The sequence below is a fragment of the Stenella coeruleoalba genome (genome assembly GCF_951394435.1).
Source record: "Stenella coeruleoalba genome assembly, chromosome: 7".
Taxonomy (NCBI): Eukaryota; Metazoa; Chordata; class Mammalia; order Artiodactyla; family Delphinidae; genus Stenella; species Stenella coeruleoalba.
In genome coordinates, this window is record NC_137153.1 from 84,058,231 (window position 1) to 84,159,721 (window position 101,491).

The 101,491-nt window shown below is 44.0% G+C and overlaps 1 protein-coding gene across 7 annotated transcripts; it reads right to left on the reverse strand.

Annotated features, from left to right (window-relative positions):
- Positions 1-11,004: 11,004 nt before the first annotated feature.
- On the reverse strand, positions 11,005-100,721 carry TLE1 (TLE family member 1, transcriptional corepressor). Of its 7 annotated transcripts, XM_079926855.1 has the most exons (22): positions 100,154-100,721; positions 99,272-99,372; positions 97,766-97,829; positions 97,607-97,651; positions 71,283-71,345; positions 69,316-69,420; positions 56,693-56,897; positions 55,938-55,954; positions 50,808-50,913; positions 50,332-50,414; positions 43,829-43,945; positions 40,006-40,059; positions 39,370-39,522; positions 37,833-37,977; positions 36,612-36,802; positions 35,070-35,146; positions 20,461-20,710; positions 18,258-18,505; positions 14,953-15,100; positions 13,441-13,591; positions 12,393-12,469; positions 11,005-12,247 (listed from the first exon to the last, which is right to left on the reverse strand). In XM_079926855.1, the coding sequence occupies exons 1-22, from the start codon at positions 100,175-100,177 to the stop codon at positions 12,140-12,142; spliced, it is 2,532 nt and encodes an 843-aa protein (XP_079782981.1). In that variant the 5' UTR covers positions 100,178-100,721; the 3' UTR covers positions 11,005-12,139. The 7 variants fall into 7 exon arrangements, with proteins under 7 accessions (XP_079782981.1, XP_079782976.1, XP_079782975.1 ...); XM_079926850.1 differs by lacking the exons at positions 50,332-50,414; positions 50,808-50,913 and having other exon boundaries at positions 69,346-69,420; XM_079926849.1 differs by lacking the exons at positions 50,332-50,414; positions 50,808-50,913.
- Between the last annotated feature and the right edge of the window lie 770 nt (positions 100,722-101,491).

Here is a 101,491-nt window from a genome sequence, read left to right on the forward strand (position 1 = left end):
TGTTTTCTTTTCTTTCTTTTTTTTTTTTTGCAGTACGCAGGCCTCTCACTGTTGTGGCCTCTCCCGTTGTGGAGCACAGGCTCTGCAGCCATGGCTCACGGGCCCAGCCACTCCGCGGCATGTGGGATCTTCCCGGACCAGGGCACGAACCCGTGTCCCCTGCATCGGCAGGCGGACTCTCAACCACTGCGCCACCAGGGAAGCCCCGGTTGTTTTCTATTTAAAGTTCAAAAAATAAAGTATAATTCAGACCTGACTTTAGGGTTTGCCCTAATGTTTTATCAAGTCTAGTTTTACTTGATCGGCATTCATTTCTTCTACGATTTTCCTCACATGCTAGAATCATTGAAATGTGGATCCGAATGACTGAGGATTTCAATCACCGGCAAATTATAGAACTGCAATTCCTAAAACAGAAGTAGCCGTAAACTGGAGTCATTCAAAATATAGACAGTTATGAGAAGAGAATCTTGTGAAACAGCCTATGGAAACGCCGGGAGAAAAGTTTCCCATTCCAACAGGACAGTCACTGCTATTTCTGTGACTGTGCCTGGAAGCTACTCCAGAAGTTCTGGCACTTACGCAAGGCAAAGCATTTAATAACCTGCTTCTGAGCAGCTGTCAATTAACAACGTAAGGAACAACACACTACATACAATGAAATTTCTGTTTAACTCAGATCAAAGGCTTATTTATACCCATTTCTGTATTTCCCAGCCTACTTCAAAGAAATCATACGTGCATCAAGGGCTTTAGACAAGCCAGGTGGGATGTCGGCCTTGCCCGCCGCACAGTCAATTTGAGGAAAGCAAGAAGGGAAGGAGGAGCAGAGAAAATGGTAAGTTTAACGGTTTTCAGCTTGTGAAAATATTGGCTAACTGGTGATTTATCTTCGTGTTTCTCTCTCCAGGAGGGGGAGAAAGGCCAGCACCAAAATCCATTTCAGCACTTTTCTCGTGTGAGTCATTCAACCAACCAACCCTTCAGCACTTCGCCCTCAGAAAACGTGTTGAGTTGTGGCTTATGGGAAGGAAAGCTTCCCTCGGCGGGGATGCCGAGAGGAAGAGGAACGTGGCTGACTAGGGCAGTGTGGTCTCCGGCAGAGCTAGTTGTAGAGGGGGTATTGCTCTGAAGATGTGTTTTATCAGTCAGGCAGGTTTGTGCCACAGAAATTTAAGTTTATATATGTCATACCACCATTAATAGGTAGCAATTTATATTTACCAAGTGCAAATAATCCATTGAGGTTTAAAACTTAAACAGTGAACATCTAGTCCATTTAATCTAAATAATCTAAGTCTAATGTTAGTAGAGGAGCCCAGAATAGATGGGATACTGAAGTGTATTTTTATTTTAACAAAAGCCAACTGGAAAGGCAAAAATTCATACTGTGAGTAATCCAGCATCTCTACATGGCAACGGTGAGAGCTGAAATGACTTTGAAGCACTCTGTTCCTTTTAAAGCGTCCCTTCTGCTACTAACTGTCCCACATTACTAAAAAATAACCAACCCCTGTTGAAATGTTCAACTGAACTGCAGCCGTGACAGAGCATTTTTTTAACGGCATTTCCCTTACCTGTGCGGGATTCAGCTCCACAGATGCTAGAGACGACTTAGAACTTCTCAGTTATTTAGATGTGTACGTTAAGATTTCCAACTACTTCATCCTGAGAGTCCACATCTTCTAGAAGGGAAAACATCTAAAATGGATATAAATTAGTAAACAATATGACTAAATGTTTAGGCAGAGATTAAAAACAACACTAAGCTTTACATTCCATGTACTGAAGGTATGAAAAGCCCACCTCGGAATACCTTCCATGTACTGAAGGTATTCCGAGTGTCAAAATATCTGATAAAATCAATTACAGCCACTAGCAGATAGTCATCATGCTGCTAAGCATTAGTTCAGAAATTAGAAAGACAAACATGGTAGACAAGGTTTGCACATTGACAAAGTGGCGACGATGGAAAGCAGTAATAATCACCTGGACCATATTCCTGAATTCTTATTTGTTTGATAAAAGGTTAGAAGAGCAGACATCTTGCCTGGGTGAATTCTATTTTATTCACTCTTCAAATAAAAGTCTTTCGAGCCCAACAATATGTCATGGGATTGTACAAATTGGCATTTGAAGATATCAAAAGGATGCCTGACACCTAGAGAGACACGGAGACACGTGACTTCACTGTCAGTTGCTGGCTTTTCTGTTCCTGTTTCCATGACATTACATAGGCGGGGGGGGGGGGGGGGGGGGGGGAAGGGGGAGTTATGGGTTGTGTTAGTTCATTACTTCAAATAAGATGCTTGAACCCTTTACCTTCTTTGCACCCATCTGATACTGGTTTCCCTGGTAACGGAATCAGGGATGCCACCCACCCCCCACCCCAAGAGCTGAGAGCAGGAACTCTTACTTTACTGATCTCGGAAGATAACACTGAAGGGGAGAGTCATGAAGGCTACGGTTCCTGGGTTCAGCCAAAGGGGTGAAAGAAGAAAAGGAATTAAAGTGACCTGAAACTTCATAAGGCTTTAAAAAAAAAATAAAACAAGGGTTTCTTTAATTCAAAATCTAGTCATTCAAGTAAAACAAATATACAGATGATGGTCTGCCAGGGACCTTAAGAAGTGCCATGCCACAGGTCTCAACAGCTCCTCTCCCCACGGCTCATACTCATGCATTTTCTTACGCATCATGCTCACTTTGCTTAGAGGGGAAGAAAAGAAAAAGGAAAATTCCAGACTAGGGCTCATTGGGTCATTTTCTTCCTGTAGATCAGTGTTTTCTTATACTGAGTGATTTGCTTTCCAAGGGACTATAGTTGTTTTTAAAAGGATTTTCACTGCAGACGGTACGTTAAATGGAGAATGTGGTAGCATTAAAATGACTGTCTGCTTAAAAAAATAATATACAAGAAACCATAGGGGAAAGAAAAGAGTGGCCATTAAACTAAACTATTAAGAATGGTTGCACTTTACATTCCAAATGTGAAGTTATGTATTGGGGCTATTACAATTGCAGAGTGCTGTGTAGTGGATTCAGTAGAATGGCCATGTAAATTGAAAAGCAAACTAATGTCTCTTCAAGCTCTGGAAACCACAGAAGGAATTTGCTCCCAAGTGGAAAACTCTAGGCAATCAACCAATGAATCACTCACCCAAAGAACAAGAGCTTTGTCTTTCTCATCAACTGTCTTTTACACAGAAGTGAGATACGGGTCACTTCATACAATAAGAAAACCAGAAGGGCATAGGTTTTGTCACAGAGACCTCACTTGAGTGCTGATGGTTTGTATTATGGAAAGGGAAACAGTGTGTTCCTTTCTTTCATTTTGCCATATAAAACATTCTCATGAAATATTACAACTGAAATGCTTGATAAAAATAAAACTCTTGATTGAGACGCTTGTGTTGGGTGGAGGGAACAGATTTTACTTTTATGCAAACAAGAAAGCCAACTACAAACATGAAAACTAGGCTTATAATATATTCACACCCTATGATCTAAAAATCCCATGCTTGAGGTTATACCAAAGAAGTAGTTCAAAAGAAGAAAAAAGTTCTATACATGGAGATACTTGATGCAGTAGTGGTTATTAGAGTTAAAATGTGGTAAAAAAATAATAGTAACCATGCAACACTGCAGAAGTAGCCTAATAAATGGTGGTGTATCATTTGATGGAACTAATAAAAATAACTGAGGACTATGCAGATATATGGGGGGAAAGAACTTGTGATAGTTTAATGTGAAGAACAGAATACCACAGAATGAAATGAGTGCTGTGCTTACATGTGAATGCACATAGAAAGAGACTTAAGGGAAATACCGCAAAAATAGAAATATTAGGATGGAGGCGTTTGCAGTTTTTTTTAAGCTTTATAGTTCCTTCCTTAGTGACATAGATCTGTATAGATTCTACATATATAAAAGACAGTAATCTGATTTTTGGACCCTCCTGCCTTACTTGTGTAAGTGGCTTTGCATGTTGGCTATTGCTTGCTCAGTCGGTTTCAGAGCATACAATAAAACTGGGTTGTTACACTGGTTAGCTCTCTAACTAGATACAGAGGGAGGAAAATAAAGAAATAGTATCAGGCTCTGCTTACAGCAAGGGCGATGGCCACATGCATCCAAAAAATGCTGACGCTGACAATTAACCAACAGGTAGAAATTGTGCAAGCCTTAGAGCACACTCCTTTTGGGTGAAATGCACAGTATAGCCTTTAAAACTGCAAGAGGTATATGCCATCCAAACTCTAAGGAATACTGATGCATACATTTTCTTCCTAGAGAGAACAGTCTGAATGATCAGTGTTCTAAGAGATGAACGGTACCCTCCCAACATACTTACTGACACTGTCAGCATCTTTTTCAGAGCTGAGATAAGCTATGAAGAGTAGACCTACACCAGTTGCCAGCAGACGGTGTCAGGACCGAAACAAGTCTGCAGCACCTCTATAAGTGCTGCAAAGCAACTCCAAGTTTCTTTAGAAATTGCCTTTTCAAATGTTGACACCTGAGTTTGGTTATTTCTAGGGAAAGATGCCAGCTCAGGTGGTCTTGGACACAGAGGCCTGACTTTACAAGACCCACAGATGTGCTTCAACAGACTAAACTGGAGTTGCTGACAGTGCCAGTTACTGATGTGCGAGCTTGAGTTCATTCTGAGACCATCTCCTCATTGCCCAAGGCATTCACAAATAACAAGAAGCAGGTAAGTTCAGTGGTCAGCCAGACAGGGACTCAAGTGGCAGCTTCTCAAACAAGAGTGACCAGCCAGCATCATGTTAAATTCTCAACATGGTTAAAGTCTCAAAAAATGATAAAAATTTGTAAATTTTGTTTTAAAAATCTCAAATTTCTTAAAATTGTTGAATTCTCAAAAAAATGGCATCTCATTTAATGCCTGCAACAATGCTGTGAGGTAGGCATTTTTATTACAATTTGACAGTTGAAGAAAGATCCTGAGGGACTAAGGAACTTGCCCAAGGCCATGTACATATGAATGTAGGTATATGTATACATATGAATCACCTCTAGTATCCTTACCTGATGGGAGTTGATTCCAAATGCAGTGTTCTCCTAACAGTGCCCAGTTTGTGTCCTCATTACAAGTAGGATATTACTCACACAACTACAGAAGAACCTTTTATTTTAAACAACAAAAATGCTATAGAAGTAGGTTATAGTTCCCTGCTTTTAACTCATTACTAACATTTACCGTCATTGTGGTTTCTAAATTACCTCCTTGAGGCCAGCAAAGAGTAACGATGGAAAATAATTAACACATGTAATTATTATAAACTATTGATTCTTAATATTGAAAATAAAACCCACAAGTTTATACAACAGAAAGCTATCTTGAAAAAATTGGACATCCACTTTAAGCGGCTGAAAGAAACTCGCAAGGGTCTATGAAAGGTTTTCTAGGAATTGTTAACAGGACAGACATATTAAGTATGAGGACAGGATGATCAAACAGCTGAGATCTTTAGGATCCTTTCAAAGAATGAATATAAGTTAGAACAAAACTAAATGGGGAAATGAGATATCATATATGGCCCATCATTAGCAAATATTCTTTAGAGTAAGAACAATGTGGTCAACCTGAAACAAACTAGCATTGCCATGCTTTGCTGAGGGTAGTATAAATGGGCCCAATATTTCTGGAAGGCAATTTGGCAGTGAATAATATCAATGATCTGAAATATCACTCTATCTCTTGATGCAGTAATTCCATTTCTTGGGATTAACTCTAAGGAAAGGAACAGGAGTAAGGCGAGAATATGATATACAAACATTTTCTCTATAAGAATTGTATCTCGGTGTTCGAAATAGCCTATATGCCTAATAAAAGAGAAAGGGCAAGTTAGAGTAAACCCAGCATAGTAAGTTGTTTGTGAATAACTTTTAATAATAAAGTCAACTGAATAGCAAAAACCCTCAAATAACCTAATTTTTTAAAATGAGCAAAGGACCTAAATAGACATTTTTCCAAAGAACACATACAAATGGCCAACAAATACATGAAAAGGTTTTTAACATCACTGATCATCAGAAAATGCAAATCAAAACCACAAGGACATATCACCTCACATCTGTTAGGATATCTATAACCAAAAAAACAAGAGCTGACAAACACTGGCGAGAACATGGAGAAAAGGGAACTCTTGGTGGGAATGTACATTGGTTGAGCCACTACGGAGAACACTACAGAGGTTTCTCAAAATGTTAAAAATAAAACTACCATATGATCTAGCAACCCCACTTCTTTGTAGACATTCGAAGGAAATGAGATCATCTTGAAGAAATATGTGCACCCCCATGTTCATTGCAGCATTATTCACAATAGCCAATGTACAAAAACAATATACCTTGTGTCCATTAACAGATAAATGGATAAAGGAAATGTGACATATGTAAGTATATGTATGCATATATATATATATATATATATATATATATATATATATAATGGAATTATTATTCAGCCTTTGAAAAGGAAAGCCTGCCATTTGTGACAAGATGAAATAACCTACAGAGCATTAAGCTAAGTGAAATAAGCCAGACAGAGAAAGACAAATACTGCATGCTGCATTATATGTGGAATCTAAAAAAAAAAATTCAAACTCATAGAAACAGTAGAGGATGGTTGACAGGGGTTGAGAGAAATAGGGAGAGGTTGGTAAAGGTACAAAATTACAGTTATAAGATAAATAAGGTAGAGGATGATAATAATAATGTATTGTATAACTGAAATTTGCCAGGAAAGTAGAACTTGTGTTCTCACCCAAAAAAAAAAGGTAAATATGTGAAGCGATGCATGTGTTAATTAACTGGATGTGGGGAATCCTTTCACAATGTATATGTATATTAAATCATCATGTTGGACACTTTAAATATTTTACTATTTTATTTGTCAATCATATGTCAAGCTGAAAACAAAAGAAAAAGTGAGAAGCAGGTTCCAAAACCACATGGACAAGTAGGTAGAACAGTAGAATTAAGACAATGGGCTTTGCAATCTGACCACCTGGGTTAAATCTCACTCTATAAACAATTAGTTGTGTGATCTCAAGCTGGTTACTGAATCTTAGTTTCTTCAGCGGTTAAATGAGTATGAAACCAGTAACTACCTCATTGGGCTTTTGTGAAAATTCAATGAGATAACACAAAGTGTTCAACTGTCCTTGGCACATAGTAAAACACTCAACAAATTGTTCACTTGTTCGCTATTATTAATCATCTGTACTATAGTTGATATAATTGGCATAAAAATAATATATTATTTCTAAGTGGTACAATTATAGGTTTTTATTTTCTTCTTTGTACCTTGCCATATTTTCCAAATTGAAAATCAGAGATATATGATACTTTTATGAATAAAAAAATAATCATGAGAAAACAGCTGGAAGCCCTTGGACCAGTACCTGGAACACAGCAGTTCTTCCAAATACTTGCTGGAGCGTCAGCCACCGGCGGCCCTAGCCAGCTAATGTCAAATGAGTAATTCACATCCAAGACTGCTGAGAGCTGCCTGCCCGTCTCTTACCGTTGGTCTCCTTTGGGCAGTGACTCACCCACATGCCCCTCCATTACTGCCAGTAGATTCTTCCCCAGTGCCCCCCGCTGGAATAATTTCACCTTAGCCCAGTGACCGCCCCCATGTTGAGGTCACCCACTCAGTAAGCACTGGCTGACTGACTGAATCTAATATGATAATTTGAAGAAGAAAAACATTCTATAAAGTCAGCAGCTTATTGTTCTACATACAGTAAGTATTCCGGTTTTTGAAGAACAATTTCTAACTTTTAATTATGCATCACCACTCCAACATTGTGTACATTCTCGAGGCTTCCACTACATGAGGTGATTATGGTAGGTTTTCCAAGCCTTATAATAAGACTCACATAATTCACACTGAGTAATGGCTAAGTAAAAAAAAAAAAAAAAAAAAAAAAGCAACTTTTTTAAGAGCTCAATTTTGGTTTAGACCTATTATAATATTTAGCTGCTAAAGTTAGTTTTGGGAACAGAGACTAATGTAAGAACAGCAACATCCAAACAGTATGCCTTGCATTTTATTTTGGTTTAGACCTATTATAATATTTAGCTGCAAAAGTTAGTTTTGGGAGCAGAGACTAATGTAAGAACAGCAACATCAAAACACTATGCCTTGCATTTTATTGTCATTTTACTTTTAATCCTCAGCCCGAAGCCAAAAGTATACGGTTATTCCAGTCTTAAGAGAATATGAATATACTCTAATAGTTGATAATTCTACTGTAAAGATTATTGCTCTAGATTAGCAGTTCTCAAAGTGTAGTCTCCAGACCAGCAGCCTCAAGAACAGCTAGGAACTTGTCTGAGAAATGCAAATTCTCAGGTCCCACCCTGACCTACTGAATCAAAAACTCTGAGTCTGGGACCCAGAAATCTGAATTTTAATTAGTCCTCCTGGTGATTCTGATGCAGACTATAAAGTCTGAACACCAAACCACTTCACTGTTGAAGTGCTAGGACAAAATATGAAGCCAGAGAAGTTTTGGCTGTCTGGAGAGAAAGTTCACTGGGGCAGAAAATGCGCCTCACACAAGCTTCATCTTGCTCAGGGGAGCCTGAACCTGTGGTGATCTGCCGATTTCACTGCCGAAGGAAGAGTGAAGAGAAGATATTCTTGAGAAACAAATAAGCCACGATCTACAGCAGGGCGGAGGGTCTGAAATGTCCTCCCTCACGCTCAAGCTGATGGCAGAGGAAGCAATCTCTTGATGGAATTAAACAGCATGCTGAAATTGAGAATTTGATCCCTTTCTCTGATTTGCTGGAAAACTTTTGGGAAAGTCACCACCTCGTTGTGCCGTTAGCGAAAGTGCAATTTTAAAAATCCCTGTATCAATGCTTTGGAGCCCGTTGCTACTTGCCAGTCATGAAACAGTCAAAGAAGTAACCCATCAAAAATCCCATCTCTCAGCCACTGTGAGGATGATTATAATTTATGTCAGAAACTTCCCTATCATCTGCCAAATAACAAAAACTTTAAAAATGTTAATTATCATATTGATGAAATATGTTGTTCTTCTTATGAAGTACCAGAAACATCTAGTTATGAAAAAAGGCATTACAAAACCAGTCTCACTAGGCCTTCAATTTTTACCCAGCAAACTTCAATCCCACGGAAGAGCCACGTGGCAGAAACCTACGTTCAAGGTTAAGACTGTGAGTGACTTAAAACAAAACAGAACAGAAACAAGAGTAAATATATATAAAATAAAACCTATTAAAAAGAATGGGGAAAACAATCATTTGCATAAATTCAGTCCTAAATGAGTAAACACAAACCTATCTACACACCTATATACATCAGGGAAATGTGCAAGTTGTAAATATTTCAGATAAAATGAAGAGGAAACCTGGAGAGCTGGGAACGATCACAGGCCACTCTGCAAGGCTAGAAAGAACAAACCTGAATTTGGTTCTATCTCCCATGAGGCCAGGAGGACACAGCTTCCCTGAGCCTTGGTTACTTAAATAGGGATAATGACATTCATCTCCTGATATTCTTATATGTGAACCTGCCTTGCACGCTCTCTAGGAGGATCTGAATTTGTTGAACACTAGTTTATAATCCATATTCAAGGCAAGAGGTACATAAACATTTGGCTTACCCAGGTGTCAACGATCACATGATTCCAATCTCCCGGGGGAGAGAAGTGGGGCCTCCTAACTTCACAGTTGAGGAAGAAATCTCCCATTCATGTCCTCCATCTGTGAGACAGTTGGTGGTCCCAGTCGTGCTTCACATCCCTGAGTCTGACCTTCAAGACCCTGAGAAGGAGGTATGACTATTTTATCGTTCCCGTTTAACAAGTGAGGAAACAACTGTCTCGGTAATTCCCCAAGATTCCAAACCCCGAGCAGAGGGACGAGCTCTGTAGAACGCCTCTTCCAGGACCAGACTAGAGTCTCATCCAAAAGCAATGGACTGGTTTCATCAGATTCAAGATAATCGATGTCTTGATAAGATCTAGACCCTCAGAAAATCCCATGAGAGAAAGAATATTGGAAGCTTGGGAAACCATAAAGCATGAAGGGAGAAAATGCACCAACAGAAAATAGGACTATTTCTTTAACCCAGAATCCCTTCAAATATATTCCCCCTTCTCCAGGAGCACCCGCTGCACAGTAGGAGAAATCTCGTCTCCCACGTGACTAAGTCCCCACCAAGGGACCAGTAGTGGAAGTGATGGACAAATTCCTAGGCACCTGCCTGGAAGCATACCCCTTCCCCTGGACTCCCACTCTTTCCCCACTGCTGACTAGGAGTGGAGGCCCACGGGAATAACGGTGCAAGTGCAGAGCTGCATCACTGCCCTGAGGCTCTGGGTCATAGGTGGGTAAGACACAAACCCTTTTGTGGTCTCAAAGCCACTGTACTGTTGGGTGCTGTTACAGCAACTTAACCTCTACTCTACAGAAAACAGGGATGGTGAGGCAGGGAAGGAGAGAGAACAAAAGAGGTAAACAGCTCATTAACAAGCCATCGGAGTCTGTAGTACAGAAACTTACTTCATTATACAAGGAAGGGATGAGAGAGAAATCAGCTTTAGTAATTAGGCCTTTGCCATCCACTTACTGAGAAGAGAAAATATTTAACGAACTATGTACATAAACATTATTTTGGCAAAAAGCAAACAAAATAATGTTAAGTGTATAAAAACAAGAAGGTCTGGATAACAAACGAAAAATGTTAAACTGCCAACAAATTGCTGGATCATAAGAAAATAAGAACATTAAAAGATTCCTTAGGTGCTATTTTTAAACAGCCAGAAAACCTGGTTTAAAATTATTAACCATTATTTTTGAAAATATAGCAGTAAATAATAGGTATATAAAGAATGAGTCATGCAGCCTTTCCAGGAGGAACCATGCACGGCAACTTATTAAAAGCCCAGGGTTACAGGTTTCATCTAATCAAATTAGTGAAAGCTTGTCCACAAAGATAAGGACCAGACTAATGACAGGGAGCCAGGGCTGTAGCTGCAGGGAAAAGCCTTAACGAGAAGGATGGAGCGAAGGGCTGAGTGTGGTTGGCTCACGTCAATTAATATAATAGATCAAATAAGTATTAATGAGATAAAACCAGCAGGCATCCCACCTTTCTTTTACAGGTTAATGAACTCCACAGCTTTGTGGATATCATCAGTCTTAACACTAAACCCAAGTCACCTCCCTTTCTTGAAATGTGCAGCTTGTGAAGGGAGAGACTAGAGATTTGAAAATGCTAGGCTTTCCTAGAGAAAAGAATATTCTATCTCCCAGTGAATCACCAAGAAAAGGCAAAGCTTTAATTTGTGACCTCGAATCACAACAGTATCCAAACAAAAGAATGAATCTTGGCAAAGTTATTTTTGCTTCCCAAATAAAATCGTCGTTAATAAACCTCTGGTTACTCATTATTCCTAGTCTTGACTTCCTGGTTAACTCAGAAGTGTTAATTAGGTTCTAGTGCGGTGGGAGTCCGTGACAAAATATATTTATAAAATAAGAAGTGCACTTTAAAACTTCCTCTACAAATGTTTGAACTTTGCTTATAGAACCCGCACCAACGATCCCAAAGCGTTGATAAAAACAATGAAGAAGAAGGAAAACCACTTATTGGTACTAAAGCCTTTACTGTAATAAACCAAATATATTTACAATTTATACAAATGTTTAACCTTCAACAAAAATACAAAAAAACATTTCACAAGATGCAAAACGAGGAAACAAGTTCATTGGAGACACCACTGCTCTACCACGGACAGACAGGAGGGGAACGGCAAGGAACAGAAAGGTAATCTCGGCAGATCTCACAGAAAGAAAAGGATGGACTCTGCCCAGGTCAGCGGGCTCCATTCCTCAAGCCCACAACCCTCACCCCTCTGTCCACTTTGCCTCGGTGCTCCATTTGGTCTAGGTAGGTAGGTGACCTTCTGTTGATGTGCTCACTGCCTCCTCTTTGTAGACGCAAAGTAGTTTTGTGTCAAGGTTTGGAAACAGGTTTTTGTGTTTTTAAAGTTATAACTTTTCTATTTCTACAAATTCAAAACATTTTGGCCCAATTCAACTATAAACGTTAAACCACATAATATTTTCAGTAGATGACTTCATAGACTGTAGCTTTCTTGTCCCCTGAGCCAGTGACTATGTACTTATCATCCACAGAGATGTCACAGCTGAGCACGGATGAGGACTCTTTGGACTGGAAGAGAAAACAATGGACATGTGTTTAATGTGGAACAGAGATGCTCAGGGCCCTGCTCCCAACAAGGCACCTTCACTGCTGGCGTCATCAGCAATGCTGTGGTCCAACTGTCTGTCATTCTATGTAAGGAGCACGGACTTACCTGGAATATGCTAGCTCCATAGGGTGTCCGCCAAGCATTGAGGAGGTTATCTTTTCCAGTACTCACAAACCATTTACCTAGAATTAGCAAAGGAACATGTGGTTGTGGCTTAACTAGATTAGAATTCCTGCTATACTATTAGCTACTTGGGCTTAATCAAACTCAGAGCATTTTTAATCATGAACTATCATGTCCAAGGGGTTGGGCCATGACATGAATAGACACAGCAGGTTTTAAATCTGGGCTCCACTGTGAACCATCTGTGATCTTGGGTTTAATCAAAGCGGTGGCAGGAACCATGTCAGTCCCGTTAGCCACCGGATACATGACAGGTAGCTTCACATGGAGCATGCGGTGGGTCCTCGAATAGTCAGTCAATGACGTTGTCTTCTGTTAGCTTCTTTATGATAAAATGGGACTAGGAAGGATTAAATGACGAATCTAAGTTAAATGGCAGACAGCACATATGGCACATAGGATGGTCAATATGTGATAGCTAGTCATCCATCCATCTGTCCATCCGTCCGTCCGTCCATCCATCCATCCGTCCATCCATCTGTCCATCCATCCATCCATCCATCTTGTGAATAAATATTTGACCCCCCATGAACTTCTTCCCTCATTATCCTCACTGCAGAGTGTAACGGTCTGGGTGCAGCTAAGTGTTCCCTTCTCTGCCCATGGGCTGCTCATCCCGGTCAGTTCATAGCAACCTCCTCTGCTCCTGCCTCATTTTTCTATAAACTCCCACCAACCCCTCTCAGAGGGGTTGCCTCCACCCACACCCCTGACACTCCCCGCTGAAAACAAACATGTGTCAGAACTTCGTATTAGGCAATTCTATCACCTGCTGACTTTTCCCAACTCAGGGAAACAGACAAAAACAGACGTCCCTATGCTCTGAGGGACATTTTAAGACAACAGAATTACTGCATCCAGATGCTCAGAGAACAACATTTTTTTCCAGATATCATCTCCACTATATTTTTTAGAAGTATTTTCCATTTAGGCCATCAACATTTCCCGGTTTCCTTTCAGTTGAACTCACCACAATAAGCAAATTTCAGGGAGAGTACACAGCTCTCGTGGAGATGCAGCTGGTACTTGTCAGGTTTGTTCACGTGGAGAACTTCCACGTTGCTGCTCTCCATGCCCACGGCCAGCCACTCCCCAGTTGGGCAATAACCAAGGGAGAATATCTACAAGAAGCAGAAGAGGCTCACTGAGTAGACTTAGGAAGTGAACAGACAACAAGAAAAGGGGAAAAACTAGCAAGAACAGGAGGAGGTAATAAGCAAAGGCAAAGTCTACAGGACAACCATGCCAACCCAGATAAGTCAAGTGTTAAAGGCCTTTATGAAACAATTGGAAAAAAATAAAAACAACTGCAACACTTATGTCATGGGTGATAAAATCAAGAAATTGTTCTTAATAATAACGGTATTCTGTGTGTTGTTTGAAAGGGTTCCTTATCTTTTACAGATACTAACTGAAATACTTATGGATGGAATGATATAACGTCTGGGATTTACTTAAAAATAATCCAGTGTTTGGGGGCAGGGATGACAGATGAGACAAGACTGGTCATGTGTTAGTAACTGTTGAGGCTGGGTGATGGGCATATGTGTTCATCATATAATTCTCTGTACTTTCATATATGCTTGAACATTCTCTGTTCTCATTAATTGAATATATTTGAAATTTTCCATAAGAAGTTTTAAAAAAGGGCAGACCAAAAGTAGGATCCTACCCATAATGGGAACAGGACTGGAAGGGAACAGGGAAGCCTGTAAGAAACTCAACAAAATTTTGACAGGGACATGAAATTTAGTTGCACGTATAGTTGTTTTCCATTTCTGTCCTATTTTTCTGACAGGAATTATTAAAGAAAAAAAAGTAAGTAAATAAGTCACAATAAAAAGGACAATTCCACCATCAACAGAAAACACTTAAATGGCATGCACTATCTTTCCCCAAACAGGCCTAGATTCAGACACTTGACATCTAAATAAGCTCCACAGTCCACAAAGTTGCCATTTTTATATCATTTCAAAACTCCATAAATCGAGTCAGCCATGAGTCCAGTGTCTGAGGGATGAGTAACAAAATGGGCATCCACTGAGATACTGCTGGATTTTTTAAGCTCCCTGATTTAAGCAAAATGAATCAACTTGCAGAGCTGTTATGATTTTTCTCTACTCCTTGTGATATCCCTGCATATTTCTCAAGGTCTATTTATATGTGAATAAAATCATTTCTCATCCCCACATTAGATGGACAACAGATCAGACCCTGTATGTTCTTCATGGCACAAATTCCTGAAACAACTCATATACAAGTAAAACAACTAACACATCTTAACCTACAGCATTTTAAAAACCAGTCTAAGTGTTTCAGGGTAATTTGTGTGTGTGTGTGTGTGTGTTTGTATCTCAAATTAAAGCCAGGTCTGTTTGTCTAGCTACTACTCTTGGGGGTGGGAGGGAGCGGGGGAGGTATGGGGAGGGCGTGCACCACACACAGAGCACCGCGTGGGTTCCAGGGAGGGACAAGCCTGCACCTGGGAGGTGAAGTCGTGCTGCTGCAGCTGCCGCCCTTCACGCAGGTCCCAGGACCGGACCGTGTTGTCCAAGCCGCCCGTCCAGAGCTTGGTGCCGTCGTTAGAAATGTCAATACAGCTGGCCCCGTCTGTGTGGCCCTGGAATTGCCTGATAAAACAAACCAGATTGAATAATGATTTCCTGCCAGAGCTCAAGGTAAACACTGTTGTGTTGTTAGTTTTGGACTCGCTGTGCGTGTGTCACCGCCTCGGTGTCTGCTGATGTGCAAGATCAAACCAACCTTCCCCCCGAGGAGGAGAGGAAACGGCACCTGCAGACTTTCTTTTCCTTTTTTCATGATCCAAGTGCTGAAGAAATGGAATGCCGTTTTAGGTCACCACACAGGAGAAGTTAAATACGCTCCTATAGCTATTCTCACAAATCTGTCTGGAAGGTAAAATTCCTCCTAGGTCTGGAAAAGTGTTTTAAGTGTGAAAGTGGGGAAAAAAAGACAAACACACAAAATCCCAAGTGTATTCCTTAAAGAAAGAAGCAGGCTTGGCCTATAACTGTGCAGGCCTGAATCACCACATCACCAGCCCAGGGCCGAGGAGCACTCCCATTTTCATGAGTGAGTAACACCGCAATGCCCTTCGTGCCAACAAAGCATGAGCTCATGTATTTACTCAACCTCGCGTTTTCTATTCGAAAGAGCCCCACGTTAGGAAATCTGGACTCCTGGAGACAAAGGGGCATGCCGGCCTCCTGACTCAGAGGTGTGGGGCAGAGACAGAGCTGATTGCTGACTGACCCCTGGGCACGGTCCTGCCCTCAAATCTGAGCACAAGGCTGTTGTTCTCTTAAAGGGGAACCTCGTGCCTCAGTCAAAAACCACCACCAAAGAACAGACTTGTGGTTGCCAAGGGTGGGGGGCTGGGAGGGATGGACTGGGAGTTTGGGGTTAGCAGATGCAAACTATTACATTTAGAATGGATAAACAACAAGGTCCTACTGTCTAGCACAGGGAACTCTATCCAAACTCCTGGGATAAACCATAATGGAAAAGAATATTAAAAAAAAAGAATGTGCCACTTGGCTGTACGGCAGAAACTAGCACAACACTGTAAATCAACTATACTTCAAAAAACAAACAAACAAAACAACAAAGAACCACTACCAAGGACAATGAGCCGACAGGGATTTGCTGAGTGCGATGCTCTGCCAGGCCCCAGGCAGGGCTTGCCGAGGGGAGGTTGACGTAAGCCACCACGGGGCTGGTGGCATGGGGGTCGTGGACCTGCTTTTGCAGGCCAAGAGGGAGCTGGCAGAAGAGTGACTGGAACAGGTGAGAAGTGTTCCGAGGTTCGATCAGGATGGTGAACCAGGCAGAATCCATGAGAGAACTGCTTGGAAATTTCAATGCCCGGAGAAAAGTTTCCACCGCCTCTCCTTCCTATTACCTTAGTATTCCTGCAGAGCTCCCAACTTTAAAGCTGACCTTGGAATTTAAAGGGCATGGAGGAAAAGACAAGAGCACCACTGTTGCCCTGAATTCTGAAACAAGATGTGAACCATCACTCCAAAAATCTCTTCCCTGAAAACTACTCAGAGCTTCCATCCTGGTCCTCTCCCCCATGCACCCCAACTCTCTGCCTCAAACGTCCCAGCCTGCACCCAAGGCTTTCCCGCTGGTCTGGAGCAGTCCTGCCCCACATTTCCAAAGTGCTGCTTTTCTGTCCTCAAACAGCTCGTGAAACCCAGGGACCTCCTCTTCATTTCATCCTCGGAATTTTTTTTTTACCTCTAAAACTCATGAAATACTTTGACTTCTTGAAAACAACTGTGTTTCTCTGCTGACCTAAGCTCTTCGTGGGTGTCCCTCGATCCCTCCGTCCACTTATCTCAGCGCTACCCTCAGGTCAGGCTCCTAGAACGCAGATCCTAGGGCTGTTCAGAACGTGCTGGGTCACAGCAGATACAAAGATATTCAGGAGACTCTGTACTGCCCTGTCACACAGAATGGCCGCTAGCCACGTGTGGCCTGTCCAAACTGAGAGGGGGAGAGATGTGTGAAGCAGGCCAACGTATCCAACAGGTACTTACTCCCTGGGGGCCGGCACAGAGCAGGGGCCCAGAACATACAAGAGGGCAGAGTGCCTGGGCCCCATTACAGCTCCTCCACGATAACATCAGGATAACAGCAGTGCAGAAGCGACAAGGATTAAAGAGATGAATATTTGAAAAGCACTTCGAATGAATATTTTCGGAGAGCTATTTATTAAGTTTAAAAAAGAAAAAAGCAGAAAGAAAAGAAAAAACAGCCGACACTTGCTAGGCTGAAAGTTTGAAGGGGCTGTTGGCTTGGCTCCGTTTGTTCACTTTGCTCATTCTGAGCTGCCCGGAGAGTGACAAGAAAAATAACCACACTGTCACCGACACACAGGGACAGAGCCTGGTTCGGTGACACTTAGTGGATTTCTACAGAAACGGTTGAAGAAAGAGTGAGCTGCTATAATCAACTCCACAGCCCGTCCCTTCCCTCCAGCTCTGGGCCCAGAAGCACGGGAGGAGCCCTGCTAAATAACATCCAAGTCTAAAAAGGCACCATGAACAGTGTTCCTGAGCGAAGATGAACTGTGACACGAAAGGGCGAAACACAGGCCCGTTCTGCCGTAGATGTTTAACTAGCTCTTCCTTTTCTAAAGACTTTTCTCTAACATCCCTGACGTGAGCACCGACTCAGCCAGAGGGAGTGAGCTGGCCAGAGCCGAGGAGGGACACAAAGCTGGCAGATTCCAAGCAGCTGGGCTCCTTCCTGGGTGGAATGACCCCTGGACAGAGCTTATTTAGTTATTGAGAAACACAGCTACTTTAAAACCATTCTGTGGGTGAAATTCGTGGAATCTCTTCTAATGTCCTTTTGTTGATTTTCTGTCATCCTTTATCAGCTGGCTCCTGTGCGCACATACGAGGTTCTAGGCAAAGCCAAAAACATCTAGTATTGAGGACCTTTTGTACCTCCGTCTAATCCATGGTATGCTGCCCCTTGGCAAAAGCCAGGAGTGTTTTTTAAACAAATCTGGCATGTGTACGTGGCTGAAGAACGGGAACATTAGGGAGGTAAATATAAAGCCTGGGTGACACCCAAGTGTGGCCACAAGACCGTAAGCCCTCTGAGGGCGGTGATACGGTACTGACACCCAGATCCAAGCCTGGCACGTGTGGGCTGAGCCTGGGGGCCGGCAGAGAAGCAGGGGTAATAGGGGGCCTTTTGACCCAGGTACTCAAGCAGGGAAGCCCCACTCAGGAAACCACCCCTGCTCACCTCACCAGCGTCTGGTTGTGCAGGTCCCACACGGCGATGTTGCCGTCGCTGCAGCATGAGAAGCAGACCTTGGAGTCGGGGCTGATGGCCAAGGCGTAGCAGGCGGGGGCCGAGGACGTCAGCTCTGCCTTGATGCGCGGGGTGGGAGCCGCCAGGTCCCAAATGGACAGGGTACTGGCTTCCCCTCCCACTATGAGAGTGCAGCCATCAGGGAGCAATTTGCAGGAACGGATGTAGTTATCCCTGTTCTGTGAAATAAACATAATTCAATTGTTATAATGCATGACCAAGCAGTAACAATGCCATGTTCTCTAACTGCTGTCTCCGTTGTTGACTTAAAAAGTGGTATTTCGGGGACACTACCAAAGCAAGCGTTCTGTAGTAAAGATCAGCATCTGATGGCCCCTGGCTCCTTTGAAGTCGTAAACAAAGCAAACTCACAGGATTGCTCGGCATGTGTGAAGGCTTAGCTATAACTGCCGCCGAAGCCCAATTTCCTGCTGAGTAGACGCAACTGAGATGATCAGTGGATGTAAGGTAAGGGTACATGTACTTCTTTACAAAGAAACCACTTTTCACAGCTAGTTTATAAATCTTTGACCTCATCAGCCTCCGTTACTTACTATTTGGAAACTGCAGACATACTACCTATGCTTTGGTTTTCATTACTCTTAAGTTTCTGCCTAAGGCTTGTACTGCGTCTTTATTAGCCAAATGGATCCTTGTCTGAGACTTGACCACAGCTGCTTTCTCAAGTTGTAACATGGCTGCTGTGATATTTAAGCCTCTCAACCCAAAGGCCAAAAAAATGAATAAAAGAAGGCATCTGGGCTTCCCTGGTGGCGCAGTGGTTGAGAGTCCGCCTGCCGATGCAGGGCACGGGTTCGTGCCCCGGTCCGGGAAGATCCCACATGCCACAGAGCGGCTGGGCCCGTGAGCTATGGCCGCTGAGCCTGCGCGTCCGGAGCCTGTGCTCCGCAACGGGAGAGGCCACAACAGTGAGAGGCCTGCGTATGGCAAAAAAAAAAAAAAGACGGCATCTCTCCATCAAAACCAACACATTAGAAAAGGGAGGTGGGACCTAAAATGACCCCCACCCTCTCCAACAAAGAAATAACTGCTATCCTTTGACCCAAACAGATACAGTCAGAGTCTTTAGTATGCTTTAACCATGGCCTATTGTTCAAAGATTAGAGAAACTTTAAGCAATGTAATTTCAAAAAAGATGATGAGTGTTACAAAACTCTCCTACCATTGGGCTGCCAAAAAACTTGCTTGGGTTTTTCCGTAAGATGTTCAAGTATGTTTCCCTATGTTTAACTTTCATTAATGGATTTAAGTTATTTGATTGCAAAAAAAAAAAAAAAAAACCCAAGAACTAGCCCAAAGAGGCTTTTTGTCTCAAAAACACAGTCAGTCTTCGTTTTGGAAACACCCTCTCAGGAATCCTTGCCACTTGCCAGGGGGGCAGCAGGTAAAGGGTACCATATGCCGAAGCAAAGTGCAGGCAGACACCCTACAGGGGCAGGGCGGCCTATAGTCCACTTCAGGCCAATGGTACGTGGTGTGTAAATCCTGTGGCTACTGTGTAGAGAACATGTCCTGATGTATTCTATGATCCTGAAAAATGCAACCCGGTATTGGCTGGGGGGAGGCGGGGAAGCATTCCCACCACCCCCGTTCTGCTGAAGGCTGCCCTGATTTCTTGCAGTGCGATCTAGTAACTCGTTCGTAAAGTTAAGGTCATAAAACTCAGCCAGGTCTCCCTGAAAACACAGACCCTGTTCAGAATGGTTTTATGCCACGTTATCAAATGTTTACTCTTCAATATTTATCCAAAGGCCGTAGGGAAATTAAAAGTCGAGGGGAGTGCAGGGCTCAGAGTCCAGGCCTAGCTGCACTCCATCCATTAAACGGGAAACCCCCTTCTGAATACACATTCAAACAAGAACCGCTTCTGTAAACTACTGTTAAAATATGTTTTAAGAGAAATCCATCAACTCTGGGATTTAACCACTGAAACAGCAACAAATGAAACCTTCACGCTGAGGGGAGAGAGTGGGGAGAGCTAAATAGCTAACACAGGAAACAGAATGGGCTTCCATTTCCTCATAATGGGAATAAAACCCAGGCCCCGACAGCGATTTCCTTACTGAGTCTCCAGGAGGAAATTACCCTTGTGCACCAGCTCCTTCTCACTCACCAGACAGTCGAGCTGAGAGACGGGGCTCTTGTTGCCAGGGTGGCTGATGTCCCAGACCTTGACGCAGCCCTTGCCGCCCGTGTACACGTGTCGCGTGGGGTTGCTGATGGTCACCGCACACACCACCTCCCCGTGGTTCAGGGTGTTGATCTGGCGAGCGTGGCGGGGGATGCCGGGGCCAATGAGGGCGTCCGGGGGGAAGGGGACAGGCTGCATCTGACCGTCCGCAGTAACGTGGAAGGAGTATGCGCTTTTGGGGAGGGGATGGTTAGGGAGAAGAGAGAAGAACGGGAGAGGAGACAGAAAAAACATTTATCATAAAGCAATTAGTCCTTACCACAGCACGCTTCTATGAGAAAGACAGAGCAAAGATTCTTGCCACGACTTCCTTTTGAAATCAGTATAAGTTGAAGTGTTTACTGATGAAACAAACGAAATAAATAACAGCCAAAGTCCAGGGTGTTAAAAAAGATATATATTAAATGCTTTTTTAAAAACTTTTTTAAGATTTTTAAACTGTGCTCTTCATTCCGTAAGGCATTCCTTCAAATCCTGTTAAAAAACATTACATGTGCTTCCAAATTAACATAAAATACTTCCTTCTTGTACCCTGTATAATTGTATGATTCCTTAGTATAATTTAAAATGATTATTTTTGATGCTTAAGATGAAGCCCTTGAGAGCTCATAATGATTACACACGGTAAACCACGTACTTCAACATCAACAAACAAAAACAGCTTTCTAAACGTACCAGTTTAAGGCTTGGACTTAAACTCTCTTTTGCATAATTAACAGAAAATAATAAAGAGATTCTCTTACATCAAATGGCTTTCTGACAAGACTTCAAGTTTCCATCTCAACGACCTCCCTGTCTACTTTGGCCACAAAGCCCAGTTTTATCGAAGGCAGCAAAGCTTTCAACTAAAAGACTACTCTTCCCAGCCTTGCTCTAGCCAGGTATGCCCATGTGCTGACCGATGAGATGTAGGCAGAAGGTGCTGGGCGGCACTTAGTTCATAACTTGAAAGAAAGGGGACCCTGAGGGACATGGAAACTACCTGTACTTTCCATTCAATTTTGCTGTGAACCTAAAATTATTCTAAAAAATGAGTTTATTAATTTAAAAAAAGGGGCTTCCCTGGTGGCGCAGTGGTTGAAAGTCCGCCTGCCGATGCAGGGGACACGGGTTTGTGCCCCGGTCTGGGAAGATCCCACATGCCGCGGAGCGGCTGCGCGTCCGGAGCCTGTGCTCTGCAACGGGAGAGGCCACAACAGTGAGAGGTCCGCATACCGGAAAAAAAAAAAAAAAAAAAATTAAAAAAAAGAAAAGAAAAAGAATTTAAAAAGCGGGAGGAGAGAGTGCCTTCCTTCTTCTCTTCCTCCTTCTTGCTACCTGAACTATGAGCAAGATGACTGGCGCTCCAGCAGCGTTTCTGGGCCACAGGGTGACTCTGAAGATGGAACTCAATTGCTGAGGGGGACAGAACAGAAAGATAGAATGCAGAGGTCCTGGTGACACTGTGAGACCTGGGGCTGTATCACTGGGGCTGTGATACCTGCCCTGGGCTACTGACAGCCAGTATCTTTTATGGGAGAGAGAAATAAACTTCTATTTTACTTAAGCTATTATTTTCTTCCCTGTTAAATACAAACAAACCTAATCCTAGTGCACACTTCTGTTTCTACACTAAAATCTTACAGCATATTTTTTCTCTAACAATCTAATTATTTAAACTCCAAGCACTCATATACTACAGATACTAGAAAGCACGCACAAAGAAAAGACCCTGCAGAGGATGGAAGATATAGGAGTGCTAACGTTTTATTTCCCACCCACATCTGAACTAGGCACTTTGAAGACCACTGCTTTCACTTTCTTCTTATCCAAAGCATCACTCGGTGATCTAGAAGTTCAACATTAAAGCTTTTCTATAGGTCTGCATACATAAACAATAAATGAAGTACGTAGGGCTTCCTCCCTCCCATAACCTTCTGGAATAAGTCTGGGCCCTTTCTGGAATTTATCATTGGCACCTTGCAGTCCCTTTACAGATCCTAAAGACCTTGGGCATTAATACAGAACTTAAATTTTCATTTTAATGCTAACTCAAATTTTGAAAAATAACTAAGCATGCACAAAACTTAAAATTGATAGAAGACATCAGGTTTCTACCTGCCTGCACATAAAACCACATACTTCCTTAGCTTGAAAATAAAATACATGCTGTTATTTTCCTTCTATAAAAACAAGATGTCGGGCTTCCCTGGTGGCACAGTGGTTGAGAGTCTGCCTGCCAATGCAGGGGACACAGGTCCGAGCCCTGGTCTGGGAAGATCCCGCATGCCGCAGAGCAACTAGGCCCGTGAGCCACAACTACTGAGCCTGCACATCTGGAGCTTGTGCTCCGCAACAGGAGAGGCCGCGACAGTGAGAGGCCTGTGCACCGCGATGAAGAGTGGCCCCCGCCCGCCACAACTAGAGAAAGCCCACGCACAGAAACGAAGACCCAACACAGCCAAAAATAAATAAATAAATAAAATTTAAAAAACAAAATATCAAATATATGAAAAGATTTTTAAAAGAACTTCCCCTTCTCCCTGACCAAAGGACACAATTTTAGATACGTTATCTCCTGGCAAACTGGTTCCAGTAACTAATCTTATACAGCTATTTGGCCCAAATCCTTAACATTACTCTTAATTTGAATGACTGAGTACACATAATGGGAACCACAAAGAATGTCCTAGAAAATAAGTATGCATATAAAACAACTACAGCTCAAAGCCCTTATGTCAAGGGTTTGGTTTAGTACCAAACCACTAAATCTATTTTTTCATACTGAAGTATATTTGATGTACAACATTATATAAGTAAGAGGCGTATAATACAGTGATTCACAACTTTTAAAGGTTGTGAGTTTATAGTTACTATAAAATAATACTCGTTATTACTTTATAATAAAATATATTTTATAATTATAAAATATAATATACTCATAAAATAATACCATTTATAGTTATTATAAAATATTGGCTATATTCCTTGTGTTGTACAATATATCCTTGCAGATCATTTTATACATAATCGTTTGTAACTCTTAATCCCCTACCCCTACTTATCCCTCTCCCTCTTCCCTCTCCCCACTGGTAACCACTAGTTCTCTACGTCTGTGAGTCTGTTTCTTTTTCGTTATTATATCTCCTATTTTTAGCTCACAGTATCCTTTAGTGTCCTTAGTAATGTATCAAGCCCACATGATATTTCAATACATGCACATTACACTTAATTGAACCTATGCCATTTATTATAGGATATTTGGAGTTGGAATCAAATAGCATTGGATTATTGCCCTTGAAGATGAGACCACGAGAACTGGGGTTTAAGTCTATTCACATTCTAAATTATGTGACCCAGATACCAGGCACCACGACCTGGGTCTGAAAATAACAAATGAACGATGGTAAACGTGGGGAGAGAACTTGCCTCTTAAAGCTTTCTGTGCTGTGAGGAAAATGGCAGATGTGAAGGTTAGTTTTTCTGTTCGCCATAAATCAAGGTGGGTACCTCTAGGTGGGCAGTTTCCATCAGGTACCCTTTTAGCAATTCCTGATTTTTAGGGGAAGGAAATTTTATCTCCCTTCAACTGGAACTCTGTTTATTATAGAGTTAAATGTTCCAGATTAAAATAGATGCACAAAGTACAGACAGCTGTATGCTTGTCTCTGGAAGATACCCACCTCTCCCCTAGGTGTCCTCTTCTTTAAACCGCACAGGAGGTCTGTGATCATCACACTTAGGCAGTTTAAAATTGATTCACAGTGCAGCGAACTGCTGCCAGAAGCTGTGAACATGCGTCTGTCCCAGGGGAAACCCATATGGCTGTTAATACATCAGTCAGAGGGGGCCTCGGAGGAAGCTGGCGCTGTCTGCTGTGCTGGAGGGCCTAATCGAATGAACAAACCCCAGTGAGGCACAGGGCGGGTGTGGCTCACAGAGGGACCCACAGGAAGGAAAAACCAGGGGAGCAAACAAGACAGCTTGGAATCTGTTATTCACTTCCGGGAAGCACACACACGTCTTTGAGAAAGTCCACATTGACAGCGCATCGTGACAACGTTCAAGAGATCCCAGAAGGAAACTTACCCTCTTTACTGACTGAGGAACTAGGGAAAGTAAGATCAACCAGGAGGGCGAGTTTATAAACGGATAGTGTACATTTATAACTATCTCTCAAGCCTGAATTCAGAAAGAGACCAGCCACAAAAGGATGCATATGGTACAACTGCATTTACAGAAGTTCAGACCCAGGCAGGATTCACCTCTGGTATAAGAAGTTGGGGTGGTGGTTCCCCTAGAGACTGGAAGGGGCATGGGAAGGGGTTTTTCAGGTGCTCTTGGTGCAAAGTCACTGGGCTATACACACATGATGTGTACATTTTTTTTCTATATGTATACCTCAATTTTAAAAACTTGAATTTATTTGTTTATTCAAGAAAAAGGTGAGAGGAGGCTCCCGACCGATGAACACAGTAGGCTGGGTCCACAGCCAGGATAAGAGCCCAGACTCTGGATTCAAAGGGACCTGAGATGCGGGGGTCCCCGGCTCGAGGTCTCACTGACCGTGGTTTTCCGAACAGGCCTAACTACCTGAGCCCTGTAATGTGTCCATTTTCTGATCAACAAGATAGAAATAATAATACAATGTTGGGGTCGCAGGGGTTGTTGTAAGGAAAAAAAAGAGAGAAAACAGCTGCAAAAGTGCAAAACCCTTAACCGTGCTCGACACCTGCAGGGGCCTTCGGGAAATGACAGCATCGATATTAAACACCCATGACTTAAAAAGAGGAAAGTGAGGCTATGTTGAATCCAGGGCTCTTATCTCAAACAGGGGACAAGTGTGAGGGCCAGGAATGCGGAAAGGGAGGAAGGCGTGGGGTGGGAGCCAGGAAAGCACAGGGCGATGGTGAGGCCAGGAAAACCGGGAAATTCATAAATCCTAAAAGGCGAGGTGGGGAGACAGCACCGGGCAGAGAGGAGCGGAGGACGTTTCGAGAGAGGATGGTGGCAAACTGTGGGGCAGAAAGAAGGAGCCCCTGGGGCCCTGCGTAGGGGCCACCCACCCACATCCCAGAGCCTCAGAGAATTGAGTCCCCCTGCTGTTTGAATCAAGCGCCTGCAGATCAGGATCTGATTCGGAAATGTGGTGGCAGAACTGAACAGAATAAAGCCCACTGGACCTCACAGATTTAAAAACGGAATGAAATCAAACTCATTCAAACTCTTCAGTCACTGGGCACACGGCAGAGGTAAAGGCACTCAGAGTCCCCACAGGTGCTACAAACTGGGAAACAGGACTGCGTTCTGGGGAAGCACATTGTCTTTCCCTAGCTGACTGGCTCCTGTTAATAAAACTATGCTGTGTTCCGTGGGCAAAGGAAAACAGGTGTTAGAGTTGTTGGTTTGCTGGAAGTAGAGAGGAACGGCAGTGGCCGGATCCAGCGAACAGTGATGAAGAACCATGGACCCCAGAGATAAAGGCTGTGGCCAAGACCCCGCTGCCTGTGAACCTGGCCCTCTTCAGGGGGAATCTGTTGCTGTATTAACAGGTATCAAAAAAAATCGGATCGCGTCAAAACCTTCACTGGCTCTTCCGGCTCTACGGCTCACCGAGCCCTTCACAATTGAGTGTCGATGAGTCTCAGTTCATACGACCGCCTTGTATCCTAAATTCCCAGCCGCACAGAACAACGGGCCAGTCCCCTAAAATATCGCATGCTGTCACGTCATGCACAAACTGTTCCCTCCTGCCTAGAATAGCACGGCGTCCCCCTAAGCGCACATCACTTCCCCCTCCCTCGGCCTGCCTCAACTCCCCAGGTGTCGTGAGTCCTTCCCCAGGACCCTGGCTCATCCTATAAATCGGTATCACGCTGAGAACTACAGCCCACGTTTACATGTGTCTGTCTCATGCCCGAGTCCTCTGGGATGACTTCGCCAACGAGCATACAGCTGGCACTCAGTAAACGAATCCGAAAGCCCCGAGTCATTTACTGCTCCCTAATCACTTATAAATCGAGGCATGAAAGGTTGCTCCAGCAGCCTTTCATTTGTAAGCTGCCAGGTTGCTCCTTGTAGCTTACTCTCGTGTAGCTACGGAAAGTAAGCTACAAGAAGGTGGGGAGTCTCTAACCACCTGGGCTCTGCCAGGCAACTCTCCCAAGGAACTCCTAGTCGTCGTACCAAATGTGGCTCAGAGGCGGTACCAACTTTCCCAAGGGGGGAAGGCAGTCCCTAGAGATGAAGAGCTGATGAAGAGCAAAACAAAAGGCAACGAGAGCAACAGTAACAGTGAAATCCACAGCCCACCCCATCAGTAGAAGCCGGTGGGTGTGGAACCCCTCAGATACCAGCTGCAGCAGAAGTTGCCATGGGTCATGAGTTTAGGGGCTGAAGAGCATGCAGTAAAGTTCAGGAAGTGAGGGGACCCAGGTCAGAGTTTCAGTTTAGTCACTAATAAGATGTGGGGACCACACGGAACTTATTTGGGCCTCATTTCCCTGTTTTTACAACGTGCCCTGACAAAACTTACCCTACCAACGTGACTGCTGAGGTGTGGGGGAAATGAAAGCACGTAGGAAAGTACGAAGCACAATACAGATTCAGCCTTTGGTTCCCACGTCACAGAAGGCAGCTCGCTGTCCCTTATTATTTACAGCAGGGAAGAGGCACGGGGAGCTTAACAGGCCCAACTCAGCTCGTAAGCAGGAGACGTCAGCCAACCACAGAAGTGGGGCTCTAACCTTTACCTTAGCTTCCACATCAGCACTACCTTAGACACTCTCGACTCAAGAGGGCTCGTGGGGCCCATCAGGAGGGAGACGCCTACCCTACACAAAAGGAGAACACCAGGCATGTCAGCGTCACTGATGTGCTTCATTATGGAGCCCTGGGCACAGGAGGCTCTGAGGGCTGAGAGCTGGGGCATTTGGCTCATTCTAAGACAGATGAGAATAATGTTAACTTATGACTTTGGAGGATGCTCTCTGCCTGAAGAACTAGTATAGGGAAGGTGGAGGCTGGGGATGCTGTGATGTGGGGTGATAAGAAAACCAGAGCCAGGTTTCCCTGGTGGTGCAGTGGTTGAGAGTCCGCCTGCCGATGCAGGGGACACAGGTTTGTGCCCCGATCCGGGAAGATCCCACATGCCGCGGAGCGGCTGGGCCAGTGAGCCATGGCTGCTGAGCCTGCGCGTCTGGAGCCTGTGCTCCGCAACAGGAGGGACCACAACAGTGAGAGGCCCGCGTACCGCCAAAAAAAAAAAAAAAAAAGAAAAAGAAAAGAAAACCAGAGCCATATTATTCTAAGATTTCAGGGACAAAAATGTCCTCAGGTATATAATTCATCTCCTTCTGGTAAAACCTCTTTCTTTGCCAATGTAACAAGCTCTACCTTTAACATTTTTTAGGGTCTGCACACCTAACTCCTAACATCTGTGAAATCCTTTACTTCTTTCACAGGATTTTTCTAGTTTGGCATCCGAGCATCCTCTCAAACATGCAGATCCAGGTGCAATCCCTACCCTATCTGAAGACAGCATTTCTGCGTCAATGGAGGGCTTTAGTAACAATTAAATGACAAGTTGAGGACTTCAAAGCCTTACAATAGAAGACTTTTTCTTTGTTTCCTTATTTAGTTGAATGCACGGCTATCCTCATTTTTTAAAAAAGCAAATGCAGAACTTCTTAAAATGGATAGGAAAAAGAAAATTACTAGATAAAGTAAGGAAGAAGAGATGGCCTAGCTGATATACTAGGAGGTTCTCTGGTCAAAGTCAGCATTTATGATTCTGAGCTCTAGGTCCTACTTCCTCCATCAATTAAACATTTCCAAATTGTAAATGTGCTGGGGCAGCAACAGGGCTCCTAGGCAGGACAAAGATACAAACCAAGAGATGCGTGGACGAAAAGTAAGACAAAGATAAGTTTAAAATATACAGCCATTTCAAAGGTCAATTCAAAAATTCCTAGCAAAGGAACCAACCACTGCAGGCAAACAGCAGTATTCGATCAAGAGATAGACAAACTAGGCCTGGTAAGCTGAAAGCTATTTCTGAAGAGGTGAAGAGGGAGAGAGAGGGAAGGGACAGTTGTCCAGCAGCTAAACATAACTCACATCAAAAGGAAGGGCCTCACACCTCAATATAACTCCAAGAAATTAGCTACGCATTCCCAGACCATCAAAAAGTAGAAAAACAAGAGTTAAACTAAAACCCACACGGTGATAATATGGCACAAAATAAGCATGTTACTTTTAGCATTTAATAGACAAAAAATCGGGCTTCCCTGGTGGCGCAGTGGTTGAGAGTCCACCTGCCAATGCAGGGGACGCGGGTTCGTGCCCTGGTCCGGGAGGATCCCACATGCCACAGAGCGGCTGGGCCCGTGAGCCATGGCCGCTGAGCCTGCGCGTCCGGAGCCTGTGCTCCGCAACGGGAGAGGCCGCAGCGGTGAGAGGCCCGCGTACCGCAAAAAAAAAAAAAAAAAAAAAAAAAGACAAAAAATCACCCAAATATCGTGACAAGTATAAAGGGGGCTGAACTAATTTTCAAATCCACGAAATAAACTGAGTGTGGAATCCAGACATGGTCAGCAGAGGGATCAGAGAGGAATGGAGGGCAGAGGGAGGAGGACTGGCCACTGACACATCTTCTCAGCCAGAAGCCCGGACTGGCCCCTATTCACTGCCGCAAATCATGTTTTCCTAAGAAGCACTTTTACCCCAAATGTAGTTCAGATTTTCTCTTCCCTTTAGGCTCCAACTCCAAAAAGGTAGTTTAAAGATTTATTTAAACACTAAACAAGTGGGTGGAAGATTTCTCAATTACGTGTCTAGCATTAAAACACAGGGTAAAGGAACCTGGAACTTAGCTGGAATCTTAAGCCAAACTATTATTAGCGTGAGTTATGACTGACCTCTAGGTGCTACTATAGGAAGCAGGTAGAGCTCAGCCCCCCAAGTATTTATGGAGAGGAAAGCGGTGTCACGGGGCCAGAAAAATGCCTTGAGGGGAGAGAGGCGTGGAGTACAACGAAGATGTCAATCTGTCTAAACTTCAGGTTTCTTTCTTATCAGTGATCTCCACAGAGTTCAGGCAACAAATTTCCTAAAACTAAAAATGAGTTCAAGTTAAGCTGACCAAACAACAGCAATTAAATTTCACCTTGAGGGTTTGGAAACACAGTCAGGGTAAACCGCTTATAAATCAGCATTACACATCTCTAAAATGCAAACTGCACTCTCCCTTGGAAAAGGATGAATCATAGGGTCTTGCGCAATCCTGGGCTCACCGCCCCCCCCCCCCCCCCCCGCACCAGTCAACGGGGCAAACATTTGTTTACTGGGTATCTGTGCTCAAGGGGACTTCAGAAGCTTCAGTTCTAGTGGGGAAGAAGCTGACTGAAACATGACCTGGACATAGGATTATAACTCAAGGCCAAAGTGTGGAAAGTGTCACAAGACATTACAAGGTGCCAGAAGAGAGACAGCACATAGGGAAAGGCATCAGCAGAGGCTTCACGAAGGAGGCAGCAGCTGAAGTGGTCTTTGAAGGACAGAAAATATTTCCGCAGGAAGAGGTAGAGGCTAGTGAGAAGGAAAGCTGCCCCAGGTAGAAGGAGGAGGGCTCTTCTCTTCATGAACAGAGCGTTATCCCATTTGGCCAGAGCACAGGATGCAAAGAACACAGCACACAAGGCTGGAAAGAAAGGCTGGGGTGATACTACCAGAGGGGCTACATCAGGAGTTTATATGCACCTTTTGAAGATATCTGAGCAAGAAACAGACAAGATCAGATAAATATTTCATTAAGGGAAAAACACACCTACAATCTTAGTGAGGATTTTAACAAATAAGAAGACTGGGTAAAAATGGGAATTAAACAAGGAAGTACCAAAGGCTAAAGTTTGGGTCCAGATGTTAGATAGAATAGGGACAATGCTGGGAGATGGGAGATTGGGATTGACATACATACACTAATATGTATAAAACAGATAACTAATAAGAATCTTCTGTATAAAAAAAATAAAATAAAGTTCAAGAGAAATGAAAAAAAAAAGAAGAAAAATAGGGACAATGCCTTTAACAAAAAGAAGTTAGGAGAAGTTAGAAGTGGGAGAGAGAAAAAATGTCCAGGTGGGTTGGGAAACCCTACTGAGATCTTAGATCACTCTGACACCCAAACAAGTACAGAACACTGGCAATGTCATCTTGCTCTACGCCACTTTGATAAAAACAATGGAAGGAAGCAGGGCGTTTTGCATATGCTGGTTCCTCCACCTGGAGTCTTTTGCCCTTCCCCTACGCGATTACTGCAGCTCTGAAAACACTCTGAGAATCCTCCCCTGACCCTCCAGATGGGATCAGCCCTTCACAGAATTTCACCAAAACAGTACTCCTCTGTCACAGCTCTTATCTCAATTATAATTACACATTTATTTTTGTGATTCCTTGATTAATGCCACCGCTCCATCACTAGGCTGTGAGCTCCCAATAGGGTCCTCTATGCCTAGTCAGCAGATTTTGATGAAATCTGTAGAAGAGAGGACAGGAGGGAGGTGACTGACCAGACTGTAGTAGGCAGATGGTGTGGGAACCTGAAATCACATCCCATAACACAGGGCTGAAGCAGTGGACATACTCAGACAGAAGAGACCCTTCATGGAGAAACGGTGGTCTCCAAATATCTGCAGAGCTGCCTGCCCTGAGGAGGATGGAGTAGCACCACGCTGTGTGGTCTCGGGGAGCGGGAAAGAACAGGACAGATAGGTAAAAGTTCCAGGGAGACAGATCTCTACTCAAGGGCTGGAAGAGTTTTCACACAGCCAGGGAAAATGAGTCGCCATCACTAGAGGCACTGGGTCAGAGATGCGCAGCCACTCGGTGAGGCCACTAGAACCACAGATGGGCATTCACACTAGACGCACTTTTTTTTTTTTTTTTTTTTGCGGTACGCGGGCCTCTCACTGTTGTGGCCTCTCCCTTTGCGGAGCATAGGCTCTGGACGCACAGGCTCAGCGGCCATGGCTCACAGGCCCAGCCGCTCCGCAGCATGTGGGATCTTCCCAGACCAGGGCATGAACCCGGGTCCCCTGCATCCGCAGGCGGACTCCCAACCACTGCGCCACCAGGGAAGCCCAAGACGCACTTTTAAGGTCCCTCCAGTCCCACCTGCACTCTCCCGGCTGTACCACTCTTCGAGGGCACTCATGCAGCTGCCCGTGAACCCTCAAGCTCCCTCTCTGTGCTGGGAGCCCAGTGTCCCTCTACTGGCACCAGCCCACCCTCCCGGCCCCCTCTGCCGGGTGGCCTTATCCCTCCTGCACCAGCTTCAGCTTCCTGCATATCCACCCTGCCCCAAGGAAGGCCTTCCCTTCCTAACTCTGGTCACTCTCTACCTGTCTGCCTATCACCCACCACTCTGCCCTCACAGCACTCAGCATTTGTCGCAAACTTAAACTCAAGCATCTACTGTTCCTTTAACATTCCCCCCACATCAGTAGGCTCCCCCCAAAGCCGGAAAGACAAACGTTTTCTTTCCTGGAGCACGGCAAGCGCCTAACACACAGTTCTCCATCAAACATCCACGAAGAGCCTCCGTCTGTCCTTCCCAAATATTACTTCGACTGGTGTTTCTCAGAGAATGACTCTCGCAAACCCTTTACCACCTTGTTCACTCTACCCTGGACACGACGGTTTGTCACCATTCCTCTTATAAGCCTCGCACAGACGCTGCCCAGTGTGGTCGGCTGACATTCACCGTTGCCCCCGGCGAGGTGCTCACTCCTCAAGACTAAGTGTTGAGAAACTTTTACACAGCAACTCAGAGTCAGTTCACAACTGCTGGCTCTTGTAATAAAAAACTGGGACGTGTATTCTGTATCTTTTTTCCCCCTATCCATCTGTATTTGCCTGTTATAAGAGTCTCAATCTTTGTCATGTTGGGAAAAAACTGGTCTGCTGCCATCATAGCCAGTTTGAGAAGACCACCTCAGGCGGTATCACTTTACTGAACGATGAAAACAGTACGTCCTCTCATACTAATTAACGGATTAATATGGGGACTAAGACTGTGTACGCAGCCCAGGTCCCAGACCATGGGCAAGTTCATTTTTCCCTCTGATAGCAATTTACTCAATCTTCCTCCCATGATATGGCTCACCTTAAACTTGAAAGAGAATCCAAAAAAATGTTTTAACTGTTTTAGAAAGCAGCGACCCCTCAGATCCACAGCCCAGTGCCCGTTTTGACCAAGGGGAGAAAAGCACCGTCATACCTGAGTCTCACAACTTTACCTCTCTGCCCACTATCGTGGTCCTAGCCTACGCAGCTGTGAACACAAAGAAATCCAAGGTTCTCACAAGTCAAAGACATGACTATTTTGGCTCCAGGAAGCGTGACACCAGTACTGTCATCCACTGAAGGTGTAAACTGTATCTAACTGCACACACAGTTGTTAGGAACTGGGTCTAAGTTAACCCTCCCCCCCACACCAGCCCTGAGGACCAGCTCTGTGGCTCTCAGCTCTGCTCACCCCATGCCCTCTGCCTCATATTTCACATTCGGGGCGGGGCGGGGGGGCTTGGCAGCTGGAAACTCCCCACAGCTCTGACTCCTGAAACTGGCTTTCCCTAATGGTTCGCTGAACTTGGCCTTAGCTACCTATTATTTCCCTGAAGATTCATCAGTTACTGTTAATTACTGCATCTTGGCTCAACATTAACTGGTTGCTCGTTTTCTTCTTTATTTTTTGGCCACAACTTGCGGCATTTGGGATCTTAATTCTCCGACCAGGGATCGAAACTCTGCCCCCTGCACTGAAGCGCGGAATCTTAACACTGGACTGCTAGGGAAGTCCCCATTTGCCCTTTATCCACTCACCAGACAGTGGGACACACAACAGCTAGCTACACTGCCAGCAAAACCACAGGTAAGAAATACCCATAAGTGCCCTGTGGCATTCCAGGCTGGACACAGGGGGGGCATTCCCAAGAAAACACAACATAGTAGTTCACAAGTATTCAATCGGAAAAGATCTACCAGCTAAGAAAGGATATGCGATGCCGCCCCACCTCCCAGTCCTGCTCTTCCCTGGGCCTAGATGTCACCACAAATTCCTAACATTGCTACTAGCTCCTAGTATAAACCAAAGCTTCATTTCATCATGAGTCAAATTACCGTGAAACAGATATTATAACGCAGGGAAAGAGGAGCAATGGGAATCTGCTTTCTAAAAGCAGATGACGGGGTAAGGAATTCCATCTTTCCTCATGCTATTGGTTTGTCTGATGCAAGGCTGCAATAAAAACCACAGAAGGATGACCAGGTAGTTGAACGGACCACTCAAAATAATGCAATATGCAACAGATGCATGAGTAATAGCTGAAAGAAACCACTCGGAGGTAGAAGGTATAACCAAAAAAAAAAAAAAACCTGAAGGCCTGTGACATGTACCTCTATTTGGAAAAATCAATGAGTTGGAACTGGCTTTCTGCCATCTTCTATCCTAGGGGAAGAGAGTATTTGCTGAGAAGTAAGACAGACTCTCACATTTCAGGTTTGTTTTACTTTGGGTTTTTTTTGTTGTTTTTTTTTTTGCGGTACACGGGCCTCTCACTGCTGTGGCCTCTCCCATTGCGGAGCACAGGCTCTGGACGCGCAGGCTCTGGACGTGAAGGCTCAGCGGCCATGGCTCACGGGATCCTCCCGGACCGGGGCACGAACCCACGTCCCCTGCATCGGCAGGCAGACTCTCAACCACTGCACCACCAGGGAAGCCCTCAGGTTTGTTTTGTACAAAAATTGAGAACTTTAGGAATTCTTTGAAATCATGTTTCTGATTCCAATATTATGGAAAACAGGTGATTTTAAGTGACCCTGGAAGAATAACCAATGGGGCTTTTTAAATTCTGAAGGCTCTTTTGCCCTTTAACCTACCTCTCCTGCTTCCTCTCCAAAGCCACGTTGCACTTTATAATCTCTCAGAGGAAGGCACCCAGCAAAACTTTACTTGGGGTTCCTGGGGCGGGGGGGTGGTCAACCCCCGATGTTGGCATCCAACAGAATGTACCTTTCACGGAACTCCCGTTTCGACCAAAATAAGGAAAAGGTGGCACTGAGCCGGGTAAAGAAACAGCACGTTTCCCATTTCTGAGATTTCAAGTTTGTGACAGCTTATTGCCCACAACACAGTCCTGTGGAAAATCTCCAGCAGCTACCCCCTAACCAAATGGCAAAGCAGAGTAGCTTTCTGAGGAAGGGTCAAGCAAGGAGGACCAACCGCCCCTGGCTCTCGCCTCCCTCCTCGCCCCCGTCCCCAACAGCTTCTCTCCAGAAATAACTAAATGCATGACATCATCCACAGTGAGAAGACAGAGGCGTGACACCTACCAGGTGCCTATTTATAGCAAGTGTTAACACTCCTCAGGAAAAGACACTAGAAATCTCCTTGGAAACGCCCAAGCCTGTGCTCCCTTTGGAATTCGAGTCTGCTGATACCCATGACTAAGTAACCGCCTTTACAGTAAAACCGAAGAGTTAGAGGTACTTACGGCTTCCCCCCGGGGATTCCTGCCAGGTTTGGAGGGATCGTAGGTACACGCATGTGAGGGGGAGGATCAAACCCAACCTGGAAACAGAATAAGGCATCGCACACTCAGTTTATGCAGGGTAGGCACTTTGTGACACCTCTAAAGACTTTCCACTAGAAACTCAGAAATCCCCAAAGCAACAGAAACAGAAACAGGGACATGCGCTAGCATTTCTCAAAAGAACGAGCATAATGCAAAAAAATAATACAGCCGCCTCTAAGTACCACAAGACCCTCTTTTGTGGTAAGTAGGAAGGTGTGTGATTGATCCGTGCATCGAGAACCAGCTTCCCGTGGTAAATACGCCCTGTGGACTTAGGATGTCCTACCTGTCCAAACAAGTACAAAGAGCAATACGCTGAGTCAGGACAACCTATCAACTGCGGCACTATCGACGTGTTAGGTCAGATAGTTCTCGGTTGGGGGCCGGCCTGGGAATGGCGGGATAATTAGCAGCATCCGTGGCCTCTACCCTCTCAGTGCCAACAGCATCCCCCAGTTCTAATAAACAAAAGTGTCTCCAGATATGACCAAATGTCCCTAGGGGGCAAAATCACCCCGTTTCATACCACTGGTCTAAGTCATTGCTTAGAAATTCACGCATGGACGCTCTATTTTGTGCACCCTAACGAAGGTACCTAGTCCCTCAGCTGTCCCCTTTGCTTTAAATTATCTCGCCCTCCACTGCACAGCCTTTCCTAGTAGTACAACATAAGGGAAAAAACAATGAACTTTACTATCACCCCAAGTTATTGGAGGTAATGAAGAAGGGAGAGGAGAGAAATGCACGTGACATGTTTCAAACAGCCAACAGAAATGATTTAGGGACTTTCATCTGCTATGAGTTACAATCTAGTCCCTTTTCCTGATGCAGTTAAGGACTACACAGTCAATTTTCCCCTTCACATGCAGTTCTGTCTCTTCCTGGTCAAACATGAGGCCATTTACACAGTGGGAGAAGGTAGGACAAGAAGGAGAACCTGCCCCACGGTTTCAGTCCCTTTGTGTTTCTCCCTGTTGAGCTGAGATCACTTCTTACACCTAAGTCACGCTATTGGGTTTAAAGAATAATATAAGCATGGAATGAGAAAATTACGGCTCCTCAAATATTTTTTTCTAAGAATTAAAGAGGAAAAAAAAAAAACAAACAACTTCAAGAAACGAATGAAAAGGCTTCTGTGAGCTACTTGAGTCATTTCATCGCCTTCCAAAAAAAAAAAAAATCTACTTTGGTGGGAGAAAACCAGATGTCCCCTGAACCGCTGAAGTAGCTCCTAAACACTGCCTTTTTTCATCCACAAAAACAGTAAAACAAAAAGCATTTGGCCTTAACTTAATGAAGCGGCATGCCGATGAAGGCGGACAAGAGGGAGGCGGGCGCAGCGAGGACACTGGGTCTTTGTCTGCAGGCGTGGGGACTGCAGGCCGCTGGCCGCTCCTTGGGTCCCGCCCGCCCGCCTGCGCCCACCCACGGCTGCCTGCCTGCCATCCCCGCCATCCCTACCATCGGGGAGCGCCCGTAGGCCACCACGGCGGCCGCGGCTGCGGCCGCGCTCATCTGCGGCGACATGTTGTGGAGGCTGGCGTAGGCGGCGCTGGGACTGGTCAGCTCGCCGTTCATGCCCGCGTGGGGCACCATCCCGAAAGGCGCAGGGTACGGACCCGGCACCGCCAGGGGCGTCCTCAGGCCGGCCGCTGCAAGGAAGCACAAGCTGCACGTGACTCACCTGGCCGCTCAGGTCCAGCCTGACCATCAGTTCCAGGGTCCTCTTCAGTGCCCTTCATTATAGGGAAGGAGGAGAGAAGGCTGGGGGGAGCAGAGGGGTACCGACTCCAAATCCTACACAGGGTCCCTTCTTCCCTGGAGCTGAATTCATCTCGAGGAAAGAATGGACCCCGGGGGAAGAACTGCCCACATATTTCCTCCTTGGTCGGTACACTGGGCAACACTGCGAACCAGGGAGATTAAGCAGCATCACTGTACCCAATTCACAGAAGGCTAACCAAGGCACAGGCACTACCTGTTGACTTAAACTCCAAAGAAGGTTCTCTTGATAAAATCCAAGATTTCTCCTTCAGCCCAAATTTTCCATTACCTGCTACCAATTCCAAATGAAAACCTGATCCTGGATTTATGTAAACCAGAGCACAGGTTTAGGGGGAATATTCTGGGGCCTCTCTTCCTCTGGGCCCAGAGTGTTACATTTTTCCTTTGCCAGGGAGGAAGATAAAGTTAAAAGTTATGAGTTTATTCAGGGGCTGGGGTCCCAGTGAAACCCTCCCAATTTCTCCTGAAGGAGAGACCGTGATTCCTGAGGGATATACCGGCAGAACACTGGCCAACTAAAGCAAGCAAGAAGCACACTTGGGCCGGTCAGACAGGCTGTTTCAGTCAATATTAGCAAACTCAGACACACAATGATAGTTTGGTAAGGAGCTTACATGCGGAATAATTATCAGAAACTTTATTGAAGTCCCTGGGATTTGGATTATTTGGAAATAAAAGAAAAGCCAAATGTAAACAGTCAGAGACTGAACAGGGTGCAGCTGCTGAAACCCAAGGACAAACATCTGTTTCTTATCATGGCTTTTCAGAGATAGGAAGGAGGGAGGGGGGGCAGAAAGTGCATCTCATATTCACGAGGAAACTGCATGAGAGCTGAACTGACGAATCAAGTTGGGAAAGGGAAAAACAAAACACAGCCCACAAGAGGCAATGCCCTACCCGCTTGGTTAACGAGGGGGTCCATGGCTGGAGGCTTGCCGAGGCCTGGACGCAGTCCTGGAGTGGCGCTGGTGCCCGGCGTTGGCATGTCACTCCGAGGTGTCGGTGTGCTGGATTTCAGAACAGGCGTGCTGGCTTTTTCATGCTGGTATCATTAAACAAATTAAATGAGTATTATTTTTAATCCAAGCCATATTACACAATTTATCACAACAGCAGCTGGGACACTGGGCACCTTCTAGCTACTCCCGCAGCCAATTTTCATAAATCCACACAATGTTGACAGCATTAACTTGTGAGGGAGAAATGTTGACCTTTCCTCTTCCTGCCAGAATTAAAACTCTAGCTAGAGACACAGAACATGATCACACTCCTTCCTCCGCAGATTTTATTTTAAAAAGTATTTTTTCATCAGGCTTGTGGACTTTGGATCTTGGCCAAGTTTGAAGGATGACCACCCAGAGGAAAGTTCCCGGTCACTCAGAAGCGACTGCCCCGGTCATCGAGAATATCACAGGGAGGACCCCCTTTCTACCTTTGCTGCTTAATGGCAGTGGGATTGAGACTAACAGTGAGAGGCAGCAGAGCCATCAATTTGATGAGAAGCAAACTGGCATCTCAGGGGCAAAAGCCCTAGACCTAGTCCTATCATTTTGAGAGATGTGCCTAAAAAAATAACTCTTTGGCATTCAGCAGCTACACCCATTTGCCAACGTAACCAGAGTGGACCCACTAGTGCAGGGGCCTTCAGGAGTCAAGAGAGTAACAGGGTCACAGGGCATCTTCTTCTGCATCTTAACCCTTCGTGTCCCTTTAATCATAGTCTGAGAAGCACTCTGGGGTAGCAAAGAACATGGGTTAGAGAGACCCCAGCTCCCTCTGGCCTTGGATCTGACGAGCTGTGCAAACTTGGCAAATTCCTCCAGCTTCCCTCCCCATCAGTGAAATGGGATAATGCCTTGAGGGACTATGTAGGGATTAACTGCAGGGTTGTTATGGTGCAGTTATGGTGAGTGAAGAGATGAGATACTCCACGATGTTTGTTGAATGACTGAAAGCATGAATTGGCCTGATGTACCCACATCCCCCCCCGAGTTCCAGGCTTCCCCTGGTGCCGCCTTGAGTACATCACCATCTGCCCAGCAACCCAATCACAACATGACCCAACAGGGTGGGTCAGTCTAAAACCAGGGGAAGTGTACCGCTTAAGAAAATGAGGACTCCTTAGGACCTAAGGCATTTGAACCATTTGCCAACTAGGAAGTTGAGCCTATGCCAGGAACATATCCCCCAAGTAAGAAGGAAATGGGCATGGAAGCTTGTTATCTCTCTCTAATCATGGCCCAAAATAGACGACCCAGAGGGCAAAAGTAATCACCATGGGGACAGAAAGCAGAATGATGAGCTTCACTTTTAAACCCTTAAAAATGTAACTCTCAATTAGTAAAAACCCCACATTTCAAATACTTTAGGGAACCTCTGGTTCCCTGATAAAACTAAACTGCTAAATAGGCAAGTGACAGTTCTTATGACCTACCAAGCTCATTTCTTTGGATTTCAAAGAAGTGGAACTTCCCGAGGAGGCGGTGGATGCCGGGCTGCTGGAGGCGTCTTTCTTTAGCAGACGGTTTTTGTCGATCCCATTTTCCCTGGGTGAGTGGGCGGGGCTTGCTCGTGGAGACGAGGGGTCCTCAACAAGCACAAGCAAAGGGCTCGTGATTTCACTTAGAATGGACGGATCTTTCCACACCAATTCGCCAAATTAAAGGAGAGCCCTGAAAGTCCTTCAGATTTGGGGGATTTGAGGGTGTGCACCTAATACTGCTATTACAATGAATAGGATGGTGTTTGCGAGTGCACCCATGAAGACACCATAAAGAAACAAATCTAGAAATAATCGTATCTTCCCTCATGCTCAGATACTTTGCCCAGAGGGCACGGGACCGAAAGGAGCACCAGATACCAACTTAGGAATCCAAAATGGTTAGGGAAACAGATTTTTTTTTTTAAAGGAAACAAAAGTTTGTGTCGGTTTTAGACACTTATTGTTCCATCCACGAACAACCATTAAATCCTTAACGTGTAAAGTTGCAAAAGACCAAAATATGGTGGTTCCACTTCCTTTCTCTCACAAGTCACTCTGAAAATAAAGTTTGATAAAGAGAATGGTTACCTCATTAGACACATCCACAACTAAGTTGTCATCACTTTTGTCACCATCGCTGTCCTGAAAAAAAAGAAATTTTAATGCCATTTACTAAAGGGTTTGAGGCTCAATTAAATTTCTGTAGCTCTTGGTAGCAGACAGACTAGCAAATGACCTGGGCTCCCTTCCAGAATGCCAGTCCTGGTAATTAATACCACCGTCTCCCCTTCGCATCTGACCTGGGGACGTGCAAAGACCCAGGCAGGAAACTCTGCTGCAGCAGCACACCAGCTAAACAATCACAATGTGTATACAACAGGTGATGGCAAGCTGTAAAACTTGGCACACAGTAAGGGCTCAATAAATGTTTGCAGCAGCTGAATCTCTCTTATAATCTGAAATCTGCATATCCTTATCTCAGAGATCTTTCCCCACTGGATTTCAAATTAAGAACACAATTTCGGGCTTCCCTGGTGGCGCAGTGGTTGAGAGTCCGCCTGCCGATGCAGGGGACACGGGTTCGTGCCCCGGTCCGGGAAGATCCCACATGCCGCGGAGTGGCTGGGCCCGTGAGCCAGGGCCGCTGGGCCTGCGCGTCTGGAGCCTGTGCTCCGCAACGGGAGAGGCCACAACAGTGAGAGGCCCGCGTACCGCAAAAAACAAACAAACAAACTAAAAAGAACACAATTTCACATCATTGATTTTTTTGTGTATCACCTTGAAGGCTGCCAATCAATTCTAGTGTTCATGGACAATTCATAATTATAAAGACAAACTTGAACCCTGTTCCCATGGGGTTACTAGTTACTACAAAAAATTAAATAAAGGAAACAAAAAACTACAAACAACAAAGCTGGCTACTGGTTGGGATAATGTACCAAGATCTAACCTCATGATAAGAATAAAGCTCTTTAGCAATCAGCTTGGAATATTCTTGAGATGGAAGGAAGATAGGATGGCAGTATCTGGAGGGCCCTGGCATCCTACATTAGGGCTTTTAATGTCTTGACATGAAGCCATAAAATTGGCTAATCAGAGGAAACTCCAAGGTTGCACGCACTGAGTTTCAAAAAGCTTCAGAAAAGCTGTTCAATTTAACGTGATCACTCCTAAATCAAATTCAGGGCAGGCTGAAGAAGTCTACTTTCTTAGCCAAAGGCCTTATATGTCTTTTAGTACAGAGTAATACAATGGACATACGAAAAAATAAGTTATCGCAATGGGTCCTATTCTCAAAAAGGAGCAGGCCCCTGGCTTATGATCTACACAATTCTTTTACTGATGTCACTGTCAAATAAGAATACACAAATAATGTTTGAGACATATTAGTACAAGTGCAGGTGTCACCCATTAGCTTTTCGTGGCCCCCAAGTCCAGCTAGAAAGGTACCCTCAACTCTAAATTCATGTCTTAAATGTTTTATCTAGCCATACCTAAAGCAGTAAGTGTGGGAGACCCAATTTACTTTCTTCAGTAATGTGTTACTAGATATACCTTTAGTCATCGTTATAAAGGCACCATGCAATTCACTAGCAATAACAAAAGATTACAACCAATGAGGAAGCCTGGGTACTTAAAAATAACAGGCTATTGAAAGAAATATTTTCATGCAATAAAGAAAAAATTAATACTAAAGAAAATTTACTTTCTCTTAGTAAAGCCCACAGAAAAGCACAAACATTGTCGGGTGTTAAGAAACCCAGGGTGCGGGAATTCCCTGGCGGTCCGGTGGTTAGGACTCCGCACTTCCACCGCAGGGAGCATGGATTTGATCCCTGGTTGGGGAACTAAGATCCCACATGCCACATGGTCTAGCCAAAAAACAAAACAAAACAAAAACAAACAAAAAAAACCACTGATTAAAAAAAAAAAAAGAAAGAAACCCAGAGTGGTGGTGACTAAGTATAAGCCAAAGGGGATTCCCTTTAGGAAAAAAAAGAAACCCAGTATAGAAATAGTTAATGTAATGTACAGACCAAACTGGCAAAAGGTAGCAAATAACTAATTTATTATAACGGAACTGTGCAGTGAGTCCTTAAGTAGTGTGAAATTTAAATCTTAGCTTTGTACTGGACCCTTCTGCAAATATAAACCTTCACGGTACAGTATACACCTGTCATCAAACATCTAAGGTCTGAGTCCTTTGCCCCAGGTTCTCCAACATCATCTCAATATATCACCCTCAGCTACCTACACAACTAGACATACCTAGTACAAACAGGTTACAAAAAAGTCATGCAGAGCTATGGATTCTAGATCCCTCACTACTAAATAACTTATCTACAGAGCAACTCGGAATTCTATCATTGGCAAATTTGCAAATTTCTGTATGTCGTGGACTTTCTTGACTAGCTTATTAACAGTTGATGCCATATATAAACGTACTTGTGTGGGATACTGGCTCTGGGCAAAAGATAAGGGGTAAATATGTGCTAAAAAGGCTTGGGCTGTGGTGGGGAGATCAACAACTTGAGTTCTTGGGATGTTATTATGGTACAAAGTATGGACCAATTTGAGGACCTCTGGCAAAATATCCAACCCTAGGCTCTCGCTTTGGGAATCCTAACATGGTGATGAAGAGCATGGATCCTGGAGTCTGACTGTCTCCAGGCTGTGCCGCTAATTCTGACCTTGGGCAAATCACTTAAAAGCTCTGTGCTTCACTTCCCTTATCAATGAAATGGAGGGATGATACAAAACTCACAGGGTTGTTTTCAGAGTTAAATGAAACAAGCCACGTAGAAGCACACAGTACCTGACGCTAACTTGAGATGTTGCCCAAGAAATGTTACCCACAGTTAGCCATTGGCTTGCGCCAGCCAGCAGAAGACAGAGGTCTCGCGTGGAAATCTCCGCACAGCCTGCACAGCAGCCAGCCAGGCATCTGTCAGCTGCAATGTTTATGACGCCGAGACCAGAACCAATGGCCATCTGGCTTGGTTTGCTCTCCTCATGAATGTGGTTTTAGCTACATCTAAGTCAAGAGTCCTCACATCCAGTCGTGTGATCTCATCTGTAGGGTTTGAACGAGATACCTCCAGTGTTTCTTCCAGGTTTTTTTTTTTACCATGGACTTTTATCACTACACTGCTCCCTGTGGAAGAGGACGAACTCTGCCTTAAGACATGATAAGAGCTTGAATATATTACCAGAATGGCATTCAAAAAGGTAAGTTGGTGACACCGAATTCTTGCCCTTGTTATTTTAGCAGGACAGGCTACCAAATTTGCAAGGTCTAGGACAAAATGAAAATGCAGGCCCTAGCCTCAGAATTGAGAATTTGAAGAAGGTGGAGAGCACAGCATGAAACCAATGGTGAGGCAGGGCCCCTGCAAGACCAGGGTCAGTGCAGCTGCACAGGCTGCACACCACGAAGCCAGCCCTACAATTTTGTATGCCCTCTCATGAGTAACTACGGCAGAAAGCCTAAAATTTAATACTAAGCCTGGCAGATGCATAATTTACAGCTCAACATGGAAATAATATCCTACAATGTAAGAATCTATCCTCTTGATACTATTATTATTTTTTTTTTTTTGCGGTATGCGGGCCTCTCACTGTTGTGGCCTCTCCCATTGTGGAACACAGCCTCCGGACGTGCAGGCTCAGCGGCCATGGCTCATGGGCCCAGCTGCTCTGCAGAATGTGGGATCTTCCCAGACCGGGGCATGAACCTGTGTCCCCCGCATCGGCAGGCGGACTCTCAACCACTGCACCACCAGGGAAGCCCGATACTATTATTTTAAGGGATGTGAAATTGTCACTAAGATCTTAGAGGTCCTTTGTATACTCACTTAGAAGCTGAGCAAGGAAGCAAACCAGTATTATTTCAAGTCCTTTATTTACTTACATAGTGGCTGGAGTCCTTATCGTCCACCTTTCTTTTTTTGATGTCATTGGAAAACTCAGGTCCATTTCTGCGTTTATCTGTGCCTCTTAGACTGTCTGGGACCAAGAGGGAGTTACTCTGCAAGACAAAAAAAATTAATCAAAGATTTCTTCCCAGGTCTCCCTGTACACATGAAAACCCCACCTGGATGTGATAGCTGGTTTAGAAAGGTGATGCCTACATGGCCTTTCATTCCATTTAATTCGTCTCATCTGAAGACTTTGATGGCAAACATTTATAGAGATTTAGGCACTTAAAAGGGAGACCCTGACTATGCACTCAAGCCGTCCAAAGCCTGGTGGATCCTCCAGGCCCTGCTCACTTGAAATGTTCTTCTGTTCTGTTTGCTGTTAGAGAAATGGGAGCCTGCTGTTCATATGCGGATGTGTTTTCATTCTTTCCCACTGAGACTCCCTGGTCAGGAATAAGAATGGCCTATGAGCAAAACCTGAGATCACTCTATTAGACATATTCTGTGACTGTAAGAGTCAATGTGTGCCTCTCTAAAAAGACACAAAGAGAACGGGTGGGATTAACAGCATGGTTTCCTAAAAGGCAAATCACATTTTCCACAGTCACAATGAAGGAACTCTTTTGAGTTCTTCTAATTTATTGTTGAAAATAAGATTTGGTGTTCCTTGCCAAGAGCACTGAAATTTAAGACCCAAAGCAGGAATTCCAGCCAGTGAATCTTCAACAGCAAGGCCAGCTCCCACACACAAAAGCGGGAACAAGGACTAATCTTTTCCACAAACCACACAGGATACTTTCATTCACATGTGCTGAGTATGAACTGTTGACCCAAAGAAAACAGGCATTTTAGATATTTGAGGGTCACATGACACGATGTGACATCCCTTCAATTCCCATCTCCCCTCGGGGCTAAAGCATCAGAACATGTTACAATGAGTTCTTTTAAGTGCGGGATTAGCATACGCAAGGGGGCAATTTGTTCAGTGGTGTGTTACTGCCTTGAACAATGCTGAATGGGCTGTGCAAAAACTTTCTTTCTCAAAGCCCAGATAACCTCCATTTCTGAAAGATGTTGAAGAACTAAGTCGGGGAGTCCAGGGCCAACAAACAGTAATGCTACCTTTCTCTGCCACAATATAAAATAGAAGGGGCCTGGGGAAACCTTTAAGTTAGACCATCTCTAAAGCAATAGTTACGTACCATGAGCAAATCTTTAATGGTCCATTTTTAGAGGCCATGGATGGGTCTTCGTTCCTAACCAGCCCAAGGAAATTAGCCAGGTGGCTGGCTCTCAAAACTCCCCCGTGAAAACCGTGAACCCCACCATGGGAACGTTCTCAGCTCAACCACACACAGGAGGAAATCAAAAGTGGGAATCAGAAGGCATTCTGAAGCCTCTTTGCCCACTTCAGAGGCTGCCTCTGAAGCAGCTGAGCTCTCATACACGACCGTTCAAGCTGCACAAATGCCAGGAGGCTTACATAAAAGCAGCAGGGAGGGACCAAGGCAATTCAATATAGAGAAGCTCAGAATAACGTCTTGAGCTCAGTGTGGGGCTGAAAGGTGAGCTGGCTGGATCCCTGAACTAATTACATTGGTAAATATCTGCTAAAAACTAACCCCTCTGACCCAGACCCACAGCCTGACAGGTCGCAGGAGACTTAACAAAACTGCAAAGTGCTTACATGCTGGGGAGGGGAGAAGCAGCTTGAGCTCATGTGGAAAAAGTGTCCATACACACCTGTCTGTCTTCTAGATTATGTCAGCCCCCAACTCTCCTCCTCCAGACTCAGACCAGCTACATTAAGGTCAAGGCTGTATCATATTCAACTTGACATCTACCCACTTGCCCAGCAGAATGTAGCATAGAGTTGGTGTCCACTCACAATTTAAAAGTCTCTTTCCCCGGGGTCCCCTGTGTAGCCCTCCTGCTGTAATTAGCAGGGGGCATCCAAACCACTCAGCCATCCAAAGACAGCTTTTTAATGATCTGATTTTTTGAATGTCAAGTGGTACTGTGAACATAAAAGTAAACGACACGCCTATTAGGAACAATGCAATTTCTGCTAGAAACAATAACGTTTCTCTGGCTGGACCTGTGAGCCCGTCAAGCTTTCAGGCTTCTGCGTCTCCATATCAGAAGTTAAATTCCCGTTTGAGCAGCTTTAGTGAGGCCTGTAATCTGAATGCGTTTTGCAAAGCTCTGAAAGTTCTTCTAAATTTAGATGGGGCTGATAATTAGCACCCTTGCTTATCTGAAAATTGGCTCCATTCAGATGGAAGATTGAGACAAGTTACAAAACGAAATGTCTCATCATACCTTTGATGCTGTACAACTGATTCAAAACAAGGCAGCAAAGAGTATGGGCGGCAGAGGCCTGGGAGAGCCACAGTCCAGAGTCAGGGGGTGCCTGGCTCACGCTGCAGCCCCAACAAAGACGAACCACTTTCTTTTACCCTTGTTCCCATGAAACTTGCTTGCTGTGTGTAATTGTCCCTGACATCCTCCAGCCCTGACACTGCTTTCATTGTTGTTCTTGACTTAAGCAAATAGTTCCAGCCTAATGGACTTCATTTGCTGTTGGCAACAAAAACAGTCTTGCTTAACTACTGCCTAGGTGACCCTAATCCTCTTGGCTACCTCACTTGCTCCCCAGAAATCCAAAAGTGACTACATGGGTAGTACTGGACGTCTCCTAATACCATTAAGTCTTCTTCCCTCATGCTGCGTTTTGTTCTCATGTTCCTCAGGGCTTATGTTCCTCAGGGCTCAGAAGTGGAATACAGTCATTCTGATGGTTGTTCTGAGCCACTTTACACATATTTTGAGAATGCGTACTGACTGAATATCCTTTGGATCCTTCAAAATTTAGGGTTTTACCTTGATTTGTTAGATTTGAACGAGGAGAAGACAGACTCAAATTTAACGTTAAAATTTAATATTTAATCAACATTTAAATGTTGATTAAAAGCCTGTTTGTGAAAGAATAAAACTGAGGTTGCTTCGCTTTAAGTTACTGAAAAAGTCATGCATTCTAAACACTGAAGATAATTAGGACCAAACTTCTCAAGACGCCAAAGCAACCTTAACACATATCCAGCCTCTTCACCCTCCTCAGTTTATCTAGAGGATGTTCAGAGGGGAAGGGAATTTGCCTAAAGTCAAGAAGCACTATCCATTAAGGCAACTCGCCTGTGTTCCCGGAAGAAGTGATTTTTAAACTCAGTTTATACACATCAAATACTTGGACCCAAATACTTGACCCCCCAATACTTCCCATTTAAAAGTCACATTGGCTCTTTAACCTATTGAGCTTAATATTCTAATGTGACATAATAATGCCTACTGCATGCTATCTCTGATTGCCCCCACCTCCTAATCACAGACACATCTTGATTTACTTGGTTAGAGGCCCACCATAACAAAATTGTGAACATTTAAAAAAAAAAAAAAAAGAACATTTTACAGCCTACTTTTAAATGACCTGAAAACAGTCCCGAGTTCCTGGCTTTCCACTCATGAATCCTGCCCAAGGTGCACACTAACAGAGACCCCAGCAGAGAGCAACAAAGCAGCCCAGGTACTCACAGCACTGGCTTCATGCCACATCGACCAGCAAGAATAGTGGTTCCACAGACCTATTTGCTGCTGCAGCCTTCTCTTCCCAGAGTCCATATCTTGAAAGATATGTATCGACCAAACAGCGTTCATCAAGTAAAATTCCCCTTTCAAATTTTTATTTGCCAGAGTTTTTTAATCAACATGAGAATTAGTGTTACCACACTGACTGCTATACTCTAATTCTAGCCAAGAAACTTGATGTTTTATTTCACCTTGCAGCTGGTAAAAGTTAATCATCTCCCAGACTTTTTCAAACGCTGTAACTATTGGGCAGACTTCTACAAATGTTCTGAGAACTGGGATTTCCAGACTGTATATAAGTTTTCCTTTGTTTAAAAATTTTCTTAAGAACCAAACAAAATCATCTTATTTACCTTATGTCTTCTACAAGAACTCAAAGTACAAGTCTTATACAGCCCATGGGGGATATTACAAATCTGAGCATATCAAGATCTAAAAGCCCATTATGTCTTCAAAACAAGCTAAAATTTGAAAACCATGATGATTTTCTGCACCTAACAAGTTGCACACGTTGACGGGAATAGAGCCAAGTAAAACGATAAGGGGAGAGGCAGACCAGACAAGTCTCTGAAGAAAACAAGAGCCCTCTGAAATGTTCAGTACCAGAGACAGAGTGTCCAAAAGACCTGTTAGCCCAACAGGCATGCTTTTCTCTCCATTTATATATATGAGACTACACATGAAATGACTTGATGAGGTGTAAGAACAGAGAAAACGTTATGAACCACAAGAAGGGACCCATCCCTCTTAAAATCTGAAATATCTGAGAACCTAAAACCTCAGTGGGCAACTGCACTGACAACAGACAAATCGTTCACTGTAGTTACCCTGTGCTTCCTGAGGGTCACTTCCTGCACTAACAGTGATGTGATGGTTAAGAACAGGTACAAGGGCTTCCCTGGTGGCGCAGTGGTTGAGAGTCTGCCTGCCAATGCGGGGGACGCGGGTTCGGGCCCTGGTCTGGGGGGGTCCCACATGCCGCAGAGCAGCTGGGCCCGTGGGCCGCAGCTGCTGGGTCTGCGTGTCTGGAGCCTGTGCTCCGTGGAAGGAGGGGCCACGATGGTGAGGGGCCCGCGCACTGCGATGGGGGGTGGCCCCCGCTCGCCGCAGCTGGGGGGAGCCCTCGCACAGAGGCGGGGACCCAACACAGCCAAAAATAAATAAATAAATTTATATATTAAAAAAAAAAGAACAGGTACAAGAGTGAGCAGAAAAGCTGCTCAGAAGAGAAAAGAAAAAGTAGGAGGTCTTCCAATATTACAACTGGTGTGCACTCCTTGAGTGGTCAGATCCAGAGCACCATTTCCCAAATAGGTGAACCATGTTTTATAAAAACACACACCAGAACCGTTCCCTGCTGAGTGGGCACATGTTAACTAGAGAGTTGGTGGCAATGTGAACCCAGTGGGTAGAACTGGACAGTGTATTCTCTTAAAGTAAAAATAAACATGCAAACACACAAGTACTGAACCATACCTTCATATAAGAACTTACCATGTAAGCAGAAGAGTCTTTTGAACTTCAAAGAGCATTCAGTCGAATTGGAAGAAAATGTCAAGAGTTGGACCCTGTACCACCTTTGTTCTGACCATTCTAGACAATCATGTTTCTATTTCATGCTCTGAACACCCACCCCCTCAAGACCAAGGTAAAGAGACTCAGCTGCTTTAATATGAATAAAAAATAGTCTTTAAAGTCTTGTTCCAAGAATTTTACTTTTCTTTGGCAATTTAACAGGAATGGTTGTTCATGTATACAGAGGTATCTTGGAAGGTAAACTCCAGAATATATAAAAGAAAGCATGTTTACATTGTCAGTGTGGCCAAAACCCTTTATAAGAGTATTCATGTATCCTTCATCTATCCTGAGACCTCAAAGCAATTCTTCTGCCAACCAAGTCTAAACCTTGAAGCCACCAGCAGCAAATGTGAAAGGAAAACCCGTTCATGGAGACAGCAAAAGCGAGACAGGTTTCCCTAATGCGAAAATAATACACATTATTCAAATGGATTTCTTTAGCTGCCATGCTAATTCCCCTTGGGAATGGTGTCCTCCTCACAGGAAAAGTGTCTGTGTCAGAGGTACAGATTGGAAACTCATGACACCTCATTTATCCTCAGTTACACTAAGGCAGTGGGAACCTAATTTGCTAGCGCACTCTACACTGACAATTAACTTCTCGGTGAACATTAAAACAATGAGGTAAGGACGCACCCCATCACATCTCTGCGCCTCTCATCCACACCTGGTACCAATTAAGCCATCACCCTGTGTGGTACTTCGTGCTGCAGTCCAGCTGGTCATTCAAGTATTCTGTGTGACAAATGCATTTTTAACCTGTACGATTAACGATCCCCACTTGTCAACAGTGAAGAGTGGAAGCAAGTGGAGACATGTGGAAATGTGGAAATCACATCTTGGAAAACTGGCTGTGAAGCAGGCCCAAAGGGTACATGTCTATTTTTCATATTGTTTAAAGGCAAAATATGTGAAAAAAACAAAAAAACAGGGTGTTCTTGCACCTCGATCTAAGAACTTGGCACTGTCGGGCGCAGACGGGCGACACAGGAGGATACTCGGAATAAAACGGAGCCAGACATACACACCCAGTGAGTATTTGGGCTGGAAGAAGTACTAAACCACAAAATGCCTTCGGCATCGACTCTCTACAGCCACAGCTTGCCCTTCCACCCTCCTTCTCCAGGTAAAACAAAATAAAACCAATAAAAAATTTTGGAGCTCATAACAAATATAACTGTTTAAAAATAATCTTTAAATGACCTCGTAACACCTTCATTCCCCTAATCAGGACCGTGGTCACAGCCAAAATCAAATTTGTATTTCAAACCTTTTCTAGAAGCATGTTTTCGAAGTGCTCTTCATTCTCCAGCCCCCGATGAGATGCTTCTACTGCAAGAAAAGGTCCTGAAACTAGAAAGCACTGGGTCAGGACTTGACTGTGGTATCTGGATATCGGACGCCACTTAACCCATCTCTCCTCAACAGAAAGACCGAGACACAAAGTTTATTGCTTACTGTGTTCTAGAGGGAATACTGAAGATGATGATCAGGCCAAAAGGAAAATAAAAGTTTACAAAATCTGCTCCAAAGGGTGGGCATTAAGGTTTCTAATTACAGAACACAAAATGAAGCCTAAAAAAGTTTGTGGAGGGAGAAAATAGCCTCTACCCGCTTTCTGTTTGTTTAAAGATGCCCTATCCTCACTGAGATCTCAGGGAGGTAAGACCTGAACATTCTCTGGTCACGCACAGGTCCTGACTTCCGCCTGGCAAGCTCCGGCCCCACAGCGAGCAGACACCTCACCTGGCACAGGAACACGCCACTCCCGACAAGCAAGAAGCTGCCAGTGCTTTCCTTCCTTCAGGGAGTCACCCTTCTCGTGGCAGTGATGCTGGTTTTCCCAGAAGATCTACGTTTTTAAGCACAGAGTTTTAAATTCTGCCAGAAGAAAAATCTACTGAGGCAACCACTTAAGAAAACTTAATGTTTTCCGCTGCGCCTTAATGTTGAGATTTCAGGTGATGCATTTCAGTTTTATCCTTTATCTCCAGGCAATTCCTTGACATGAGTCAGGTCAACAACATTTAGGCGAAAACACCTCCTCCTGGTCCCTGTTTACCTTTGATGAATTCGAGCACCGTGAGACTGATCAAGTTCCTAAGAGGCTGGGATGGGTTTTGTGATGCTGACACACTAAGAATCATTAGGAATGGTCACCGGTCATGTGAGCCCTCACCTCCACAACAGCCTCACACATTTTTTAAAAAGGAAACCACAAGTAACTACGTTGACGGTGACTAACGACGCATCTACTGTTGTCAGGGAGGACTTTCCTAAAGGCTTGCTACGGTATGTCTGACGACTTCCCATTTGCAGTCCCTAAACCCTCACCCTGCAGACAGCCACCATCACCACTTTACAGAAGGATGAGAAATCTTGCCTGTGCAGCCAGAACTCCACTGGGGGCTGCCTTTGTCCAAAACCCATGTTCTTTCTATCACTGTCCCCTTTCCCCCCACACCCACAGTGCCACGGTCCTCAAGAGCCACTGGGAGACGCTGTGACATTCAAAAAAATAAAATTTCAGAAACAGGCCAAGAGTGAAGTATTCCCCAAAGCAAGCCTCACACCTTATTTCCTCCTTGCTCTCTATACTGCTGAGTGTCGTCTTAGAAAAGAGTGAAGGGATGGGTGGTCCGTAACTAGGATCTGGTCCTACCTCTGCCAATAAACTAGTGAAGTACAACAGCTAGAAAAGAAAAAGATAAAGACACCCCCTTACATTAAATAAAGTGATGGCTGTCATAACTACTTTTAAATAAGTTCTAAATGTGAACATAATTTTAGAAATGTTATAGGAATGGCAACAGGGTCCCTCAGAAAGACATGATCTAAATCTCCACCTCTGTTAATTAACTATATGACCAAAGACACCCAACCTCCTTACTTTGGTGTCTTATTGAGAAAATGATGGTGACGCACCATTTTGACCTCTGAAGTAGATGAAAAGTGCTTAGACTTTTCTGGGCCAGGAACCCCTTTGGAGCATTTAATGCATGTTATGATCTCTCCTCAGCACCATGTAAGAGCACTGACCCACTCTGCATACAATTTTAGAGGGGTCCCAGGACCTTCTGAAGTCCACTAGGAACCCGCCTTAGGTCTACAGATCGTCCCTGTCCTGAGTCTCTCCCACATAGCCCCCTCAAGTCTCCTCCCTCTTCCAAATGTTCCAAATAGCGATCACATGAGTTAGATATTTCAGTGCTTTTCGTTCAACACATAATTTGACTTTGACATTAAAAGCTATCACTGCAAAATGGCAGCAAGTATACGCAGTGCCTCAGCCAGTGCCTGGCACATAGTAAGTGGTCAATAAATATGCTAAATGAATGAGTATTTAAACATCCATTCTACCATTTTTCTTAAAACCCATACAACTCCGTGTCAATTCTCTAACTCCAGGTCTTTCAAGTAGACGTATTTAAAGTGCATTCCCTTCAGCCAAAATTTAGTGCAATTCATCTTTAAATTAATTGGGATATCTAAAGTTTTTATTACTCCTGAAGAAGTAAAGGCTTTTGTTAGGTCATTTTTTTGCTCAGTAGTAGCACTCTGGTAAATAGGCTTATGTTAGAAAAAAAAAAAGGTTTGCGAATTAGAAAACAGCCAAACAGCAAAATACACCTCTCAAAAGTTACTAGCTTTATTATTCATCCCTTTCAGAAACAAGAAACTTAAAAATAGTGTCCGTATTTTCTCTCTGTTCTTAGCACCTTTATTTCCTGGGTTTTACATTAAACAGGTTCATTTGTTTTCCTACCATAAAACCTTAAACCAGCAAATGGAATAATCTGTCACTAAAAATAAACATAAACTATCTATGAACCAGTTTTAGACTCACAGATAACAATCCACACACACTCACACTCCCTCCGACATAAGTCCCTGATTTTTGCACTTGATATAAAAAATATGTTTGTTCAACATAGAAGGAAGGGCAGGAAAAAAAAACAAGACTATATGCCAGCCTAGAATTTTTTAGAACTCCTTGGTCTTCTTTATGGCAGAAGTTCTCAGAGTTTGGTCCAAGGACCCTGAGGGTGTCTCTCTGTGGGCAGATTTCTTCCAATACTTAAACCGAAACAATGTATGGCAACAAAGAGAATGCAGAAGCCGAGGAGAATTCAACTGCCCTCTTTTAGGCCAGGCATTAAAGACATCTGCAAATGTGCAAAAAAAAACTAAACTACTCTTCCCACTGCAATTTTTTATTTTGGGAAATAGTTATTTTTCATTAAAAATGTTATTTATGCTAACACAAGTAGCTCTTTATCTGTTTAAGTGATTTTAAAATGTTTTATTTCTAACCCAGAAAATTTTCAAAATATATGACACACATAAACAAAAGTTCTCTGGGGTCATCACTTACTTTAAGGGTAAAAGATTCTGAGACCATCAGGTTTGAAAATCGCTGCCCTATAGCCACTGCTCTTAACCCCTCGATGAGTGAACAAACAAAACAGCAGTACAGAGCAATGAACTGACTTTATCTGCCAAGTAAAATTCAACTTCATAATTCAAACCACTTTATTAAACAGATAAGTACTATAATATTTTAGGAGCTAACAGTACACATCATCTCATTACCCACTGAGTCTCATATTTAATTTTACACAAAGTTTGAAGAGAGCTAGTTAATTTTATGTAACTGCAGCAAAATCCCACTTATACGGACAGTGAACAATTTAATTCCTCTCTACAGACTGAATTAAATTTTTAGATTAAAAATTAGTGTCGTTTCTCCGTTTTATATTATCATTACCATGAGTTTTCTGTAATAATTACACAGGAAACTCAGCATATATACTTATTCTGGAAATACTCTTTGAAATTATTATTAAGACTTGACAAAAATTTGGTGTGAAAAAGGAGACATGCAAATAACACATTAAGTAACCATGTATTTTATATTATTTTATAGATTGGTTTATGCAATGTATCTACCACATTTGGACTTAAAAGTTCAGATTGCTAACTCAACATGGACTTACAAACTAAACTAACTCGACTTGAAAACAATCCACAGCTGCCTGAAACTCAAGAACGATTTAGTACTTCTTTAAGGGTACAACTCATTAACCTTCGTCCACCTCCCCCTCACTTCCCCAGTCAAGTTCTTGATTATATCTTCCAGCCAAAATTACACACAGATTATTAGACATACTCAGAAATACAGTCATACCGAGTTATGGAAAAATGCCTCTACGAGCTTAAGTGTGCAAATTCTACTCTTTCCTGCCACTGGCATTTCAGAGAGGCATACACCATGGTATCCCTTCCACAACTGTCTAGAACTCTTGCTAAAACTTTCTGCAGCCTTGTATCTTCTAGTATTTTTGTTGCTTTTCCTTGGTTCTTTGAGAAAGGGCTTGTGATACATGTACCTACATATCCCTACACATCCCTCACTACAGATATATTTCCTATATTACCTTACATATAGTAAGCATTCAATAAATATACCGTGACGTAAGGTGGAACAGTAGTACTGATAACATAAAGTTGAAATCAAGTCTCAAACCTAGAATAAATTCAATAGATTAAAACATGCAGCAGACTAATGCATGTGGGCATTCCCAGCATCATCTTCTGCCATCTCTATTCTCTCGCCCAGGATTAGGGTTTTTAATGTGATACTCTATTGAATGAACATGACAGAAAAGATGACAATCTATAGGGACACTGAAACAGCAAAATAGAAAGGTCACCTCCATAAATCAGTTTACTTAGGTCCATACTTTCGGAGTAGGTAATTTTATTCCCTAGATCTAATTTTTTTCTCCCCTTTTCTCCTCCCAACATTTTCCAAAGAAAACCTACCTCATCCTTTCACCATTATCCATTCCACCAATACATCCTGACACATGAAGTAAAACAAAGCTCTGTCCCAAAGAGAATTTTAAAAATAGCTACCGTTCTACACAGAAGGTGTGTGTGGAGGGGTGCCTAAACTGAAAAAGTTTACACATCATCCCCCCAAACATAAGAAAGTATCAGAGTGATTTAAAAGTTCAGTATCCTATTTTTTAACAATATGTAGATTGAAGATGATCAAAATACTGCCATGTTCAGAAAGAAGGAAGGAAGGAAGGGGGCAAAAACTGGAGGTTATCTGAGCTGAAAAGGGGCCAATTTCTCATTCTGTTTGTTCCACAACATGTAAAAGACGCATTTTAGAGACAGGCCTCCCCACAAGTAACCGGCAGATATGTGTACAGATCAAACGTGCTTTATGTAAAATGAGTAAGATTTAGGCTGGTGGAAAAAAAATGAACTCGATAAGCACAGAGCCCCGTGCACTGAATTTCCTTGGTTTTGAGAGCTTACTCAGACACTCAGTTCTTTGGACTAAAATAAAGTTAAGTTCAAGTTCACACTCCAAAGACAATTATGAAAAGAAAACTAGATATGGAAACCTAGAAACTAAGACGCATTCGCAGAGGATAATGAATGGTTTAGGTAGAAATAACACAATACTAACTAATTTCACATATGGATTGTGACCTCTTGCCTGCAGAACTGACTTAAGATAAAAATGAATACTCTCTTAAACTACAGGTAAACCTGGACTCGAAGTGCAATGATAAACATATTTTTTAAATGGGTCTGGGGCACATAGGGATCAAAGTGTATTTTCAAGTGAGTAATCATAGCAAACAGCTTTGCCTCCCTCTCACCTGATGGAAGTTTTTATAAAAGACAAAGGGTGGGGGGAAACAGTCATATTTTTTTAAAAAACAAAGAAAAACAACAGGTCGCTGAGAGAGAGTAGAATATACGTGTCTGTGCCTGTGTTTAAAGAAAGGCGGCTGAGGGTGCACTGCAGGGGGGGAGAACGCGTTTATGTGCAGCAGGCGTCAGGGTACTTACTGTGCCCGGTTCTCTGTCTGCTCCCGAGGTTACCAAGAAACGCACAGACATGCCCGTTCAGACACAGAGGCAAGAACAGAAATAAAAAAAAGGGGGGAATAATTAGAACACAAGCCCCAAACAGTTTTAAAATGGCTTTTATTTATATAAGTCATTGCACATTCCTAATACAGTGATTTCCTGAAAATTACAGTATTTTGTAAACATAAGATTTACAGTTTAACCATACACAAAAGCCTATTTTTTTAAAATTTCTTGACAGAATAAATTACTTTTTTTCAAAAATTAGTCAAGTGCAATTTTGCCCAATATTTAATGCATACTAGAATTAAAGCCTATGAAACTAAGTAGTAACAGATGCAATTATCAAACCTTTCATTTGAACACATTCACTTTCAAATTTAACTTCTTATTTCGCCCCATTTAACAACATTACTTTCTTTGAAAATTACCCAATTAAGCAGTTAACAGTTTTCCATAATATGGTACAGGCCACTGGCATTAATGAGGCAGTTGCCAAGATGTCAAGATGCCTGCCATCTAAAGAGATGGAGAAATCTACAGATGCCCACGTTAAACCCTGAAAACCTCCAGGGTGAACTGTGTTTCAGTGGCCAAGCTGTGCGACAGACAGTTCCTCTTAGCTCATTGTTTGCTCTCTGAATGGGTTGGGGCTCTCTTTAGCGGTGCACAAACTTTGCAGCACTGTAAGAGTGTTAGGGCAAGGTCCTAATCCGGCTTGCCCGGCCTCTCACCTCTGTGGTGCTCTGCATCGTGGTGCTTCTTGTCATCTTTAATTGCCAAGTGAGACTGGCCACTCAGAGCACTAGACAGCGCCAGGAGGCCGGCACTGCCGCCGAGGGGCGGGATTCCAGGAGGCTGAAGTCCCGAAGGGTGAGGGGTGAGGGGCACTGGAGGTCCATGGCCGTGAGAAAGATGCTGAGCTTGCAACTGCTGCTGCTGTTGGTGGTGGCGGTGAGAGAGGAAGAGGAGGAGGGAGAGAGAGGGGGGTGGTGGCAGTGGTGGCAGCAGACGTGACAGGAGAGGATGGAGGAGACAGAACAGGAGGTTCCAGACACACACACACACACACACACACACACACACACACACACACACAGGAAGGGAGCAAGGAGACAGGGAGGAAAGAGAGAAAAAAATGTGGTTAGCACTTTCAGTCCATCAAAAGCTTTCATCTGCTCAGTTACCTGATATCATATAATCTTCCCAAAACATAATCCTCAGATCGACACTGTCACTTTCTGGCCTGACTCACCCCCTGAAAGTGTAGCTACTGATTATTAGCAACCTTGGATAAGTTAGTAAGCCCTCACACGGTGGTGAGTTCCATCTCTAAGCGCCTCCAAGGATGAAATCCAGTGCATCGTTGAATCTAAGATGCCACGGATTTCAGACTCATTCTGACTTCAGAAAGGTTAAAATAGGGGAGGTGCAGATATGCATCCTAATATACAGAAACTATATTCTCAACTAGTCACCAGTTACTAGGTGACTCCATTGCACCCCAGCATTCTTGCGTTAACTTACCACAACGTTAGGATGAGACAAAACCAAACATTATCTTTAGTTAACAGAACTTAGAAAGCAGGAAGAACTAGCATCTCTCATGTACTTGTGTGCCCTTAGCTCATCAAGCCCTCACAGAATGGAGGAAGTATTGATATTCCCATTTCACAGATGGGGCTCAAGGCACTGAGTTTCTCCCACCAGGTGGCAGGGAAGTGAAGTCAACGTAGGAAGGACCCTCATGGCTGTGCTCTAGTCATGGTACCACCACATACAGAGGGAGCCCTCAGGGAGCCACGCATGTGACAAATGGAAGGAACCTTGGAGACAAAACTTTGTTTATCCCTTCCTTTCTCCTGGGCCCCATGCCCCAAACCCATCCCCCTCCCGTGTGACCCTCCCGTGTCACAGAGGAAAACACCAAGACTCAGGCCAAGAACCTTGCTGAGGAAGGCACTCCCACCAGCTGTGTGGGACTCCAACCATGATGACCAAGTCCCCATTCCCAAATGCCTTCGCCTCTCTCACTTAACCCATTCCAGAAGTTAGAAACCTGTTCACTTTAGAGTATCACTGCTCTCATATATTTAAGATTTGTTGCAGGAAACGAAAAAGTATCCAAGCAATGGCCCTTGCACCATAAATCTGGCCACATTTCAGCTGTCCAACATAAAACTCGTTTTTGATGAGACAGTAAAAACGATTAAAGCTCAATTTCTAAGGTGTAATGTTAGGAAATTCTTAAGATTCTGATTTGTGCTCACTTCCCTGGGACTCAATTACTCGTTTTATTTATTACACCCTTGCACGTACTGAATATATTAGATCTTCACACCAGATCTTCAGCAATTTCCACCCTGACCACTGATCTTTGACTGAATCCTAAACATTATGCTTCCGGCACTCAAGAGCAAGAGAAAGCAGCATCTAAAAGGCAGAAGGCAGCATCTATAGTCATTTTACAGTAAATTTTCAACCACTCCTAGTACCTTTTTAAAAATCTTTAGGCGCCAACCTTCTCTTTAAACCTCCACTCCTTCCAAAGAGAGCACAGTTCTAATGCGAGGGAAACTGGAAAAGGGGTGAGGTCAGAGCAGGCAGCATTAATAGTATTCTTGGAAAGTATTTATAAACTACTCATTCACCATTTGAGATCATAATAACAACTTCTTTATGCATAAAATCACCTTCCTGTCATCCCACAGACACTAATTCTTGCTCCGTCACCTTTTAAGAGCTTGGCAGTAGCAGGACATAAAACTGAAGGAGCTGGCAGCAGCATCACGGTCCACTAGGCATGCTCATTAGCACTTAATTAGGAACTAGACACCTGCCATAAGAAATGTGCTCGGAGAAAGATGAGGAACAGGTCTGCCCTACCAGCGATTACTATCATTACTCAGAGTGAAAGCAATGTCCGGCTTCTTGGGGGGAAAGGCAGTGATGCATACACAAGCGGGTGCGGTGGGGTAATTAAGCACGGCACTGATTAAAGAAGATGAGAGAGGCTAAGCAGAGGGGAAGGAATTTAACTATAGGGTGGAGGATACCAACCCTATCACCCTTCCCTGCACCCCACCCCCAGCCCCCCTCTAACGTTCCCCCCCAAACGGAGACACCAAAACACAACTCCAGACGTGTGATTTTATGTTAGAGCAAAGGCAGTCTCAGGTGATATTTGGATATGCTAGAAGGAAGCAGATTTTCTGCCAAGCCCAAGTTGGTTTTTGGAAAGATGAACTGGAAAGCATTCTCTGATGTACTATTGAAAAGAAAGACTAAGCTTATAAAATAAAGGGGCTTTGCCACAGCTGTGAAACAGACCTGCAAAGTTAAACTCAACCTTCAGGCAAATAGCTCTCAACAGGGCTATCCAACAGCCTAATTGGCCATGAGTAAGTCCCACCTCTAGCCTGCTCTAGCTTTCCAGGCCCCTTGAAGAGATAGCTCACTGCCCATTATTAGAGGCAATTAGGTTCTTCCATCCTTAGCTTGGCGATCTTGAAAGCTCCTTCTTCCTCCTTTTTTTTTAAAAAGCATAAATCCTATCACAAAATGAAAGGAGTACTTAGTAGGTAGCGACAGGATGAATCACAGCTATTGAAGATGCTGAGGACCCAAGAAACGTGGATACTGCTGCCTCACATTCTCCTTCTTTATCCTACCATGCAGTGCCCCTAGATAATATTTCCAGCTTCCTTATCTGGCCTCAGCTCGGAATACACCAGAGGGAGGAAGGGTGGGCGGGCATAATGGCTCCCATTTCACAGATGAAAGAGTGGCTTGCCGTGGGGCTCATAGCCAGAACAATGATTGCAAAGCTTTTAGTCCCCAGAACAGCATTTTTCCTGTGACCCCAGCAGCCCAGTCCTGTTCACAAGGGATCCGTTGCAGACCTAGTGTTCCCAAGCAAGGGGAAGGAAGAGGGCAATCTCTTTCTCCACCGAGGACCTCACGTTTCTCCCTTCCCAGGTAAGGAGATACTCTTGAGGGTATGCAATACTGCACACCCAGAGACAATCCACATTCACTATTGGGCATTTACCCGGAAATAAAACCATCTTCACGATGCAGCCTCATCAGCAGTGACAGATGGGAATTTGTTCTTAGATTTATGACTCACGAGTGCCATCCCTCCAGTCCCCACTTTCCAATACCCTACATCTGAAAAAGGAAAGTATCTTTTGCTCTAGCTCTCGTCCAAGGAAGCCGATAAAGAAGAATCAAGCTGAAACAGAGATAGTTCTGGCTTCTCTCAGAAGAAGATGCTTAATAAGTAATAAGTGTTATTTCTAAGATAAAATATTTATTGAAATGAACAGAGGGCCCACATCCAGGAGATTGAAACAACTGACTCCCCCAAAGGGCAGCCCACTTGCCCCATGTGTCCTAAAGAACATTTTTTTCTCAACACGGCTTACCTGGGACAGACTAGTACTCACCACCTTCACCAAAAGGAAGAAACATGAATGTTACTTAAAAATATATGCTACAAGAAAAGAGATCCTGACATTGCTATATAGCCAGCAACACATCAAAAAATCCAATGGCTCCGTCAATTAGGGGAATTTACATGAATCAGTCCTCCATAGACCCAAACCTACCCAAATCATCGGGGAAACTGTAAAATGTTTCTCAACGTGACAGCAAGGCTGGCTGGGAAAATTCAACCTTCTACCCATTCATTAGCTTGAACTAATTAGTAAACATTTTCTTTAAGTTAATGCTTATAGATTTATACACCACAGAACACATAAGCAACACAGTTTATAAAGCTATCAGAAAAGGCATTTCTGATGAACAATGGTGGTTTGGGGCAATATGTATCAATCTAGACTGGTAGCTCTTAAACAATTTCAATACCACTTTCCCCACCCCGGGGACATTTGGCAACATCTAGAGACATCTGTGGTTGTCACAACTGGGAGGGAAAGACGAGTAGAAGTGTTGCTGGCATCTAGTAGGTAGAGGCTGGGGATGCTGTTAAACGTCCTACAATGCACCGGACAGCCCCCAGCACAGAGAATTCACGAGCCCAAAATGTCAACAGTGCTGAGGGTGAGAAGTTCTGGTCTCAATCTAAGCTGGAATTCTGTCCCATTACATTAGAAACCATGTTCTTATATGCCAAAGGACTTGCCAAATTGTTGCTTAAAAACCAGAAGTACTTTAAAATATTAACTTTTCACTGTCCCTTCCCCAACGAGTACCCTGTCACAGCTCAAAAAAAATGAGCCTCTGCTTCCTAACGCTGACTCCACTAACAATTCAAAACAAAACAAACAAACAGAAACTTCACATTTTACAAAACAATTGGGGAAAAGAGCTAAATGGGAACTTTTACATACTGTTCTGGTGCCTCAAAGGTGATTAGGGAAAGGTTTAGTTTGGGGCACAAGGAGATAACTGTACTTGTTCTTAACCCAAACAATCTGAATAGGCTGGGAAGGAGACAAGTAAAACAAACACCAAACACTGAGTTAGTGATACCGAAAACCCGCAAGGAATAAAATAACCTCATCCATGTCAAACAACAGCCACACATTTAGAATTTTAATTCACACTTTACCCAGTGCAGACTGGGTCAATTATGTTGCTATGTGAAATTGACTTTGCCGTTTACATTCAGAGCCTTAATATAACTGTGCAGCGGTTTCTACATTTTTGTTTCTAAAACAGGTGTGGCACAGCGTTTATCACCACAGAGCTGCCTGTACAAGTGGAAAGGACACCAGAATAAAAACGAAGGCCAACGTCCCTCTCATTCCCACTAGATGCTAATAAGTTCCTTATCACCAACCACTGAATTTCTGAAATTTAACCCACTTTATAACCTTTGGGAAAACTATGTCACACAGATCACAAACTGAACCCAACCAGAACTAAAACCATGCCCCAAAATAGCATCTTTAATGCTGAAAGCGTGACAGTAAGTGGCCTTTATAGCACTTGGTATTTAAACACTTTTAAAGGGGGGGGGGGAGTGAAAAGTAGCATTTATTGACAGTTCTCTCCAAGTCATCCTTGATTTTCTTCTATTTCTCTGTTCTTTAAAACACTCAGTTCTTATCTTGGGAGAGTACAGAAAAAGAAAATTGGTGTGCTATGATAAACAAGTGGGAAAAGTGGGGAAGAGCTATGTGGCAGGAGAAACATCAAGGACACTACTACAGGAGTTATCTGAAAACCTCCCAATATGTGGATGGCCTCTCGCGTGAAGGGGACAAGGGTGATAAACAGGCAGAAACTGCTTGCTGGGGCCAAGAATTCGCAAGCCACTTGAAGACAATAAAATAAATAAATACATAAATCCATTGAGAGGCTCCATCTCGATGCGGGAGCCCACAGAAAATGAGATGCAGAAGCAACACTGATGGCCCGTACATAGGCAGGCACCAGGATGAAGGCCTAAAATTCTGAAAAGCATCTAAACTCGTCTTCACTGCTTCTGCATTTCAGCTAATCCGCACAGGCCAACTCATTCTGCATCACCCCCCGACTTATTCATCCTACCTGCCCTGGGTGTCTGTTTCCGTCGTGACTTAAAAGACCTAAACTAGAATAAGTTTTTTAAAAGCCATGTTTACTTAGGTAGATCCATTTCTAAAACCATATAAGGTTCCAGTGAAAAGATGCTCGCATCATCAGCCATCAGAGAAATGCAAATCAAAACCACAAGTGAGACAGCGCGTCACACCCACCAGGAGGGCTAGAATCACAACAATGGACAATAACAAGCGTTGGGGAAGAAGCAGAGAAACTGGAATTCTCATCCACTGCTAGGGAGAATGTAAAATGGTACAGCCACTTGGCTGTTTAAGCTAAATGGAGTTACCATATGACCCAGAGTTCCATTCCTAGATATAAACACCAGATAAAAGAAAACATGTCCACATGTCCACAATCTGTACGCAAATGTTCACAGCAGCATTATTCGTAACAGTCAAGAGGTGGAAACAACCTAAATGACCAGCAACTGACTGGATAAACAAATGCAGCATATTGATGCAATGGAGTATCATTCATCAATAAAAAGGACTGAAGTACTTGCTACAACATCTATAGACCTTGAAAACATTATGCAAGTGAAATAAGCCAGACGCAAAAGGCCACATATCATATGATTCCATTTATATGAAATGTTCAGAACAGGCAAATCCACAGAGATAGAAAGATTAGTGGTTGCCAGGGGGTTGAGGGGAGGGGGCATGGGGCCTGACTACTAATGAATATGGGTTTATTTTTGGAGTGATGAAAATGTTCAAGAATTAGATAGTAGTGATGGCTGTGCAAGTCTGTGAATATACTGAAAACCACTGAGCTGTGTGTGCTTAAAAGGGTGAATGATATGGTATGTTAAGTCATCTATCAATTTTAAAAAAACTGCATAGATCTCATTTCTAAAATGAGATGCTCAACTTTCTCTTCTGAAGATTTTTCTTCTTCCTCTGAAAAGAGGGAAAATGTTATAATGCCTTCTTCTAAGAAATCCATATAAAAATCATACGAAAATATATGGGGAAATGAACAAGTAGACAATGCTTCAGTAAGTTTCCTGATAAATAAAAAGCACACTGCCCAATTCACTAGAACCCAGACACTGAAGCCAAGCTCTGCATTTGTCAGAGATACCTAGTTGTACCCTCAGTGAAAAAAAAAAAACTAGCTCGACCTAAAGGAGAGGTAGGATGCATAAAAGACTTCTCTGAGATACTGCACCATCTCTTTGGAAAATTAATAAAAGGGCTAGACTGGTGGAATTTTAAGTGGCAGGTATGTCACTAAATAGGAGCTGGAAGATCCATGTTTGTTGTCATCATTTTATTTACTCCCTTTGGTAGCAGGCTATGCATTATTCTCTCAGGGTGAATTTGTTTTATAAAGAAACTTACAGCTGGGTTATTGATGGGCTTTCCAGGGATTAACTGCATACTCATAAGAATAAGAGGCTAACCTCATCCTCTTAAACTTCCCACACTACAATCCTATAGATGTCTGACAGCTACAACCGGAGGAAAAAAATAATCCAACATTTTTGCTAATCCTTAAACCAGTCATCTCCTGCAACAATAGGGAGTCCTTTAGGTCTACAACTCAATCTCTCAAGGACAGAATGGCTTCTTCTGCAGACACATCAGGAGTTTGTATTCACAGCCATCACCTACACAAATACACAGAGTCAGACACCACAGACCACCCTAGACTTCTTTTATTTCATACTAAGTTGTTTTAAAGTATAGAGAATTATAAATTTGCCTACGGAACAGGAGTATACACACATGACCACGAACTGGCGCCCCAAACCTGAGCCCCATAGGCCTTGACAGAAGTTATATTCATGTAAAGTAAGTCAGATCACATCCAAATAAACGAGAAAGGACAAACAACGCTGCTTACATTAACCCCAAATTTCCCTGAGTTCCCTGATGTTCATAGCACTGCTATGGGAAATTGTTTAAATTTTCTTATATCCAACAGTCAGCATCAAGGCAGCTATCAGAAATCTGGCATTCTGTGGTAGGGGAACTGTTCATCTGTCCATGTCTTCTGACTCTTCTCTCCTTCCAATTCTATCACAAGGATCCCCGCCACCTCCCAGGGCCAGCAAAAGGCCTGGTGCCCTTTCCTCTCTACGTTGAGTAAGCAAGCCAGTGATGCCTTGTCCTCACATTTTTGCTTCTCAAACCCCTCCATCTGCTCCCCTAACTTAGCTTTCCGCCCTGGTTCTGAACTTTAATAAGTTTGTTCGTCAAAAGTTAAATGGCAGTGCTTTTGCACTTCTGAGTCCTCATTAAAAGTCATTCAAGCACGACAACTTAATGGCAGGAGCAGAGCATCTGGCTGGGTCTAATCTCAAACACCAACATCCGTGTAACCACCAGAAAAGACAAAGGAGGAGGTGACCTGCTGCTAGGAGCAATCGCCCCTTCACAGGAGCTTGGCCAACTGGACCCAGAGATCTGCTACAGGTGCTGAGAGAAACCAGGCAGACAGAACCTCAGTTCAGGGTGTCAGCACCACATGCTCGTTGAAGGCTGCCAGCCAAGGTCTTACCCCCCACAAAAGCCATGCAAGGTAAATGGTATTATCCATTGTCCTGTAGAAGGACACTGGTAGAGGTTAACTGGCTGTACAACGTCACAAAGCTAAGAAGTGGCAGTGCCGGGACTTCCCTGGTGGTCCAGTGGTTAAGAATCCACCTTCCAATGCAGGGGACACAGGTCCAATCCCTGGTCTGGGAACTAAGATCCCACATGCCGCAGGGCAACTAAGCCCGTGTGCCACAACTACTGAGCACGCAGGCCACAACTAGACAGCCCTCGTGCCACAACTAGATAGAAGCCCGTGCCCCGCAGCAAAAGATCCCATGTGCCACAACCAAGACCCAATGCAGCCAAAAATAAAATAAATAAACATTTTTTTTAAAATAAAAATAAAAAGTGGCAGTGCAAAGTCCCAACCAAGTGCATGTCATCCTAGGCCCAGGCTTTGTCCAGGTTAACACAATACAAACGGTCTTAGGAAGATGAGCATAAAACACTGAGAAGTTAGGCAGTAGGTATTTGGTTAGAAATAGATATACAACTATGTAACTGTTTCAATAAAGAAAATCACACTCTGCTAATTATTCTTTTACTCTTCTACTTTTTAATCAAAAAGCAACCATGTTTCTTTAGGGGGGTGGGAAAACTTGGCTGAGAAGAAGCACAAGGGGACTTCCTGGGGAGGTGGGAACAATCTGCACCCAGAGAGGAATGTGGGCTACAGGGTGTGTGCATGCGCCAGTGATCAATCCGTACACTCAGGAGCTGTGCATCTCACCTGTGAATTACACATCAATTTTTTAGAAAATCTGTGTGTGTACAGGTATGTATATATCCATATCTATATTTATATGATTTATATTAATTATACGTGATATAAACCCAATTAAAAGATAACACTAATTATTTGGAATCCCAATCTCAACTTAAAGTCAATTCTGTAGTATCAGAGCAGCTAGAAGAGAGCTCTTAGTTCCCAACTCCCCAAATACTACAATGGGGAGTGATCTGAAGAGCCCGTCCGTCAATTTTCCTTTCCTTCTGGTAGCCATTAGCTATCCCACAAATAAAATGTTACGTCAGTCAATAACCTACTTCGGTTTGAGCATTTTTAATAGCATTCCAAACTAAAAAAAAAATCTTTGAGGAATGCTGATTAAATTGTGGAGACTATCCTGATGTTTGGGGGGGAAAAAAAACCACCAAGGTTCAAATACATAAGTTTCCTTCCCACAATGAACTTGTTTTCTCAAGTACAAGGGAGTTTTTGCCAAACCAAACAAACCCTGTATCTATTAAGATCTCTGCATTTTTACTGTTACAAGAACGTAACACGTTTAATAACAAAAGAGCTTATAAAAAGCAAAATTCAAAAAGTAAGGTTGCAGTTATTAGTCTGCCAATTACCAGATATGCCATCAGTCAAGCTGTTAAAAAAAAAAAGTATAACAAAAAATATCTCAATAGTTTCTCCAAGTATCAAATATCTAAGAAGCTTATCTTTCTTAAATACCAGGAATCTACGTAGGTTGAAGGCAGGTGCTGTGGTGAAAAAGATTTAAAATTCAGTATTTTCCGTCAGATATGAGAACTAAGTTTTCTATGCTGGTGAGAAATGGGCACCATTAATTCACGCTACAAAAACGGAAAAAACCATAACCTCTCTCTTCCTCCTAAAAGAGCAGCCACGGTCCCAGGACACAGCTGAGCTTACCTAGAAGCCTGGTGTCCTTGAGAAGATTTAACTTTTTCCAGGTTTGCTAAAGAGAAATATCTGTAGCCCTGTCAAGCAAGCAGTAAGCTCCTTGATTGTACCTTAAAGGGAATGAGAATGTTTCAGCTCATTTGCATTTTAAAGGGTACTCTTTCATGATCTTTCACACTTGTAATAGATGTCTAAACCGTTAAATTACTATTTCTTTTCTTAGCTTGAAAGTCGATGCAGACGAAGAGCATGGCCTCTCCCAGTGTTCTTTACCCTAAGTCGGTCCCTGAACAATACTGACAGCTGCTATCAAACCGGGCTGCATTTACCCTGCGCGCAGCTGCTGCTTGTAGGAACAGACAGCCTCCCAGAGCCTCCTCCCCTCTGGGGAGACAGGCTGACACACTGCATGTTCAATGAAGGGGTGCAAAGGTCTGCTGAATTGTCAACCCAATTTTATGCTACTTCGATTTTCCAGGACGCGCACAATTCCTTTCAAGCAAAAATCAAGCATATGCCACAGCATGAAACTTATGGTGCGGGATAATTATTGATCACTACAAACTTTAAAAGAGCCTGCTGACAAAAATTAATATACTGATCCAAAAATTACAATTATAAAAGCCGCACATGCCAGTATGCTGAAGACCTGCAACTGGCGTTAGGTCTTGTGCTGGGCCCAATTCACTGATTTGGGTTATTGTTGCTAGCTATCAGAGCTAATCTGCCTTTATAATCTCAACAACATGTTTCCTGGACTAAAGCCATTCATAAAATTAGCGATTCATCTGCCCTTCCAGAACAACCTGCTATTTTTATTTTCTGATTCAACTCAAAATGAGTATTACCTATAAACATCTGGTTAACACAATTTCCTCCTTTCTAATGGACAGGATTGGGCAGCGCCTTTGAGAATGTAAGAGTACAAAGTTTTACCATTGAGAAATGATACGTAAAAATTCAGAGCCTATCAGAAAACAAACATGTTCCACAAAGTGTAACTGGGTACTTGAAAACTGCCTTGCATATGTTTTCCTTTAATCAAAACAGGCTTTTCCATCCTCATTCATCTGGGCTAAAAATTTCTGTGCTCGAGCTACAAGTACAATTTGCTATTAGTCTTTGCTAATCAAACACGGTACATGCAAAAGTACCAGTGAATATTTGATTTGATCTCTGAAATAAAGCAATTCATTACACAAGAAAAGCGTACAGAAGGCGGCAGACAAATGCAGATGTAATTGTGTTTTTTGTTGAATGTGATTAGAGAGCCCACTAAGTAACAGTCAAAAATGTGACACTGAGGGGGAGAGATGCAGAGCCCAGACCTGTGGGGAAGAGGAGGGGAGAATTGTTTATGCAGAGCTAAGCTGTCAAGTGTAATAAAGCAGCTTGAATAAAATTTAAGCTGAAAATCCACTGAAGCTCCCCATTTCAGGGAGGAAAAAGCTATTAAAAGGAAATGAAGGTCACCCTCCCAGTTTATTTCACCTAATTGACTGCCAATAGCTTACCACAGGCAACCCGACTGCAGATCTGCAATTGAGAAACTGATGAAAGGAGAGTTTTCAAGCTGAGGCTCATTCTTTAATCCTCCTTGGCTCTTATGTTTTTTCTCCATCTCCAGTTGGGATGTAATTTTAAACCCTGATGGATTAACTGGTTCCATTGTCTGTGGCCATCACTGCACTATGGCACTCTTAATCCGTACAGCAGCATGTCTAATTATCATTACAAAGTGTCTGAGGGAACTATAAAGACCAGCAGGGCATCTTCTCACAAGCAATTAACATAAATTGATAAATGAGTGATTTGAATCCGCTCAAGGCACTCACATATGAATAAAATCAGCAAGGACGGTCGCTTATTTCAGCTACTTCTTTCGCTTAGTCTGGAAGGGCAGAAAACATGAGAACCGTCCTGGATCCTGCAGTGAGGGGGCGGGGGGATGAACTCATGCAGGGGATGGACCCAACAGTTCACCAGGCTCATTAATGCGGAGCAAATGACTTGTGATTGACAACCAGTTGCCAGCAAGGAGCACTGACTGAACTCAACCCAGGAGAGCAGAAACCTGGTGAAAGGCTAGAGGGCACTAGGGCAGACAATCATCACTTCTTCAGCGGCAAGAGGGCTTTCTTTTCATTGGGGTGCCACTTAAAAATTCATGAAAGAGGCACAAGAAAAGCAAAACAGTTATGCATAGGTTCTAATACCCTGGGAAAGCAAAAGGCAAAAAAGCAAAAGACAACGAAATGAAATAATGCCGAGCTACGTCTTGACCTCACTGGGATCTAAAGTTTATACAACAGAAGTAAGGAAAGTACGTATTTAAAACCCTTGCCAAAGCTTTAACCTAAGGGAGCAAGATAAACTACATTTATTTTTCCATTGAAAAGAAGACTTATTTTTTCTTCCCCTCCTAAAAATGTTTCTATCCTCTCCCTTATGCTAATCTTTCTTCCCCTACACACCTCAGCATACCTGACACTGCCACCCCCGGCTTATCAAATGGGTTAAGATCAAGCGACACAACATTATATATAGATAGATATATATTAAGCCAACAAATTAAGAAGAAATGAAAGCTGGTTATACACACTGTAGGAGGTAGACCTGGTAGGCCACGTACCCCGATGATGGCATTCAGCTCTGCCATGGTCACCTGTTTGGCACGTTCGACAGCCTGGGCCACCTGCTGTTGATGCTTTGAAAACAAGGAGAAGGAAAAGTGTTAGCAAGGCAGCCAAGACCTTCACTGTACCTTCCAACAATAAGACAAATGCCACATGAGGTGCAGACTGAAGTGTAATATGTCTTTAAATGTGAACTTGCTCGAGCACACATTGTTCCACAGAACACACAGACAAACGGCAAAGGAAAACTGAGAGCGGTGCATCCCTTAGTTCTAACCAACGCCAGTTACCACTTTACTTCTGATGGGAATCTGGGGCTCGGAATGGTAGAAAGTCAAAGGAGGACATCAAAAATGGTAACGTGAGGCCTTAGAAAATAAACAGTATGGGATTTGGAAGATCACCCTGGTTCTCAGAATGGGTTTGCTATGATAAGTTTGAGCAGGAAAAGTTTACAGCCATTTAAAAACACCCCTTTTGATACTTAAAATGTAAATATTAAGCCTGCAATCACTTCTCTGGTCAACAAATCTCAACCCACCAGTTGGTTTTTGGAAACTCTGGGAATTCCTCTCCTCCTTTAACCCCTAGATGTTTCACCCTCCACAGGGGAAAGGAAAGACCCCGCCCCCCGCCCTCCCCACACACACTCTGAGATCACAGGCTGGAAATAGCCTGCGCACCTCCCAGCTGCACCCACAAATAAAAACAAAGCCACAGGTCTCTTTGGGAGAAAGGAGACTGTAGCAGAGACCAGGATTACTAAAATCTAATGAACAACAGGCTTCAAAAGGCCAACAGGGGACCTCCCTGATGGCGCAGCGGTTAAAAATCCACCTGCCAATGCAGGGGACTCGGGTTCGAGTCCTGGTCCGGGAAGATCCCACATGCCTCGGAGCAGCTGAGCCCACGAGCCACAACTACTGAAGCCCGCATGCCTAGAGCCCATGCTCCGCAACAAGAGAAGCCCGCGCTCCGCAACAAAGAGTAGCCCCCGCTCGCCGCAACTAGAGAAAGTCCAAGCGCAGCAAGAAGACCCAACGCAGCCAAAAATAAATTTAAAAAAAAAAAGGCCAACAAATCTAAACTGTAACATCGAGTAAATAATATGCTGGAAAAGGCTGCCATAATAACAGCAGAGATGGTGCTACCCAGCATGGAAAAGTAGATGCCAATGAGAGCAAACACTCAGTATTCCAGCTCCAAGGCCCATAAGTTTTTCACTGTCTCAAGATATAAGCATCCTGTACACACTTAAAACAGTTTTGCATTTATTAGCTTGTATCCAAAAGTAAAGGCAAAACTAAAACATAACTAGCTTTGAGTCATAGATTACTCACATAAAGAGCTTTTCCCTCTCAAATATTAAGGGTAAACTTCTATTACTTTGTAACTTAATAAAATGGCTTATATATGTATATTAACTCCATAAGCTAAAGTAACATGAACAGGTAACATGAATGGTCTTATCCTTAATAGTATTGGCATCCACTCCCTCCATGGACAGCATTAAGTCAATCTGCCCCGAGGTACAAGGACAAAGGAAATATCTGCTCCCGTGGTCAAGTCAACCCTGATGGAACCATTTTTAAAATGCAGTAAACGAAAAGCTCTCTAGAGAAAGGACACGTGAATCATCGGTAGCTATCAAGCTTATTTATACTACTCCTCTGAGGAAAGAAAACCTTTATGCTTGATAGTCGTTTTGCAGTTTTCCACAGAAAAAAATTAATTTAAGGTTGAGCTATTGTCACCACTTCTACAGTGTCCCCTCAGATCTGTTAGATGGGACAGCAGGGGGTTTACACACTTCAGCTGTAACAGATGTTCTTCACACTTGTTCCTCGTGATAAAATTAACATCTTAAAACTAGCTAATTTGCAAACAGAGAAGCAACATAATTGCACTTTAACAGCTGAACAGTTTTACTTACTTCCTGAGACAGAAATGGGATGACTTGTGCACAAATCGTATTCAATCTCTTGGCGATTTCAGTCTATAAAGACAAAGCAATATAAATGTTTAGTATATTTCATAATCAGTTCAGAAAGATAAAACTTCATACCCAACATCTGAGTCCTCCACTGCCTCACTCTTGAGGGCATAAAATTGCTTTCCCAGGCTATGTTAGCAATATTTATCTTGAGATAAACAGCAGATATTAATCCCACTTGCAAAGTAAGACATAATCGCACGCGTTATTGGTCACTTAAGAGATAATGGGTAGTTTAATTGAGCTGGAAAATCTACACAGTTTAAGGCTATGTAATCATTTAACCTGGTGGGATTGCAAACCTCTCCGAACACTTATTCAATAACGGCATATCAGGGCACATTCATACAGCAAGTTCATTCAAGCCGGAGTCAGAACCCTGGGGAGCAGGGGCACCGCCAAAGCAGTCTAGCTCTCAAGATAAGGTCTAGAGCAAGTGGAAGAAGACCTCCTTCCCACTTGTCTCAATGCCTGCACAACTGAAAGAGGACGTTAATGTTAGGAAGCCTTCGCTGAGCCTCAAAATTTCAAACAAGCCTAGAAAACACTGCTGAAACAGAACTCAAGTCCAGAGTGACAGTCAAGTCAAGGTATTCTGGCTATCTGTGACGTTTCACCACAATTCCGCATCAAATGCCAGGACCTCACTGACAGGGCCCACGGTTCCACTGAGTTTAGGAAAATGGGTCCTGAGTGTCTGCAGCACGGGCTGCTCTAGAGAAAGTAAGAAAAGTCCCTGCTCAGCTCCAAACGCACAGCAGTCCCTCTACAAGAGGGACAAACTGGCAAAGAAGGGAATGAAGTGTGCTCTGCTCCCAGGCTAGGGTAGGATCCACATGCCCACCCCACCTCCAACACCCTCCAGTAATGCAAAGGAGCCCTGCTTTCCTCTAACTCTGAAGAACCAGTTCTGCTTTAAAAAAAAAAAAAAAAAAGTCATCCGAAGAGTCCCACATAGGCCTTATTTATTTCATCATTTTCTGTCAATGCTTACTAATGCTGCCTCTATTACTGAATTAGGCAATGAAAAGCATTACGAGAAGAAAATTATGAAGCGCAAAATCCATGCCCTTGAGAAAGAGAGAATGGAATAAGTGAGACAAAGTAGAAACCTCAGGAACTGTATAATCAAGTACATAAAAAAGAGCTGCCTTTTGTCCTCTGAGATGATTCCAGTTAACTGAGCAACAAGCCTTTGGTTTTATGGGATTGGATTTAGGCCAACCCAACTCAATTCTCCCTGACCACCAATGAGACAGGGTTACAGACAGTGCCTTGGAAGAAATGTACTGGAAGGGGAAAGGACTGGTATAGAGAACAAATCCATGACCTTGCTCGAACAAGCGGGGCAAACAGATACGTACATGCAAAAAGGGTGCAGCTGTACTAGGTGCAAACACAGAACTGGGTCAGCCCTACCCAGTTCATTTGATCACAGCCACCCACTCAAGCTAACTCAAGGTCATGAAAGCATGGGCGGGCTACCCTTGCCTTTGCAACAGGGTTCTACACTATATATCTGGGTAGATGTAAAGGAGTAGGGATGCCCTCTGTGGACTCTGAGGTCCTTGCTCCCCACTTCCTACCTGCCATACATTCCAACAGCATTCTGTACTTTTCCCATCTCTAAAATGTCCTTCATGTTTTCCAATTTTAAAAATGACATCCGCTCACTTTGAGCACATACACACAGATGTATACTATATAGAAATATACAAGAAAGTTAAAATAACCCTAAGTCCACCATCCAGAGATTACCACAGTAACATTCTGGTGAGCCTGGGAAGCAGCACCCCAGGCTCTCATTACCTGTGTGCGCACAAGCCCAGAGTGGAGAGAGACACTTTGATACAGAGGGGTCCCAATACATATACTGCTTTTCCGTAATTTGTTATTTCCACTCAATAAAAACAGATATGAATAAGGACATCATCAATATATCCCACTTGGGCTTCCCTGGTGGCGCAGTGGTTGAGAGTTCGCCTGCCCATGCAGGGGACACGGGTTCGTGCCCCGGTCTGGGAAGATCCCACATGCCGCGGACCGGCTGGGCCCGTGAGCCATGGCCGCCGAGCCTGCGCGTCCGGAGCCTGTGGTCCGCAACGGGAGAGGCCACAGCAGTGAGAGGCCCGGGTACCCCCCCCCACACACACACAAATATATCCCACTATACAAGCAGACGGGTGTCTCAACACTCCCAATATCAGGGGATATTTATGTTTCACCTAATTTTCCACAATTACACACTGTATGTCGAATAACTCTCTCCCTGGATCTCTAAAAGGAATCTCTAGAAGTGAAATCGCTAGGTCAAAGTGTATGCATATTTTAGACTGTAACACATGCTGATAAACTGCCCAGCAGAGAAGCTTACCAATTTACATCATCACCAGTCTATGAGGGTGCCTGCTCCCCCACCCAGTGTCAATACTGGGTTTTGTTAACCTTTTAAAAATCTTTATCCATCTAATAGATTTTAAAATGACCTCATTTTTATTTGCATTACTTGGATTCTTCCTGAAGTTAAACATCTTTTCATATATTGACTGGTCCACTTTATTTTTCCTTTCTCTTTTTTTCTTTTGGTATTTATTCATCCTTGTCTTTTGGTAGTAGTTCTTTCCATATGACAAATACTGACTTTTCCAGTTTTTCCACCTTGTTACCTGTCTTCAACCTTGCTTATGATGGATTTTTTGCTGTGCATAACTTTGTTTTTATGTGGTCAAACTAAAAAATAGTCTTCCTACGTTCCTGGCCTTTGGGTCAGGATTAGAACACCCCCAAATTACAGAAGCCATTCTTAATTTTCTTCTAGTGCTGCTATGGCTGTACTTTCTGCAGTTAATCACTTGACCTACACGGAATTTACTTTAGTTTAAGAAGGAAAGATGATCTCCTCTTTAATTAATAATTATATATGTTATTACATAGAGTGGCTTCAAGGTAGAAGTGAACTTGACTGTCAGGGAACAGTTAAGACCTGGTCTGAATGAAAGCAACTTGTAAACCTTTAACATTAAACATTTAATATTAAGAACAAAATAAAAGAAGTACAGATTAAAGCACAGACCATAAAATTGAGTTAGAGTAGCTAAGACTAAAACAGGAGGACCAGGGTTAAAGTTCAAAGTTCAAACTGATGAAGAAACATCAAAAGCCATACCATTTGTCCTGGGAATTCTAAATAAATGGTCTGGAGAAGAAACGGAAATAAGAACAACAGAGAAGGATCTTTTCCCAGCTGTCTCCTCCCTCTGCCAGGTCTATAAACCCTAATCTTAAAACTATCCTCTGACAAGTGAGTTTAACTTTGATCACGGAGGCCTGGATTCAAATCTCACCTCTGATTTACCTTAAAATTCTCCGAGCCAGCTATAGAGTACCTACTCCTAGCAGCGTGAGGATGCAACTTATTTCCCTGACGGTGCTTTGGGAGGTCTAAGACATCACCACCACCCCAGCCCTTAAAATAGTCTGGATGGCAGCATAAGAACTTTAGTATTATCTCTTGCTTCAACACAACGGTATTCTGATAAGAACTTTAATTTAGCACAAATTAACAAGTAGTAGTGTTTTCCACCCGTGCTTCTATTCCTGACCACAGAGTTTACAAGCAGGTTAAACTGTATAGTTGACCCTGCTTAAGCAGGTGTTAAGAAAGTTCTGTAATCTTTTCAGACTGCCTTCTTTCTACCTCTTCCAAAGACTAGACAACTCCAGTGGGGGGAAAAAAAAAACAAACTGCAGGCTAACTGTATTTCCCACCTGGAAATCATTTTCCTGCCCAAAGCTGAAGACGTATGTGGTACCTGCTAACAGTCATAACGTTTATAAGGAAACTTACCCTGTGCCTGTACTTCTGACACCATGTAAGGCAACAAAACTAAGTCAGCATTCAAGAGCTAGCCCTAAACTAGATTTGTGTGGAAACTTTGTGCCCAGAAACTTAACCAGCTTGATTAAGGCCCCAGCATCAGGCCTTACTTCAGGGACAGCCACCACCCACTGAGGCAGCAGGAAGCAGGAGTCCAAATTATCTGTCTAGAACCAGCTTTTATTCTCCCTGTCAAGGCCAACTCCCTTCTCACTGACTTGCTTATGGTAACACGGTTGGCCCTCATAATCCAAACACTTGGGTTTGCATCTCAGCACACTAGTATTAGGTGTCCTGAGATAAGTCACTTCAACCACTGAGCCCCAGGGTCTCTTATCACCAACCTACTTCAGTGTTTCAGCAGAATCAAGTAAGCTAATATGTAAACTACAGCTGCACTATTACGAAGTGCTTTGCTCTTATCCCAATCCTTCAAGGCCTACCTCAAATCCATGTAGAAGCTGCCTGTCTCCCATAACACCAATAGACAAACTCTAGGCCCTTCAAGATCCCCCAAAGCATTTACCATCATTTGGCAAACTAAGACTTTATGTTTAACATCACATCTTACGTGAAGCTTCTGGACAGTTTCCTAACAGCTTCCAGCATCGAGTCTTCTCAACATAACAGGGAAGCAGAAGGCTCTGGCTGAACGCTTTGATACAGCTCCTCGCTGAATCCTCCCCACCAAAACTGACCAGAGGGTACACATTCCACATGGGGGACTTTCAAAGGAATGCCTCGCTGAACCAAAACGGAATCCCCGTACACCCTAAACTCAATGACCAAGATGTAACCACAAAAACCGTTCCTAACCAGTGTCAGAATAAAGTTCTGTTTATAGTAAGAAATTGTGTCTTAGTAGGTACAAGATTCAGGTACATGTATATTTTAACTGAGTTAAATAGGCCAAATATCTCAAAGGCCGGCAACGAACCAAACCCTGGTACATGTTGCAGAGCTCTTAAACTGAAGACGTGTTCTTCTGAGCACCTGAACTTCAGTTTTTAGACTTCATGATTCCTAAAAGCTCGGCTTTCCACCTTTTCATACTCCTCCCACCTCATCTAATTTCCAGACTGAAGAGCCAGCCTGCTCCCCAACGGCTGCCCACTTCTCCACTACACACAGAGTAATATATAATGAAGGTTGTTGTAGGCTGGAAGCAGGGCGAGCACTGCTTAAGAGTAACTGCCCATGGGTCTCAAAGCAACACAATGGCACCTGGCCCAAAGTCAGCTTACGGAGGGGAAACTCCACCACCATTAAATTGCAAATTGATGGATCATAAAAAATGCCGCTTATGCTGAGGGCTGGCAAACTGATCTTTCTGTTTCCTCAAACCAAGCAGGAGGCCAAGAGAAAAACACAGTGGAGAGCTGGTAAGAAGTGCCTGGCAACAGATAAACAGGCAAGAACATGAAAACAAAGCGCACAAAAGGAAATAGATAATCTCTAAATCCCTTCTGACGAGAAGGTTCAGAGTCTGTGAAATGACAGCCTTCAATACAGAAAAATGTTCAACCTCACCAGCAACCAAATAAAATGCAAATGTTGTTGTAAGTAAAGTGGGTCATTCTGCGCCAGTTAAGTTAGTTTATTAAAAATAAATTAATGAAATCCAACGATGATGAGTCTTCTGGGAAACTGGAGCAATCACACATTACTGATGACAGAGTAAATCGGTACAGTTGTCTTGGAAAGCAACCGGGCAATGTGTTTCAAGTGCATGAAATTATTCAAACCTTTTGGTAAGGCTTCCCACAGCTAAAAATTTATCATAAGGAAATAGTTCAAATGAAAAGCATTCCATGCATGAAGCTGCTCACTGCAGCACGAGTTTCAAAGCAAAAGAGGAAAAGTCAGGTAAAAATATAACAGTCGTTCAACACATCACAACCATCTGCAGCTTTTTAAAAACTTAACATTTGCCCTCCTGATAAATCAGTTGTCTAGTACTAGGAGAAAGGGTTAAATACACGACATCAACCCAAAGCCAAGGCAAGTAACCATTTTAAAGTCATGTTTATGATAATGATGCTTAAATGGCCAACACATTTACTAGATGAAGCAGGAGGGGAAGAACAAAGCTGTGCTGTTAGTGTGACTGTTTTTTGTTTGTTTTACAACATATGCATGTGGCCAAGCGCTGTAATTTGATACCCCAAATAAAACCAGTGATTATCCTGCTGTAGCCGGGTTATCAGTGCCATTTTCCCCCCTCCAGTGACCTTGTAGATGCCGCCCTTGATTTATCGTTTGGATGTATCATTAAACAGGGAAGGGAGCAAAGGGTGATCAGGCCCACCACTCCTGTGATTGACCCTGGCACTGAGTCACAAGGAGGCTGGCAAACCCTGAAACCCTTTGGGTGCCCGGCCCTCTAACAATCTTCATGTCACATACGGAGAAGTCAATGCCTGAAGGAAATGATTTGCCCAGGATCATAAAGATTAAAAGCCACGTTGTTGCCTAGTCCTTTCTCCAGGAAGCAGAAGTGGGAAATTGGAACATACTCTAGACCAGAAACAAAGCTGATGTACTCAGCCTTGTTTGCAAAGCAATACAGCCCTAACAGGACCACAGCAGTACAAGGCCAAGGCCATGTCATCGCTCAGCCAACAACGGTACTACAACAAGTGGCCCCAGTCTGTCACTGACAGGGTCACTGTACTCCTGCTGTCTTTGGCAGAAGTACAGTGCAAGGCAAAGTAGGCATTTCACAAGGAGCCACAGTTATAAATTGCAAACCTTAAATAAACAAGTAGCAGCCGAACTGCACTTTTGTCCTCCCCTTCGCAGGCAAAGAGAATTAGTGCCTCAGGCCTAACATCAGACAACCTGGCCCACCAGTAAAGCAAAATCCACAAAAACACATCCTCAAGTACATCTCTATTTCCTGAAGATGACATCTGATGTGCCTAAAGAAAATTCAAGGTGTTTGACTAAAACTGCATACCCAAAATGATATACGCAAAACTCTGCAAATAAACTTCCAACACTCCCCCCACCCCTTTACAGGAGGGGGAAAGGCTTCTTGGCCTAGAGACCTCCTTCAGAACACTGGCGAGTCACCAGACCATCTCCCATCCTAGCACCATGCTTCACCAGCACACTCATGAAAAGCGAATTTTATCTGAAGTTCTAATGCATCAGAGTAGCTCTGTTTAAAATATAATGACGTCGATAAATGACTAACCACAATTTGGGGGAAATCCAAATGAAAAGGACTTGGGGTCTCTAAGCTGATGACATAATGGTTACGAGGTTATCGGCGGTTTTCAAACGTAAGAATGCATCAGGATCACCTGAAAGGCTTGGTAAAACAGACAGCTGGGCCCACGCCTAGAGTTTCTCAGCCAGGAGGTCTGGGGCCCCAGCATCTGTATTTCTAACAAGGCCCCAGGTGCTCTGCAGCTTGTTGGACTAGGGACCACACTTTGAGAACAGTGCCAATGAATAACCATGACAGCGGCAGCATCTACTGCTTAGTACACACCAGCTCCAATTACATCCAGGGTCTAAGCGTCAGTCAGCGTAGGTGCCCTTGGAGACTGGACCGGAAGGTTAAAATAACTCACCTAGGTCAGAAACAGGAGGGGAGGTCAGGCCTGCCTTTCTCCAAAGCCTTGCCACAGTGAGAGATGACCGCCTTTCTCCACACTTATTTTTTTTTTTTTTTTTTTTTTTGCAGTACGCGGGCCTCTCACTGTTGTGGCCTCTCCCGTTGCGGAGCACAGGCTCCGGACGCGCAGGCTCAGCGGCCATGGTTCATGGGCCTAGCCGCTCCGCGCATGTGGGATCTTCCGGACCGGGGCACGAACCCGTGTCCCCTGCATCGGCAGGCAGACTCTCAACCACTGCGCCACCAGGGAAGCCCTTTTTTTTTTTAACATCTTTATTGGAGTATAATTGCTTTACAATGGTGTTAGTTTCTGCTTTATAACAAAGTGATGAATCAGTTATACATATACATATGTTCCCATATATCTTCCCTCTTGCGTCTCCCTCCCTCCCACCCTCCCTATCCCACCCCTCTAGCTGGTCACAAAGCACCAAGCTGATCTCCCTGTGCTATGCGGCTGCTTCCCACTAGCTATCTATTTTACGTTTGGTAGTGTATATACGTTCATGCCACTCTCTCACTTTGTCCCAGCTTACCCTTCCCCCTCCCCATATCCTCAAGTCCATTCTCTAGTAGGTCTGTATCTTTATTCCCATCTTACCCCTAGGTTCTTCATGACATTTTTTTCTTAGATTCCATATATATCTGTTAGCATATGGTATTTGTCTTTCTCTTTCTGACTTACTTCACTCTGTATGACAGACTCTAGGTCCATCCACCTCACTACAAATAACTCAATTTCGTTTCTTTTTATGGCTGAGTAATATTCCATTGTATATATGTGCCACATCTTCTTTATCCATTCATCCGATGATGGGCACTTAGGTTGCTTCCATCTCCTGGCTATTGTCAATAGAGCTGCAATGAACATTTTGGTACATGACTCTTTTGGAATTATAGTTTTCTCAGGGGATATGCCCAGTAGTGGGATTGCTGGGTCATATGGTAGTTCTATTTATAGTTTTTTAAGGAACCTCCATACTGTTCTCCATAGTGGCTGAACCAATTCACATTCCCATCAGCAGTGCAAGAGTGTTCCCTTTTCTCCACACCCTCTCCAGCATTTATTGTTTGTAGATTTTTTGATGATGGCCATTCTGACTGGTGTGAGATGATATCTCATTGTAGTTTTGATTTGCATTTCTCTAATGATTAAGGATGTTGAGCATTCTTTCATGTGTTTGTTGGCAATCTGTATATCTTCTTTGGAGAAATGTCTATTTAGGTCTTCTGCCCATGTTTGGATTGGGTTGTTTGTTTTTTTGTTATCCAGCTGCATGAGCTGCTTGTAAATTTTGGAAATTAATCCTCTGTCAGTTGCTTCATTTGCAAATATTTTTTCCCATTCTGAGGGTTGTCTTTTGGTCTTGTTTATGGTTTCCTTTGCTGTGCAAAAGCTTTGAAGTTTCATTAGGTCCCATTTGTTTATTTTTGTTTTTATTTCCATTTCCCTAGGAGGTGGGTCAAAAAGGATCTTGCTGTGATTTATGTCCTAGAGTGTTCTGCCTATGTTTTCCTCTAAGAGTTTGATAGTTTCTGGCCTTACATTTATGTCTTTAATCCATTTTGAGCTTATTTTTGTGTATGGTGTTAGGGAGTGTTCTAATCTCATACTTTTACATGTACCTCCACACATTTTTACAAAACAAAACCAAGGCAAGAACACAAACTGGGGCTGGAGGAACCCATCTGACTACTGTGGGAAACCTCAAACAATATTCATTCAAATGAGTCCACCTGTGGCAATGTAATCTTGCCCCTTCTTCAACCTGATGATTAAAGCAAAACAAAGAGTACCAGATGACAGAACCCCATCAGTGGCTCAATTAATCAGAACACAAGTCGCCAATTATGGGCAGATCCTAACTTTTATGTTCCGTCTCCCCCCTCATTTGGCAGCTCCTGCAAGCAAGCATTCTAAACCCCAGCCCTTTCCAAAGGGGCACAGACTCTCTCCTTTCACTGCTCACCTTTCACACTCACAGCTTCTCTCCAAACAAGAAGGGGTTAAAATAAAGGGAAAGAATAGCCTGCTGAAGGCTGCCGAGGCGAGATAGCAACACTAATTGCTCCCATACTCCGGCTCCTCGAGAGGCAGATTGCAAGGGCTCGCATCTCCAGAGAAAGCTCTGGGATCTTCGCAGCAGCTCTCAGCAGAGCAACTCAAGTGCCCTTAATTGTTTATGTTCTTAATGCAGAGCCTCTTGAATGCATTCATTTTTAATAGCAGGCTTGAGTGTGGGGCCCATCAAAGAATGACAAAGCAACTCTATTCACTGGTCCTCCTTCTTGCAATGACGGTCTTCTGATTTATTTGCAAATGACAAGCTTGGCAGGCTCCACTTGAGGGCTGCCCTCTTTTTTTTTTTTTTTTTTTAAGAATTCAGTTGCATTTTCCATGATGAAGTTGAGTCTGCAACGCTGCGTATTTGTGTAAATTCTTCCCCCTTCAGTTCCTTCTAATTAATGACTTAAATGTTTTGACCCAACTGTTGCCAAGCAGTGCATTTGGGCTTCACTTTGTCATTCTGGTAAAGATGCATCCTTGACAAAAGCATCGCAGCTGTTTCAGTGCCTGAACAGCACATTTCCATCATTCAGAAACCCTTGTTATGGAGTTCAGAAAGTGCTGTTCACAGGAAATTGTAATGACTTGTCCCATGATGGAAAAAGACAGCGTTCGGTGGTGTCAAAGGAAAATGCACTCTTGTGCACCACAAGAAGGGTTTCAAGACAAACGCCACGGGGTGAATCACGGAACGCTACCGTGAAGTCACCACCTATTGTTCTGGGAATGGAAAGAGAGCAAGCCTACACCTTTCACCTTCTTCACAGGTCTTAGTCATTAGGGAGCTCATGAGAAATTAGATAATATCATACAGTAGCAGGAAGATCAGTGGGAGGAAGAGCCAGCTACATCATCATGGCATGAAGGCTAAAATTACAATTACGAAAATAAAATATGCCTATGTAAAGACAAAGACTGCACGGGAATATGCAAAAACCAAGTCGCCTCGGAAAACCAGGTTTATGAGAATGGTCTTTATTCAGAACTTGGAATGTTATTTTCCTCGCAATAACGCTTAAACCCTTTCCTTTTCATCATGGCAATCTTTTAGGCCTGTGTAACCTGTCTTTGGTTGGTACTGACTTCCAAGGGTCTGTGTCACTATGTCCCTGACTTCCATCATGACAAAGCCAACACCGAGTGCCCACAACTATAAAGCACAATTTATCATTAGCTTTAGCACTTCTCATCATCCCCCCTTTCCCACATCTTGTTTGGAAATCACTGAATAAGCAGTTTGGTGTGAACGTTTCCCTAACAGGTTGGAATCTTTAGCCAATCTAGAGAGTGGGAAAGGAATTTCCTGCCTTAGGTGACCATGGGACCGTGGTTCCCTAATTTTAAAAACATGCTACAGCTGAATGACCCACACACATGAAGGACGGCTGCCACTCTTCTTCCAGAGCAACTTTGTAGGGAAAGCAGCTACTCCGTCAAGAGGCCTATGCCGTCAAAGCCGTGTGGCATGGCAGCAGAACGGCCCCAAGTTAGACAGACGTGTGTGTGTGCATGCGTTGCTAAGGCCATCTGAGTCCCAGACTCAGTCTCAGTTGGGAAGCCCCATCCCTGGGCCTTCTTCCTCACAGGCTGAGCTGCTGGAGAGGTGGTCCTTTGGGAAGGAAGGCAAGGTTCCTGGCATTCCAAGTGGAAACCTGGGATTCTCTTTTCCATCAACACCATGTGCCAAGAAGCCTGCGAAGCTCCAGAATGCAATTTACCCCCCAGCGTGGCCAGAAGATGCATTTGAAGGGAGGGGGCTCTACTGCAAACTGGGAATCGGCCTCTGCCTCAAGAACAGTGCTCTGCTGAATCCAGCAAGTGCCAGAGGGGCATCAAAGGCTGGCAGCCACTGAGGCAGAGACAGAACTTGTGCGCAGCAAAGTCAACAGTGGAAAAAAAATATATTTTCTCAAAAACACCTTAGGGGGCTTCCCTGGTGGTGCAGTGGTTGAGAATCTGCCTGCTAACGCAGGGGACACGGGTTCGAGCCCTGGTCTGGGAGGATCCCACATGCCGCAAAGCAGCTAGGCCCGTGGACCACAACTACTGAGCCTGCGCGTCTGGAGCCTGTGCTCCGCAACAAGAGAGGCCGCGAGGGTGAGAGGCCCGCGCACCGCGATGAAGAGTGGCCCCCGCTTGCCACAACTAGAGAAAGCCCTCGCACAGAAACGAAGACCCAACACCGCAAAAATAAATAAATTAATTAATAAACTCCTACCCCCAACATCTTCTTTAAAAAACACCTTAGGATCATAACTGAAATGGAATCTGGGAGGCTGGAGAAAATTTTCAAAGCATACCCTTTTGGAAAAGTTTTAAGTATTTACAAGATGGTAAGTACAAGGATACTAGACAACAGACTTCATGAATGCATTCAAAAGTCACAGAATATTAACTCAGCCAGCTATGCAGGTGGAGGCAAGGAGAAATATTTTAAATACAAATTAATTCTTTTTTTTTTTTCCTTTGGTCGCCCCGTATGGCATGCTGGACCTTAGTTCCCTGACCAGGGATCCAACCTGCACCCCTGCATTGGAAGCATGGAGTCTTAACCCCTGGATCACCAGGGAAGTCCCCACAAATTAACTCTTAAAAAAACAAAATAAACTGATCATCACAACACAATACAATCCACAGAGAAATCTAAGCAAGAGAAAAAGAATCATCATTTCTCCAAGATAACAATCAAGCTAAGTTCAGGAAAACAAAGTGTGCTCTATGAGGATAATTTACTCAGGGTCACTTGGATTGACCAGGAGTATACATAATGAAAAGTATATAAAGAAAAACCCCCTTACGACCAATCATATCAACTTGTAATGTTTTTTTTAATTTTTGTATTTTATTTATTTATTTTTGGCTGCATTGAGTCTTCGTTGCTGCGCACAGGTTTTTCTCTAGTTGCGGTGAGCGGGGGCTACTCTTTTTTGTGGTGTACGGGCTTCTCACTGCGGTGGCTTCTCTTGTTGTGGAGCACGGGCTCTAGGTGCATGGGCTTCAGTAGCTGCGGCACGTGGGCTCAGCAGTTGTGGCTCATAGGCTTAGTTGCTCCGTGGCATGTGGGATCTTCCTGGACCAGGGATTGAACCCATGTCCTCTGCATTGGCAGGCGGATTCTTAACCACTGCACCACAAGGGAAGTCCCTCAACTTGTAATTTTTAAATGATACAGTGTTATAACGTGTTGTCTAAGATTTACTGGGGAAGCATTAAACAAGAAGGGATAAAAGAACACTGGGTCAGGCTTTCCTGGTGGCACAGCGGTTAAAAGTCTTCCTGCCAATGCAGGGGATACAGGTTCAAGCCCTGGTCCAGGAAGATCCCACATGCCACGGAGTAACTGGGCCCGTGCGCCACAACTACTGAGACTGTGCTCTAGAGCCCGCGAGCCACAACTACTGAAGCCCGCGTGCCTAGCGCCCGTGCTCCGCAACAAGAGAAGCCACCGCAACGAGAAGCCCGCGCACTGCAACGAAGAGTAACCCCTGCTTGCCGCAACTAGAGAAAGCCCGCGTGCAGCAACGAAGACCCAACGCAGCCAAAAATAAAAGAATTTATAAATAAATAAATTTTAAAAAAGAACATTGGGTCACGGAAGTGAGAACAATTTCTAAACCAGGGGCCACCAGAAGTTATCACTCCTATCACTCACCAGTTATTTTACAAGTGGACAAATCAATTTCTGTGCTTGTGTGTGTTTTTAGAAAGCATCCTAGATATTCTCCCATTAATTATGTGGGTTCAGGACATGTCAATTCTTGTTTCCCAGAGCACAAGAAACCAAATTTAACCCACGTATTGTGTTACACTGGTCTGCACTCGTGTGGTTCCCACAGGGCTGGGCTGGCTCAATAATGTCGACCTCCTTCTGGAAGAACAGAATAGACTTCCTGCCATTTGGACTGTGAAACACAGTAATCCACCAGGAATAAAGGTCAATGTTGCACTTTTGGTCATTACTGAATCATTTGAGATGATCTGCGGTGAGGATGAGAGGAAAATCGAAGGCTGTGAGAACGCTGCAAATGGCTTGACCTCAGACCAATTTCCATCTCCATCTGTCTAATAGACATGTGGATAAAAAGCCTCCCTCCTTCTGGGCTACTCGGCTGTTTTCAAATCCGCAGCACAAGCCAGGAACCAGTTAAACAATACATTAATAAGGGGAAATAACCTTCTAAGCCCCAGACTGACACTTACTCAGGTTTTAGGTCATCAGCTCAAGTTTGGAAAGTAATTTTCCAGTCTGCAAGCAGTACTGCAAAGCAGAAATTTTAACGAATACGGAGAATCATCTGCAGAGCTGGGGCATGTGCCAGAAATCTCCTTATTTGTACATGCAAATATATGCATGCTTACACCTCCACCCCCCCACCAAAAGACATCCACACGATTTCTATTACGTCTGCTAACACACACACAAAGGGGAACAGCAGTTCCAAAAACTGCGCTGCTGCAAAATAAGTCTTTTTTTCCAAGTGTCCAATTAATGCTGCTTAATCCTTATTAAGGCATTTCAATCCTTAAATACAAAATATTCCTGGGAACCCAGAGCCCAATTATCATTTAAGCCGTGGAATAAATGTTAATATCCTAACTTTACACTAATACTCCCCTTTACCGGTGAGGCCAAGCTCCTTTTTTGAAGGTAATGGCTGTACCATATATAAGTTGAGGCCCCCACAGTATATCAATGTCAAACAACATCGTGTCAAGCTAAGATTCAATTCAGGTAAGTGCCACTGCCAAATTTTCTTGTTCCCAGACGGGCTTTAAGATTATTTTATTGCTTAAAATTTAATTTGTTCCAACTCGTGTCTCCATGACAACGTTGGCTAACCCTGCAAATCATTTGGGTAATTGGATATCTTATCTTTCTATTGCTCTCAAATCGAATGATTCTGCTAGAATTGTAACAGCCAATCAAATTTACAGTCCTCCTGAGTAATAGACTTGGAAAAGTAGCCACATTCATCTCCTCTTTACAGCCATATCAACCAGTATGCAACACACAGTAGAATCTGGTCTTCAAACTATACTCCAAAGTGTAAGTGGTGTCAATACCAATATTCTCACTGTGCAAACTCTACTCAAAAGTCCCCTTTTATACTATTTTAATTTGAGAAGGAACAATTGGTGCTCATTCCATGTAAACCTTGATCAATTTCAGTACTTTGAGGGAAACTGACAAGAATAATTCTGCATGCTAATCAGAAAAAATAATAATAAAATAAAAACCACAGCATTTTGGGGTTATTTGCCCTTATGATAAAATCATGAGCAAAACAATGGCTGCACAAGATGACAGTAGTACACCAACACTGATTTGCCTGGGGCTCTTTTAGGTGGGCAAAGCTACATCTGATACATTGTAAGAAATAAGAATGAACACAGATTTAGCAACCAGTTCAAAAATCTCTGCACCCTTAGAGAAATCCACAGTTGAAATGTGACACCCCCTTATTATTTCATTTAATTCACGAGTATCACAGCATCCAGGGCAGTCAATTATGAAATACAGATTTCTTATAAGATTTCAAAGTCAGCAGTTCCGCTCTTGAGTTAGTGGTATGATTTTGGCCTTTGGTCAGCTAAAAAGTACAGAAGTTGGACACATTTCAGTGGTCCAATTCCAATCTCCTCAGTAGCTGTGCAAAGAGATTTGCTCCGCGGGAGCTCAGGGCCCAGGCACTGTAAGAGAGCCAGCCGGGTTACAAAAGGAAAAGGCTCTGGAACCCAGGCCAACTGGCAGGCCGAAGGGGTTGTCAAGAACCTCGTGCTTCCCGTACAGACACTCAGAGGACTTCAGGACTCAAGCTAAACACAAACAGACGCAACGTGGAGCTTCTCAGCACACCGATGTCAGCAGGCAGCCGAGCTTTCAAGCAAGTGTGAGAGCAGGTATTGGCAGGTATTGTCGACTGTGTCCTCTTTTATCCCAAATACTTACAAAAAGTTGCTACTGCATCATGCTTGGCAATAAGAGTCAACAGCCTAAACTCCCAGTCTGTCTAATCCCAATGGCCCTGGCTTTTCTCCCTCCTGTGTTTTCCCTGCTTCCTCAAATATTAGCACATAAGCAGCAGCTGTGAATTGACAGTCCACAGAAATCTCAAGCCCACGTAGTACCTGGAGAATACTGCAACACAATTATCTACTCAAACTTCTGCACGCACTTCACAAGTTTTCATAGCCAAAATAAAACTATACATATGTATATATCATCAAGGCGCACAATTTTTTTTTCTCCAACAAAGCAACAACTCGGTCATGTAATTCACACACACATACACACACACACACACACACCCCTTTTTTTTCAAGATGACAAATCTCTCTTCAAATTCAAAGTTGGATTTTCCACATTTCATTAAAAATAAAAAAATCAGAAACGCACCTCCCATCCTTTATTTTGCCAAAACTCACTTCAATAAAATGAACCAAATCCTCTTTGTTGTTCATCCATCCCCTTAAATGAAAAAACTCAACACAAGGCTATTCTCACTGGTAGTCGTATTAACTTAAGGCTGTTGCCTTCCAAGGGTACATTTTGCTGTTTGGCTTAAATAAGGCATCTTAATTCCTCTGGATTCTTTAGACAACAGAGATTGCCAATAGGAACCTAAAAAGAAGTCTCCTTTGGAGCTTAGAGATAAATGCTTCTGATCTGAGAATAAAAAAACTTTGTAATTGAGGAGAAATAATGAAAAGTGAACAGTTCAGATGCAGGAAGGAAGGAAACTGGGCTTGGAAAAACAAGATGGAATCATGGCCTAGAATTCCAAGGGCAGGGTACAGTTTTAAAGGGACAATAATAGATTTAGGTAACAGATTTTGAGAACAGCTGTCCTGAGAGTGCCCAAGTGCCAGACTCCTGCACACAGAAACTCACTCAATCCTGATAACTACCCTATCCAGCAGGTGCTACTGTCATCCCCTAACCTTCTAGCCCAGCGGTCCCCAACCTTTTTGGCACCAGGGACTGCTACTGTGGAAGACAATTTTTCACAGACTGGGGGGCGGGCGGGATGATTCAGGTGATAGTGCGAGCGACGGGGAGTGGCAGATGAAGCTTTGCTTCGCTTGCTCCCCCGCCGCTCACCTGCTGCTGTGCGGCCCGGATCCTAACAGACCTCGGACGGCTAATGGACCCCCATTCTAGCCTGTTCTTTCTTTGTAAGGAGGAATAATTAGTATCCAAGGGAGACTGGAAGGATTTACAGAGAGCGCCTACAGTACAGTTCCTAGGGCACAAGGAGCTCAATGGATGGAGCTATGACTACTTACTCTAATGTCCCAAATAAGCTTACTCTACAATAAACCCAAGAAGCTGACTTTTGAAAGCCAAACTGCTGAAATAGACAACTGTCTGAGAACCGAGCGGGCACCTGTAGCTGTAGGCTGCGCGGGCACTGGACACCCTTCCTCCATCCCGGTGGCCCATCCATTATTCTCTCCATACCAGACCAAGATGCAGATCAATGTTAAGACCCCCTTCCCTAAACTGAGAGCGACCTTTTTATTTTCACTCACTAATCCATAGAAGCCTTTCAAGTGGCACAAATAAAGGCGGCTGCATTTTGTTCTCTAAATCAATTTTCTCCCCAGCCATCAACTAGATGTTCCTGCACAGAGAAAGAACAGCCCTTCCCTTCTAATTCAAAAATCCATACTGCCATTGCCCTTGCAAACTGCTAAACAAGCAGTATCGGCAAGTCACTTGTGTTCTGTAATATATTTACTGCAAATCCCAATGGCTCGCCTCCTAATGCAGTTTTCTATTGTGTCTGTGCGTGTCAATACACTGGCCGGTCACCTTACTTGTAAGAGGCTCTGCCCGACTGTTTACTCAAGGCATCAAGAGGGCGCCAAGGACAGACAAAGGCTGCGCTCCTGGAGGCCCTAGCCTTGGAGAGCCTCCTCCACATGCTGGGGTCCTCAAAGAGGTTTTGTTTTCTGGTACTTCACACCCCTATACCACCCACGGCCTCTGAGGCCAACCTAAATTCTCCACCAGGACAGCTTCCATCCACACAAAGTTCAAAATCAGAGTCCTTTTGCACAATCACTTCCTGGTTTCCCACCCATAAACACTAAAGCTGTTCCCCCAGTGAATATGCTGATCACATCTTAAAGGGGCATCATCAAAGGCCAAAAGGTACAAGGGCTTGGGAAGGGGAATCTGGCTTTTCTGTTTAAGTACAAACCTCTGCATTCAGGTGACAGCTGAAAAGCAAGCACCCTGACACCACATAATGGTGCATCATCTAATACAACCATGCCAAGAACGAAAAGGCAAGTTAACGAGGAAAATGTTATAATATGCTATGAACACCTGTTCGGATGGAATTCTTAAAGTGTACCTGAGAAACTCCCACTTTCATGTGCATCAGTCTCAAATGGAGTTGGCTGCTAAAGAAAGGCTTGAATTATCTATTTATCTTTCGGGGTGAGGGGAGGGCAAAAGCTATATGCAAGATACGTGACAGGCCGATGTTACAAAAAACGTTACCTTATAGACTCCTGGTATCAAATAGGTGGGTATAATACAGGGTGTTCACTGTACTCTCTCTCCTTTTCTCTATAGTTGAAATTCTTCATAACAAAAGTGTTTGGGGCGGGGGGAGGGACTCTGTAAAGACTTTTCAGTAAATAATCAGTGGGTATAATCATTATTATTAAGAAACCTGGTGACTAAGTCAAGTCTAATGCCTTGGAGAAGCTTGTAATGCAACTTATCCACAGCTCTATTAGTGGCTGTGGTCACCCTTAGGAGATGAGCAGTGGTTCCCAGGGCGGTGATGCGTGCACACATTCAATTCACAAGGAAACCCAGGCCTCAGAAACGTGCTACTTTTGTTTTCTCTCTCTCTCTCTCTTTTTTTTTTTTTTACTACAAACCCAAATATATTACCATAATTAAACTCCCCATTAAGAAGCCTCAGTGGATATTTGACTATAAATCACGTTTCCAAAAGAAAAACAACTGAGCAAAAGTGCCTGGATGAGATTAGAACTGTAATCCGATAAAACATCTAGTGAAACCAAACATTTCATTCTTAATTTTAGCATAAGGAGCCACACTGGTACTGCAGATCCAAGTTTTTAATCTGGATTCCAAGGACTTGCTGAAAGATCTTAAGATGTCCACAAACAGCCAAAATTGTTGGGCAAAGCTATCTTGTGTATTAAAAGGTGTACTTTTTTTTTTGCCAAGCAGCTTTCACCTGATTTTCGTACGGGTTCAGGATCCAAAACAGTGACAACTACCGCTCTACCTAAGGGGCACATTAAATGCTACTTAAATGCCTACTCGAACTCACTGGGAAGGGAAGATGCAAGTCTCAAATTCAAGCCTCAAGCAGACTGCAACACAGCTGGAATAACAGAAAAAGGCACAAGAAAAAACAATACTACAAAAGTCAGAGCAACAATAAGCGATGTGACAGCCTCCTGTTGGAGCAGCCATGGAAGACCTTGAAGTAAACAGGCAGCGTTGGTATTTGAACTAGACCTTGAAGGATACTGAAGGAGGCCATGTGAAGTTTGACAAAATAGCCTGGACTTTTAGGAAAACAGAAAAACACAAAACATATTTTAGGTATGAAGGAGGGACCCATCTGGCTGGATTAAAGGGCCTGGGGGGAAGAGGACAGAGGTAACCAAGTAAGACTGGCAGAGACAATAACCAGAGGCAGATACACAAGGCTGTGAGTGATGGGCAAAGAGGCAATTACCGGAGTGGGAAGTCAAAATCAGAAAAAAACAGGCATACCTAGGAGGCCAAAAGACCCATGCCCCTAAAGGAATTCTGTATTCACCACCTTAAAGGTGTTCCCTTCCAGGGCGAGCGTTCCAAGGCTGTTTAAAATGTGGGCTACTGGTCTTGACCGTGGAGTGGGAGTGTCCCAGGGGCCACTCTGGACAAGCCAATAGGGAGCACTGAGAATATAAGAACTTTGATTTTAACCCCTTCATTTAAAATTTCCATGTATTATACATGTATACAACATACCAGTACAGTAACATATTTATAGAACTTATAAATTATAAGTAAACAAGTCTGGGGATATGTTTTTAAACTTTTTACTGACAGGCTGCACAAAATACCGCAGATTAATAAGCTAGTTAGATCAGCAATGACACTAATATCAAACCCAGTCCAGTGAATTCCCTGGCTGTCCAGTGGTTAGGGCTCCACACTTTCACTGCTGAGGGCATGCGTTCAATCCCTGGCTGGGGAACTAAGATTCTGTAAGCTGTGCGGTGCAGCCAAAACAAAACAAAACAAACCAAAACAAAGAACCCGGTCTAGTACCACATGTATTTCAGCGGTTTAACAAACTGCATGAGTTGGACACACAAGTTCAAATGTACCTACATTCTCAAAGACAACTGATTCTGCTTTATCAAGTGAATAATGATTATCTAATGAGTATCTATTGGAAATAGGTGCACTACCCTTCTGGTGTGCACAGCAATGTACACCTACCACACTTAATAGTAGTTTTTCTCTATTCAGCAGATGAAAAAATCGATTCAACGCACAGAATTCTTCTAGCTTATTTTTTCCTTATACCCAAAATAAGCTTCACACTACCCTTTCCTCGCGAACATATTTTGTGGTCAAAAATGACTAAGTAGCAAATAATACTACTAGAAAAACTAAAAAACTGTGTTTGTTATACTTAGTATGAAAACATGCTGGGGAAGGGGGGTAAACAGTGTTCTCATGGTTATGACTGTATGTTGCTTCAAAGCAGACAAACAGAATTAAAAACTTAGTAGTTACTAAAAATTGAAATGCAAAATAGTGAAATACAGACTTGTGTGAAATCACAGGTTAAAACTTTCTGTCAACGTTTCTTGGAGTTTCACAAAAAGTGTTATGGTGACTGGGTGCTCTATAAACTGAGCAGTTCTGTAATCATGGTGGTTTTTCAAACAATTTTAGAGACCATTTTTTCTTTAACCAAGTGAATGGTAACATATGAATCTCTTAACTTACGTTAAAATTTTGGTAATCTTTTTTCATTTTTCTGATCAAACCATGCCTCAGAAAAAAATTAGAAAATCTCTCCCCCACCTGAAGGCCCACGCCTACACCCACACCCCCCCACAAACACACACTCTACTTCAAACATCAAAGCCACGTTCATGGAACAATCCTACGGCACACTTCTCACTACAGAACTCACCGATCCCATCAGCAAACACTATGCTGAAGCTATAAATGCCTAATCTTGTCCAGTAAGCCAACTTCCCAAAACAGCTCTCTAAAGTTTAATTAAAAACCATTACACCAAATATTCCACATTAAAAGTACCAGTCCTGAGAATTTCAATTCTTAAAAACCTGAAGCAACAGTAAGCACCATGGACAGGAAGGGTGGCGGGGGGGCACGGGACATGACTGAGTCAATCAAACCTCAATGAGAGTCCAGTCAGTTTCTTAGTTTAATCCACTTCTAGAGACCACAGAAGTTTAATAGAAAAGCTGAAGACGTAGATCTAGCGAAACTCAAAATGGTTCCAGGAGCCAGTAATTGAATGTATCTTTAGGGTAACTACCACACAACATGATTTATTTAAATATTTGCTAAAGGAACAGATTTTCCTTTCTGTGTTTCTTAATAAACACTATTTGGAGGAACATCTGAAGGCCCCTGGACAGACTCTCCTTAACTGACACACACAAGGTGCTGGGTTCCGAAGCCTGGCGGGGACTCATGCCTCTGGAGGAATGAGTCCCCTCTGGTGAGAGGAGCCCTACTTTAGGGCCCGCCTAGTCTAACCCTTTTTACAGAGCGGGCGGAAACCAGGGCCAGGCACCTTGTTAATGACTCACCCAGTCACTAACTGAAATCCCTAAATAAGTGACCTTAACCCACTCTATCTTACACCAAGGTAGATCCCAGAGATCAGCGGGACATTCGGGCCTCAGCCCAGCCCTCTGGAGATGGCAGAACAAAGGGGAGGGGAGGGAGGTTCTCTGACCCAACACGTGCCTCCCTGGCCTCACCAGACCCTATCACATCCTGTCCTTACATAAAATGCTGACATTTTGTTCCTCATGGGTTTTTTGGTTTTAATTTTGAACTTTAAAAATACTGTTCACCTTGAGTGCTAAACTTTTTGACACCTCCTTTCAACTCTGTGCCGGAGGCAAAGGCCTCACTCACCTCACCCTAGGCCAGGCCCTGGACAGAAATCTGCAACTAGCCCAGCTGTGGAAGGGGTCAGGAGGGTGCTGCTTAAGGAGTGAAGAATCCGCCCCGCTTGCCAATAAAAAACAAAGGCTAATCTTGCACCTCGGAATCTAGGTTCTAAACACAGGGAGCTTTATCTCTTAACTCCTACTTGTAAAGGACAGGCCTGGCTAATGAAATCAAGTGGGGGACCACTCCAACCTTGAAGACAGCTACCTTCTTTGTATTACAAGGTGGGGCTGAACTCTAAGTTCCTACACTCCAGCTGGTCAGTTCCATTCTGAGATACTGACTTAAAAAAAAAAAAAAAAATCTCAAAATGAGAAACTGCAGACTGAAAACCCAATGGTTTAAAAAACAGAAAGGTAAAACGTACAAATAGTAAGAGTCCCATCTAAGGAATTAACCCACAGGTGAATCCCTAACCGTTCCACCTTAACACTTTTAAAACACTACTAAAGAACCATTTCTTTCTAAAGAGAAACTTTAAAGCACACATCAAAACTGTGAAAGCAGTTTCACTCCAAAACTTATATGGTCTGAGACACTGTGCTTGCTGAACTATCACACAGAGTTTGGAAATGTTCAGCTCTCGTCTGGGTTTTTTTTTTCTCTTTCTCCTCTCCTTCCCCACCCCACCATCAGGATTGCAGAATACTTTCCTTTCAGAGCTAGTCCTTTCATTTATTTTTAAATTCTTCCACCACCCTGGAGAGCCCTGAGCACTCCCTGCCTGCCTTCAGAAGAACACAGGCACAGAGAGGCAAAGTAAATGATCAAACTCACTGCGTCACTGGGGCTCAACCAGAGCCCCGATAACACGTTTCAAATTTTCTTTGGTTCTTCGACTCATTTTAACCTGCGGACAGTACTGCTCAGTTGGTTACAACTTCCTACCTACCCACAGCTGTGGTCCCCACAGACCAGTCAGTACTGCCGATTTTCCTAATTTTTAGAACACGAGGCTCACCCCAAGGTGTCTCACAAATGATGAAGTTGATCAAAACAGACAAACACTGAGAACAGGCACGCAGTGGGGTAGACTTGGGTCGCTAAGCACAGGCCCAAGGGTGATTCCACCACTGGCCTCATGCTCCAGTGGCAGTGGGGGAGGAGGGAGACAGGGAAGAAGCGCTGAATTGGGAACCGAGTGAGCCAAACTCAAGCTTAAATAGATGCTTGGCCCTGACAAGTCCCAGACTCTGAGCACGCACCCAAAGTTGCAGGCAGAGCAAAACACCTACCCAATCTAACACCTACCACCCAATCTACTTCACAGGATGAGGCAAATCGCTTTTGAAAACTAAGTGCTGTACAAATTCACGCCACCAATGACAACTTACGGCACGGCTTCATCAGTGTGCTGAAAAGGTATACAAGTGGGATAAATCAGGCTTATATAAGTACTTACAGTGCATCTTATTCCCCAAAATATCAAAGGAGGTAATACCACTCCACATGACAGAAAAAAAACTTTAAACATCACACTGCCAAACACACTAGGCACAGCCCTCAAACACAATTAGACTCGCGTTAACCTGCTACTTTTTCATGTACCCTAACACTGGTGGTATCAGAATGGCTCCATCTTTTATGAAGAGTCTCCACCTCTCTGTATAGAGATATCTAGAGTTTACACGACCTACCTGAAAAGAGGACAGGCAGGAATCTATAAAAGGCTCAAAGGAAAAATATTTTTGTCTTCATGCTACGATTAAAGATTTAAATATCCATGACCATCCTGATTTCATTGACTTTTCGGTAACCAGCCACAAATAGAAGCAGAGAAAGTGAGGGGAAGGCTTATCAGGAAGTGTTGACACAACATAAACACAGACTGCGGGCACCAAACCAAGTAAGGAAACCACAATTATACCATTCTTGATTTGGACGCACTTCCACTTTAAAACTTCCACACGGAAAAATCGGTGGTGAGATTTGACACTGAAACCTCTCAAACTCACTCCTCCAACAAAGCCGCTGAAAGGTGGGGAGGAGAGCGGTCATCACACTGGAGACAAATCTTAACAACATTAAAGCTCTCTCCACGGAAAGTTTCCCCATCACTGCATTTTTTTTCAGTAACAAAGATGTTGTCAGAAATGACAATTTTTTTCTGTCCCCTGATGATGCCTTGCTAGCATTTGGTTATAAGCCATAAAGCAGGACTAATTTCAGCCTGTCAGGAGTCTCGCTAATGCCCAGTTTCCCCCTAGAGAGAATTCCTGTCAAATCTAATGAGAGCTCCAAAGGCCCTCTCTACAATATAATGAGCACTTAGGCCATGCTGGTGATCAGGCGGCAAAAAGCATCAATTTGAGCCTGGCTACACCCTGGGGGCCAGACGTCACCAGTTTTAATAAGAATTATGATTACTAGCTGCACCAAATGCCTCCTCAGAACTTATTATTAATGTGTGACATTCAGAAGCATGTTTTTCAAATGTAAGGCCACTTTAAACTGAATTACAGCACTGTTCTGCATACCACTCTAGTTAAGGGTCTGTCAGCATTTACAATATAAACTAAGTTTCAGGGGGCTTAATATCCTACTATGAAGAACACAGCGTCTCTCAGCTTTTCACATCTTTCACATTACTAAGCATATTATTAATGCACACTGGCTCACGGACAGACGATATATACCCAACAAATGCCCGACGGAATACAGAAACTCATTAGAAAACTATTTTCACACCATGGGGTTCCCGACCCTCCTCGCCCCTTCTTCCTTCTTCCTACGCGATAAAGAAGAGGTCACTCCACCAAGCAACCTACAGGAACCCAGAAGAATTTCACACCTCCTGTAGCTCCCCCCATAAATCCAGCACCAGCACACATCACACAGAGGTGGCATTCCCTTGTATGGAGTCGGTGAGGTTATTAAATCCTCTGAGTTCATGAGTTTAAGAGAAAGCTCAATCTCCCCTTACCCTTCCAGAATATTTGTTGGGGAAAAAAAATGTGCCTTTACGGTAACTTAAAAAAAAAAAAAAAGTGGCAGGTTAGAACTGCTTGACCAAATCTATTTGTGTAATTAATTTAAATCACCATATATCTTCTAGCTTAATTACTATCAACAAGTTACAATTGCCTCAATCAGGCACTAGCCATTTAAGCACACAGAAACAAAGGCACAAACCCAACATAAACTAGGCTACCAACTTTGCAAATCAGAATAAAATCAGCACTTTTAAAGGCCCAATTACATTGTTAATGAAAGGGCCTGAACTTAACTATCTCCTTCCAAACACATAACTGAGAACAGATCTAAGGTACTTGACGATAAATTAACATTATGAAATCTATGATGAATTAAAAATCAAAGAGCGCAGAGTTACAAAAGCAGAATTCAACTCTGAAACACACTTGCTTAATGAAAGTCTTTGAATATAAGGAAGATCTGAAGGCTGAACTAATCAATTTCTCCACCGTGCCCCCGCCGGTCAGCCATGCTCTTTAATTTAATGAAACAAGGGTTTGAGATGAAATAGCACATATACATCAAGTAAGAATTGTATTGTTGCACTTTGAAATGTGTCCAACTGTGCAACTTCATCTGATGATAATTTTTTAAGAGGCAATCGATTTCTAAAAGACTTATTGTACCAGAGTCTTGATGAAAAAGTGAATGTCAGCATATCTCCGAAATACTTACACCCTGCCATTAATGCTTTCTTTGGCAGACAATGACTACTCAATCGAGGGTCCTTTGGGCTGAGCAATCATTTAGCTTTTCTTCTCTTATGAGATCCTTAGTGCCTTGTTCCAGCTCAATACTCTTTTTATACACCATTATAGTAGCCATAAGTGTGAATTTTATGGGAACTTGCAAACTCATAGTCATAGCTCGAGCTTTCCAGTCACTAATCTTTTCATGCTTTTAAAACCACTAGGACTGAAGCAACGCCCAACATATGCTGTGGTCATAAAAGGATGCTTTTTTCACCTCCAAACCTGCATCAACTGAGACATTTTTCAAAAAAATGTTTGCTAATAAGCCACTGATCCTGAGTGTTGCTTTATGCAGCCCCAAAGCATAGGGAGAACTCCATAGTTAGTCATATACCTTGTTTAACCTGAATAAGGACACTCCCGAATACCCTTCTTTCCCACAGAGATTCACACTTCTTTCCAAATCAGCATAAAAACATTAGCTATTATGAACTTCAGAACTCTACAGGATACACAGATCTTTCAAGAGGAAAATAAATGTATCCAGGCAGAAAAGTCAAGTCAGAGCCTCAATTCCTACCTGCCTATAAACAGGCTAGTTTACACTTCCAAAGTACCTCTCACCTAGTAACTTAAACATTCTATAATGTCAAGAAGCAGCTCCTGCTGCAGAATACTGCCACCAATTTGCAGGAAGGGAAACCAAGGCTGAAAAATGGCATACAAATCCCCCCCCACTCTTGAGGACAAAGCCAGTATAATAAAATCATGACTTACTTTGCATTTCAATTTGAGATTTTGCTAAAGCTTACCTGTTTATGCATTTCTATGTTTAATCCATATGACATTTCATAATACTGTAAAAAAGAAAAAAGAACCAAGCATTTCATTAACTCACATTTCGTAATGCCGAGAACCCATATTTGTTAATATTACGTGAAAAGGAAAAAAGCCTCATCTTTGATACCTACCATCACATAGTGCCTCTGCATTTCTGTCTTTTCACTTGCCAGTTTCTCACATTCCAATTTAAGGCTACGAAAACAAAACAGGCAACTTAATGTAAACATTATGTCACTTGTTTTAACATCTGCCTCACATATTTGCACTTCAAGTAAAAACACAGACCAATTTGGAAAAACCATAAACTATCTAGGTAAACACCCAAAAGCTTTGTCCTTGCATTTAATAGGGAAAAAAGGAATAAGGAGAACAGTACAAGGTATCCACTCTGCAGCTATTCTTTTTCTTCTTGGTGCAGACCTGGTCTCATGCCAAGAACGAAAAAAATCTGTCAAGACCTCTGATCTACTCAGAAGACTGATTTCTCCTCATGGTCATCTGTTCACTCGTACTTGCTTCCCTGCATCAGAGTTTGCTTCCGTGGACTTCACCAAAACCTGGCCTTTGCACAACCTTCAGTCTCAGGCATAGGCCATCTCTGCCAACTCAAATAGTCTCTAGGTTTGAAAACTGTACCTGTAAAGTTACTTCTACAATTGTTGGTCCCTTTTAAAACCTTTGTTTTTTAATTCCCTGCCAAAACATGTTACATAGCTTCTGCAATGAGGTACGTTGAAGTCTTCCCTGCTTGGTAAACATAGTGTAGGCAGGTATGCTTCAAGCTCTAGAGATTATTATCTTCAAGTAGACAAAAGGCCAATAATCACAAAGCCTCTGCAAAATAAGAAAATTCACACCCAAGCATCTGTGTTTTTCAAGTGTGACAAAAAATAAAAACTGTCATTACACAGTTATTTCTTCGCTCTAATCATCTAAGACTTAATAGAAACAGGAGAAGAAACTAACATTTCTAGAAAGTCCACTATGGACAGGGTGCTTTACAAATAGTTTACATTTATAAATTTTCTAAAGCAGCTCTCATTACATGAAGACGCTAAAGCTGAGACGGCTATAAATGTGACTCCAAGTCCTGTCCTACCCAAACCAATCCAGAATGAAGCCAAAGCAGGTGGGCTTCCCCCTACACACATCCACCCCACCCCCCCTCACCACCGCTAATGATGGGCACAACTGAAAGCATCTACCCTCCATAATGGACTTTGCCTCAAAGAACTCAATTCTAGTATGGCCAACAGTGATTTCAACACCCGCCTTGCCTCCCTGAACCTGTACTCCTGAACTGGGGCATCGACTGAACCAAGGTTTCAGCTCAGCCTGTTGCAAAATAAATAAATGAAGTGCAAATATTGACAGTTCTCATGCAACTCCTAAATACACGAAAAAAGGCTCCCTGGAACACAAGCAAACGGGCAAAAGGGAAACAATGGGAGGAGGTGGAGACAAGAGAAGAGGCGGCCCGGGAAGAGCCGGGAAAGGGGGCAACGTGAATGACAGGTCTTAACTGCGACTCCACACGCCACCGCCTGGACGCAAGTACTAAGTACAGCCGCCGCCACCACCAGGGGCACGGAGCTGCCGGGGCAACCGCTCAACGGGCGCGGCCGGACACGCACCTGTGATACTGCGCCTGCAGGAACTGAAATTCCTCTTTAATCCGGTCCAGGGACTCCGGGATAGTGAACTTGAAGGGCTGGCCTGCAGCCTGGTGCGGCGTCTAGGGACGACCAGCGAGGGGGACCGAGGGACGGATATGAGGGCGGTTGGATAGAGAAGTCAGAGAACGAAAGAGTGGGTGGGACATAAAAAATAAAGTTAGAAGTGGCGGAAAACAGAGCCCCAAACTCGAGTTTGCACTTCACTTTGGGGAGAGGGAAGGTGGACCCTCCCAGATCCGAAGCTTCTAAAGAGGCTTGGAGCCTCTTCCAGCCTCCAGGGCGGGTCGCGCGGTAAGCGCGCCCGGGTCACCTGGCTGAAGGGACAGGGGCTCCCCGGCGGCGAACGGGGAGGACCTGGCCAGATTGTCGTCGACACCGCCGCCCTCTGCCTCATCGGGGCGATAATGACCCCGGGCACCAGAGGAGAAAACCCCCTTACGCTCCTCGTTTCCAGTGTCGCCGGGGCCACCTCCAGGCGCGCCGGAACGGGGGCCGCATTGACATGTAAATAGGCGAGACGAAAAACAAAGGGGGGGCGCCCTACCCGCCTCGGGGAAGGGAGAGGATGTGGCCGCAGGAGAAACCCCAGTCTCCCCGAGCGCCCCGCCCGCCCAGTCTAGACGTCAAGTAGGAGGGAGCCCAGAGCAAAGGGGGGAAATTGAGAGTTTCAGTCCACTCCCCACCACAGGAGGGGAGGACCCGGGACCTCCCAAGCCTAGCACCCCTGGAAGCCAGGGTCTCCGCCAAAATGCAGCAGCCACCCACCTCCTCACCCAAAGCAATAGCACCCACCCACCCCCACTACCCTGCTCCCTATTCAGCCACCCGACCGCGCCTCACCGGGTGCCGGCTCTGCGGGAACATCGCTCTGGCGGCGGCCGCGGCTCTGTTCCCGGGCAACTCAATTCTCCGCTCAATTTCCAACTTTAATCTCGCCGAGGAAAATTAAGCCGGGAAGCCAGGCAAAAGCGGGTAGCGCGCTGGCCACGCACGCAGGCGCGCTCGGCAGGGCGTACAGGCCACTCGGCGCCGGGCCGCTCCTGATCCCGCTGGTGCGGGCTCCCGCGCTCAGGGCCACATCACGGGGCAACCCGGGCCCGGCTGCACCAAAAACCTGCGGGGCGCCGCCGGCACTCGGGAAGAGGGCGCAAGGGCTACGCTCCAATCCGCGGGCCTCGGCCGCCCGTGCTGGGAGGTGGGGGCGCGGTGACTCCCGCCGCGCTCCCCTCGGCGATCCGCGTGCGCCGCAGCCGTCCCGGGCAAACAAATCCAGGCGGGCTGCTCTCCTTCGCTATTCTCCGGGTCCGCCTCTTTTCCGGGTTTTCCCCGCGGCGCCGGCCGCCGGCGAGGTGCAGGTGGCGCGGCGCTCCGGGCTAACCCCACACAAACAAACGTGACGGTGTACAGGGCTGACCGCCGCGGGTCCGGGCAGCGCCCACCACCAGGCACCCGCGGGCTCCCTGGAGGCAGCGGGGTGCGAGGTCCCGGCCGCAGCAGAGGCTCCGCGCCCGGCGCTCCGCAGCCTTAATCCGAGCCGAGGAGCGCGGGATGACGATGAGGCGGAGAAAGTGAGGAGGGCGCGCCGGGAGGCGGCTTGGCACGCCCAGTGCGGCCGGCTCTCGGTATTCTCCGCAGTTGCACAAACCCTCCTAACCCTCCTGGGCTACTCCGCGGAGGGCAGTCCCGCAGCCTCTCGCTGCTCCTCGAGCCCTGGGCGCATCCGGGCGCCGCGGCCCGCGCGCACTCGTCCTGCACGGCCGGCGCGACCGCTCCGGACCTTTCCTCCGAGCCTCTCTGTCGACCCCCTTTCTTTCCTTCTCTTCGTCCGCCTCTCCGCAAAGGGCGCTCCAGCCCACTGCAAAGTTCTCTCACGACCCGGGGAACGACATCCAAGAGATGGTGGGGAAAAGTCCAAGAGTGCTCTCCACCGCTCGGCCTCCCTCCCCGGCGGGCAAACTCCGCGGGCGAGTCCGGAGTATTCGCGGCGGGGGTTAAGTCGCCGAGGGCCACCGGAGGTCCGGGTTGGTGGCGCGGGTCCCGCCCGGCCGTGCGAAGGTGGGGGTAGCGCAGTCGGCTGCCTCGGGGACGCGGGGCACAGGGTACCCGCCGCCGCCGCCGCCGCTGCTCCTGCAGCCGCCGCTCTCGCCGCCGCCGCCGCCCGCGCCTCTCGCGCCGGTT

Excerpts from the sequence above, each read along its gene's own strand:
- TLE1 (XM_079926855.1), bottom strand. The coding sequence starts at position 100,177 with ATGTTCCCGCAGAGCCGGCACCCG. Across the intron at positions 99,373-100,153 it reads TCCCGCAGAGCCGGCACCCG|ACGCCGCACCAGGCTGCAGG; the intron begins GTGAGGCGCGGT and ends GGTCGTCCCTAG. Across the intron at positions 35,147-36,611 it reads CCTACGGGCGCTCCCCGATG|GTTGGGTTTGATCCTCCCCC; the intron begins GTAGGGATGGCG and ends TTCTGTTTCCAG.